The 143,153-nt window shown below is 51.6% G+C and overlaps 1 protein-coding gene across 1 annotated transcript; it reads right to left on the bottom strand.

Annotated features, from left to right (window-relative positions):
- Positions 1 to 41,374: 41,374 nt before the first annotated feature.
- On the bottom strand, positions 41,375 to 117,389 carry SYK (spleen associated tyrosine kinase). The gene is made up of 14 exons (XM_021694340.2): positions 117,362 to 117,389; positions 83,871 to 84,334; positions 82,029 to 82,189; positions 70,627 to 70,765; positions 68,312 to 68,393; positions 67,924 to 67,973; positions 66,252 to 66,320; positions 58,341 to 58,428; positions 57,307 to 57,484; positions 54,565 to 54,774; positions 53,440 to 53,629; positions 48,755 to 48,895; positions 47,317 to 47,429; positions 41,375 to 42,143 (listed from the first exon to the last, which is right to left on the bottom strand). Exons 2-14 carry the CDS (start codon positions 84,282 to 84,284, stop codon positions 42,071 to 42,073), a joined length of 1,908 nt encoding a protein of 635 aa, XP_021550015.1. The 5' UTR covers positions 84,285 to 84,334; positions 117,362 to 117,389; the 3' UTR covers positions 41,375 to 42,070.
- Positions 117,390 to 143,153: the final 25,764 nt, after the last annotated feature.

Raw genomic sequence — 143,153 nt, 5'->3', positions numbered from 1 at the left:
CACCTTCCATGCTTATGTTTTCCGAGTGCTTCAAGTTCTGAGTCTGCCCATTAAAGCTGGACATGGGGAAAAAACCACAAATAGTAAATTCCTTTGAAAACCAATAGTTAGTAACCAAGTAACTAGATTGAACCCCTTATAGAGACTTAGCTGGATTTTCAAGCATAGTCAGATCAACTACGTTCAAGCACGTGGATTTCCAAACTACGGAGACGGGGGTGTGGAGGTGCTTTTTGGCCTATCTTCTTGGCCAGCTGTTCGCCCTCAGATGAGGAACCTGATAGAAGGCGCCTGGTGGGCGGAGCTGGGCCACAGGCAGGGCCCGCTGGCTGGTCAGCCGCTGGGGGCCTCTGAGGCAGGCCCAGGCCCAGGCTGCTTATCTTCTTCCTCCTCTGTGTCTGCCGACGAGAGAGAAGCAGAAGGAGGACCCGGTCGCCGGCTCTTCCTGCCCCCTCTTGCTTTCTCCCTCAAAAAACCACATTCTCCAGGATCAACTGCTTATCCCTGACTCTGCTGAATCTGCCAATTGACTTTGTTTTTTTGGACTTATTTTTTTAAAGCAGTGTCAGGTCCACTGCAAAATTGAGTGGGAGGAACAGAGATTTCCCATATACCCCTTGCCCCCCATACACTCAGCCTCCCGCACCATCAACACCCCCACCAGAGTGGGGCATCAGTGACAGGTGACGAACCTATGCAGACCCATCGTCATCGCCCAGGGCCCACATGGCGGTCCCTCTTGGTGTTGGGTATTCTGTGGGTTTGGACAAACGTATAATGTCACGTGTCCACCGTTACAGCGTCATACAAAGTCCTTTTGCTGCCCTAAAATGCCCCTGTGCTCCGCCTCTTGGTCCCTACTTCCTCTCTAATGCCCAGCAACCACTGATCTTTTTAATGTCTCCCTAGTTTTGCCTTTTCCAGAATATCGCATGGTTGGAATCATACAGTGTGCAGCCTTTCCAGATGGGCTGCTTTCAACTAGGAATATATATTCAGTATTCCTCTGGGTGTTGCCGTGGTTCGAGAGATCATTCCTTTTTAGCACTGAGAACTAGTCCATTGTCTGGATGGACCACACGCTGTTTATCCATTCACGTACCCGGGACGTGTTGGTTGCTTCCAAGTTTTGGCAGTTAGGACTCAAGCTACTATAAATATCTGTGTGCAGGTTTTTGTGTGGAAAGAAGTTTTCAACTCCTTTGGGTAAATACCAAGGAGTTCAGTTGCTGGAATCTATGGTAAAAGTATGTTTAGTTTTGTTAAAAACAAAACAAAACAAAACTGCTCAACCGGCCTCCACGGGGCCCCACATGTGCCCGTGAGCAGCCCCTATTGCAAAGGGCATCGGGTGAATTCATGCCTGGGTCCTGAGGCCTGGCTGCAGCCAGCCGGCAGGAAGGATGTGACCAGTGGCGGCCCCTGCCCACCCCGTGCTGATTACCCCAGGGCATAGGAATTGAGAGGCTCCTTGCAGTTCTTCTGACAAGGAACCAGCCGGCCTCGTGAAAGTCTTTATTCTTGTGCCCCCTGGCATCTCTTTCCGGAAGAATATACCCCTTCTTGTCTCTGCCTTTCCATGGGGCAGTGATGGAAAAAATACAGTGGTGGGGACACACAGGCCACACTTCCTTGTGGCCACTGGGCAGTGGCATTTCCCTGCCGGGGGGGCACCGGGTTACTGTGAAACTAGGTTTATAAGAAAGTGAGTCTGGACGCCTGGAACCAGCATGTTCGGTGACCGCGGCAGGTCGATGAACCGCTCACGGGAAGCACACAGTGCAGATGCATTCACGCACATACAAATAAACGGCTGATGACACAGCTCAGCCTTTGTAAGTCGTACAAGAAGTTTCCATAAACACACCTCCTGATTTAGACCGTTCTTTTAAGGAATGTGAATGAGCAGGATGGTTGTTGGCAGTAAATAGTTTTAAACATGGATGTGATCATTTTTTCCAAATTCCCCTTGTGATGCCGTTTTTTTTTGCACTTGCAGAAGAAACATTTTGACTGTTGTTGGTAAACTGAGTTCTTACCTCTCCTGGTTTTGTTCTGGATTTGAACAAGGAAGCGGGCCATTTTGCAGAAATGCTGTAAGGCTGGCTCCTTCTTTCAGGAGCCGAGAACTTGGGCAGAGGTTGCCCGGCAGCGAGGGGACGGGGTGGAGGCAGCAGGAGGGGGAGCACCGGGGGGGAGCGCTGAGGTCCAGAAAGCCTGCCTCTGAATCTCATCCACTAACTGTGACATGTGGCTAATCATTCAACTCCCCTGGGCCTCAGGGTGCTCCTCTGTAAAACACAGACTGGAAGATTCTACTCCATTCTTTACTGATTAAAGTAACCACAGAGTTGGGCCAGAAAGGTGTATAAGCCACCTGCCAAATAGCAAATAGTAAATAGGAGCAATTGCTATTTTGCCTCTGTCTGAGGGAACATAGGACCACCCCTTCGGGAAATATATGGACGCAATAAAACGAGGAACAGAATCCCCCAAGAAAACATCTAAGTGTGATCCAGTTTGCTAGCATCTTCCATTTGCATTATTTTATTACACATCGTACATATTTTTTTTATTTTACGTTTTTAAGGTTTTTAACTTTTTAACATTTTCATCATTTAATCCCTGCAATGCAGCAGTGGGACTTACTTAGTTAACAGAGAAAAATGGCTCCGTGTTCGTAGGGGAAGCGACGCCACTTTTAAACTCGGGCGGAGACTTGCCGGCCTTCGGTACGCACAGAGCAATGACTTGGAGAGGCTGGGGCGGCAGGCGCAGGCTGTAGCCAGCTCTGCGGCCATCACAGGGGCGCCGGGGCCTTGGAGGGTCACGTCATGTGAGACACTGGCCTCCATGGAGCTTCTTGCAGGGTTGTCCCTCCAGGCAGAGCCCCGTCTCACACGTCTGCCTTCTAGGGTCTCACCAGGCATGGCCCAGCGCTGCCGTGAACCTGGCGACCAGCTCAGCATCATCTCCACAATATTAACTCCCTCTGCCTTTCTAGAATCTCTGAGTCGGCCATAAAATTTTGCTAGGGGTGCCTGGTGTGGCTCAGTCAATTAAGCGTCTGCCTTCGGCTCAGGTCATGATCCCGGGGTCCTGGGATCGAGCCCCGCATCGGGCTCCCTGCTCGGCGGGGAGCCTGCTTCTCCCTCTCCCACTCCCCCTGCTTGTGTTCCCTCTCTCTGTGTCAAATAAATACATAAAATCTTAAAAAAAATTTATTTTTGCTAAATAGTTTTGCCCCAAAATGATTTATTTCCTTGGTGCCCATAAACTATCAGGAGCCACTTTCTATCAGTCTATTTTTAGAATGAATGGAATGAAAACATTTGTTCAGCGCAAATTCTTTGCCTTCACTTTAGGACACACTGTCTTCCCCACACCATACACACATATTTTTATGGTTTGTTACTTATTAATACTTCACCCTTATGTGGTAGCTCCGAAGGCCCGAAGGAGGGCCAGTTTGGTTTCAAGAGCCTTGGCCGCCATCCGTGGGGAACGGAAGCGTGTTGTGAAGTGGGACAGGACGCTGGTGGGGGACCCGGCGTGGCCACATGGCCATATCCTCCCACTGTTTTAACAACACGTGGGGCATGGTCGAGTTGTCACCCATCTAAGTGGGAGCTAAAACTGTGGGGTCCCTGGGGGGATGGTCATCAGTGGCTAACTGTGCTTCAGGGCACTGAGAATACACGTTCTTGTCTCAGATTCTGCACACGGGGTGGGATTGGGTCTTTATGGCTAACGTCTGTAAGTAACACTCTGATAATTCCACACCATGTAAGCATCATTCCCTCCTACCCTCCCTCCCACCCTCGCGCTCTCCTTCCTTTTTTTTTTTTTTTTTTGGCATTTTGTTATTATGTTGTGAGCAATAAGTGAATAATAAGCATCTGTTCTGGTTGAAATAGCCCAAAAAATAAGAACTCTTGAGTTCCGGTCAAGTCTGTTACAAAACGGGAATGACAGAGCTCCTCCTGGGGATCTTAAGGACCTCAAGCAGATGTTAGGGAAGGTCTCGCGTTACAAGCAGGACCGCTCCCATGCCAGGGATAAACTCACTTGTACCGACATAAAAAGGCGGGCAAGATCCGTGTGCGGAGCTCCCCTTTGATTTGGGCGCCGGGTAGGATCTTTCATAGACAACATCCAGATAGCGGGATGGGTCTCCTGCTGGCCAGGGCTATTTGTCACTCACTCCAGGCTTCCCATGGTTGTCATGGAGACTGTCAGAGCAGATGCCCTTAAACTGCCTGAGGCATCTCTCAAATACGGGGAGGCCAACTGGGGCCCCCAGATTCTATAGCAGGGCTACGTGGAGCTGAAGGGGACAACCCCCAGGGCCCACCCCCAGATGCTGCGCCTCCCCATGACTCACCTGGAGACTCAAGACACTCCTGGCTGGTCCCGTCTCACTACATCCCAAAGCCAGGCGCTGGCTACCGCTGTGTTCTCGGGATGCTCGGCTTAAAGCCAAGCGGGGCAGGGATCAGCAGGAGTCCATACTATCTTTGGGGCTTATACTGTACAAACTGGGAGGTGAGAATCAGGCAGAAATGAATCAGACCTTCCCGGAAGCCATTTCAGTGGGTAAGACACAGACCCAATAAATACTAGTAGAATCAGCCTGGAAGAGGGTTCCGGAAGAATCCTTCACCACCGCTGACACAAACCACTTGTCCGACCGGTGCACCAAGCTCCTATTACATGATGTCCCGTCCAGCAAAAACAATAAAGTCTCTCTGTTGAGTTTTATTGTTATATGCCAGGCACCACACTTTATGTATGTTCTTCCACACTCACCCTTGGGGTATGTAATAGGATACCCAATTTTTAAGCAAAGAAACTGAGGCCCACGCAGAGCCCACGGCAGAGCTGGGATTGGGCTCTGGAGCTCATGGCTTTCTCTGCACATGCAGCGGGACTAAGTGGGCATTTTCCAACAGGGCCTCATCAACCTGTGTTTTCAGCTCAAATAAATTTGACAAACACATGGTGTAAACATCTATAAGGTGATTTTTTTCATGGAGAGTCTCTAATCTTCCCAAGTATGCTGTGCGTGTCCAGGACAGAGGGTGCGATTTGCATAAATTATATGACCATATAGACTTTGCTGTTGGAGTTCCCATTAGCATCTCTCAAAACAGTAGCTCGCAGATCACAGCATTACGGAGTGCCAGGCAAAGGTACTCATATGTCGAGAGTGGGAAGAAGTGTGGGTAAATACTGACAGGGCAAGGATTTGAAATGGGAAAAGAGAAGAGGGACCCCCCAAAATAAAGATGGGGCCCAGAGGACAAGCTTCACTCGCTCGATCCCCTACCCTCCACCACACACAGGGCTTGCTAAGATGGGCCGTACACGTGCTTGTCAGTTCTCATCCAGAAACCTGGAGAGAAAGACATTAAGAAATCACATTTCTGTTTCTCATGTGCACATCACATTCCGTCCACAAAGAAGAAAGATGGAGACTGACAAAGTCGGGAAGAACCAATGACCAGGAAACTGTGGGCGTTCCGTGCACAGGATTTCTTTCTTACAAAGTTGCTGGTGTAGAGAAGTCATGGAAGCCAAAGGCGCAGAAGAAAGAGATGGCGTTGTGGGCTCCACCTGCCCCACCATAGTGACTGGTAACCGACGGATGGCTGGCAAGTGATGAAGAGCCTTCTGAAGCTTCCACCTGCGTGCATACCATGAGAAGCCCCAGCCACAGGAGAGTGCACGGCTTCTAGATGATTTCAGCCACTGCAGTGTGCCCAGCAGCAGCCCAGGGGTCACGGAGGAGAGGTGCCTCCCTCCCTAACACCCCCAACGCTGACCCCTGACCCCCAGACCCTGTGAGCATGAGCTGTTACTTCATACCCCCAAGTTTGGGGTGGCTTGTTAGGCCACAGTAATAACTGGAACAGAACTTAATACCCTTTGCGCAGGGCATAGTGGTGGAGTGAAATGAAAAGCACATCTTGAAAAACATACCTTGAGTTATTAGTCATCTGGAAATTTCCTAGTTAAAATATCAGGGCAGAAAAATCGTCCCAAACGTAGGTACTGGGTGTCTGGAGGAAAGGTCATGGAGGACAAATACCGACAGACCCCCTGTGGATGAATGCAGAGACATGGCTCCTGAACCCACGGAAGGTGGCAGCCCTGTAACTGGCTGAGAGCAGGGGTCCTGCCGGCTCTGCGAGGGAGACAGGGTGTGACGAGTTTGGGAACCAAGCGTTCCCACGTCTTGCCCTAAAACACACTCGTTCTCACCCAGGGCGATCTCACACATCTTCTCCCTGCCCACCTCCCATAGCAGCACCCCAGCAGGTGAAGTGGTCAGCTTGGGGTCATGTGTGAGGGTCATCTGCGGGCCTTTTCCCGGAGGCTGCTGGGTCTCCCACTGAGGGCAGGGCTGTGGGATGCAGACCACCAGGAGGTCGCAGTCCCATACAAGCCAGAGGGCCAGACCCCCTATGCACCCCCCTATGCCGCTGCAGGTCAGACCCCCGCCCCGGCCAGGCTGGGCCCCAGGACCCGCCAGAACCCACGGGGTGAGTTCAGCTGGCTCGGGGCTTCCCACATCTTGCTCTTGCCTGCTAAGGATTGGGGAAAACTTCAGCTACCATTTTGTATGTTTTTAGTTCTAATTTCGGGTTTTTCTCCTTAGGATAGATTCAAACATTTAGGGGGCAAGTCCTCCATTGGAGAAATTATAATCCGTTTCCCTGGACCACTTTCAAAACATGTTACCCAAGGTCAAAATCAGATGTAACAAGCAAAATAAAATTCTCTCTATACTAATATTTTGATGAGATTTGCTGAAACAGATCTCTTCTTTAGAGTCAAGCAGAATTTCCCGAAGTGATTCAGAATGTGACAAGAACAACCCTTGTCACCTAAAAGCTGTGTACTTACATTAGAGCATCTTATAAAAAACATGACTGGGGAGCGCCTGGGTGGCTCAGTTGGTTAAGCGACTGCCTTCGGCTCAGATCATGATCCTGGAGTCCCGGGATCGAGTCCCACATCAGGCTCCCTGCTCAGCAGGGAGTCTGCTTCTCCCTCTGACCCTCCCCCCTCTCATGTGCACTCTCTCGCTCTCTCTCTCTCATTCTCTCTCTCAAATAAATAAATAAAATCTTTAAAAAAAAAAACATAACTGGCACGTCAAACCTTTGACTTGAGTAGCGATGTAAAGCTCCGAGGTCCATCAGGCCCCGAGTGACACTTTGTGCCCGAATCTTTCTCTGCCCCAACCCTTCTCTGGGGCTGGTCTCCGCCTGCTCGAGCTTTGTGTGAACCCTTCCACGTTTTCCATATGCAAGCACAAGCACATGCAGTAATAGCCCCTATTTTTCGTCTTTGCACAGAGAATAGCATTCTCTGCCTTTGCTTTCAAGGGAGTAAGTACTGAACCATAAATTTCAGGCTATTATGCAAGTAATATCGCTTTTAATGGTCTTATGATTGGGATAGTTAATTTTGTCACCTTGGTTCAGCTACAGTGCCCAGCTGTTTGGTCAAACACCAGTCTAGATCACGGGGAAGGTATTTTTTTAGATGTGATGAACACATCAGCAGACTTTGAGCTAAAGAAGACGTGCTGGGGACAGCCTTGTGATGTGTCAGTCACCACCCCACCAGCCTGGCGTCCCACCAGCTGTGTACCTGTGACAGTTCCCCGGCCGGCCAGGCATGGTCGCTCCCCACCTCCCCAGCACACAACCTCCGAAGCAGTGCTTGAGCCTCGGGGTGCTCTCCCGTCTCCAGGTGTGTTCTTACAGAATTCGGCTTGCTTAAAAATGACGCAACTTAGCAGGATCTGCCCCAGGAGGAGGTCATCGTTGGCCTGTTGGCGGTGGGCGGAGAGCAGAGCTGTTTTGCCAGTTTGGTTGTTGGTTCAGGAAATAATTGGTGGAGAGATTATCTGATGATTGTCGACAGGCTGTCAAAGCGAAGCTCAGAGTGCCTGTCACTGAAGCTCTGGGTGGACTCGGGTGTAGTGGGAAGGGCCTGTCACGGACGCCCCATTTCAAGGGCACCGTGGTCACTGCACGTGTCCCCCGTGGCTGTGTAACAAATACCACCAACTCCGAAGCACAAAGCCCTGCAGATGCATCGGGTCACATTTCCGTCAGTTACCTGGGGCCCCTTCTCCGTGTCTCCGGCTCCGATCTGGTTGCAGCAGGACAGTGGGACTGAGCTCTCGGTTTCCTTCATAGTGGCTGCAGAGCTGCCCCAGGGGCTCACTGCTTCCTTTCCCAGGCCAGCAAGACCACCTCCCGCTTCCTCCTCTGCAACCAGCCAGGGAAGTTCTGTGTTTTTAAAAGCCTCGCGCGGTTAGGTCAGACCCAGCCATGGAAGGCACCACAGTGACAGGTGTGACTTCCATCACATCCCAGGCTGGCCTCGGAGTGTCCCAGAATCCTGCCCGCCACATCACCACTGGGACTGGGATCTGAAGCAGGCTTTCCACCAGCATCCGACACGTATACCTCGTTTTTGTCCGGGATAGCCGGATTCAGGTGTTTGCATGACCCCCCAAACATCAAAACACCTTTTTCATATTTTTGAGCTTGAGGAATATGGAAAAACTGAGATTTTCTGTGCTCAGAAGAAAAAAAATTCACATTTCTGCACACAGCCCCGTCATCTGTGGGGTCTTGCTGTGTTTTATTTCAGGGCCCTCGAAGACCTGGGGCAGGTTACCAGCTTAACATGATTCTATGTTAAATTACAAAGAAAGCTTTACATCACTCCTAAAGTCATAGGTTTGATGTGCTAGTTATGTTTTTTATAAGATGCTCTAACATAAATACACGGCTTTTAGGTGATAAGGGTTGTTCACGTCACATTTTGAATCACTTTGGGAAATTCTGCTTGACTCTAAAGAAGAGATCTGTTTCAGCAAATCTCATCAAAATCTTAGTATATATAGAGAGAATCTTATTTTGCTTGTTCTGTCTAATTTTTACCTGGGGTGCATGTTTTGAAAGTGGTCCAGGGAAACGGGCTCATTCTGGGAGAATAAGGTCTTACAGGCACAAGGGTCCGTCCCTGCTGCCTGTTCTGCCTGCCCTTTCCCCAACAGAACTGGAAGTTTGCGTTTTTCAGAAGCCTGTGTTATGAACTCGATAGGAAAGCTTTCTATTTCGGTATATCTCAGACTCAGCCGTGTTTGCGGTGGGAGCGCCGCCTGGCTTCCACGGGGACGGAGCTGCCACGCACTGGGCTCCCGTGCAGGTCCCGTGTGAGTGGCCGTGTGTACCTGCACACAGATCTGCGGGATTCTTTGTGCCGCCTAACATTTTCGCAGATGCTGACTCTCCCCAGCCGCTCTCCTGCGCGGTGCCCACCCTCCCCCCGACTGCTGGGGGCACCGCCTGCCCCCTCCTCCTGCAGACCACTTGGGGGCCACTGCCACTTTCAGGCCACCCTGGAGCTGCTAACAGGGGTTTGGCGAGTCCTATGCCTGGTGCCACCCTTGCAGAGGTGGGTGCTGCAATCGGCCCGTGGGGATGAGCCCAGCGCCAGGAGAGGAGACAGCTCCAGCGTCGACTGACTGAGGACACCGCTTAGAGATACTGTGGGTATCTCCACATTCCAGACCAATGCAATGAGGCAAATCGTGCAGGCAAGCCAGATGAATATTTGGTTCCCAGTGCACATAGAAGTTATATCTGTACTGTCGTCTGTGAAGTGTGCAGTAGTGTTATGTCCAAAAAAACATTGTACCCACCTTAGTTAAACATATTTTGTTGCTAAAAACTGCTAACCATCATCTGAGCTTTCAGCGAGTCGTCACCACGGATCACAGGTGAGTGTAACAAATATGATCATAATGGAAAAGCTTGAACTCTTGTGGGAATGACCAAAATGTGACCCTGAGACAGGAAGGGAGCAAATTTTATTGGGAAAATGGCACTGGGAGACGTACTTGATGCAGAGTTAACCCAGACCTTCAATTTGTAAATAGCGAGGTATGTGCAAAGTGTAGTAAGATAGGGCTGCTGGTGCGGGCACCCTGGGGTGTTTCGGGCTGGAAGGAGCAGGCGCCAGCCCCAGCCTGGTCTGCAGGCTCCTTCACGAGTCACGAACGGCACACCGGCTGGAGGTGGGAGGGCAAGGGGCTCTGTACAAAGTGTCCAGGCAGGCTCCTGGGATTGCACCAGACCTCCAGCTCCCTCGACCAGTCTGTAAGTCGAGGCAAAGCACTCAGTTTCCCCATCTGTGGAATGGGGAGGTGGCGTAGCTACTTTATCCTAGGGTGGGTTGTCAATATTAAATAGGGTAACGTGCAAGGTGTAGAACCGTGCTTGCTCGGCCCACGTTTTGGATGAGTGGGTGGCTCACGCCAGCACCTGCTCAACATTGTTGCTTTAATCAGCATCTCTGACACATCGGGGAAGACAGGGCATTTTATTGTTCACACTCTCCCCAGCATCTGCCTTTGATAAAAAAAAAAGGGGGCCCGTGATCAAAAGTGGGCACCCCTCCCTCTCCCATGGACTTGACCTTGAGTGAATCTGCCTAGAGTGACCTTGAGCACTGCCCTAGAGGCTCATCCCTCAGACTCTGCCACCCCAGGGGACCCTGCCTTCCCCGGGGCACCTGAACGTTCCATCACTGCCATCCCTTTGGAATGAGGCAAGACAGGGAGGGAGACAGTTCCCTGTTAGCATCCCATCCCCCATGAGGAAGTCCTATATAGGCTGGACGTAACAGAAGTTACCATACCCCTGCTAAAGCTCCAGAGTGGTTCTGGATGGGCCTCGTTAAATCAGGGAGAGGATCCGAGTTTTTTTGTTCACTTTCAGGACATTGTCCCATCGACTCGCTCACCGCCCCTCCCCCTCAGGTCTCAGGCTCCTGACCTCAGATCCACCACGTGTGGCCTCTTCTCCCTGCAGACCCCACCTGACCTCTAACATTCCTCTCCGATCTTTCCAGTCTGGTCCAGCCCCTCCCTTTATCATGTTCCCTGACTTCAGCGGCCACATAGAGGGTCCTCCCTGCCCCCCAGTGCTCTTGTCCCCCACCCACCCTCCCCCAGGGTCTCAATGCTGCCCTTACGAGGACGGGTCCTTCCAATCCTCACGGTCCCCTGTACGGGGGTCCTGCTCTCCGGGCCCCCTCCTCCCGCCTTCCCAGCTCACTTCCTTCCATCTGTCTGCTGCCAAAACTAATCCCCCAGCTGCACTGGGGTCCCCACGGCCTCTCCCGTTTTCATTTCCTTTTTGAGTTAAGAATTGGTTAAGAGATGGGTTAAAAATGTCCCTGTCGTAGGGATTGTTTGTTTGTTGATGGCTATTTCAATTGTTTATTGTTTTTGTTATTAATTTCTGTTTTCGTGCAATTTGACCAGAGAATGATGTTTGTGTTTGCTTAATTTCTGGAGTATGTGGTGGTTCTCTGTGTACCCTATGAAATGGTCAATTTTTCTGCATTATTGGCACTTGAAAAAAGTGACTCATTCTGTTATTCTGATCTTCTAGAACTTATTTTTGTCGGCTTCCTCTGTTACAACCTGAGTGGTTCAGATCTCTATTGGCATACCTTCTGTGTAGCTTTCCTTGTACGGCTGGTTTTATCCTTTGGGGGGGGGGTGCTATTTCATTTGGCGGATGGATATCCGTAACTGTTATGAAGATGAGCTGACGTGTCTTCACTATGGATCGTCCATTGTGAACATCTTCCTTTGTCTCTCTCTTGATGTCCCTTTCAGAATCCTCACCTCGTTAGACTGTGACCCACTTGCTTTCTTCTCTGTATCCTCTGCTATAACTCTGCTCGTCCTTCTACCTTCAAACATTTCGATTCGCTTCAGGTGTATTTCTAGTATACAGCATATTGTTTGATTTTGCTTTGTGACCCAATATTTGAGTTTTTTTAATCTCTTTCTATATTAATTTAACGCATCTACATGCCCTGAGACAGCCCTGCCTGAAGCCCATGCTGGGCTGGAGACTATGTGAGCCTGTAGCAGGGGTGGTACCCTACTTTTGACTGATTTCTATCACATCTGATTTTTTCCTCCTTGTACCCACGCATACCCATGTGCTTTGGAGCACAAATCCATCTCTACAGTTGACATTGTTTTGAGCACATTTTGAGAAACCGTGACATCTCAAAGAACTGGAATCTGCACTGTCTGATGGGGTGGCCGTTAGCCCACACAGCCGGTGGTGTTTGAAATGCAGCTAGTCCCAGTCCAGACAGTTGCTTGGTTTAAAAAAAAAAAGTGAAGGATCTAACTAGTAATTTTTTTACACTGGCTACATGTTGGAATAGTATTTCCTTATATTGAGTTAGATAAAATATGTTATTAAAACTAATTTTACTTTGTTTTCATTTTGTAGGGTGGCGATTAGGAAATTCAAAATTCCCCAGGTGGCTCACATTTGTGACTTGCATTCTCTTTCTTTGGGACAGGACTCTTCTAGACACGAGCCCAGGCTGATTTCTGAGTTCTGGGCTAGCTGCCGTGCCTGGAAGGGTGGTAAATGGAGAGAGGGAACTAGGCTTCTGGCCAAAGAGAGGCAGACTTTGTCCTACTTCCTGTGGTCACTGGCTGTGCAGCCTGGGCCACGTGACCCACCTCTCTGCACCTCAGTTTGCAGGGCTGTGAAAATGGGCACCGTGATGCCTCTTTCAAACATTGTGAGGGTCAAGTCAGGTAATAAATAGAGCATCCGGCATATCATGAGCCCTCACAAATTTAGCTAAATGCAAGGCATTTTAAAGCACATTTGTTTCTCATTTAAACATTTCTGCCAGCATTACTCGTGAGGCATTTGCTTATATGGAGCACGAGATAAGATGCCAGTGGCGGTGCCTGGGTGGAGACCACTCCATTTCAAGGAGGCAGGTAGGTGCGCACCGGGTGGCCGCTCCATGAAACTCCCCCCAAAGAGGAGGAGCCCTGTAGCCCAGAGCTGTTTAGAAGCAACAGTGTGCAGCCTCGAACTCCCCGCCAGCTAGCAGCGTTTACAGGCCCCGGAGTCACACCGCTCGTGGGGGAGGCAGGGAGGAGAGGGGCTCTGCTGGAGGGTTTCCAGGAAGTAGCCCCTGGTGACTGCGGAATAGCAATTCAAAGTTTTGTACAGCCCTGGTACTTTCCACCCAGACTACGCCATCCCATGGTCTGAGGAGGAAGCTTCAGGGCTGGGCTCTCTCGCGTTATTTGTTCAGGTGAATGTCCTAGCAGTTCTTACACTTTCAGTGATTTCTGACAATGGGATTGCGAGTACCTAGATAGTGATTTCTAGCAGTGGGACAGGCTGATGCGGGAGGGCACTCTGAGAAGCCCAGGAAAGGTGTTGAGTCCAAGCCAGGCTTTAGGGAAAGTGGCCAGAGCCCCCAGATCTCGGGCAAGGCATGAACACCTTGAGTGCTCAGCTCACTGTGAATGTTTTGGAGGGGCTGTGTCCTTTCGCAGTACATCCATGGGGCTCGAGACCTCCCGCTTAAAACTTCCACTTCTCAAGTTGATGAGAGTTACAATATTCATGAAAACACCTACTCTTGGAAAACTTTCTAGCCAGTGTTGCTGTGAATGCGTCCTCAACCCGCAGAGCTTTTGTCTTTCGTGAATTGTTGGTCAAATTGTCAAAGAAGGAAAAAGTGCACAGATGTATCCAAGCGTGCTAAGTCTTTCTATTGCTGTAAGTATTCCTGGATACATGTGTTTGATTGGTCCCCTGTATTTGTATTTTTAGATGTACTATTATACATTTATTATGATGATGCCCATGTATTTGTAGTGATGACTCCTACTGAGCCCTGGTATTCACATCCTTGTGTTGTCCCCTCCAAATGAGCTTGACCGTGTGCCTGGCTTTGGCCAGCAGAATGTTAACCAGCACGACAAAGAGGCTTCACGAATGTGCAGATTAGCTTAGTCTTTGTGGAACAGCAGCTCTTGGGGCCCCAAGTCTCATGAGAGGAGGTCCGGCTGCGCCGCTGGGAAGACCTTGTGTGGAGAAGAATGCGCAGGCGGCCCCAGCGGGTTGAAGAGACCATCCTGGGTGCTCCAACCCCAGCACATCCCGGCGCCCAGCCCGGGTAGCTGAGTCAGGGGGGCCAGTCATCACCGTCTGCACCCATTAAGTGGTAGCGTTGCTGGCTACACAGCGATGGATAATTGAGACAGTACCGTCTATAAACACTGCTGTAAGATGAAAAAAGATAAAGTTACTCATCAAAACACAGGTCCTTGGGTTGAGTGAATCACCGATTCACTCAAAGATTAGGAGTAGAATAAATAACAAAGTAAGACCCGCGCACAGAGGGCCTGCGACTGTATCCTTAGCAGGTGTACTAAGCTTCGGGGACTGGAACCAAAGGAGGAGACGCGAACGGGGAGGAGAGCCACGGTGTCCAGAAGAAAAAGCACAGCAGGGCGCTGTGCTGTGCGTCTGTGTGTGAATCCCGAGTGCGGAGAGTCAAGCCAGGCAGGCCTTTCCCCAGCAGGCTTCACTGAGTGGGGCTGAGTGCAAATTTTCCTTTTATCTTGCTTTTATTGTGAAATATGAAACAATCCGAAAATGGTGCAGAACTGAGATAACGCATAGCCAGTCCCGGGGGCCAGAAGGAGCACACGGCCACTCCCGAGGACCTCCTCCGGCTTCTGTCCCTGCCCCTAAACGTAACAATTATCCTGCCTTTGATGGAAATCACTTTCTTGCTTTAACAACGGAATGCTGTGGTTGAGTTTTGCTGGCTTTGATTTTTATCTTAATAAAAGCATGCAGTAAGTACTCTTTGGTACCGGGCTGGCTATATTTAGCTGCAGATCATTCCTTTTCCTTCCTGTCTAGTTATGCACCTTACAAATGTCTCTTCGTCTCTGAAGCACTTTTTTTTCAGTTCGGGGCCGTAATACTGCAGGAATGGGTGTTACTGTGCTGAACCCCTGGTACCTGTGTCCACGCAGTTCTGTTGGGAACACACAGGTGAACGTGGTGGTTCCCACACAGTCTGTGTCTTTGGCTTTAAAAAATGATGCCGAGCTGTCTTCCAAAGCTTCCCCGAGGCTCCGAGGGCCCTGTCACTTCACGTCCACACCAGCACCTTGGTGCTGTCAGGCTTTCCATTTTGGCCACCGCTTGCCTTGGCGATCCTTTAAGCACCTGTTCATAGATTTACTGTCCGCGTATAGGCTCTTGCTCAGTTTTCTGTCTGATTGTCATTTTCTTCGTTAATCTGTAGGAAACCCTTCTATACACCAGGAAAGAGCCCTTGGTAAGATGGGTGCGCTGCAGATGCCCCCTCTCTCCTTCTGGCTGATCATCTCTTCCCTTCTTGGTGACCAGAGGGTCTGACAAGTATTGTAGAGCAATTCATCAAGTCTTTTTCTTTGCAGGTAGTGCTTTTTTGTGTCTTGTTGCATGCGTCTTTCTCTGTCCTGTGTTCCAAGAAAAGATCCTCTTATATTTTTGTCTAAGAGCTTTCTTGTCTTGCCTTTGACATTTGGATCTGCAGGGTGCGTGCACGTCGTGAGCTGGTTTTCCCGTAGCTCCACGTGGCTCTCTGGCAGACCCAGCCACACCTGCTGAAAAGTCTTATCTTTCACTCAGCCAGTGTTTCCGTGGCTTCATATTCCGTTCCTTCGTATTCCGTTCAGACCTTGACCTCAGCTACTCCTTTCGGGTGTGTGGAATGTGCCACCCCGCCCGTCGTCAGCTGCTCTCTGTAAAGTGGGAAAGCGCCCCTGGGAAAAAGCCGCCGAGGTTAGCTCACCTCTGGGGGCTTCATCTTTGCTGGGATCTGGCACGGCAGTTCTTGGATGTCCTGTGAGTTCCCTGGCGCCCCTGGATCTACGTCTCCATCCAGCTTTTCTCTTGCCCCCAGTGGGAGTTCCTTTTCCAATGACCCGGCTCATCACCACTAGAAGCAGAAGTCCCGTGACTCAGTTTTACATACATTAGGATCACCTTTGGATCCGGCAGCAGAAAGCGGAGGGCACAGGCCGGCGGAGCGTGAGGGCTGCTTGGTGAAGTGCACGCCCACTGGGGGTTCAGGGAGCGCGTTCGTGTTGGGGGTGGTGTAAGTATCCCTGCGGGGTGTAAGGCTAAGAGGGAGACGCCACGGCTGGGGGCAAAGGGAAGGCCGGGGGTCCATGGCGGGGCGTTCACGAGGTGGCAGGCCCACCAAAGCCTGTTGAAGCAGAGACGACATGAGCTGCGAGTAACCTGCAAATGATTTCAAAATAGCTTCGGTGACAAGGGAAGTGTCTTTTCTCACGTAGCGCAAATTCTGGAGTCGGGGTGAATCCAGAGTTGATTAATTCATCTCCTGGTACCACCAAGAATGCGGGTTCTGTCCATCTTCCCAGCCTGTTAGCCTCCCCGCAAGCTGCCCGCGGGCAGGGAAGGGGGAGACGCTGCCCCTTCCTCATTGTCTCTCCGCGGCAAAGACACCCTTCCCCAGAGGCCACCAGCAGACACCCCTCATGTGTCTCTGACAGAGTGATCTGGAATATCCATGCCCGATCCAACCCCTGGGAAGGCTGGATTGAGACTCATTCTCTGGGTCTGGGGTATGCCCATCAGCATCCCCCAGATAGCTGGGGATGAGAATTGACGAGATTGGAAGGGCACAGGCAGAGTAGGTTTGAGCGCTGCCTGGGTAGGACAGGGGAGGAAGGAGAGGCCTCACAGGCCAGCGGCGGAGGCCCTGGGTACAGGGAAGGACAGGAAGGTTGGGGAGAGATGGAGCAAGGACGCCAGCAGAAGAGAAAGGGGGCTGAGGACAGCCACCGAGCAAGAGGCGGGTGTCAACGTTGCTCAGCCCCTGGGACAGGTGTTCCCAGCATGGCCTCCCCTTCCCTGCCTGCTTTCATCACCTGGAGCGTTCCATCAGATACCCAAACCGACGGGAGCCCTGGCGTAAACCAGGCTTGAGGGGCTCCTCGTCACTCAGCCTTTTCAGATGCACCCATTCATCAGAGATGACAGCAACCCCACCAGTGTGGCTATGTGTGGACCCTGGGAACCATTCGCACCCGAGCTGGGGTGTGGACATGCCCAGCTGCAGCATCAGGGGCAAGCTAAGCCTTCTGAAGCATTGGCCAGCTTGTCCTTTGGTCCTCCAGCAAGTTAGGGCCCTTCTCAAGCTGCTGGGGTCCTCATCCCGGCAGCCTGAGGTCCAGGAAGGTCTTGTGATTCAGAGACGCCCCAGCGCCAACGGGAACAGATGCTGCGGATCTGCCTTATAGGAGTTGGGGCAGATCTTCGGGACCTGGGTTGAACTCGTTCTCTGGACTCTAGTTGGCTGGACCAACAGGAATCACAGTCCACACGCTCTTCCCCTGGGGCATGAGCTTGGTCTCCATTCTCTCCCTTCTGCTGAGCAAACGCCGGCCTGGCATGGGAGACCTGGAGGCTAGCTAGTCATGCCTCACGAGTTGCACGGGCTTCCCCATCTTCACGTCCCAGGACCTTCTGCAGAGCTTCGTGGTCAAGGGTGCAGATCCGGGCCCTACAAACGTATGCTGTAAAGGACCAGGTAGAAAATCATTTTGGCATTGAAGGCTAGATGCTCTGCATTTCAACTCCTCAACCCTATAGTTACAGATGGAAACCCTGGTCACAGAGAAAGGCGAATGAACGAGTTCACATAAAACTTTATTGGCCCCTGGGCTGTCGCTCACCAACTCCCAGTCTGAGCTAATTGGTAATGCTATTTTCTGTGGGAAACAGAAGCTGGGGAAATCGTGCTGAATTCTTCTGTTGTCTTAAGGCACTATTTGATTTAAACACGTGTTCGTGGCACTTTTAATTGCCATTTTTAGTAAACGCGATGCGTTACATTTTAATCTCTTTCTCGTTGGCCAACAAAGGGGAAAGGCAGCCTCGAACCTTCCTCCCCACCATACAAAACATCTGCTCTTTGGGTCCCATTCGCTGCCTGTGTAACTGTTCTGGAACTTTCCAATGGAATGACACCGTGGGCGGGTCAGACTCCAGTGGTTCTTTCTGTTCCTATTTGTACAAGCTCTGAAAGGAGTTCGGACCTTCCTGTTTGTCACCTGCTGTCTTCATGTCTGCCCGGCCTCGTGGTTTCCCGTCCCCGAGGTTTCCCGTCCCCGAGAGCTGGGGCTCCTACACAGTTCTGAGGTGCGTGAAGGGTGCCAAGCGAGCGTCACCACCATGGAACAAAAGGCCTGCGTGCACCATCTGTGGTGGAGAATTCCATTACGTTCGAGCCAGAAGCACCATGCTGCTCGCATGGCATTGACACCGAAATCAAAGCTGGATGTTTTCGCTCAATGAGAAACACCCTCTGCCTCTCCGGGCCTGTGGTTGGTCCACGTCGGAATGGATCCAAGTCGCCGCCAGAAGCCCAGGTGAAGATGCCCCGGGGGCAAATACTCAGCCCCTGGCTGCTCCGGTGAGAAGGGGAAGGAACAAGCCTGCGCTGGGAGCTGAGTCATGAGAATAGGGGGCAGAAAACTCACGTTCAAGTCTCCGGTTGAGCCCTGTGACCTAAGGCACTCCATTTTCCCTGAGCCTCCCTTTTCTGTAAAATGTGAACGTGAGGGATGGATTGTGAAATCGGCCCCAGTTGCCCCCCCTCCGCTGTACCTCCGCCCTTTGCAGTGTCACTTTTCAGCCCTGGGCCTGAGCGGTGGAGCCTGTCTCCCCATGCCGTGCCCTGCAGGGCCTTGTCATGGGCTCTGGCCTCCACAGTGCCGCAGCCGAGACAGGGAGCCCGTTCGGAGGCTGGGCCCCCGGAGGCTGGTGCCCCTGTTCACTCCTGCTCGTTCATTGTCGCCCAAGAGCGAGCCTGGGCCGGCCTGCGAGGAGAAGAACGGAGGCGTCCAGTGGGCAGCTCGCGGGGGTCCCGCCAGTGCCCACAGCTTTCCAGAGGCACAGAGGCGAGCACAACCCAAACTGCCCTAACGGGATGCCAGTCAGCATCCCAGCCTTAGATGCTGACCGGCTGGACCGCGAGCTCAGTAGATGCTGTTTGAAGCGAGTAGAGTGTGGGACGGTTGCCCATACAATAGCTAGCTTCTTCTTGCTCTATCTCATAGATGTTGTGAAGGTCAAGGGAAGCCACGTTTACTAGAATGCTCTGTGCGTCGTGAATAGCGCATAGAAATGAGCTGTGTCATCAACCCCGCACGTCTGGATCCATATTGAGATGGAGCAGAAGACGCTCGTCAATATAAGAGGCCCCTTTGCTCCCCTCCATGCTCTGCTCCAACACACAGAAGAGCTTGTCTTTTCTCTTCTAAATACTTCGGACAACCTCTAGGCTCCCTCATGCACTCAACCTGTACTTACTGGCCAGCTAGCGTGTGCCAGGCCCTGTTTGAGGCGCCAAGGACACTGGGCTGGGGTGGGACAGCGAGGGAAGTAAGTGAGTGTATAAAACAAAAGTTATCAGAAAGGCTACGGAGAAGACAAGCATGGGGAGGAGCAATCGAGTAATTGAGCATCTAGAGGGGGTGGCGTGGGAAGGAGGTCGCGATGAGATGAGAACCAATGGCTGGAAGAAGCCAGATGCGTGTGATTTCTCATCACAAGCTTGGAGCTGCTATGACTCTCGGGTCCTGACCTTCGGTCATGAGCTGGTGGAATGGGCAGTCCTGTATGCTCACCACTTAACTTTAGTGGCAGGCATCTAGCCAGTGCCTGAGCCATCACTGGATTATATATTTGGAAATAAAGAGCTTTAGATGTGCATTAATGATGTATTGCTGTGCAAAATGTCACCCCAAAACTTAGTGGTGTAAAATGCAAGTAGTTGGGGCACCTGGGTGGCTCAGCGGGCTAAGCGTCTGCCTTTGGCTCAGGTCATGATCTCAGGGTCCCAGGATCGAGGCCCAGGTTGGGCTCCCTGCTCAGCGGGGAGTTTGCTTCTCCCTCAGGCCCCCTCCCCCTGCTTGTGCTCTCTCTCTCTCTCTCAAATAAATAAATAAAATCTTTAAAAAATTAAATAAAATGCAAATAGTCGATGATCTCTCATGGTGTCAGTGGGTCAGGAATTTGGGAGCAGCATGGCTGGCTCGAATCTCTCTCTTGTCATTGCAATCGGGTATTGGCTGGGACTGCAGTCATCTGAAGGCTGGGGCCTCCCCCACCATCAGTTCATTGTATTCTCTGGTACACCCAAATGGTGTACTGCTGAGCCGTCCAGGCAGGTGTGCGGATGATGTACATGCCTGTGGGCAGCCATCTGAAAATGCACTGGGGACTCTAATCCACACAGAGGTACTGGTTCACTGGCAGCTAGCTCTGATTTTTGCCAAGTGTCAAGTATGTTTAGTAAAAAAGTAAATTACTTTCACTTTTCTGAAAATCAGCTTTATGTTTCAGAAGTAGGGAACCACTGATGGATGCTCCTGGTCTTCTGTGTTCTGCAAATGGGTAGGCAGTTCAGGGTAACATAATGAGTTGATGCATCGTTGCATCAAGTGGTCACCGGATACGGTTCTCTGTAGCAGCTCCCCTACGGGAGGCTGCTTTTCAGACACCTGGGCTTGGCCCACCTAAGGGAGGTGGAGGAAATGCACCCCTTTCTCCCAGTCAACAATACCAGAATGGGCCAATTTCAGTGAAATGGAACTCTGGGGTGAACAACCAAGCTTCAGGGGGGTCAGCTGCCCTCTGAAAAGCCCCCCCACACCCCAGCCCCAACTGCTTTCCTCCCCAGGGCCTCACTGGCACTTGGGGTTCCCTAATGCATTGGTTGTGACAGACATGGCTTCCAACAACAGTTCAGATTAAGCACTCTGGAACCATCTTTATCATGCCTAATGTTCTCAGCAAATATAGTCACGAACGTAAGGATAAGCTATCTAATCCAGGAGCCATGCCTTCTCAATTTATTTAATTATACAGCTGAACTCATGGTCCGATGTGGGCGCATTTATGCAAACGCTGTCATGGAATGACTCCCTTGCTCAGGTTGGGTAACAGGTGCTTCCGGGCTGTGGGGGTGGGGTCTGCAGGCTCATTGCAGCGGGCGGGCGCGCTCATCCTACGCGGTGGTCGGGGACACGCCGCTCCCTCTTTTCTTCAAATATTATTTAACTTGGAAGCTACCTCTCACGGAGTGTTTTGTACGTGGGAGTTCCCTGTTTCACGGGCAGCAGGTGTTTGCTGTGTGGCATTTCACCCGGGCTGTTGTGACAAAGCACCGGAGTGGACAGCTTGACCAGGAGGAACACATTCTCTGGCACTTCTGGAGGCTGGAAGCTCACAATAGAGGGGTTGGCAGGGTCGGTATCTTCCGAAGGTCTGAGGGAAGGATCTGGGCCAGCCCCTCTCCCCGGCTTGCAGACGGCTGTCTTTTCCCAGTGTCTTCACATGCCTGTCTCTGTGTCCACATCTCCTCTTCTTGAAGGACACCAATCCTACTGGATTCGGACCCATAAAATGACCTCCTTTTATTTTAATTACCACTTTAAATGCCCTGTCTCCAAATACATTACAGTCTGGAATTCTGGGGTTTAAGGCCTCAGCACGTACATTTTCAGAGGACGGCGTAACACTCTGCTGACGGTGGTCCAGCACCGTGTCAGTAACCGTGGAGAACTTTCGGGACACAGTATTCACACAGAGAGTGAGGCCATTGCGCCGGCGAGATTTGGTTCCTGACGGGCTCTGGAACCGGTTTGTTGTAGCGCGAGCAAGAGACGGACCCGCATAGATCTCAGGAATACGAAGGGCAGTGCTTGTGAAATCTTAGCGGTCCTGAGAATCACCCCCAACCTTGTGAAAGCCCGGATTTCTGGGCTCACCCCCAGAGCTTCTGCTTCAGGAGCTTTGGGAGGGGCCTGAGAATTTTTAATTTCTAGCCAGTTCTCAGACGTTGCCGCTGGTGATACTGGTAGGGCCTGTGATGGTGATGCCTTGGCTTGAGCAGCCCTGGGACCGTCCCCCCCAGGGGCCCCCGGCAGCCCCCCAGCAGAGGAGTCATGGCGAGGGGGCTCTTACACAGGGGAAAGCAAATGGACTTTCTTCCCCTTTGGGTATTGACTTCATAGTTCAAAATCTTGTAAGCATTGTGAGGCCGAGGTGGGGGCTCTCGGAGGTGGAGGCGGAGGTGGGCGCCCCCGGAGGCCGAGGTGGGGGCTCTCAGAGGCGGAGGTGGGGGTGGGCGCCCTCGGAGGCCGAGGTGGGGGCTCTCAGAGGCGGAGGTGGGCGCCCCCGGAGGCCGAGGTGGGGGCTCCCGGAGGGGGAGGGGGGGGTGGGCGCCCCGGGAGGCCGAGGTGGGGGCTCTCGGAGCTGGAGGTGGGGGTGGGTGCCCCCAGAGGCTGAGGTGGGGGCTCTCAGAGCTGGAGGTGCCCACACCTGCTCGGGGTCACTGAATTTCCTGACTGTGGCAGAGGTGGCCGAGCCTTGGGTGGGCGGGTCCACTCTGTGGCCAGGACCCCCTGGAGGCCTGGGCTAGGGTCGGCTCCTTGCTCCTCTCCGCCACTTTGTCAGCATGTAACTGCTCCCAGCAGATCCCGCCTGGCTTCCCAGCGCCTGGTCTGTGTGAACCAACACCCGCGGCTGGTGTCCATCTGCGGCTCTGCCTCCCCCTCTGAGAGCCCCCACCTCAGCCACTGCCCACCACACCTCTGACCACGTGGAGTTTAAGCTTGCACTGAAAACCTAAACCCTGTCCCTCAGGAGCTTGGGCTGGAAGGTGGGGCCTCGCTCTCAGACAACACCTTCTCCTCCCTTCCTCAGCCCCAGCTTCTCTGATTAGATGCGGCCCACCCACACTGGGGAGGACAATCTGCTTTACTCAGATGCTAATCTCTTCCCAAAACACCCTCACCAACACACCTGGAATCACGTTTAATCTGAGCGTCCAGCGGGTGGCCAAGTTGACACATGAACATCACCAGGACTTTTCTTTCCTCCCATGGCTCAATCTCGGGGTGCCTGGGGCCTCGCCCACTGTTCGGGAGGGGTACTCAGGAATGTTCTGGATGACACGGGATTATTGAGAAAAGCTGCACATGGTCTTTGGGCACACCTTCAAGCCTCTCCCATGCGACAAGCAGATGAGGGCGGCTGAGGTGTGCCTGGGGGTCAACAGCCCAAAGGTGTGAATGTCACTTCTCTTCATGGTATGGGCTCCAGGTTCCCGGGACTGAGATGGACACTGGCAGGCAGGGGCCCCGCTCCTACGAGACTGATGGCCCCGCAAGCCACAGGAAGTCCCTCCCTGTCCCACAGGGCCACCAGCCTCCTCTGGGTGCTAAGCCCACAACCCCATGGTCCCCCTTGCTCTCTGGACGGGGTCTGTTCTCCACCTGCTGTCTCTTTCTCACAGACAATGTGGCGTCCCGCTCACGCATCTTTGAGCGTCGAACCCTTTTGTGATTATTGTTTTAGGTCACCATGCTCTTCTCTTACAGATGCAAGCTTTTGACTTTGGACGCTGTTGTCTCAAAGTGTGGACTTCCTGTTGGAAGTCAGAGTCTGCACATGGCTCTTTCTTTGCTGGTAAATTCCTTCTACAATAGCCATCGTCTTCAAGAACCTGTCTGACAGGCGAGGAAGGGATAGGAGGATGCAGGGAAGGAAAGCCCGTCCGTTAATATCTGGAGGGGCTCTTCCTGCAGGAGGCTGCGGCTGGGGACGCTTCTGCCCCACGGGAAGGGGATGGCTTTCTTCCAACGTGCCACCAGCCCTCTGCCCTCCTCTTTCCTCTTACATATTTTGTGTTTTTATGAAGGTCAGATCCTGTGCACAGTTAGAAAAAGTTACATCTGAGTGATGAGCTCGCCTCGCTGGAGCCGTCAGGAGGAACCGCCTTGCACATCTCGGGCAGGTTTTCTCATCTCTGACGGGTCTACACGTTGGAATCCACATCATTTAGGAAGGGATTTCTGCACGGCCCCCCGGCCCCCATGTTTGGACTTTCACCTCATTACTCCCTCCCCTGATAATGCTTTAATGACGTGAGCTTGAGTGGTTTCCCCAGGTTCTTCTGTTCCCATCTGGTGGGTGGTCTGACCCCTCCTCAGTTCTTACTAAACGGGCATCTTTCTCCTGCTTCTACTTGGGGCTTTCCATCCAGTAGGTTTAGAAGGAAAGAGGCTTTTCAATCTTTCTGCGGCACCACCACCTTTTCTTAGCCGTCATTACTGGCTTGGAGATCAGAAACATCATCAAAACACGTTATTTTTCAGTCTGAAAACACGACTCTCCGCCGATCGTGTCCTCGTCTGGCTTGGGGTCAGTGGAGAAGAACAGGCCATGCTGCGGAGCCAGAGACACGGTGGTTGGGGGTCACATGAGGAGGCTCGACAAGCCGCGGGCCGCCAAGCACCACCTGCCCCGGCCGAGGCACCCCCGGGGGGTGTTCTGGGGTGCTGCTGTTGGCTGGGGTGAGCACAAGCCACCTAACACCCCCAGGAGGACAGCGGGACCCCCGCACAAGAACAGGGCCCATGCCTGGAACACGGAGGGCCTGGCAGTGCCCCTGAGACAGCAGGGCCTTTCGGGCCAGGAGTGAATCACGTCCTGAAATTCAACCAGATTTCCAGCCGGAGATCAGGTGAACCTGGGAACACAAACTCCCTCCGTTGTTGAACACATCCATTTACTTTTGTGCTCACTGGATGAATTTACGGAATGGCACTCTCTTGGGGAAAAAGATGCCCCGGAGCCTGCAAAGAGTAGATAATAGCGTGTAGTTAACATGCATCCAGCAGAAGTAGTAATAGGAGGTTATGGTAGCACCAACCAGAGAATTCAGACTCTGAATTCCCCCGTGTGAATGCCTTCTGTGAGTTCCTGCGGCTCTGTTCCCCTTCCTGCACTGATTCAACGGGTCACCTGGGGCTCTGGGTTTGGTTTGTTCCTTAAATTCTTAGACAACATTGGCTGTTTCCACGTGAAGGCCACAGCCAGCGCGTCGCCCCAGTGAGGAGGGGTCAGCCCACGGGTGCCGTCCGCAGACGAATGCACGAGTGTGTCCCAGCTCCATCCCACCGCAGCGGGGGCACCAGGAACAGCGAGGACACGGTGCCCTCCAAGTGCCTGACACACACAGATGGGAATCCTGCAAACGCAACCTGAGCCCGGGAAGCTGGAGGGAAAAGTAGAAGGTGTATGATTCATTCCAGCGCTAGGACGTCCAGGGAAACTGAGCCGCGCAGTTAGAAGCTGGGGCAGCGGTGACCCGGGCGGGGTTATGCGGCCGGGTGGTGACCTCCTGTGGTGGGGCTGGGGTCTGTTCTCATCCTGGGGCTGAACACGTGGGATGAGCAGCACGTCCTGAGACCCAACCATCGAGCACTTAGGAAACATGTGCGTCTTAGATGGGAGAATAAGAAGAGCGAGGGCCGGCTCCGTCGTGGGGCGAGCAGATCAGAAGACCCACGTGGGCCTCTGGTGGGAGAGGCCTTCTCCACACACCACCTTTCTCTGCCCGGTGGTGCTTCTGTCCGGCTGGTGCTCTGGGCTGTGTTTCCTTGTCAGTGACTATCTCTGAGCGCCTCCCGTGTGGGGTCATGGCTTTGGGGTTCCCAGCACAAGGGGAGACCAAAAGGTTATCTTTGTTGTGGAGGCTTTCAATAGTATGACTGCACATTATCCAGAACAGTGACCACCCCCCCAAGAGCATCCTGGCACTTGACGCGGAAGATCCAGGGTTCTTCTAGAGTGTTTGTAACGGGACAAAGAGAGCAGCATGTGGGGGGTGGCCCTGGTCCCAGGACTCGAGGAGGTAAAGCTGGAGACCTCCAGAACCCAGGAAACAGACTTCCCACTGCAGACTTTCCGGGGGCTATATTCCAGTATTTACTCTTATTATTAGTGGTAGTAATAGTAGTAGTAGAGGGAGTTGGGTTCATGCAAAACCGATCCTCTTAAGAGGAAGAAATTCAGTTTCCCTCTCAGAAGCCCTTAACAAAAGAACCATCCTCCCCCAATAGAAGAGGACAAACCAATTCAAAACTCTCACTTCCTCATCCCTCTGCTGAAGCTCCAGTGCCTTTAAGGAAAGAAAAAAACCACTGAGACACACAGAACTATTTTAAGCACATCAGGTATTTGCACATCTTTGTGCTTTGACTTATTTCTAGATCAGAAACGGGATCGCAGATCCGCGAAGCCGGCCCCACCTGGCGCTTGCTCCGCACGGGGGCTGAGAAAAAGCAGCTGTGGGCCCAGCAGACAAGGCCGTTTCGTCCTTCTTGTGATAAAATGCCAAGAACTGACTAATTTATAGCATCTACGCTGATACGATCCACAGAGGCCAAGACTGGAGCTGAGCCCAGTCTTTTCTGGAAACGGTTCCTTTGAAATCAGGAGGTCCACTTAAGGAAAATAAATGAATGATGTGTCCCCTGGCAACACGCATCACCACTGCTGTGTGCGGCCCTCTGTGTCGAGACTTTCTCTGGAAGCCGCGGACGGGCATTCCGTTCCCATCCAGAGCGCGAGGGCGTGCGAGTCCCTTTCTAGAACGGTGCCAGAATGAGTATGTAGGAAGGGATTTCACAGACATTCAAGTCTGGGGATTCCCCACAAGGAATCAAACAGTGTTGGAGCCTGCAACGGCCATCTGGATCATCTGGTCCTTTAGCCGCACGGGGCCTGGGTCGCTGGCCCAGGAGCCGTGGGGTGCGGCCCGTCTAGAGGCAAGACCGCCAGAGGGATCCCGGGAGCTGTGCTGCCCCGTTTGGCACCTGCCCCGTCCCCCCACGTGGACTCACTGTGCTTCCACAAATATGTGTGCACCCGACAGCGTTTACCAAAGCTAAGAAGAGTTGAGAACCACTGACCTCCTTGAGGTCTGTATTTTACAAATGAGAAAACTGGGGGGACGTGCCAGTCATGGATTCTCAAACAGATGGGTGAGCTGAGCGCCAAGAACAGCCAGACATCGGAGAATCATCACTGTGAAAAAGTAGCAACCAAATTCCACCCGTGGAAAAGCCCGCACAGCAGACTAAAGTCTTAGAGTTGGCTATAAGGAGTCCACTCCAAGGGGTTGGAGAACATGAACTCTCCACAAACCAAGAAGAGGTTGGTACGAAAAAGAACCAAAGAACGCTGAGCTTTATGAAACACCGGTTGATGGAAGCTCAGTTTCTAGGCTCACTAGCAACACAGACAGGACAGGAGAAGGCATTCTAGAATGGGCCGAGGACTTCCTGCGCACGCTCATGAGGACAAAGAAACGAAAGTCAGAGAGAAGAGTTGCTGCAGAGGGGAGGACCAGAGGTCTCCTCGTGTATTTGCCAGCACTCCAGGAGAAGAAAAAGAGTCCGGGGGCAGATAATCAATTAAGGAAGAGAGGACCACTCGTGAGAATGTCCCCCGTCCTCGGCAGGGCTGACCTCACGGCTGTGTGGCCTGCTGTCCCACGGGCCCCACGCGTGGAAAGAACCCGCTGGGTTTAATACACAGAGGCCAGCATCTCGAAATCCTTAATAATTTGATCTAAGTGAAGTTCCTGGGGCAAGGGAGCGTGCGTGTGAGTGGAGATCCCACGCAGAACTGGTGTCCCATGGTGTCACAGCCCCTCGCAAATACAGTGTCCTGGGGACCCAGCCTGCGGGCATTCGGAGAGACTCAAGGCAGGTGCCCACAAGCGTGTGGCCCAGACGGCTGAGCAGGTGGGCCACTGTCAGCTCCGAGAGGCCACACTCTCTCCTCGACCCAGACTTGTTCCAAGGGCAGAAGGACGGCTGTGTCCTTCTCGGAGACACCTCGTCCTGCCCCTTCTCACCCGGGATCAGCAATTGCGTCCTCCAAACTGATGGCGCAGGAGGTGAGGGAAAGGCGCGGAGACCCATTGCGCCTCCTCCTTGGGTCCTTCTTCCTTCCTGGCAAGTCGAAGTTAGAGGGCCTGCAGAGCATGCCTGACTCGGGGTGAACGTGAACGGGGAGCTCGTCTTGTGCAGCATCAGTCTTTCTTTGCTTGGAATGCCACACTGCACAGCAACCCCCCTGTGGCAGGTCAGGGAAGATGGGGAAGGAAAGGAGAGTTTCCTGCTTTGGGAGCTTTAAGTACACCATTGTCCTGCGTTGAACCGGGGTCCCCCAGTTACTTTTGCACAGAGTCCAGCAAGTGAGATGTGTGGCCCTGTGGGAAAAGGCAAATTCATAGCAGAATGCATTTTAAAAAGACTTGTTTTGGAACTTCAGAGGTAAAGAGGAATTTCTGAGGTTTCCAGAGAGAGAAAGAAGAGTCCATTTTCAAGAAATGGAAGTGACCATGGTAAGCGGTGGCCGAGCGGGTAAGTCATTGGAGCTGACATCCTGTCATTGGAGCACTGAGCCACTTTGGGTGCGGGCCCTGGGGGGCCCTCCAGGGCTCCCCCCTGGAAGCAAAGGAGGTGGCGAGGCCAGCGGTGGGGGGAGAGGGCGGGCTGCTAGGGAAATCCCCAGGGCATCTCCTCGCAGAACCTGCGGGGCAGGCTCTGGACCCAGGCCAGAGGTTCCAGACGGAGCTCCCTCCGCTGGCCTGGCCCGCAGGGCTGCGGTGCTCGCGGGCCCAGCCTGCGGACATGTCGGAACGCAGCACCCCACCGCCCGGGTGCCGGACCGCCCGGCTCGGCCAGGAGGATGGAGGCGGCACAGGGAGGCTGTGACAGACGTGGCCAGCACTGAGGGACCCTCGGGCTGCCTGGGAGACCAGGTTTCCCGTGTCAGAGGAAGGCCAGGCCTGCTGTGTGTGCCCCGGGTTCACGAGGGCGTGGGCAGCAGACGTGCGCACACGTAGCTGCACACAGACACAGACACGTACGTATTCAGACATTCCTCTGTGGACACATCTGTAGCCGGACACAAACACACATGGACGGACAGACGCACACGGCAATGGAGACTTCTCCTCTGGCTCTTCAAGTACAGAAACACAGGACTTGCTTTGGCCAGAATTAGGAGTTGGCGCAGGACCCAGGGAGTCTAGGTCCTGCTGTCCGCCCGTCCCTCCCCCTAAGCCCTGCACAGGTGCTGATGAGCAAAGCCAGCCTCGCCGTCCAGGAGGCGGGACACGCGGCGATGGAGCGGGGGCACCCAGCGGTCTGGGGGGAGCTCCCTGGCCGCTGGGTGCCCTGCATAGCACTCGCAGCACCTGCTCACTGCGCGTGTCCAGGGAAGGGGTAGAACGCAGCTCCTGCCCTCGCGGGGTGCACGCCTGATGTCCAGCAAACATGCACCTCGAACCAGAGGGGACACCGCAGTCCAGGACCCGCAGGGACGGGGGATGTCAGGGAGTGGACAGCAGCAGGGGAAGGAGCGGGGAGTCCAGGAGGGGAGCGCGGCCCAGGAGGGAGCCAGGGCGGGCAGATGGGGCGCCCTCACTGGGCAGGCATGCAGGATGGCTCCGGGCCAAAGACCCCGAGGACACGTGGGGGGACGGGACCTTGAACAGGTTTCCACGCTGCAGGAATCCCGTGCATTTTGAATATGCTCTCTGGATCCGCAGTGGGGGACTACAATCTACAGAGGTTTCCAGAAGTATTCAGCCACGGGGCATTTGCTTGTCCGCTGAGCGGAACGCGGTCTGGAAATACTGATTAGAGCTCGTGTCGGAGGCTGTGATGTCATGAGGCAGGGGACAGCCGGGAGACAGGACGGGAGGGTTCTGCTGCTCCCACACACCCAGCTGACCCACCCTGACGGGTCAGAGCGGTGAAGCTGGAAGGCCTCTGCCAGCAGAAAGGGCGGGACCCCGGGGCAGGGCCGGGTCCCTCGCCCCCCGGCTCACAGCTCTCGGTGGCCTCTCGGGGAAACTCAACGGTGCAGGGCATGTCTGCTAGGCCTCCTGGCAGGAGGGAAGCAAAAGTGACCTCAGTAAGGGGAAATCAGGCCTTTCTAACACAGCCTGGCTGCTGAAGCATCAGTGTCCACGTGCAAAGTAGAAAGCCACGTGGTGGTCTCTGATCCCGGCTTTTAAGATGCCTTTGAACCACCCCCGTGGTGAAGATTGTTGCAAAGAATGACTGGCTCTGGCCAAGCTTTTGTTGATCTGTCACGGGCGGGAACGTGTCTTACGCCAGAGGCTGGACCCGGAGCCAGCAGGATGAGGGAGGGATGAGTGGACGGTGCTTGAATGTTCTCTACGTGGTTGGAAAGAGCCGGCACCGTGAAATCTCCAAGTCCAGTCATTCAGAAACAGAAACCAGTGCGGATTGACCGCCCCCTCCATGAGGGCTGTTCTGCTCTCACGGGAACAGGTGGAGCAGGACCCGCCCTTCCCTCCCCACCGCGCGCCTCTGTCTGGTGCATCAGCTCTAACCACAGGCTCTCAGGCCGCAGAAACTGCCACGGCAAGAGGCGGCACTGTGCAGGGCACAAGCTTAGGTTCCGAGCCACAGCTCCCCGAGCGTGGCCGGGAGCTTGGCTGGGAGTGAAAGGGCTGGCCCTCAGCGCTCGGGTGTGTCGCCTGGAACAGTCCACAGCGCGTGCCCGAGTGTGGATGGACCTGGAGACAAAACGCGTTTGGGCTCTACGTCCCTGACCTCTGAGTGGTGCGTCCCGAACTGCTACCGCTTAGCGGGAAGGAGGCGAGCGAATACGCGGAAATACATAGCTTTTCAACAGCCGCTCTTCTCGACCTTTCTCAAATACCGTCCCCGGGGTGTCGGGGCGGGTCGGCCTTGGCTTTGCCTCCTGTCTGGGATCCGGAGAAGGCAGGAGCCGGCCTTGCACTGTGATTCCCGAGCTCTGGGAGCTGTGGTCCACCGTGTCCGTCCACACCGGTCTTGGGCCACCTCGGGTTTGGGGGACTCAGTTGCCTCCCCTGGAAAACCGGGTGTATTGGGCCCATGTTCAGAAAGGGCTGATCCTCCCAACGGTGTTGACTACGTAGTCACGGCCAGTGCTTCCAGACTGTCCCTTCCTCAGAGGCCCAGACTATGCGAGCCCCACTAAGGGGCCCCAGGATTGCTGCGGTCCTGGCGGCCTTCTCCAGGGACGCCTGGTGGGTCTTTCAGTTCCCGGGGCTCCCAGGGGCACCAGGCCTGGACGAGGGGCCCCTCCAGCTCAGACGAGCAGCATCCCCCTCACAGGGAGCACGCTTCAAGGTTAAGCTGGCAGGAATGAACACGTGCCAGGCAGATCGTTAGCAAGAGGACGTAAAGAAACCTTCCAAATCCCCTTTACTGGCCAATATCTAATGGCAGATTAGGAATTGCTTCCCTGAATAGAGTAGCCAGCTGCCAGCCACTTACTTTGAAACTAAATCGCTGACAACGTCCTTTTACACCTGTCGGAAGTGATTTCCAGTACTGCTTGCAGTTGGCAGCTTTCAGGGGTCTGTGCAGAGGCCTGATGTGGACGCGTGGCCAGGACCGGTGAGCTCCTGCCCGGGTGTCGGCTGCCCCCTAGCGGGTGCTCGGGGAGGGACACCATGTGCCCGCGGGCCGGCCTCCTTTCCCTCCCCTCCCGCCTCATGAAAGAGGCCCAGGCTCCACCCCGGGACGGCCTGGCACAGAGGGATTCAGCCCCTGGCGTCGGGTCACGCTGCTCTATTCCGGAAGGCAGGCCCCCTCCCCTCCAGGGTTTCAGGAATGAGGCTCACCTGGGGGCTGGGATTCTGCCCCGGCCCCCCTAGTGCACTAGGTCCTTATAACAGGCCCCCTAAGGGGCCCCGCACTTGGCCCAACCGCGTTGTCACTTGGTGGTTCCCGTGGGACGCATGGCATGGGCCAGGCAGGTGCCATCTGGGAGCCTGGCCGCTGCCCAGAGCCGCCATCCACGCCTGGACGTTCAGGCTGGTGGGCCCGAGGGACGGGCGGGCTGTGGGTGGCAGGGAGCCGCCTGCCGCGTGCCTCCATCAGTCTTTACAGACAGCGTCCCGTCAGCATCTCCCCGGGTGCCTGCCAGCACAGATGTGGGGGTTCTGACTGGCTTGCCTGCCGAGGCAGAGCCAGGGACGGGCCGTGGTCGGCTCCTGCTTCCACATCGGGCCCTCCCTCGGGGCTGGGATCCGCCCGCCTAAGAGCCAAGTACTACCTGGGAGGCTCCTTCAGACACGACTTCTCTGGGCTCTAGAAACGTCCTGCTGGGTTTTTCTTCTTTCTTCTGTCGTCCTTCGTCTCTCTCTCTCTCATACGCAGACACACACACGCACGTGCCCATGGGGCCGAGTGCCAGGATTTGAAAATCCCCACATATAAACCTGCCGGGCAGCCTTCCCAGGGTTACTCTGACCCTGCGAATAAGGATGACAATGGGCGTGTAGGGTGACACTTGCCTTTGACCTCCACTGTCTTTGGGCCATATCACTTGGGAGGGGCCAGCTGCTGAGCAGGGGGGCTGCACCCGCGGGGCCTGTCTGGTGGGGTTAGAACTCATGACCTTGCGGGGTGAGAGGGCAAAGCTCCCACAGACCTGGCCGGACACAACCACGCAGAGACCGTGATGACAGCAGGGAACGGTGGCTTGTGGGGAGAGGGCGTGGGAGCAACTGACTGTCCAGCCTGTCATTGTTCTTTTGTCCAGGTGGGCGGGGCCTTCCGGAAACACCTTCTAGCGCCTTCGCCTGTGTGCTTCCACCTTGAAGGTCTGTGCTGGACACCGGCAGCTCAATGCAGGGAGGCTGGACAGCAGGGCCCGGGCCCCTTCGCACACTGGGCCTGGCTCCCACGCTGGCATCCCCTTTGCCCCGTGGCCCCGTGTCTCCACGTGGACGATTGGTCCTGTCTCTAAAAGCCCGTGGGGGCTGTGTGGTATGGACCGGACCTGGGGAAGCAGGGGGAAGCGTCCTGGTTTCCAGCAGAGCCCCCCTCCTCGCCACATCACTCCGGCCCCCACCTCCGCTCTGTCAGCGGCGGCAGGACCTGCTGTCCAAGCTGGCTAAAGGGGGGACCTGCCAGTCGGGGCGAGGAGGGGCACGTACCTAGCTGGGAAAGGGGGCGTCTAGGTTGTTAAATGTAGACCTCAAAAGATCGAAGCCTTCGAGGGCCCCCAAGTCCCTGCCCATAAGCACCCGGGGCCCGGGGTGTCCTGGAGGGCAGGGCCGAAGTGTCCTCCTGGGACTGTTGATCTAACAGTCAGCAGCAGCAACCCCTGGTAAAAAGCCTTTATTCCCACTAATGGAGTCATGTCTGCGGTTGGCTGAATCCCAGATCTTCTGAGTTCGAGTATTCTTCAGGACCAGCCGCTGTCGGGGACGAAGGGCACAGAGGAGCGGACCGTCCAGGCACGTGGTGACGGCAGGCGGCTTCTCCCGGGAGCGCCGTGGTGACTGGCCAGCAACCTGCACTCTCGAGGGGAAGCTTCCACCGGCTCTGGGGGTGAGCCAGGAGACAAGGTGGGAGGGAATGGCAGGGTGGGGACAGGTGTCCCAGCCCCCGACAAATGTCCCACCACGGAGTACTGTGTCCTGAGCCCGCCCTGCACCAGGCACTGGGGCACAGAGGTGGGCAGGATCCTGGCGGTGTGGTGCTCCCCTCCCACCCCTGACCCTGACCCTGACCCTGACCCTGACCCTTCCAGGCTCGGGGCTCTATAGGGACAGAGTCATTTCTTCCGTTTGCTCAGGCTTCTGGAAGCCCCCAAGTGTGGGAGGGGGTGGGAGGCGACAGACAGACCCTCTCAGTGACCAGCGGTGGGATCCTGGGGACGGTTGGGTGGCAGCTCCCAGTATCTGACCCCGAAACTCTGCCTACTCACCCCAGCATGGGCCACACATGAGTGAAGTCCCGTGTGTACAGGGTCTTTGTAAAGAACCTCCAGGCAGGTGGTTCTCTGGGACACTGATGCTGAGAGGGAGGGAAGGGGCGGGTGATTGTCGGTGAGGGCCGTGGGATCCGCATCTGTCGGGGGTGGACGCAAGAAGGTGCACAGCAGCGACCCCTCAGGGGCTCGGGGCTAGCATGGCCCAGCAGAGCTGTCCCAGGGGGGCCAAAATGGCCAGACCTGCACAGACCTTCATCAGGACCCACCCCCAGCCTCCCTCACGAAGCCCCAAGGTGAGCTAACTCCCACGGGACGAGTCCAGGTCCCTGGGACTCTGAGATCCAGCCTTTAGGCCTTTGGGCTCAGTCCCCGGAACTCCCCCCAGGGGCCCTAACTTAGGACGAGAGGCGGGTCATCATACATCCGGAGATGCTTGGGTTTGAGACCCCTCATCTGCTGCTTCTCGGACGTGGGAAGGACCTTGGTAACGTGCTCACACGACCAGATGCTTTAGTGAACGTGAGGTATTCTGACCAGCCCGAGGAGATGTGCTATCTCCTCTGCGGCCTCCCAGAGTATCTGCACGTGTCTGATCTTATAAAGGGCCCCAGACTGGACGAAATTCAGGCCCCCCGGAATAGGAGCTGCCACTGCTCCCCCAAACACCCAGGGAGTGTCCCCCTCCCGGGAGCTGTGGGTCTCACACCCGGGAGGCTTTGACTGGCACTGCCCAGGCCACGGGCCAGAGCCGGGAGGCCGGCATCGCTAGCCCTGCAGGCAAGTCTAGAGAGCACCAGAGATGGGGCCCCAGGTGGGGCCGCATCAGCCTGCCCAGGAGCTGTGAGCAATGCGGGCCACGCCCCAGACCCACTGAGGCACAATGTGCTTTGCAACAAGATGCCGTCCTCAGGACACAGCTGTGTCTCCAGCTGTGTCCTCCGGCCTTGGGAAGACGCCCTTGCCAACTCGAGGCCCGGCCTCGGGAACCACCCTGCCCTGAGGGAACCAGCGGCTAGACCCTCTCTGAGCTGGGCACAAGGCTCCGGTCAGACCCTAGCAGGACCCCGGCCATTTCTGGGCACTGGGCACTGGGGATGAACCATGAACGGGATGACAAAGAGTCCATCTGCACTGTGTTATGGGCTGAGCTGTGTCCCCAAATCCGCACGTCGAAGTCCTAACCCCCAGCCCTGCAGAAGGAGGCCTTATTTGGAAATAAGGTCACTGCTGGTGTAATTCGTCATAGGGGAGTAGGGTGGCCCCTTATAAAAAAGGGACATGGGGCCCCAGAGATAGACACACAGGAGGTCAGGCATGTGAGGATATGAGGACCCAGGGAGAGGGCGACTCTCTGCATGCCAGGGAGAGAGGCCTCAGGGGAAACCAGCCCTGCTCACGCCTAGATCTCAGGCTTCCCGCCTCCAGGACCCAGAGCCCACGAGTGTGTGTTTAAGCCGCCCCGGGGGGTGGTGTTGATTCTGGCAGCCCTGAGACAATGGCACCCACGGGGATGCTGGCCGGGAGCGGACTGGGTGCTCCTGAGCTCAGGGAATGGCTGGGCGGGGTCTCAGGGCCACGGCCGATGACCACGGCCCCTATACACACAGGCTTGTGTGGCAGACACACTCTGAGGAACCTGACGTGGCAGACCTGTGAGTCGTGGCCGGTGACCATGGTCTCCGTGTGGACTCCGGGGCAGGCTCTGCCCCACAGCCCCATCAGCCTCTCCAACCTCGGGGGACAGGAAGTCTGTGGGGGTCACATGTGAGCCCGGGGGACACTCAGCAGCAGGCCAGGCCGTCTCTAGATGAGGGGGAGCTGGGGACGTTTCCATCCTCTGTATGAACCTGGCCTTGGTTCCATGCACAGGTGGGGAGCCTGGAGAGAAGGAGGGTGGGGAAGGTGTGTGGCTGGAGGGGCCTTCTCAGACCCCGACGATGATGTACTGACCAGGGCCGGCCCTGGGGAGCAGACGGAGTGGGCAGGACACAGGCAGAACTCACACTAGAGTGTGGCCCTAGCAGGTGACTTCTGTCCTCTTTTTTGGCACCACCCATCTGCCTCCCCATACTACCTACACCCAATTCCACCTTTCCCCTCCTCCCCTGTCCCCTCTTCCTCCCCTCCTCACCCCTCCTTCTCCTCTGTCTGTCTCTCACTCTCTTAATACTCAGGTTCTTGCTATCCTGTTGGCCGTTGGCAGCGACGATTCACCAGGAAGCTAATACCGTACAATCCTCAGTGCCCAGGGTTCGAATGGGCTCCTCCAAGGTCCTGGGAGAAGACCTAACAATACAGTCATGCCGTTTAAATACAGTTTCCCAGGGGAAGAAATTGTATCTGCAATCTCTCAAGACAGCTGCCTCCTTCCCCTCCACGTTCCCCGGGCAGCCCTGTTAAGATTCGGGGGAGGAAAGACGCGCTGGGGGTGCAGACCGCCTGGGTCCTGGGTCCTGTGTCTCCCGAGCCCGGCCACCACCTACTTTCCTGAGCACCTGGCTTGAGATGCAAAGGTGGCAGGAGTTGATAGACGGACAGACAGACAGAAGGTGGCGTGTCCCCTTGTGCATGTGCAGGAGGAACGTGGTTGCCGCGTGCAGAGCCGGAAGCGTGATTATGGCAAGCTCCCTCCCTGCGGGAGCAGGGACGGTTCTCGTCTAGAAGCGAGACTCCCCTGGCGGCCACACACGTGGCCCAACAAAAGTTATACAATCGTAGGTGCACTGTGCTCTCTTTTCTTTTTCCACGGAAGGCACGTAGAGTGGAAATGACCAGCACGCGCAGTCCGTGAGCCAAATCTGGAGCCATCCCACGCTCAGGACCGTCTGTCGGGGGAGGTCCGTACCTGCCAGCGTGCGGGGCCCGGCCTTAGCTCGTGCACACCAGGAGCCCGCTCCCGTGCGTCCAGGGAAATGCGCTTTCTCAGAGCTGGCTCTACAATCGTGTGTGAGCTCGGACTCTGCAGCTGCATCTGCCCTGGGAAAGCCTTCAACGATGCTTAGCTCACTGCTCAGGGCAGTCACTCATTTGAGGCTTCTCCGTCTGGCTGATGGAGAGCTCCCTGGGATGCTTACAGGGCATGGCTTCAGGTACAAATTACCTCGGGCTTCCTTCCCTGCCGGGCATCCCCGCACCATCTGGGGACACAGGTGCTGGGTGTGGCGTTCGAGGCTGGGGTCCCCCGGATTCTTCTCCCGAGCGAGGCCTGGATCACACAGGTTCCTCTGTGTCATCCTGGGCTGAGCACGACTCCTGACGCCTACCGGTGCCGCCGAGAACTTACCCCCTCTTTGTCAGACGGTGAGGCCGTGCTCTGGGAATAGAGCCCGGGCACCTGCGTTTTGAAGGCTCCATTCAAGATTCTAGGGGGCAGTCTGGCCTAGGAGCCAGGGCTGTGAGATAAGAAATGGGGCTCCGGCTCTTTTTTGGTGCTCTTTTCTGAATCATGGCCTTTCACTTGTCAAATGAAGAATTAATAATGACAGCTGTCTCAAAAGTTGCTTGTTTTTAGACTTAAAATAGTGTTTTACGCCTGAAAACACTTGGCTAAGCTGTGAAACGTGCAAACGAAAGTTCTGTGACAGGGCCCTCAGCACTACGTCCCACGGGTCTGGGGTCCAAAGCCTCTCACTGTGTGTGTTCACGGCTTGTCCACTGGCGCAGCGTGAAGCCCTTTGCACGCCGGGCTGCCCGCGGTCAGAGGCGGGGCCGATGCTACTGAAGGGTGTCGTGTAGGCATCCGTATTTCTGACCCCTGAGTGCTCGGCTGGGGGCTTCCCAAAAGCTGGGGTGGGGAGAAGGAAGACGAGGACACCCACAGATCCTAATGCCACTCCTAATGCCGCGGACGAGGCGGCGAACTGCTTTCTCTCCCGGAAGCCTCCAGAACCACCAGTGGCCAAGGCCACGGGCCCAGGCGGGGGAGGTATCCCCCCGGTCAGCCAGCAGTGCAGGGAGCGGCCTCTGGGACCCACGGGGCCACTGTCAAGGCCTCAGGAGACCACGTGAGGGATGAGGTATTTGTTGTAAAGCCTGTTCTGCCCGTTAGGCTGCTTTCTTGAGGGCAGGAGGACTGGTCCAATTCCACAGAGAAAGTGCCCGCAGGCGTGCGGAGAATGGCCCCCGCCCTCGGGTCTCCGGCACCCACCCACCCTCCCCGGGAGGGAGCCGGAGCGGGCGGGCAGTCTCTGAGCGGCCCGGGAAAAGCAGACCTTTCGTTGGGAAGTGAAATAGGAAGACAAGCCCCAGGCCCAGCCCCCCGGGGGACACCGGGGGTAGGATTAACTCTGGGGGCCGAGGGTAGGGGGAAGACCAGGTCTGCACACCCTGGACTGACCTAGGGAAACCAGGCGGATGTCGCCCGATTGGGCGGCCGCTGCTCCGGAAAACTGTGCTTTTTTCCCTCTAGGCTAATTCTGCAAAACTCCAAAATCCTAAGTGGCCTCCCAAACAGCTCTAGGTGGCGAAACACCAAGTTATGTGCCCTGGGCAGCCCAGGTGTAGTGAGATGCTACCATTTCTTCTTTTTTTTCTTTGAAGGAGTGATTGCTTATATGTATCCTGTGTGTGTGAGAGAGAGAGAGAGAGACAGCGAGAACATGGTGTGTGTAAGCAGCCAACGTTTGAGATCAGGACAGGGCTGGTTCTTCAGCTAACAGCGCAGCAAATGGCCTCCCCGGCTGATGTCAGGGATGGAATTAGCTCCCCACACGCGCCCCGGGTCCCCAGGAGAGCCGCCTTCCTCGTGTGTGGTTTCCTGGCCTGTGTGTGGAACACCAGCTCCGTCTTGCTAATGGGCACTGAGCACAGCGGCAGGTCTGCGGTCCGAGAAGTCGGGGAAATGCTGAGCTGGCAAGAGCGCGTGGAAAGGTCTTTGTTGCCCAGCTCCTCAAACTGCAAGTGGGCTGCCTGGCACCGGGGCCCTTCCCGGGCAGGGCGAGCTGAGCTGCCCGAGCCGTTTCGTCAGACTCACAGGTGCAAAAGCAGGTCTGGGCTCTGCCTCTGCCTGGCTCCCATCCCCGGAGAACATGCGGGACTCAGGAGGACCCGCTGTCCCTGGCCACCATTCCCCAGACCATGAGCAGCGTCCAGCACCGTCTACCCCTACCCTAACAGAGCGTGCGGGAAAGCAAACTCTCATTCTGGCTCTCGGCAAAGGCTTCTTCCTTCCCTGAACCAAGAATGCGTTTATCGGCTAGTTCTGAAGTCTGTCCACTCCCTGGAACTGCAAGCGCAGGTCTCAAGCCCCTCTGCCCGAGCTCACTTAGCGACAGATCTGTCTCACGTCCCTGCCTCCGTGGCGCTGTGGTTCCTGCGCCCTCCCCCGGGGTCGGAGGCTCAGAGTCAAGGTCACTGGCTTCCTGGGTCACCACCCTGCTGGCCCTCGGGTCCCCACGAGGTGGGGCTCCCCCTGAGGCCCACACAGGCCTCCAGACCTCTGCCTACCAGCAGCAGGAGGCCCTTCAGTGGGACCCCGAGGGAGGCTGGTGGCCAGGAGAGGCACCGACGCTCCACCCCGCGCCTGAGGAGGAGGCAGAGACAAAAAGAGCCAGCAGCGCATCCCCGCGGCAGGACTGCCCCACTGGCATTTAGAGGGTCACTGGGAGTAGGGTTCAGTGTGTGGTATGTATGTTTGTGTGGTGTGCGCGTCTACCTGTGAGCGATATGTAGGCATGTGTGCATGTGGTGTGCGTACATATGTGGTGTGCACATGTTTATGGGAGCGTATGAGTGTGGGGTGCGACCCCCTTTAAAACAGGTGGAGAGGGGCGCCTGGGTGGCTCAGTCGGTTGGGCGTCTGCCTTCGGCTTGGGTCATGATCCCGGGGTCCTGGGGTTGAGCCCTGCATTGGGCTCCCTGCTCGGCGGGGAGTCTGCTTCTCCCTCTCCCACTCCCCCTGCTTGTGTTCCCTCTCTCGCTGTGTCTCTCTCTGTCAAGTGAATAAAATCTTTAAAAAAATAAATAAAAATAAATAAAACAGGTGGAGATGGGGACTCTCTGAATTCCTCTGCTCCCCGATGCCCCGTACGCTGTCTTCACGTGGAAGGGGGAAGCCCACAACCCCCAGCCGGGCTCTGGCGCCTGTGGGGATTTCAGGGATCATCACCCTCTTCCCTGAGGGTACGAGGCAGGCTGTCAGGCCCTCCTTGGGCAGCCCCCAGGAACAGGGGTCACGGCCCACCAGGCCCCTCCTCGGTAGGCCTTTGCACAACAGAAGCTCCCGGACCCACTCCCAGGGATCTGTGTGCATCTGGCTTTTTAGGACTCAACTGGGCACTTAGCATTTTTTTAAAAAAACACATTTCACATTTAATGACGCTGCTTAACAGTTTATTTGACAGTGCAACCTACAGCATTCCAATAATATCCACGAAAATCATCACAAAGCTAATTTAAAAGTTTTATTAAAAAATCACAGTTAAAAAAAAAAACAAGTCCAGTGACAAAAAGTTGTTCTTCTGAAATGGTGGCGTGTGCTCTGTGGGGGGGCGGGGGGCGGAGGACCCAGCAGTCACCTCCGCGCGTGGACATCCAGGCAGGGCGGCGGCCACCGGGGGCTGGGGGAACTGTGAGGCCAGTGACAGCCCACCTGGGGACACACTCACATTGAAAACCACAAGCAGTCCCTGTCACCGCAGAATGGATTACGGTTGTGTTATCGAAAGCTCCAGGCCCCCGGTGGGGACACGGTCTGTGTGGCACCAGCAGTGACTGGCTCTGGCCGGAGTGGTGTGTCTGTCCGAGAGGCCGTCTTGCTGCCCCTGAACAAGGACCAGAAGGGGAAGGCACGGGGAGGGCGCTCAGGCCCGGGGAGAGAGAACCGTCAGGAGGGTGGCGGGCCCGTGAGGTCCAGCCACGGCCAGTGCCCAGTGAGGATCCTCACCTCCCAGACTGCGCACGTTCACATCACGGAGCCTTCCATGCACGGCCTCTGCCCGAGACTCGACCACTGGCTCAGAGGTCACCAGTGCTTGGTCCAACCTTGCAGGCATGACTCCAAATCCACAGACAGCCCCCCGCAGAGATTCTGTCACTTGGCTTTTTAATTTCAGGGACTCTGGTGTATGCCGCCCGTGTTTTGAGTATCTGCTCAGCACGCGGGGACCCTCTCTTTAACAAAATGATTAATCCACCAGCTAGCACGATTCCAAAAAAGCCCAGGCGGGTTCTACACGCTTCTTCCCACCAGTTCGACGAGTGACTCATGTCTCCTTCTGGCTGAACAAGGGTGCTGACTGCTGCTTTTCCCTGTGCCTGGGTGCCCTGCTATGAGAAGGGAAACTCTCCCAACAGCAGGCCGGACGTATACTTTAAAATGTCTCCGGTATGACCGACGCCAGCCCAGGGTCTCAGCTGCCCTATGAATAACAGCTAACTCCCTCTGACTTTCAAACTGCCATACATGGGCTGATGACTTGTATAAGCTCACACACGACTCAAGGCTCCGCTAAGACTAGGGAGCTAGCCAAGAATTCCCAGTCTCGTATCTTCAACCCAAAGTCACACTCAGGCATGCTTGCGGCAAGGCTCAGGGTCTGTGGCTTTATTATGAATTAATACAACCTTAGGAAACTCAGGCCAACAACCTTGGCGCCCGGGTTGTCCCCACCCCCCACCCCCGCTGTGAACACAGGAAAAGTCGGGGGATTCTGGAGGTACCCTCTGTCTAGGGGAGGGGAGCTTGGACCTCCCTAAGGAGAGGACAGCCCGATGCACCTGCCGTCTGTCCTTGCTCAGGCCCGAGAGGACAGACACCCTCCCCCCTCCCCCCCCCCCAAGCAAGCCAAGCCCCGGGGGGGTGTGGGGGGGGGGGCCCGGGGGGGGGGGGGGGAAGGCACGCCAAGCCAGTTCATGCCCACAGCCCCATCTGTCCCGTGGATCTGAGTCTTGTGTCTCAGAACGCACAGAGCAAATGCAGTATCCAGACCTTTCTTCCCCCCCTTTAACTGGCTACACGCTTAGAAACTGTACTGGTCCAGCTTGTTTTTGTTTTTGTTTTTTTCTTTTTTTTAAAGCCTCAAAGCACTTTCATCGCCAGGAAAGCTTTTCGTGGGAGGGCTCCGTCTTTGGACCTGTCGGCGCCAGGTTCTGGGGGCAGCCAAACCCGCTCCGCTCGCCTTCCCTGCAGGGCAGGCGGCGCAGGTGAGCCCGGGACGCCTCCTGGCTGCTGCAGATTCAGATGCCCACACGGATCCTCAGCGGAACCTGCCCTTCAAACCGCACAGGCGAGAAACACAACGGAATCCACGGGCCCTCCGATCCTGCCGGCTTTCTTCCCGGGCTCCTCGGGGAGGGTGTGCTCTGCAGAGGGCGTGCTCCGGGGCAGGCTTTGGGGACAACGGTCGCGGGCACGTCCCGCACGAGGCTGGCTCTCCCGACGGCAGAGAGAGAGGTGGACGCTCTCGAAATCCCTGCGTCGGGCGGGTTCTGCTGTGACCGCTCCCCGGCCCCCGGCAGCGGCGCAGGGCGCGGGGCCCTTAGTTCACCACGTCGTAGTAATAATTGCGCAGCCGCAGCTCCACGTTTTCAAAGCCAGGTCTCTTCTCCACCCTGGAAAGGGAAGACCCGCGTTATTGTCGGTCTGTCTGTCCGCGCACGCGCTGTGATCCAGCCCCCGCGACAGGTGCCTGTGGCCCCGCCCCCTGGAAGCCCCTGCACCCGGCGGCCAGGAGCCCCCGCAGCGCCCCGCCGGCCTGCAGCAGGCTCCGCACGGACTCGCGTCCACCTTCAACGTGGAGCCGTTTTGCTCTCAGAGTCGGGATCTTTGAGCCCCAGGTCGGAGACTCTGTCCTTGTGATCTAGCAAAAATAGAACATGGCTAAAAGTACTTAGTGGGTCGATGGGCCCCAGACCTATTTCAAGTTGGACTCGGAATCCTGTTAAAAAGAGATGAACACAATTTAAAGTACCCTCTCCCCCACCCCAGTCGGATAGCTCTGGATTTAATGAAAATGTGCTGTTGATACGGGTTCGCACTAAACTCAAAACTTGTCATAGACTTCTCTGCTTCCTCCCACAGGACAGCATCAACTGAAAGGAAGTATTTCTTAAAACTGTGAGAACCTGCCCCAGCGTGGAAGTAATTTTGCTTACATTGCGGGATTTGGGGCTATCCTGCCCGAGGGTGAAGTTGCCCAGTAAGTGAAACAGAACTTGAGGCCGCACTGGGGGAAGTGTCCACATTCAGACTGGAATTTCAGGAGGTTCCGTGTGGGTCTGGTGGGGCAGCCAGGGGGCAGGCTCACGGGGACCCAGAATCACTCACCACTGCAAGGAGCGTGGCTTCCACGGAACCCAAATGGGTTTTGTCAAATGCCATCAAAATAAATGGTTTCACCTACAACTTTCAAGAGTAAGGAAAAACCATAATGGACTGCTGGAATTTACAGCCGTCTGCGGTCATGGCTGGGGACACAGGCCACCTCGGGCATTGCTGTGGGTGGGGGCCACGCCTCTGGCCACCAAGCTGTGCTCCAGGAGAGCTGGGGGCCAAGCCCGGGTGCAGGAGCGTAGGTGGACATGGTGTCTACCCAGATGGACAGCCTCCCTCCTTCTACGAAAGTCAAACAACACACCTCATCATCTTTGCAAAACCGAACGTTCCCCTCCAGCTCTGGGGACCCAAATGCACGGAGCTCCTGAGTCTCCATCCACCCAGCAGCCAGGCACCAAGCAAACCATCCGACATAGGGATACAGACCGGCGCTCGGCAAGGACACCTGGTCCGGCCTCCCAGGGGATCTCTCCTCGACACTTGAGCATGATGCCATGATGCTGAGCTTTAGCCAGTGTGGCCAAGCGTCCTACATGTGTGTGAGCTTCCTGTCTGTCCCCACCTGCCCGCATCGGCCTCCTGGGGCCTCGGGGGGCTTTCTCCGCTCGGGTCCTCGGGCCAGCAGCCCCTCCTTCCTCATTGCCCGCACCCCTGCCCCTTATCCTGCAGTCCTCAGATGGGACACCACTCCCCGATGGAGGCCGATGTGAACCTCTAACCAAAAGATAGTCATGCGTGATCACGGGCTTATGGGGGGCTAATCTGTGGCACGTTTGCCTCCCAACACCTAGTCCTCCAGCACAGCCAGCCCAGGATCGTGACCTCCTCCAGGTAAGTGTCCACCAGTACATACGTGGAGGGGGGTCAATAGAGTGTGTCAGTGGTAAGTCTTGAAGTGTGTGTGTATGTGTCTGCCTACCTACCTACTTACCTATCCATCATCTGTCTAGCCATCTATCACGTATTAATTGATTCATCCACCTAGTTGACTGTTTAGAAAGGATAAAACAAGAACAACAAAAAATGCCTCAAAAAGCTTGGACAATACACAGGGCTCGTCTGTATTTGCTTCATGGAATCCACCAGGTTCTGGAAGCTCCATGTGCTTCTGGGCCCCAGGCCGGTGCTACATCTCCTTGTGTGAGAAAGCACCTGCACACGGGGGGTATTCTAAGACCCCACTCACACGTACAACACTCTCCTGGGCCGTGGCCTTGGCACTGAAATGCCATCGGACTCACTACCTTCTGAGAGCACACGGGTTCCTTAGCTTGTTTATCACCTGTTCGCCCCTTCCCTCGTCTGTAGCTCTAGCAGGGCAGGGTCTGGGCCTTCCTCGAGGCTTGCTGACCGCCCCCCCCCGGGTGATGGGATGGTGGCTTGCACACAGCACCTCCAATGGTGAGTGCGGGCCATGTGAACACTGGGGCGCTCAGGGGAGGGGGCGCTCAGGGGAGGGGGTGCTCAGGAGACGGGCGCTCAGCGGACGGGGTGCTCAGGGGAGGGGGCGCTCAGGGGACGGGGCGCTCAGCGGACGGGGCGCTCAGGGGACGGGGCGCTCAGGGGACGGGGCGCTCAGGGGAGGGGGCGCTCAGGGGACGGGGCGCTCAGGGGACAGGGCGCTCAGCAGACGGGGCGCTCAGAGGGAACGGACTTGGCACTGAGCCGAGCAGGGAGCCAGGGGTGGGCCTCCAGATGGTCCAGGCAGTGTCACCCCATTGCTCGGGTTTACTGATCTTTAAGCAGCACTTCGAGCTCCCTCTAGATCATTCCCGACCTCAGAGATCCTCAACATCCCAGGCTTTTCTCCATTAGGCAGGAGCCCATTTTTCAGGGTGAAGAGACCCAACTTCTCCCGATTAGCAAGGGTTTTTCCCACTGGCATCCCTAATTACAGGCCATACACTGACTCTGTAAAACACAGCCAAAGCCCCCAGCCCTGCTGCTCCCCATTTCCCTCGGGGCCCATCTTCCCTTCCTGGCCCTGACTTGCCCCCTGCCCTCAGTGCGACCTCTGCACGTGCTGCTTGGAATGCCTTGTTCCCCTCCGCGAAACCAGAGAGCCAGGGGGGACGTCCGCCTGCTCAGGGTTCCGGCCCCCACCCTGGAAAGTGCCCAGAACGTTGCTCCGGGACACACTGTGGGACCACAGGGAAGGCTGGTGAATGCAGCGGCTGCCGGTGGCCCTGGCCAGGCATCGCCCTGAGGGCCCTGGGCAGGGACCTGGCTGCCAGACCATCGCCTGGTGTCTAAGGGCTCCTCGGTGGCCGTGCCCAATAAAAGGGTGCTTCATCATTCAAGGGCACATCATCTCACTACTTACATTGAGACCGAGTCTCCGAACCCCCCGTCCTGTCCTCTACCCTATGTCGGGTCATTACCAGAAGGACCTGAACGTTCAGAAATACAGCTTTGCTGGAAAATGAATCCAAGACTGATAAGGACTCATCATTTCTCATCTCAGGCATGGACTGCCATCACTGCTTTTACCTGGCTGATACTTAAATCCTGTGGCTGGTTCTCCGTTAGCAACATGGAACTCACCAGAGCGCATGCTTGGGTTGGAAGCCGGGGGAAAGACGTCCCTGCCTGTAGGCCTCACTCTGATGTAACCGCAGCCTCCCGGTGAGCACACACCCCAGGTCTGGTGAGTACCCAGGAGACCTGTGTCCCCTGTGTGTCCTCCCTTTGGGGACCATGCGGCCAATAACGGTGCAAGGAGCTGTTCGGGTCCCGCGGGGACAGGTGGGCAGAGCACCCGCTCCCGATGCCCTGAGTCACAGGAGGAGCGCGCCTGGTGCTGAGCGGCTTGGGCAGGCTCACGGCCCCAAGCCAGGCGGGAGCTGCGGCAGAAGGTGGCGCCCTGGCTGCCCCACCCCGCGGGGCCCACCCCTCAAACCCGCCCCGCCCCCGCCCTGAGCCCCCTCCCGCCCACCCTTGCCTTACTCATTGGCAAACACAAAAGACAGCAGACAGAAATAAATGTGTCAGTCTTAGCATTAAATGCCAAAACACAAATTTTAACAACCTCCCTGAGAGCTGATCTTAATTTCAGGTTTTAAAATGTGTCTCAGAATGATTTCAAGAGTATTCTTCCCGGAGGAAGTGAAACCTTCCACAGGAGGAGAAGGTACTTCTTCTACAAGTTTACTTACTTCTAGTAAGTGCCCTCCCCCAGGGCTGCGCCTGACCCGTGGCCTCGCCCTGCTGCTGGGGGTCACCCGACCCAGTGTCCTTGGGAAGGAGAGGTCGCTTAGGCCAGAGGCTGGGACCCAAGTGCACGGAGGGAAGGCATTGTGAGCTCATTTCCAACCTGGAGGTCAGCTCCCAAAGAATCCTCACAGCCTGCAGGGTCTCCAAAGCCATGCAGGGTGCACGGTGCTTGCTGGATGCTAGAACAAGCCTGCGCTGTCCCCAGCGGCTCTGTCGGACCCCTGCCAAAGGCCTTTTCCCTGGACTGTGTCCACAGCATGAGCCAGGGAAACATCCGCCCTCTCCCCTGGGGGCGGACCCTGGGTCCCTTCTAGGTAATGATAGCATTCTTTACTTCCACTCCCAGCTGTAGTGGACAATCGTCCTCAGGGAGTTACAGAATCCCTGGCGGCATCTGACAGCACTTGGAATATTCCTCACCCTCCAGATGCTCCTGCTCCATCAGCCCACGTCTCTGACAGCAAACCTGACCCTAAGTATTGAAGCCACGGAAGGGCAAGAACACGGCTCCTCTAGATCACAGACCCACAGCACCTCGGAGCTCCGAGGGCGCACAGGCACACGCCGGGGTCAGAGACACGGAGACCAGGCTCGGGGGCTCCCCACGGCCCACGCACAGGCCACCGATCCGGGCAAGGTCAAAGGCCGCGTCCCTGACTGTCAGCTGTGGTGCACGTCTGTGGCCCGCTGAGCTGCCCCGAACACCACCAGCCTACAACATCACACGCGCTCCCCCAGGCAGGACGCATGACTGCACGCGGCAGACGCTCAGGGCCACTGTCCGAGGTCTGAGTCACTTCTGGGGAAGCGCTCCCCTGACCGATCCCCCTGCGACCTGGACGACACCCATGGTCTTGCCTGGAAGGGTGGTCAGGAATCGGGCAAGTATGATACTCATTCCCCTGCTGAGTACCTCCGCCAGCCCCTGCTGCCAGAAGTGCAACACAGCACCAGCCCGGACTCCACCAACGCCTTTCTACGCTGACCGCCCTCACCCCCAGCTGGTACCATCTACACTTAAATTTAGAGACCCTGGATCAGAGTTCATCGTCTAAACTTATTCTTTAGACCGAAGAATATGAGCGCCTGGTCTGGGAAGCAAGCCACCCCACCGCTCTTTGTTTAGAAGGGAGCACAGTCCTGGTTCACGGAAAGACAGAGGCGCCGTTACTTTCCAGGGCCTTCCCACCTGCCCCAGGGCCTTTGCATAAACTGTAGGGCACGCTGGGTACTCACTCATACGTCCAGCACAGCTTCATCAGCTCGTACATCTCCCTTGGACACCCCGCGGGGCACCCCATCCTCTCTCCTTTCTCCAGCATAGCCGAAACTTCACTGCCTTTCATGCCCTAAAATACAAAACATACCCGAGCTTGTTTAAGGCAGCGTTCAGCAAAACAAAACAAAACACAACAGATAAGTCTTACCCCCGCCCCAAAGAGGCAAAAGTGTACGCTGCACAATTTCACTTATAAAAAGTACACACACAGGATGGGGCGCCTGGGTGGCTCAGTCGGTTAAGCGTCTGCCTTCGGCTCAGGTCATGATCCCAGGGTCCTGGGATCGAGCCCCACATCGGGCTCCCTGCTCAGTGGGAAGCCTGCTTCTCCCTCTCCCACTCCCCCTGCTTGTGTTCCCTCTCTCGCTGTGTCTCTCTCTATCAAATAAATAAAATCTTTAAAAAAAAAAAAAAGTACACACACAGGAGCCCCTAACCCATGATCTAGAAGTCAGACGGGGTTACCCTTGGGGGACAGCTTGTGCGTGCAGGGGGCACGGGGGGCCTTCTGTTCATCATCTGGGGGCTGGTTTCATGGGCACACCTGTTTGTGAAAATTCATCAAGCTGTATTCTAGCACAGATACCCTTTTTGGTATGCATATTTTGATTTTAAAAAATCTAAAATATTTGGGGCGCCCGGGTGGCTCAGTCGTTAAGCGTCTGCCTTCGGCTCAGGTCCTGATCCCAGGGTCCTGGGATCAAGCCCGGCATCAGGCTCCCTGCTCAGTGGGGAGTCTGCTTCTCTCTCTGCCCCTCCCCACCCTCGTGCTCTCTCTCTCTCTCTCTCAAATAAATAAATAAAATCTTTAAAAATAAATAAATAAATAGGGGCGCCTGGGTGGCTCAGTTAAGCATCTGACTTCAGCTCAGGTCATGATCCCAGGGTCCTGGGATCGAGCCCCGCATCGGGCTCCCTGCTCGGCGGGGAGCCTGCTTCTCCCTCTCCCACTCCCCCTGCTTGTGTTCCCTCTCTCGCTGTGTCTCTCTGTCAAAAAAATAAATAAAATCTTTAAAAAAAAATTTAAAAAAAAACTAAAATATTTAACTGAACTGCCAGTTAATATATATATATATATATATATATATATATATATATATATATAAATATCTCTATTTTCACTCTAATTATAATGTCGACGTGGGTCTCTTTTATGCATATTTATATGTGTAATGCACAATGAAACTAAGTCTGCTGTTCAGTTAATATCACATTTTTTTTTCAGTTTAGAATAAACGGAGGCCATATCCACTGCTCACTGTCAAAAGACAGTGAAAGACTCAGACAGGGAGCCCAGATTTTACAAGTTTGTGATTTCCGGCATCCTGTGACAATCATCCGGGGCTTGTCCGTTGGGCTGGCCACATAGCTAGAACCAAAACAGCAGGAGCTCACCCGATAGGGCTTCTGCCCGTAGGAGAACGCCTCCCACATCAACACGCCGAAGCTCCAGACGTCGCTCTTGCTGGAGAACTTGTAGTAGTTGATGCACTCTGGAGCGTACCACTTCACCGGCCACTTCCCGTGGGTCTGGGCCTGAGAGCAAAGCAGACAGAGACCCTCAGTGACAACAGGGTTGTGGACGCCCGGGTTCATGGCAGCAAACACTGCGCGGCCCCCATGCATCCCCCGCCGGAGGACTGGATAAACAGCAGGTCCATCCATATCCACGCAATGGAGTAGCACCCAGCCTCCAACGGGAAGGGACTTTTGGTGCACGTAACAGCATGGATGGAGCCTGAGGACATCAGGCTCGGGGAAATCAGCCGGCCAAGTCCCTGCAGTACTAATACTGCATGAAAGCACTCACCCGAGGCCCCTAGAGGGTCCAAGTCACAGGGACGATTGCCAGGGACTGGGGGGCTCGAGCAGGACAGGGGGAGTCACTATCTAATGAGGACAGAGTTTCAGAGAATTCTGGAGAGTGGTTGTAAGCAAGGGAACGTTCTTAACATGACTGAACTGCACACTTAAAAATAGTTCAGATGGTAAAATTTACGTCAACAAATAAAATTGATGTGTGTTAACCAAAATAATAAAAAAGACAGGAATAAAATGACTCACGAAATGCCCTGTGCATGTCTGCATGTATGTATTTGGTCTGAATCTTAAAAATAGATATTTAAATCTTAAAAAAAATTAAAATTTTAAGATTTCATTATATTTTTTAAGATTCAGGCTGTATTTCTTGTGCCGTTTTGTCTTTTTCTCTCGCCTCTTCCTTTGGCTACTCACAGCTTCATGGGGCTTGTTGTGCCAACACAAGAACCCAGCCTGAATTTTAGCTTTATGGTTGTGCTCCAAGAAATACTGGGCCATTCCCAAGAATAGTTAACTATTACTAGGTACTTGTCTGCAGTTTTCAGCCAACGTTAATTATTTTGTCACAAACTGCTAGTATGGCTTTAAAAATGTTTTAAACTTTTCTCTTTTTTAAGATTTTATTTTTAAGTGATCTCTACACCCAACATGAGGTTCGAACTCACAACCCTGAGATTAAGCGTCCCACGCTCCACCGACGGAGACAGCCCAGCGCTCCAAAAATGTTTTCAACTTTCTAATTTAAAAAAGCAAGGGGTAGTAAAGAGATCAAAATTGTGCCCAGCAGAAACTCTTTCCTCTGGGGCTTGGAGTTCGGTGAGTAAGTCAGTCCGGCTGCCTCCTGGGGAGGTCACGCTAACAAGCACCCTTGGGGGGAGGGAGGGAGGTGGGCTGCCCTACAGTGGGTCAGCAGGGGCCCAGCCCGGGACATCGTTCTGAGACCACAGGCACCATGGGTGTTTGTAAATGACACTCTGATTACCCTTCTGTCTCAATCATGTAATGCATTATTTTTAGATTCTGGTTTCCAAAGTTGTGAACAATTTAGTCATATGTATTATTTCAATTTTAATTTGAATTTTGAGGTGATACAAAGATGACCCTTTGACGAGTCCTAAATATGTCGGAAAGTGAAGTCTCTCTCCACCAACTTCAAATCTTCCTCCATAGAGATGGGCACGTTTAATCATTTTTCCTGAATCTTTCCAGAAAAAAGTCTATATCCAAGTACAGATAGGTAACATATATCTTTGGGGAGGTAGAGAAGTTAGGACATATGTTTTGCACTTTACTTTTTAATTCTTCTCCTTAACCACGTGTTGTGGACATTACTGCTATAAATATTAGGGTGCAAGTGCCCCTTCTAATCACTATGGTTGTACCCTTTGGATAAATACTTAGTAGTGTAATTTGCTGGGTCATAGGGTAGCTCTATTTTTAACTTTTTGAGGAACCTCCATACTGTAGGAGTGGTATGAGTGGAATCCTTCCCTTGTTCCTGATCTTCGAGGAAGAGCTTTCAATCTTTCTCCATTGAGTCTGATGTGAGCTGTGGGCTTGTGATATATGCCTTTATTGTGTTGAGGCATGTTCCTTCTATACCCACTTTGTTGAAAGTATTCATCGTTAAAGGATACTGGAATCTGTCAAATGCTTTTCCTGCATCTATTGAGATGACCATATGATTTTTATCTTTCATTCTATTAATGCAGTGTACCACATTTATTGTTTTGCAGATGTTGAACCATCCTTGCATCCCAGGATAAATCCCACTTGATTGTGGTGTATGATTCTTTTAATGTTGCTGAAGTCAGTTTGCCAGTATTTTATTGTGAATTTTTGCATGTATGTTCAGCAGGGATTTTGGCCTATAGTTTTCTTTTGTGGTACTGTCCTTATCTGGCCTTGGGATCACGGTAATGCTGGCTTTGGAAAATGAGTTTGAGCATGTTTCCTCTTCTTCCATTTTTTGGAAGAGTCTGAGAAGGACTGGCATTAATTCTCCTTTAAATGTTTGGCAGAATTCACCTGTGAATTCTGTTAAGATCCATTTGGCCTAAAGTATAGTTCAAGTCCAATGATTCCTTATTGATTTTCTGTCTGAATGACCTATCCATAGATAAAAGTGGGGTACTGAAAATCCTTACTACTATTGTATAGTTGTATATTTCTCCCTTCAGATATGTTAGTATTTGTTTACTCAGGTTAAATTCAGAAAGTTCCCCAACGTTGGGTGTATATATATTTAGAATTGTTATAACTTCTTAATGAATTGACGCCATCATTATTATATGATGACGTTCTTTGTTTCTTGTTACAGATTTTGACTTCAAGTCTATTTTGTTTGCTGTAAATATAGCTACTCCTGCTACTTTTTGTTTCCATTTTCATGGATGGGCTAGGGCAGGTAAAATGGCGCTGTTCTCCCGTCTCTTTCTGTGTAGCTATTCTGAGGTTTGTTGTTGCCCTGTGTTGCTGAAGCTTTCTAAAGTGGATTCCCAAGCTCTCCCAGAGCGGTCTCCTTCAAGGATGGCTATCTAATTGTTGATCTTTGTCGGGGGATGGAGGCTGGGATCTCCTACCCCACTATCTTGGTTCAGATCCTTTGGCTTGTATTTCTCTAGTGTCTTCAGTATTTTCTTCCTCTGCTTCATTAATTTTCAGAGAGTCACTGGTTTCCTTTTCAACAGTATGCTGTTGAGTATCTTGGCAGTTTTAGACATTGGCCTTCGTATTAACGTTCGTCCTCACTAGGGGTGGGGTCTGTCCTTCTCCCTCCCTTGCATCTGGGTGGGCTGTGGATGCTCTGACCTGTAGCACAGGGTGGATATGACTCTGAGGCAGTTTGTGGGCCCCGGCCTTAGGAGCCTGGCAGCCTCACTTCCTGCCTCGTGAGTAACCTGCTCTCCGGACCCAGCCACCATGCTGTGAGGAAGGCAAGGCCACGTGGAGAGGCCACGTGCAGGTGAGCTGGGTACACCCCAGCGGAGGTCCCAGGCCCCGGCCCATGTGAGATCAGGCTCTAGCTGTGTGAGTGAGCAGAGTGGGAGTGGATCTTCCCACCCTCCTGGGACCGCCCCCGAGACACCGTGAGCCTCGGAGATGCGCCATCCCACCACGCCCCGCCCACGCCGTGGAACTGTGAGTAAATTAACACTTGGTATTGTGTTAATGACTAAGTTTGGGGACGATTTGTTATCTCAACTTCTCTGTGTCCTCTTGGAGTCCTAGTTTCAGTCTAGATTTCCCTCTCTTTTTAATTATCACGATGAAGCGTGTGTTCCAAAGCACCTCCGGACGGAACATCTGCTTTTCTCGGGCGTGCTTGGGTTTGTCCCTCTAGGTTGCCGCTTCCTCTGCTTCACTTCCCTGCAGTGTCTGTAAAGGGCTCACTCAGTGCTTTTCTAATGGTGGCTCATCTCTGAAGGGGCTCTGCTCTGGGGCCAGCTTCTCTCTGGAGGATGGAGTACTGCTGGACAGCTCTGCTCTTGCTGCTCATCCTTTATGCCAGTCCCTAGCCGGCCAAGACCCACTGTCCCCATCTGCCACACACACGGCAGCCGTCCCAGAGAGAAGTGAGTGGGTGGGTGAGTGGGGGACCCGGCACTCCAGGGTGTGGAGCCCAGGGCAATCCCACGGCCCCCATCCTGCCATCCTCAAGTGAGAGCTTCAGGGTGGGCCGTCTATTTCTGAGAATGCTGGACTCTCCCAGGGACCTGGAGAGTTGGAAATCTGTTCTTGGCCCCCTCTTTCACTATCTGAGTTTCATTCCCATTACATTTTCTAGTTGATCAACCTAGACTCAACATACACACTGTGACTGAGTTCATATGAGACTTTCTTATGTTTTTCCCTTCCTTTAGTTGCTATCAGTTCATTTGGGGGGGTTGAGGGGGGGCTCTGAGAAATCCTATAAGGATCAACCTGTTCAACACATTTTTCCAAAGTAATTTAAGGAAGGAATTCTATTCTTGTGTGTGTGTTTTTTAACGAATTATCAATTAATACTTTGATTCCTTTTTGTTCCCAGGAATATAGTTTGGAAAATGCTATTCAGAGTAAACTCAAGTTGTGATATATTAGAGTATTTTCATTTTATAGAACAACATAATCAAAGCTTTAACAAGAACATTTTTTACATAGGCAAATTCGATAGGTAAATTGCTTCTTGAAACCCTATCATAATCAAATAAAGAACACAAACACTTGCATTTCAGATTCTCACCACCTGCTTTGCATATTGGCAAAATTATTCCTACCTTATAGTAGTTTTCATCAGCACGAAGTGCTTTGGAAAGTCCGAAATCACTAATCTTGGCATAATGTTGAGTGACCAGCAATACATTTCTTGCAGCCAGATCTCTGTGCACAAAATTGCACTCCTCCAGATATTTCATTCCCATAGAAACCTGATGGACCAGCTCTATGATGTTCTTATCCTTGACGTGCCTGAAAGTTATAGACGTGTCTTTAGTGATGGTGGACTGCAGTCCGTCTGGGACCAGCCAACCATGCTCTTCGTGCACGCGGAGGGATCCTCTCATTTCCTATTTTCCTTAAGAGTAACAAGTGGTGACAACCTTGTTAGCTTACAGCTGCTCAGAACTGAGCACCGTTATCCTGGTATTCAACTGATATGATTTTCAAGGTGTGCTCTGAATTGCATGAATTGAATTGAACTGCAGTATAATTGAGGTGGACAGACCTGACTCATGGACAGACAGGCTTTGGTTGGAATCCTTGTTTCAACATTGGACAGGTAACAAAACCACCTCTGAGTCTCAGTTTCTTACCTACGAAGTGGGGCTAACGGCACCTCTTCCCTCCTATGCTGATTAGAGGCACAATCTAAGTAGAGTACACGCATAATGTATCAACTGGGACCAAGTGATCAGTGGCTATTATTAAGACTTATCCCACATGACTTCCTCCATCTCAACAATGGCTGTAAATGAGCACAGCATGAATCCCCCACCAATGCTTGTAATCCATTAACAGCAACAGTTATTTTCAGAATTACTCGTAGGAACGTAGAGGTCAGCCAGACGCATAAGACATCAATCACTGTTACTCCCTTTTAAAACGTTTATTTTAATATTTCTCTCACTAGGTATGGCATGTTCTGCCTAGTGAGGAGAGACTGATTGCCAGGATATTCTGAGGCCGAACAATATAGAGTGAGCAAAGGAGAATGAAGACCAAATTGTTGGACTAGAGTTTTTCTGAGCACAGTAAGAGCTAAAAGAGCTTTTGATCCAAAGACTACAACTCTCTTCCCTCCAGGTCCCTGAGTGTGGGCCAACATAGCCATCGGGCTATGACGTACACTGGGCAGGCAGGCCCTGCCCCACCACAGCATCAGCTCCTAGGGGACCAAAACATACCTGTTCTGCTGTAAATATTTATTGAGTGGACCCAGTTCTGCCATCTCCATGACCAGCATCCAGGACTCGGCTTCACATATCCCAATCATGCGCACGATGTAAGGGTTATCGAGCTGCTGCATGACATTCGCTTCTGCTAATAACTCATCTTTAAGAGCTGGGTCATTAGCCTCGTTCTTCAGAATCTTCACAGCCACTGTCTTCACGACTCTGCGTAAGAAATCATAACACATAAGAAACTTTCCAAAGTGGCTAAATTCTAAGTTCTAAGTTTCCTAATTCTAGGAGATTACCTTCCACGAAGCATAACTGCTGTGCTAGAAACAGTGTTATGGAGGTAGTTACAATCTTGTTCTCTCATTTTATAGACAAACAGTAACACTGTATTAGTTACAGACAATGACGAGGTGCTGAAAAAGACACGACCAAGCAGAGCGTAAATATTACAGGATATGTAAATAATTTTCAAATAAACCTCACAAATTGCAACATGCATGGATTCCTGCAACATGCATGGATTCCTGCAACATATTCAGATTTGCCATCTCAGATTATCTGTAATGTGTGTGACTACAACGTTCCTTTGATATATGTTGAAAGTGAACCTCCGGGTGCAGAATTAAAAAGCATACCCAGGTGCGGAATTAAAAAGCATACATTGTTAAAGCTCACAGTTTACAAAACACTTTCTAAAACTGAGCATTGACAATTTTAAGCAAGCTTCAACAACTTTGCAAAAAATTGTTTTTCACTTTCTTATAAAAACATCCCACAGGTCATGTTTGACCTCCTGAAAATATTCTGATATAGTGGGACTTAAATAACTGAATGGAAGTTAACTCTGTATGATTTGAAAAAAGTGCATTTCTCTGTAATAAGGATTCGCACACATGCAGGAAGAACATCTCCTTTGTTGAACTCCGAAATGGAAGAATAAAAACAGAACTGTCCAAAAAGATGGTAAAATAAGAGAACAATTGGGTAAGTCTAACATACATTCACAAAAACCCAGACCACTTCAGTGTAGAGTTTAACAAGTGTTTCCACACCGAACGCAAGCTGTAGACCCTACACAAGCACCCCCAGGAGCATCCCTCCCCCTCCTACAATCGTGGAGCTACTTCTCTATGCTCTCTCTAGTCAGTGCATCATGTTACCTTTCCACTTTTCCGACTACCAGCCACCTGAAACTGGCTCTGTGTATGGCGTGAGGTAGGGGTCAAAATCAACAAGAGAAACCTCTCGATCCTTCCCAGTAGTGAAGGAAGAAAAAACACCCACAATCTCTTGCAGAAAAGAGAAGAGGAAGGAAACCTCCCAATTCACTTTGAGGCCAGCATTATACCCTGATGCCAAAACCAGACAAAGAAACTTCCAAGAAAATCATTTACTGATCTCTCTTGTGAACCTAAATGCAAATATTCTAACAGAAATATTAGTAAATTCAATTCAGTGATTTATGAAAAAAATGAATATCTAATTCAAGAACAAAGATGGGTTTATTCCAAGAAGGCGAGGTGGCTTTAACATCTGAAAATCGGTGTCTTTCACCACATAAACACAACAAAGGAGAAAAACCATAAGGTCATCTCAGCAGAAGAAAACGAGTACTCAATAAGCTGTAATGCACATCCATGATTAAAAACACCTCCTCTCCTCTCCCCAAGCCCTCTAGTTGAAATTACATATCCATAGTTATGTCTGTGTTAATATATGTATTTAATTAAGCAAGGAATTTAAGTGTCACGAACTAATTGAGGAAATTTATACCTTAATACAGAGTAATTTATATTCATCCCACAAATGACTGTGATATATGCATGCACGGATTTTTGAACAAGCCTATCAGTCAATTACATGCACCCAGAAAAACAGGATTTGAAAGCAAGAGTTTCCGTGCATGCTTTGCATACATTCTTGACACTTGAGTAATGTAAATTTACCTACTCAAGATAAAACATCTATAAAATGTCATAATTCAAAATAATATCAAACAACTAAACCCAACTCTATTCGTATCAGTAACCTATTAATTCAAACATACAGACTCAGAGATAGGGTCTGTTTCAAAGGACTATACAGTCTGGCACATTTACTGAACATTCTTATGCAGGACACCTTCTAAAGAGCAAATGAGGTACAGAGATTTCAGTGACACAGCAATTGTAACTATTGTATGGTGGGTGTTGTGATCTGAAATTATAGGAAAAAGCAGATAAATAATTACACTGATGATGTCCATAATCAAGAATTTTCTGGGTAAGAGGAATGAGACATGATTTAAAAAATAAAATAAAATACCTGAAAATGCTGTGTTACTGTCACTGAGTAATTGCATTTTAATTAAAAAATACATGCGTGTATGTGTGTGCATAAAAAGACCCAAATAATACATAGACACTACTGTTACTTAACAGTAGGGTTATCTGGATGGTACAAACAGGATGTTCTCATTTTATTACGTTTTGCTTGTTTCTACTTTCTAATGCTCTAAAAGGCACGCTTCCTATGTGCAAACTAATATACGGGACTGGTGTATATAAAGCTAGGATACACAATGAATGCTTGCATTGTAGCTATACCAGAAACGAACAACCACACACGGTTAACGAAGAAGGATTCAGCCCTGCTGGGTTAGAGTTTGTGTTTGGGACTAAATGTGCGGGATGCGTGGAGTGTGGCGGTTTCTAGAATGTCGGCTCACGGGAGAACGAGCCGTGCGGCAGTGTGGCCATGACTTACTTTTTCATCTGGTAGTAGCCCTTCTTCACGGTCCCGAAGTTGCCAGAGCCCAGCTCGCTGTCCTCCAGGGTCAGCAGCTTGCGGTCTAGGTAGACCTCCTTGGGCCTGATCTCCTCGGGGTCAGCGTAGGGGCTTTCGTACACTTCGGTGTCCATGGGCATGGCTTCTCTCTGGGTGTCTGAAGGGCGGTCAAGAGACACCCGACCCTGGGGCTGGGTCCCTGCTGAATATCCCCGTATCTCCCGCTCCTGCCTCCTCTGGGCACACCTCGCCTTTCCAGACCTTGATCACCTCTGACAGTTGCAATGCCGGTGAGCACTCAGGGCACAGTCTCTCCCGGTTTGTTAGGGGGCAGCAGCAAAAAGCCCCTCACCCCCATGGGACTCGACCCTGTTCTTGCACGGATGTGCACAGAAAAGGGGTCGTTCATGCCAGAAGCCTCCCTAATGGATGGCTTTACACTGTCTGAAAACTGACACTCCTTCTATCGAGGGGTGAAGTCTATGTCACCATCCGCCCCCAGTGGCTTTTGTCACTGTGTCAACCAATGGACTATATCAGAAATGACGTTGGCAACATAGTCAGGCAAGGTTATAAAGGACCATGCACCGTCTCTGCCCTGTTGGCTGGAAGACTGGTTCTTAAGCTTCAGACACCAGGTGCCTGGGTGCCTTCCATGCTGGAAAAAGTGCAAGCCAGCCCTCGAGGAGACACCAAGGGAGGGGCCCCGTCGGCGTGGAGGCCGAGATGCCGGCCAGCCCTGTGCCCCAGCCTCCCCACGGCCTCCCCACCGCCCAGCCTGGCCCAGACCCCTGACCTGCAGGACGTAACTGAATGACTGCTGCCCGAAGCTACTACATTTGGGGGCCGTTTTTGTAGCAATAAACAGACCGAGTGCACCAAGTAGAACCTGGAGCCACGCAGAGAACCCAAGGAGGTCTGGCCGAGGCCCCACTGCTGATGGCAAGTCTGGTCGAGGGCTGTGGGCACTGCTGTGCCGCGAATGGCCGGGGATGTGACCGCGCATGGCTCACCTCTGTCCGTGGCCCAGGGCCCCCGGTCTGACTCGTAAGGATTGAAGGTCACGGAGTTCTCGGGCCGGCTCCCTGTGGACGAGGAGGACTGAAGTACACAGAGGACAGCAGGTTACTTTCCTCCGCGGACGCACCGTGGCGCTGATCTGCACAATGACTTTTGTTTTCAAATAATCACATTACGACTTATGCGGAGAAGACGAGGGAAAGCGTCAGGGAGAGAGACAGAAAAAAACACCATGGCTTATCTCATTCTTCGGGCGACTGCTTGGACCCCGCGGGGGCTACATGGAGCTCTGTCTCAAGGGGCTGCACGGTCTCAGAGGGGCCCCGGTCACAGGCCCTTTCAAACCCCATTTCTGCCTACACACGGCCCCCTGGGATTCGTTTTCCTCCATCCACCCTTCCTGTTCAATTTAATGTCATATAAAGTTATGTAAGAAGAAACACAGTATCCACCAGCTCCTTCCCCTACTCCCTGACTCCACAGGGTCTATCCAAGTCCTGAACTTGACCTTCCATGGAGATCTAGCTATGGGATAGGATGCCGGAGGGCAGCAATCTTCCTGATGCTTGATCTGATTTACATTAATTTGCATGATGGATTAACAGGGTGGGGGAAGGATCTCCTCCTTACATCCCTGTAACCTTTCCCTTTTGAAAGTCTCTATCTTGAGTCTTCCTGGCCCGCCTTCGCCCCCTCCTTTTAACACAAGGGTATTGCACTACATTTGGTTTGTGGGGAAAAAAAATCACAATTCAAACCTTTTTTTGTTTGCTTTTTGGTGTAGTTCATTAGGAGGGTCACCTAGCCGTTTACCTTAGCAGGGCCCAAACACTGGCCACGAAGACACGAGATACTGCCAGGGTTTGGAGACACGTAAAGACACAGAGACATCAAGCTTCACTGTACATGGTGACGTATCTCGCGGCACACCCGGGGTCCTCGTCTGCCTGCCTGACGTCCCAGGCCCGGGAGCCAGAAGGACAATAATGGAGTCACAAGGAACCATGGCACCACCTGTCTCCAAAACCTGGACCTCCTTCACGGCATCTGCCGAGCGCCACCAAGCTGCTGCCCACAGCACAAAGGCCCGAGGGACCGGGCTACGGGATGCCCGCTCTCCCGTGTCAGCGGAGGGTGCTCGCCCCACGTTCTCCGCCTCTCTCGGCGTTCCTACCGCATTCCTACCACACTCCACGGGAGGCGCTGGGACGTATCACGAGTAAAAACAGCGTAAGGCCCCTCACTGCGTCTGAACATTGCCTTGTCCACCGCTGGAGCTCAAAAAATAAATGTACCAAACACACACCAACGAGTGAATGAATGAATGAATGTGAATGAATGAATGAATGAATGGGGATAGTGTCTTAAAACTGGGAGACGGGAAGTGTAAGTCAGTGTGGTTTAGAAATGAGTGATCTCTCCAGGCTTTACCCTAATGGAGGGAAATAGGCGTGGATAATCCCAAATGACGATCCACCACCTCTTTTTAAAAACTGGCCTGTGATTACAGGGAGGTTGGATGTCCTGTGAGTCCACTTCTCATTTAGAAGATAATTACCCTGTCTCGATAGAACTATCCTCGGAGAGACTGGGAATCCCCAAGGCCTCCCATCAACCCTCTGCTCAGCTGCAGTCAAACTCCAAGGTGGAAATAGTATTCAATTAAAAAAAAAAAAAGCCTCTTTTAGGTTCATATATACAATCATTTCAACGTCTCTGATCTTCCCTGGAGGCAGGAAACTCTGAGATCCAAAGACACGACTTCAAGACGCCAGGACCGCCCGTCACAGACAAGGAGAGATGCCCGCACCCCTTCTCCTGGCCCTGAGCCCTGCCCTCTGCCCACCGAGGACAGGCTATCCCGGGGTCATGACTGCTCCGCCCTGAGCGAATGCTCTCCCGAGCCCCAGGACTTCACAGGTTAAGCCAGAATGCAATGACCTGCCATTGGAAGCCTGTGGGGAAGACTTCTAAAGCAGAGGTGGGAGTGTACAAATGAGTGACAAGAGTGAGTGAGAGCTGGTGGTGCTGGACACACTGAGCCTAAAGCCCTGGACAGAGCAGAGCAGACTCTGATGGGCAGAGTGGCGCTCACCCCTCGCCGGCCTTGGCTATGCATCAGGAAACAGGCTGGGGTCTCCCTTGGAAGGTCACGCAGACCCCGTGCCCTTACGAGCCTTCCCAGCCTGGCTGGGGCCCCGCGAGTCCCTCAGCAACCACATCTGCTCCCTGCCCGGGCCCCTGGGTCGCCCCACTGGGATAGAAGCTGGCAGGACACTCGGGAGAATGTTCTTTGGGAGAAATGGGAGATTTTCTGGTGCGTCAATTAACAGGGTGGTGGTGACGTTATGATGAAGGTAAAGTACAAAACACAAGTCCATCTTTCCTAAAGTGTTTGGTGGGTGTGCCACTGAGTAGAACGACACCAAACACCCTCTGGGTTCGAATGCTCAGCGGAAAAGAATTCAAAGACTTTGTAAAGAATGATGCTAAATTATAAACGTACTGATTGGCGTTAGAATTTAATGAAAAACACATTGCTGGCCTATTCTGTCATCTGTCATTATTCTTTCTGCTTTATATTTGATGATTTATTCTGCCCCAATGAATACCATCACCTTTTCCACATAGAGCATAAGGAGTCAATGGAATGTGAGCAGGTGCATTTTTTCCTCCCATTTTTGCGGCTATTCAAACTAGAATGCGGCCACCACTAGATGGCACTAGCGACCTTTGTGTTCTCCCTCCCAGAGAACAAGGGGTGATCGTTAATTTTATAAATGGAGGTAAAAATAGGTCACTCCACAGTAATGAAAGATAAGACCAAACTGGGTCTTAAATTATGATCCCTGATCTCTTACCGGCCAGGCTTAACTGCAAACTGAAATGTGTTCGACTGCTATCCGCTGGGTGCCTATTGAGGGGGGATGCAGAAGTGAACAAGGTACACAGGTATCGTTCTCCTGGTGATCTGGGAGCATCGTGCTGTGTCCTAACATCCATTTCTAGACCTTCGCTTTTAGGCTTTTGGACAGACCTTTCCCCATCAGGGAGAGCAGCAGGAAAGAGGACCATGTACATGTCACAGCCGCAGTGCCAAAGAGAGCCCGCAGGCTTCAGACCGCGGGCTGCCATTTCAGGCACGGCCCTGGTCTCTGCAAGAGTGGCTGTGGTCCCAAGGGGGAACAAGACCCCACGGCCCAGGGCAGACCCTCCTCGGCCAGGGCACGGAATGAGACCACGTCTGCTTCCGGTCCACTCAAACCAACACCTGACGTCCAACATCAATCGTCCCGACCTAAGGAGCGGAGGGCTGCAGCGTGGCCCCGGACGATGACAGGGCAACACGTTTTCTCCGGGGTCTGTCCTGGTGCTTCGGCGTCACCGCCTGACGGTGACCTCACAACTGTTCTCCTTCTCTCGCTCTTCCAGCGCAACCCTAGCCAACTGTGTATTTACACATAAGCCTTCAAATAATCCAATCATCAGTGCAGGGGTTGGAATACAGCATGAGAAATGGGTCTGAATTTGAAATTCTGGAACACATTTCCACCACTGAGCTACGGGTAAATGTTGTGTCGCGTTTTAGGGAGCGTGCCTCTGAAACAGGAGGTGGACGCTCCTATAAGGACGCTCTTATTCACACGAAGCAAAGGTTTCTGTACTTGAAGGAGCAAGACAGACACTCCCGTTCTAGGATTGGGAGGGACTTCGTTCATTTAAGGACGTCCAGCCTTTAAAGTAAGTGTTGGGAGGGGAGGGGAGGGGGTGGATCCCACAGACACTCGTTAGTTAATTTCATTTATATTTTTAAGGACTAACATCGAAAGAAAACTTTAAAATAGACCCGCCCCTTAAGTTTTTATTACGGAGGGCAGGGAAGAGGGTGGATCATTATTTACATTGGTTACTTGACTTCACTTGTATTTTTAAGGACGGAAGTATTCCCAGTCTCTAAGGAAAAGATTTAAAATAGACCTGTCCTTAAGCTTTTATTAGGAAATCTCTAATATCTAACAGTCCTCTTCAAGTCAAAACATACTTTTCAGTAACTACCCACACGCTAGAATTAATTCAAGTTCTGACATGTCCTTTTTGGGCCTGAATTATGAAAAACAACCACGCATACTGATCAAATTAACAAACTCAAGAAAGTCATTTGCACCTTATCTAAACAGATGGGATAGCTGACATAATTCCTGTAAGTGCTTTCTCATGACTGTTTAATTAATAGAAAATTCCTCCTCTATTTGCGAAAACATAAACACTAGCTCTCCTAAAATATTTCTGATGAGCAGTTAAAATACATTTAATCCATAACTTAAATCACACAATCCTTCTTTATGAATATTTTTGGCATCTAGGAAAATTCAGTGCATATTTCAAAGTTGTTATAAATTTAAATAGACAACAGCCTTTTTTTTTTTTGCCAGAAAAGTATTTTCACAGTATTAATCAGATTCATTACTTTCTAATATTTAATTATCTTTTTAAAAAATTGATTAAATTCAAGAGGTATGAATTTACAAAGGCACAACGGGGTTTACGGTAGAGTGTAAGTCTCCTTGACACTCCTGTTTCGTGCTCTCACAGTCACTACTGTTACCGCTGTGTTTCTGTATTTCTTCCAGAATATCTGACATTCTATCAGCACATATCGGTTGTTTGTAATTAACACTGGAATTTGGAAATAATTCTAGACCTCAGCTGCCTCTCACGGTATGAATTTTATTGTAACTGGTTTATTTCCCAATGACAGACTTTTAATTTGTTTCCAGACTTTGTCAGTTACACAATGCTGGAATAAACACTTTCATGGATACATGGTTACACACAAATGCAAGAATAATACATACCTAGAAACGAAATTGCAGTTGAGCAGCCATATGTGGTTTTACTTTGGATGGATGTTGTGAACTTGCCTTCTTCCGAGGCTGCATCATCTCACACTTCTCCAGCAAAGTGGGGGAGGGCTTACTCACCACACCCTCGCTGCACATCCTGTTGCTTTTTACTTGGGTTCATTTCACAGGTGGACGTAACAGGGCACCTAGTTTTCACTTGCATTTCTCTTATTATGAAATGGAACAGCTTTTCCTATTTTTATGTTTTCCTACGTTTTTCCTATTTATATCTGCTTTACTACAAACTACCTAATGACATCCTCTGCCATTTGCCTGTTAGTTAAAACTTTTATGGACTTACAGAATTTCTTTTTATATCAAAGATCTTAACCTTGCCTGTGTATCATCGGGACCAATACTTATTCCCAGTTTGTTATTTCCTTTGATGATAGTTCTTTATTTTTAGGTAGTCTTACTGATATTTTAGGTAGTTTTACTGATATATTGATAGTGTAAGAAAGAGACATGCTCTCCTTTAATACAAAGATCTACTGCATCTTTTCTGTATATTTCCTTGTTACTGCGAGTGACGTGAGCCTGCTTCAGCCTGCCTGGGACAGCGACGGGGTGGCGGTGAGTCTTGTCTCCTCACTAGGCTGGGTTACTGTTTCCTGGCTTTTTGATGTGTCCACATGGTTAGTCTGAGCTCCAGTTCTCCATGATCAAATCAAATTGTCATTTTGCTACTGCCATGGAGGGATTCTGCAGATATAACTAAAATCCCTAATTAGCTGATTTAGATTAGGGAGATTACCCTGGGTGGGCTTGGCTTAATCAGTTGAGAGTCCTCTGGGGAGAGCTGCAGCTTTCCTGAGAGAGAAACAGAGAAAGGTGGAGGGCGTATTGACCCCTGGCTGTGGACGACAACTTCAGCCATGCCCGAGGGGTTCCACCCTGCTCCTGATCTACCCTTCCTGACGGTCTGCCCTACAGCTATGGGATTTGCTTAGTCAGCCCCTATCATTGTGTAAGGCAAGTCCTTGTGATAAACCGGTTTGTGTGTGGGGGGGGTGCATGCATGTTAAGATGTGTGTGTATATAAATGTGTGTGTGACATATATGTACGCAGATACATGGTTGTGTTTATCTGTCTCACACACAAACCTCTAAGTGCTCATGCTCCCGTGAAGGGTCCCTGAATGCTGCACTCAGAGCCAGAGAACTAAGACACGCACGGCATGTGGTCCGTGCACAGTGAGACCGCCCATCTCTGGGACCGCACCTGGACAGGGGGCTGTGTGTCGGCACATCATAAAGGGAATAATGAATAGACAAGTGGTGGCAACCGGCGGTGTGGCCCACGTCCACAGGGCTTCTTCCACGGCTGCCACGCAGGCCCTGAACACGGAGGGGCCATGGAAGCCAGCGAGTAAGGGGTTCCAGGCACTGTGGAGGCCACGTGTCCTGCCCTGAGCTGTTCTACGAAGCACTGTCTATGCAACATTCGATTAAACACTCTTGCATCTTGTGTTTGACCACCAAACCGTGGTACCGAAGTCACTAATTTGAACTAAATTTGTGATTTCAGCCTCGAAAAGATGATTCTTGATTAAAATGCACCCTGAATCAGAAGGCTACTTCCGGCCTGTTAGATGCCGTCCGGGCAGCCACGCGGAGCCCTCTCCCAAGAGAAGGGGCGCAAGCCGATGGGGGTCCTGGGCCACATGGGCCGGAAGGGGGCAGCCGGAGGGTTTTACCTCAGAGCACGGCAGATGTTGACCTCTTCTGGTCCACAGCCTCAATCACCTACTGGGCCCGGTGGCTTCAAGCACACACCAAGCGTGGGACAAAGGGGCACCGGACACAGAGAATGTGTCACCTTGACAACCTGGTCCCCGACTCCTAACACACCTGCCCTGGGGTGGGCGGCCCTGACTGCGGTTCTGCCAAAGCACTGTCACATCATAGCTGTGGTTCCACGAGCTGGCCCACACCACCTGGCCACGTGACATTCAGACAGACAGCCGCTCCGTTCGTCAGACAACTTGCCCCTCGACCATCACATTCAACTCTCTTCTCTGATCTATCAACAACAAGACTGGGAGCACACAGAGTATGACTGCCCACCTGGAAAATTCTTCCTAAATAAAATCTTGGGGATCTTATGCTTTTTCTTTCTGTTGTTCCTAGCAAGTCCTTTCAGCAACTTGCTTCATCAGTTGATGCCCAACTGTATGGTTGAAATGTTGGAAAAAAAATATCAATTGGTATGAAAATGGAAAGAATTATTAACAAAAAAATCCACTTTCTACCACCAATGGAAAAAGTACAAAGGAAAAAACAGTAACCCATACATATTATATATATATGCACACACACACACATATATATAGATGGAGATGATTCATTATAAATCATTAAAAAAATTTTTTCCCTCACAACTCAATCACACAGCCAAATACAGAAACGAATCCCAGGTCAACCTTAACTGCCTCGGAAAGAAACAGGGCGCTTCTAATCCTCCAATTCCATGCTTGTCTTTTTGTGCGTTATAGTCAAGTTCCGTGTTGGAAATCTACAGCCTCGATGCAGGTGTTGTGGCCCTTGGCATCCACGCAATAAATGGCCTGAGACGCTCCCTGTGCAGCCCCCACAATACCCCAGCACCCTTTCCATCAGCACGTACTTTATATAATCGACCCCCCTGCTCTGCAACTTGTGATTTTGACAACAGATCACTTGGCTTGCTCGGAGAAGGTTCTCCGACACGAGGCTCCCACCTCCCGCGCCGACCCTGGGACGTTCAAGCGCACACCGAGCAGGGAGAGCACGCTGGCGGGGGCGGACCAGGCGGCAGGGACCAGGACCCACACGGAAAGCGTGGCGAGCACCGGACGCGGGCTGCCCACCCGGGACCACACACGGCAGGCAAGAGAGCACAGTGGCTGGATGGGGCGGGGAGCGCGCATGGAGGGCAGCCGGGGCCGGAGCGCGGGCGCCGCTTGCGGGACAGTCCTACCACGTAGGCGGGGGGACAGGAAGCGGGGGACGCATTAGCACCTTTCTGTGGCCCGGCTTTGGGAAGGAGTATGATTTGATTCTGGAGATTATTCCACCCGCTGACCACATCTAGAAACCGTAACGGCAAAGAGGGAAGAGTCAGTATCTCAGAAAGCAAACACATGACATGCTATTTAATTTTGTGGTATCACTTTGTGATTAACTGCCAACCCCCTCCACACTCTGCTGCAGAAACTGGCTGCTGGCCACACTTGGTCATTAGGGATGCTTCAGGATAAGCCTGCCACCTGAGCAGAAGGATCTGGAAAAATACTTTGGTTAATAGTTTCCATGGAAAGCTATAGAATTAGGGCTGTCACATTAAGTAGCCCCCGTCTCATATAGGTTACTAAATCACAAACACGACAAATCATTCTAAAGAAACTAGAAGTAAGTCTGACTGTGCCCAATTTTGTTACTTCTTCAGGGGGCTGGTTCCATGGTTTGTGGAAATTCACTGATTTGGACACGTAGGGCATGCGTGTTTTTTTCTGTATGCATTGAGACAGTCAATAAAAAGATTTTCCAAAATATCTAACTTCTTGAAGCTACTGGGTGATGCACGGCTGCATCTAGGGCTTGATATTCTTGTAAGAGTTCTTAGCCGTCAGCCCTCACCCATCTGGGAGGAAGATCAATCTGTCTTATGGAGCATCTACCGTGACGTATGGTAGATGGAGCATGGAGCATCTAGACGTGCCAGCCCAGGAGCCACATGAAGGGTAAAATAAAATGATGATTCCATACAGGGGCTCTATTTTAGACGTTGATGCAGAAGTTCACTGGTATTTTAGCAAATTCCGATCCCCCCCCACCCCCAATCTGGTGACAGGTGCTGCCCCCAGAGAGGTTCCCTGCTTCAATCTGGGTGCGGCTTATGAGCGGTCAACCATCCTTATTGTGGGCAGAACGGACATCCCGATTTCTGCTGATTCTGTTTTTTAAGGGTTAATAGGCAAATAGGGAGACGTGGAGCACACAGCTCACGATAGGGGGATTTTTATACTTTATAGATGGCATTAAAAGACACCAAAGGTCCACACCGAGGTCCCCAAAAAGGAGCAGGACCCAATTCCTTCTCTGAGTATAAATCTGGTTGTTGGCTTGGGGTGGGGGGAGAGAGGGGGGCGTGTGTTGGGCAAGCCCACATGGAGACGTGGGGACAGGTCACATTCTCACCTCCCATTGACGCAGAGGGAGAGGTGCGTTCTGGCCTTCTCTAGAGGCTTCTCTCATCTGATGCTGCTGAGCATCCCACCCCCAACCAAGCCTCCCCTGCTAAGCTACTGTCAAACCCACTCTCCGGAGAGGTCGATGCTTCTGTTAACGATGATATAACCAAAAGAGCCGGGCGGACAAGCTCAGTGAGACATCTCGCACAGCAGACTCACTCCAGGGACCATGTGCACGGTCTTCTGGATCCTGCACATCATTTCCCAAAGCCGCCAGGAGGCATATTTCTGATTTAACACCGGGTGTCCCTGTCTAACCTATGAAGAAATGAACTCGGCTGGCCTGGAACTGAAAGTAGGCTGATTCTAGCTGACGGTCCCCGGCCCCAGGTTATCAAGGGTGGCAGGAACAACAATCATGGCTATCCTGTACGCTAACCCATGATTTCCCGGCTCTAGCATGCAGCCGCTCCACCGCGGGCCCAGCTCTCATAACTTACCGCGGGATGGCCCCCTGGAAGGGGCGCGCGGGCTCCAAAGTTGATGTTTCCTGGGTGGAAAGAGCGTGGACAGTCATGGCTAAATCCCCAACACCCAGCGGCTCCCTGCCCGGGTGCAGATCACTCAGCTGGACCGTCAGCTAGCCTGCCCAAGAAGCAGTTTCTCCTCCTCCACTCAGCGTCCTCACCCGGGCAATTAGAACTAACCCGCTTTCTCCAGTTAAAGCTATCAGCTACAGTGTGATTAACTGGAGTGACCCGACGTCATCTTTCATCAACCGGTAAAAACAAGCCCTCATCCCACCCAGATCTGGGACAGGCTGACTGTAAAGCCAGGCTGATTATTGTCAAGATCCCAGAGACAGAGGCTCCAAGGTCAGGAACTCACCTGTCTGCCCACCAATTTTCTGGCATGGAACTGTAAGAACTCTTAATAGCCCGTCTGGTTTGTAAGAGTAATGCTCCACTAGCTGAAAGGGAAGAAGGAAAGAGCCATAAACATCAGAGGCAGGAAATAGGGAAATCCTGGAGCAGCCCACTCCCCCTGCACACCTTAAACGTGACTCGAGGATACCCCTGAACAACAAAACATGGTTCCTCAGGAGGTCGTCCTGGTCCCTCCTCATGCCTCTCCCGCTCCACACTCACATCCTAGACAGGAGTCCACTCACCAGCTCCCCTCTGGACTTTGCCCCACCCTCCCTATACCCCTCCATCCATCCACTCCTCCACACACCCACCCCTCCATCCATCCCTCTATCCATCCATCCACCCCTCCATCCTTCCCTCTGTCCCTCCCTCCCTTCCTTTTTTGGTAGCAAGTTACACTTATTTATTTCTCCTTTATTTATGTAATGTTATAAAAACAAATTCAGCATGTCAACACTTATTCCTTCATAGACTCATTCAACAAACCCTCTGGGCCCCAAGGCAGGACCAAAGGCAAACAAAGGTGAATGAGATACATTTCCTACTCCTTAGGCACTTCCTTTCTTGATGGAGAGGCAGGTAAAGGAATCGCAATATACTGTTAATTATTAATGACTGCTGACGGGGGTTGTTGGCAATGGCTTCTCGGAGGGACCAAGTCATTCAGCCCAAGACTTCCAGGGAGAAGACAGCAGAGCTGGGACATGGGGAAAGGGGGCCTTCTGTTGAGAGAATGTGGCCATCCTTGGCTAATGGCTCCCAGAAAACTGTGACCCATGATGTCCAACTGGTCCATCAAAACTTAAGTAATGGCACATAGATTTATTTATATATATCTCAACCAAATTACACAGTAAGAAGACAGTCTTGGTATTTCACATTTTCTTACAGACATTTCCTCTTCGGACAACCTAGAATCTTCATAATCTTCATATCTGGTATCTATTCCTTATCTGTTTATTGGTAACTTTTCCAGTTAAGGACCCTGCTCCTGAATCTTCTCTCCTCTCAGAACTTCCCTGCTTGGGTCAATCTTTGTTGAATGAAAAAAAATATATCTATTTTTTTTTTTAAAGTAGACTCCAAGGTGGGCTTGAACTCACGACACTGAGATCAAGAGTTGCCTGCTCTACCTACTGAGCCAGCCAGGCGCCCCTGAATGAATATATTTTATCCTTCCAGGAAGGATTGTCTTTTATTGTGGTGAGATCTACCCTCTAAGCAGACGTTGCAGTGTGACCGGCCCTAAGATGCTTGACACCGGGGCTCAGCTTGCTCTGATGAATGCAACCGCGTGCTCTCAGGCTGCCAGTCTCGGGGTCCCTAAGGCAGAGAGGCTTCCCGTCCAGTGCTCCAGTGTCACTCAAATATCTTGTGGTTTCCGACAATGTGCTGGATGAGGGTGCCCGCAGGTGGGCAAACCTGTCAGGATACCCCTCAAGGGCAGGGGTCAGCAAACCGGCCAGATAGCGATATTTTAGGCTTGCGTACCCTGTTACACAACCTTTTACTTACTATTATTATTATTTTTTAAAGAATCCTTCGAAGTGAAAAAAACACTTCTCCAAGAACTACACAAAAAAAGGCTGGGGGCCAGGCTGGGTTCGGGGTTTGCTGGCTCCTTCTCCAAAGTCAGGAATTCCACCAAGGGCAGCAACGCCCGACTCTCAGGGAAACAGGGAAACTGCGCTGCCGGGCCCGGCTGTTTATAGGGTGCTGGGCTGGGGTGGCACGTACAGTGTGGCCTCGGCCATGCGTAGCCATGACGTAAGTGCAGATGAGCGGCGTGTGCCCACCTCGGCCCTCAGGAAAGTGTGATGGCGTCCGTTCCCTGCTCCTCACTCCCTATGTGCCTCCCAAATTAGGAGCTGTTTGGGGGTTTCCTAATAGTGGGGTCAAGAATAAAACCCTTTCAGAGCAGAGCTGAAAACGTCCTGAGCACGCGCAGGCGGTGCTGACCTACTTTCTAAGTTGCCTTAATTTCACAGAGATTCCTTCTGCAGCGAGCAAGGCACCTGACCCTTGATACTCGGTCTGGAACACAGGGAGAAACGGCAGGGCCTCCTGGGCATCTGTGAGCACGGCTCTCCGTGGGCACCTCCGTGGTGTGGAGAGCTGAGCGGTCCTGGGCCTCTGGAGCCTCGTCCACCTGTCGTCCCCGCCCCCCAGCCCGCCCGGGGCTTCAAGGCACCTGAGGGTTGAAAGGAGCCCTGCCTGGGTCGGTGTCGGGCAGGGACCCAGGTGGGCTTTCTCCTTCGTGAGGACGGCCCCTACCTGCCAGAGCGTGTCGAACTTCTTCCCGTCGGGGATGGAGAGCTTCCCGGTTTTGTCCTTATCTATGCGGTAATGCAGCACCTTCCCCTCGTGCAGCAAGCACAGGGCATAAGAACCGTTGTCGTTCCTGTCCCTGATCCTACAAGACAGGAGACCGCGTGTCACAGCCACACCCACACCGCGGAGGCAACGGCCCCTCCCGGCCTGGGGTCAAGGGCTTCGGCCCCGTGTCCAGACAGGCCCGGCCGGCAGGTCGGCGGCCCCAGCAGCTTGCGACGAGGAAATGCCGTGGTGGCGGGTGGGTCACGGCCACGGCCCAGCTGGACCCCTGGATGGACAGCAGGGGAGCCTGGGCCCTGCGGGCGAGTCTCCATTCACCTGGAGCGGCCGCACGGTCAGGCCACCAGCACAGGGAACCCACGGGACACGGAGAGTCTCTGCACTCGCCTCTCTTCCCTGAGGTCACAGTCCCAGACCTGCCGCTCCGCCGGCTGCCGGGGTGCGGTGTGGGGGTGTTTCGTAAGCATAGAGGGGGTGCGGGCCCCGACTCCCCAGGGCCCTTCTGCCTCCCCTCACATCTCCCGTTGCAGGAGGGCAGGGCGGGGCTGGGCTGTGCTGACCCACAGGCTCTGCTTCCATGCCCCTGCGGGCTCTCCTTGGTGCCACCCCCTTCCCTGTGAATAGGACTTGTTGGTCCAACAGGGAGCCGAGCACTCACCCGCTGCCGCACGGGGAGGAGAGGGCCCAGGAGAAGGCCCGTGGGGTTTGGGAGGGCAGATCCAGGTGGCGGCGGGGACTGCAGAGCAAGACTTGGCCATAAGTCCCTCCCCCAATGCAGCTTCTTACTCTCCCCCCGCCCACCTCAGCCCCGCAGCAACTCAAGCCCTGGGAATCAGGGGCTCTGGGAGAGGGTGAGTCAGGACGCTTCCAGAAAGCTTTTCTGGCCCCGAAGAAACCGAGACCCCAAAATGTTTAGTGTGTGCCCCAATGCACTGCATTTTGGGAAGGGTTCAAAAGTGCCAAGCTGCATGGAATTTCCAGGTTTTGGGAAGATTTCTGAAGCTGCCTCTGGGTGGCAAGAGGTCTCACCCCCACGATGGGCTCTGGAAACAACTGTGTTGGCACTGTTCTCGCCTGTGGATTCCTCTCCAGAGGTCGCCCGAGACTGAGGGCCGAGCTGGGTTGTGTAGCTGGAACTCTGTTTTAAGAATAATTCCCCCCCCCCCACCAAAAAAAGAATAATTTCCCCAGGATGCCTGGGTGGCTCAGTTGGTTAAGCATCTGCCTTCGGCTCAGGTCATGATCCCAGGGTCCTGGGATCGAGTCCCTCATCGGGCTGTCTGCTCAGCCGGGAGCCTGCTTCTCCCTCTGCCTGCCGCTCCCCATTTGTGATCTTTCTCATTCTCTCTCTGACAAATAAATAAGTAAAATCTTAAAAAATAATAAGAATAAAATTCCCGTGTGGTTGTGCTTGGCCGTGCAGGATGGACGGGTTCCCTCCACAGCCCACAGCTCTGGACACACCCAGACCCCCTGTGTCCTTAGCACGGCCTCTTCCGAAACCTTCTGCACCTTGAAAACAGCTCCTTCCTCCCAACCCGACCAAGCTGTCAGCACCCCAGGTGTGAACCTGCGTCTTCACAGTCCCACAGCCCGTTAAGGCCTGCTGCTTGCTGTCAAAATAAAAAACAGCTACGCAGAAAAGGTAAAACCTATTTTCATAGGGGAGGGGAGCTCAGTCTATTTGATAGGAAGTTATCTTATAATGTGGAATGTGGGACTATTCATATTTTATGTATTTCATAAGCATTAGTGCCCTCCACAAAGGATAGCTTGGAGGTACAGAGAACTGCCTAAAACGAATACCGAGCATTAAGAATTTACGCCTACACTTACGACAGGTGACCTCAGGAGAATGATATCCATGGGCCGTTCCAAAATATCATTCTCCTTGATTTACAGTGTTTCCCCTCTTTGACCTCAGGGTCCTGGAAATAAGAAAAGGGATCCAAACTCTGGTTTTCTGAATTCATGCCCAAATCCCACCACTCCATCTCTCCCTAGCCTTCATTGGCCTTTTCTTGTTAAAACTGAGCCTGAGGATTGCAGATTGCCCAGTGAGCTCGTGCAATCCCCTCCTCAGAAATCTGAAAAAAGGCCAAGTAAGACCACAGTGGAAATACCCTCGCACACCCTTCACACCAGCAAAAATTAAAAAGGTTGCTAATCCTAAGTGCTGCCGGAGAGCGGGGCGACGGGTCCCTCTGCTCTGCGGCTGGGAGTGTGAGTCTGACCATTTCGGGAGACAGGCTGGAATTCTCTACGGAGACCACACCTGTTCAGTCCTCAGAAATCCACTCTATAGCTACATCTTTCTCTGTATCTTTTGTAAGATCCACAACGCTTATGCCCTCCACATCCAGAAAGTATGCTGCTGTGTTCACCAGCAGCCTTATCTGTGATAGCCAAAAACCCATACCCAACCTACCATGCTCACCACGTGCAGAACGAGCACATAAATGCTGGGGCATTCATGTGATGGAATATCACAGGACACTGAGGAGGACAAACAGCAAACACAGGCCCCTGTCATGGGCATAAGGCACAGGCCACAGTCCTGTAATCACAGGGTCCCAAGCAGGCTAAAGCAAATGGTTTGTTTAGAGATGTACACCTAGGTCCTAGGTGATAAAACCAAAAAAGAAGAAAAAAGAAAACCCAAAGGGTCCGCCGGACATGAGCATCCAGGAAGTGGTGTCCTGGAGGTGTGAGTGGGGCGGACGTCCTGTGAGGGGGGCGCTTGCCGTCTCCACGCTGCGGCTGTTTGCCTTGTGAACCGTGGTGAATGTGCACCTACGGAGCGATGCACGGCTTCGCGCGTGTTCGATTTCGCGGCAAAGACGGGATGGAAAGAGATCTGGTGCACGTCGGAAAGAGAGCGTGTCTTGCTTCTGGACAAGTGATGTCTGCGAAGGCACCCCCCCCACCACGGCCCGGGGCATGCGTCCTGGAGGGGAGTCCCTCTGTCCGGGAGCTCCGGCCGGGCAGCCTGCGCCAGCGCCCAGGATGAGGCTACCCTGGGGAGCGCGCTCCCTGGACGGCAGGCCTGCTGCCTCGCAGCGCGCCCCCCCCCGCCCCTGGCAGCGGGCAGGAAGCGAGCGCAGACAAGGGAAAGCCACAGGCCCAGCCTCTGTAGGTGGCAAAGAGCAGAGTCCGGGTGACGGTCAGGGCAGGCCGCTATGAAGTGTCTGCGGGCTTCAGGCAGCGCCCGGGTGGGGTTCTTTTTAATCCAGCACACTTGGAAGGCTGCAGCTGGGGAAACTGAGGTAGCCCCTCCTCCTGCCCCCACCCCCACTCCTCCGAGTGCTCTTTGTGGCCCTGCACAACCACCACACAGACCCCCGACGAGGGGAAGATAGCCCCCTCCCCTCCCTCCTGGCCCCGGGCTCAACTAGCCTCGGGACTGTTCTTCCCAGCGAGGCTCCTGGAAGGAGTGAGCTCACAAGGCGCTTGCGTTTTGCTATCATGGAGTGTGGGATCTCTGAGCTTTGGACGGTGGCGAGGATGCGAAGGCATCCTAACTGGCCTTAAGCCCCTCTCGATGCCACGAGGCACGGCGACCCTCCTGGGTCAGAGGGCAGGGGAGCCACCCCGCCGCCGTGGGTGGAGGCCTCGGGCTCACGGCCTTGTGTCTCACAGACGCCAAAGCACTTGGCCCAGGGAGGTGGGGGTAGTGTCCATCCTGCGGCCCCAGCCCGGAGGCACTGAGCCCCTTGTCCACCCTCCCCTGGCCTCCTAAGTCAGAGGCACTTGTGTGCTGGGGAGGCCCAGGCCCTGGAGGGGAAGGGACGACCCAGGAGCTGGAGGGACCCTCGAGCCCCCCACACCCACCTCCAGGTCCTGTGTCTGCTGCAGACAGAGCACGAGAGCAGGGCACAGCCCTGCCACCCCTCCGTTCTCACTGTGCGCTGTTTCCACGGCGGCACGGAGCGTGGCTGGCCGGAGGGGAAGGAGGGCTGGGAGGGCACGGGACAGTCACTGTGGCTGGGGTGGGCTGTGTGGACACACAGGGAGGGCTCCCCCGGGGCCTGCCCCTCCTGTCCAGCATGGACACCGTCCTGCGTGTGGCCTCGGGCCAGTCCTCGGCCAACCGTCTGCAGAGCGGTGGCTTCCGGGGAGCAGAGCAGGAGCGCAGGGAGGGAGTTCTGTGAGTGGCCCTCTGAGCCCGAAGCAGGAGCCCTACTGATCCATGAAAGACACAAGAAAACGCACCCTCTGGGCACCGCTGCCTTGCTCCATAGCAAAAGGACACAGGTGCACATTCCATGCAAAGTGGGACCAGCACAGAACACGGGTCCCCACCCGAGCCCTTTGTCTCTCCCTCTGCTCTAGTTCGTGAGGCGGAACTCGGTCACACTCCCCCTCGTCCAGCTTCACGGAGGCCTGGGTCAGATTGATGAGCTGATACACCAGTCCACAGCCCCCTGGAGCTCTTACTTCAGACAGGCCGTGCCTCGACGCTGACCTGGACCCACAGAACCACACACGTCAGATAACACGGCCTCCCCTGTCCAGTGAGGGCGCAGCAGCCCTAGGCGCTCATCGCGGCACGTGGGGCTCAGGCCAGCCACAAGCAATCTCACGCATCAGTGAACAAGAGTAAGGGTTTTTCTAAAAAACCACACTTTGCTTTTGGAATTTAAGTCTATAACAAAAAGGGACTTGAAACTTGAGCAGGGGAAAGTAAGTGGTATTAAATAAGAACAACAACAAAAAATGTGAGTTTGGTCTAAGGGCAAACACCAGCATCAGTGCCGCAGTGGACGGGGCGGCATCCTGGGCCAGGTGGGCCCAGGACCTGAGCCCCTGAGAGTCCCGCTTAAAGTAGGACCTGAAGAAGAAGTCCTCTCCAACTCTGGAAGGCCGCATTCCCAACATAGGACACTCAGGATCCCCAGAGGCGTGGATCAATCAAACATGAGCTCGAAAAGATCATGAAGACCTAAGCAAGCATGAGTCATGAGAACCAGGGGAGGGAGGGAAAGAGCAGAGGAGACAGAGATTTGTGCCCCCAAGGCATTTCATATAGGAATTGTCAATCACTGGAAGATCAGTTGACTACACATGAAGTGTTCAAGGAAACACAGGATGGCATCACACACGCGGCCAGGCAGTGAGCCACTCTAAACATGCTCAGGAATATCTGGGAAACAAGCCCTACCACAAACTGAACAGCTACAAATTAAAAAGAAAATGTCATTGGTGGGGAAAAAAGAATCAGTGGTTGAGTTTAAAAGCAGATTAGACACAGATGGAGGGATATTCAGGGAACTGGAAAACAACTCAGAAGACATCACACAGTCCAGCACGCAGAGAAAAGACGATAGAAGATAAGGAACCATATAGGGGATAGATTAAGGTCTACTATGTATTTAATAGGAGCCTCTGAAGGAATAAACTGTCTAATATTCAAGGGTGACAGGCTGTTATCCCCACGCCGGGTCCATCCTACATGAAGGCCACAGCGCTCTGATGTGTGCGCACCCCTAATTCTGCATGGACTGACCGCCACCTTCACTGAACCTTCTAGTCCCCATTTGTGCACAGAATGCTGTACACCTTCACTGGGCCCTCCACGCATGCTGCCCCTGCTTTACCTGCAGGGGGACCCACGGAGCCAGGAACGGGAGAGGCGTGAGTGCAAGAGCGTGCACGGGTGTGTAAGGGAGGGATGATGGAGAAGGGCATGGGAGGGGCGGGAAGGAAAGGCAGAAACAACGGAAGTATCACACTCTACCTGGAAATGGCTAATGATTCAGATGAAAGTGTCTGTTTCTCCCTGGAAGGGACAGGGGGAGAATGTCGGGGGGCACCTGAATTTCAGATGCAAGGCACTTAAGAGCATGCCACACAGGGGGATCTGCTGTTCCAGGGGGGCTGGAAAGGGTGTCTGGAGGGCAAGCTGCACTCCTACTTGGCACCTGCTCAGAGGCCGCCCTTCAGATGAGGAAGGGCTTCCTGTCCTGTCTGCCTGCTTGTCGCTCCAGCCTCCGCTCCTGGCCAGGCCACGCTCAGGTCACCATGTTGGCCCCCAAGGCTTGCACAGCCTTGTTGCACCAACACTTCCTGCTGCCCCCCCCCCCCTTTGCACTTCTTTCATTCTGCACTAACTCTGCTCTCCTCACTGCTCAGGGCACATTTAAATGTCCCTTAGCCCAGAACGGTGGCAGGCAGATAGGTCAAAGATTACATTACTGTTTTCTAAATTTTGTATGTTTGCCCTATTTCCCAGCTTAAAAAAATTGTAATATATTGCAGTTCTTTTCTTATTCTAAAAAATATGTTTTGGGGAGCCTGGGTGGCTCAGTCGTTAAGCGTCTGCCTTCGGCTCAGGTCGTGATCCCGGGGTCCTGGGATCGAGCCCCGCATCGGGCTCCCTGCTCGGCGGGAAGCCTGCTTCTCCCTCTCCCACTCCCCCTGCTTGTGTTCCCTCTCTCGCTGTGTCTCTCTGTCAAATAAATAAAATCTTTAAAAGAAATAAAATAAAATAAAAAATATGTTTTGTACCCAACTTTGTATTTTTTTAAAAGAGGATCTCCAAACTGTGTATGCTTTACCCCACCAATCCTGGGTCCTTCCTTTGGAGGAGAGGGATATGTAATTTTTGGAAAATAAGTTGTTTATCTTTTCTAACAAATTCATTTTTCAGTTATACCTGAGCTGTGACTAGTTTCTCAAAGCGACAAACCATGTCATCATGGGAGGCTTCAGAAAGCGGAGGGGCTGCCCTCCCCCAGCAGAGCCCTGGTCCCTGGGGTCACCACGGAGGCAGAACTCTGACCCCTACCCACAGGACCGTGGCTGGGGGGGGGGGGCAGGCAGGTACCGGGAGGGTCCCTGTCCTCACGTGTGGCCGGCCAGACCCCAGACCCGAACAGGTGTCTTAGAATACCAGCTTAAGTGCTGACATCTCTTTCTCAAGGCTCTGGAGACCAGAAGTCCAAGATCAAGGTGCAGTCAATTCTGGGTCTGGTGAGAGCCCGCTTCCTGGCTGGCAAGTCGGTGCCACCATCTGGCTGCGTGCTCACAGGGCCAGGGCCTGGTTCATGCACACACGGACACCTCCAGCCTCCTCTCCCCCAAAGGGCACTAACCCAAACCTCTCATGGCCCACCCTCACGACCTCCTCTAACCCCACCCACCTTCAGAGGCCCACCTCCAAACACTGCTACACCAGCTAGGGCTTACCACATGAATTTGGGGAGGACATAAGCATCCAGCCCATAACAGTAGGTGATGAATAATCATCCCTAGAAACACCGCAGATGATGCCCCACAAGAGGGTCTATAGACCCACACCATCCATCTCTGCGGTACAGACCTTCACACTCATACCCTTTATTCTTCGAGCACAGTGCAAAGACCCAGACGCCTGACTTTTCAAAGTCACCGCTGTGTGGTCCCGGCAGGCTGTGTGGACAGGAGAGAGACAGGGGAGAGCCGACATTTCCTGTGGACACGCCCTGGCGCCACGCCTTGCATGGGGAGTGGGGGTGAGCAGCGAGCTGCTGGTAGTGAGTTCCTGTACTTGCCTCAGCCCAGACCCCTCCGGACCCTGGATCCGGATTCTCATCTCCTACTTGCCTGACAACCGTGGGCAGGCTCCCTTGTGCCTAGGTCCCCCTTCAGAAAATCCAGGATTTACACCCACGAGCAGTAAGGTCCCTTCTGGTCCAAGTGTTCTGCCCTGCACATGGACTTTACACCCTGATTCATGAGGAGAGAAAACTGGACCAGAGTGGGCCAGCATCCGCCCGACATGCCCCAGCCTGGTGGGATGGGCGTTTCTGGGATTTATCTCCTGCGTCTTGAGCCATACTGGTGAAGATTCACAACCTCACGCAGGCCTCACATGTTTCGAAACATGCTGACTTCCCATCCATGTCTTCAATGGGTGGCAGGGGCATGTGTTTTCCCAAGAGAGGGGTCTTGCCACACTGAACCATAAATGCAAATCAGAGGTTCCAGAATGAACTCTTGCACTTCCCCATTTGACCCTCCATGTTGTTCTCTACATGGAAATGGCAAGCCTTCAGCGTTGCCCAACGGCGTCCCTGGGCCTCGGCTGCCTGTTTGTTCAAGACCCCAAACCGGCTTGTAGAGTCCCCAATTCATGATTTGGTTCGTCTTGTGATTTTTCAACTTTACGGCGGTGGAGAGAAAGTGATACGAAATCGGTAGAAACCATACTTCAGATTTTGAATGTGGATCTCCCCCCGGATGGGTGATGTGCGTAGGTGCGGTCCTCTCTGCGATGCTGGGTGGGGCAGCTCCAGCCCCCAGGCAGCCGCGCCATCGGGAGGGTGGACGATCAACCGTTCCATCATTTTCCACACAGCATTTCATAAATCACATGAGACAGTCAACACCTATCAGATAAGCTTCATGTCAATGATTTAGCCCAACCGTATGCTCACGTGAAGTGTTCTGAGCGCATTCACGGTGGGTGGGCTAGGCTCGGCCATGGTGTTTGTTCAGTAGCGTGGGGGCATTAAACACATTTTTGACTTATTATATTTTCTACCTAATAAGGGTTGATCAGGATGTCACGCATCACACGTTGAGGAAGATCTGTATTTATTAACCATCTACAAAGTGCTAGACGTGATGCCCAACATGCTGACATGCATTAAATTATCTTAAATCCAGTTCGTGATGCCCAGCATTCAGACCCACAGAAATGAGGTTCTGTTTCAGGATCTGAGAACCTCCTTGGTTTTTGTCATTCTGCCAGGTGCTCCAGGGGCCCCAGGGAGGGAAGGCTGGCCTTGGCCGGTCTCAGACGGGGTTGTGCCAGGAACAAGTACCCCTGAGCAAGGCAGTGGGGAGGGGACCAGGGGGGTGGGGCGCGTGCAGCAGGCCACGGACTGCAGCCAGACCATGTCCTAGAAGAACTGGGAACGGACCAGTGTAGGAAACCAGCAACGCAGAGAGCGAAGCTCTGGCCCACGTGGGGCAAATCAGGCCCCAAGGTGAGATTGGACAAGGAACCGAAAACATCGGGAAACAGGGTTGACGTGAGGCCTGATTGCCAAGTGCAGCATCTCACGTGGCCATCGCCACCCGAAACCCTGCCTCCCTCCTCACTGAAGCCTGTGCCAGGGACACCGGAGGGCATGGAGGAGACGCGCTCACAATGAGGCCACGTCTGCAGGAAGAGACCCAGAGCCCTGGCCTTCACCAGAGCCAGGTGCACAGAGCACAACACAGGGCCACGCGGCAGGGCCACGGAGCAGGGCCACAGCACAGGGCCACGGAGCAAGGCCACGTGGCAGGGCCACACAGCTGGGCCACGCACTAGCTCCCACGCCACTCTGTCTTCCAACAGGCGTCATGCACAGTTCCTGTGCTCAGGCATGAGAAGGCAGAGGCCCAGAAATCTACAGAAAAATGAACATCGCACTTTGGTTCAAGTATGTATGAATGTGCACCGAGTGGCCTCTGAGTGTGCTCACTCTTGAACCTCTGTACGGACTCTTTCTTTTTTTTTTTTTTTTTTTTTTTTTTTTTTTATAAAGATTTTATTTATTTATTTGAGAGAGAGAATGAGATAGAGAGAGCATGAGAGTGGGGAGGGTCAGAGGGTGAAGCAGACTCCCTGCCGAGCAGGGAGCCCGATGCGGGACTCGATCCGGGGACTCCAGGATCATGACCTGAGCTGAAGGCAGTCGCCCAACCAACTGAGCCACCCAGGCGCCCTGTACGGACTCTTTCTTACACCCAGACAGACGGGTCCCCCCGAGCTTCAGCCAGGACTGCCCTAACACTTTCCAAAGGTGCACGGACTAACTGCTGGTGCCCACCAGCCCTCTGAGGCCCGCCCTGCCCAGGGCACACGCTGCTCCCCACCAACGGCTCCCCACGGCCTCCAGGTCTCTGCTCGAGGGTCTCCCTGAAGCAGGGCCCCTCGTCTCAGCAGAAAACAGAACCTGATACCCCCGCCGCGGCGTGCTCCATCCCTTCACTTCTGTGCACCAGCCTACCGTATGGTGTCCGTTCTCCCCACTGAGAGGCTAGCTCAGGAGGCAGATGGTTCTGTGGCTCCGTCTCTAAGTGCAGACTGGAGCCGGAAGTCCCCACAACTGTAGGTTCTAATGGACATTGCCTCATGGACGGGTGAGGCAACCCCAGGACTGGAAAGTGGGCAGGAACGACATTCTATAGGGAAGCGTGGATGAAGTGTGAGAACGCTGCCAGGGAAGGAACCCACAGCTGAGCCTTCAGCTGTCCCAGGGGCCCCCGTGTGAGTGGGGAGCAGGCAGCCGGTTCTGACCACAGCTGGTCCCCAGCGAGCCTGGGAGCTGGTGTCTGACCCAGCGAGAAGGCGAGAGGCCTCGATCACTCTTCGGATTAGACCACTCGGGGCTGACTTCACGCACCAAGATGCTGGTGCGTGGGACATGCACGGTCCCACGACATTTGTGTTGCAAATTACCCCTAAGAAGATGGTAAAGGTCCGAACCTCAGGAGGAAATGAGCAGACAGGTGCCACACGAGGGAAAACTGTCTCCCGCAGGATTTCTGCTCGAGGCTGCCACTGCACCCACTGAATTGCCACCCCAGCTCCCACCGCGTGCCAAGCCGGCTACTCCGTTCTGGAGGGTCACTGAGCAGTGACAAGAGGTGAGCGTGCCCCGCCAGCCACGCCGGGGTGTTAGCTCGGCCACAGCACGCCGGGGGGTATGGCTGACAGCCGTTTAAGACGGCCCCGTGCCATCCGCGACTGCTGACCCTGCGCCGAGGGGGCCCCCGTCCCCAGGTTCTCGAGGCCTGAGGCCCATCGGTCGCTAGGGTGACAATGAACAGAGCTGGGGATGCACACCTCATGTCTGCATTTGTAAGGCTGACATCCACAGACCTGCGTGTGATCAAATCCGTCACAGGAAACCGCTCAAATGCTCAGCATATTTTCTTTGATATCTGCCCTCCTGCCATTTAGTTCCAAGTGACACAAGAGAATAAAGCCTGAGATCTTGGGGGTGGGGGCTGTGAGTGAATGAGCTGCGGTGTTGTTACTTCCGAAGGATAGCCACAGATGTCATTATGTATCTTGTCTTTGCCGCAAAAAGCAAAACACATGGCGGAATAACATTTCTTTAACTCTTACGTCCCTCAGTACCCAAGAAGAGCGTTTGCTTTGGGGTCTCACTGGGCAAAACTCACACAACGACAAGGGATGGCTTTGGGAGCGTCTTTATGGCGGGCCCGCGTGCGTGTTGTCAGATGACAGCACGTAAATCTTCCCCGGGCCACGTGGGCTCCAGTAATGGGGAAGCTGAGTTACCCCGACCGTCTGCACGGGCCCAGCAGTAGGAGGTGAGGGGAAAAGACACCATACTTACAGAAATTTTCCATTTGTCTTGGATCCTATCATGACAATTTGCTCAGATTCAACCCGTGAGATTTTCCCGTGGAACCAGGGCATTTTTTCGTGGGCCGTGGTGGCGATCAGCTTCTCCAGCTGAGGCTTCTGGCTGATGATGGCCTGCTCCAGAGCCTGACCCTGCAACGAGAAGGGCGCAGAGCATTACTAAGTAAAAATGAGAAAAAGACGTAGGAATCATTTCTAATCTGTTCCGAGTCCTGACGTGGTCATTCATTCATTCACCATAAAGAAAACTGTAAGCTCCTTATACATGATTTAAGTACCTTTGAGTATATAAGTAACAACGTAGAGTTTAGAGCTTGGCCTTTTGAAGCCGGACGGGGCTTTAGAAACCATCTGGCACGATCCCTGAGGTCCAGAGACCAGGCCTCCTGCCCCCGTGGATCGCAGCCCTGCACTAAACTGATGGCTCTGCATCAGAACCCGACGACCCTCCGTCTACAGCTCAGGAGCCCCAGGGTGCGTGCCACAAAGGAGACGAGGCTTTCCCATCTGCCCACCGAGGCCTCCTCCCAGCGCTCACTCTGCTGCCCGTACCTGTGGATGTGGCCACAGGGCACGGAGGACGTGAACTGTGACAATGTGGAAAACAAAACCGGGAGGGGGCTGACAGCTGGGTGAGGTCCCCTCCCGACCGAGCTTAGTGGGAGAAACAGAGGTATTCTCCCCAGCTGTAAATGAAGACCCCGTGTTGGGTTATTGGATGTTAAAGAAGGACAAGAAGAAGTAAAAATAAAAATATAATGAGTCCAAACGAGGGGATGTGTGTGTCCCTTCATAGATGACATTCTGGAAAAGGCAACACTGTAGGGACAGAAAGCAGGTGGGGTGGCCCCTGGGGGCTGGGGTGGGGGTAACTTATCTTGACTGCAGTGGGACCTACGTGGTGCTCTGCATTGGTCAAAAATCACAAAACTGTACACCTAGAAAGCTTAATTTTACCCTGTATAAACTACACCTCCATAAATCTGATCTGACTTTAAAAAAAAGATAAAAAGATGGTCTAAGGCCTATCCGATAATACTAACAACAACTGCTGACCAGGGTACTGCTATCTGTCTGCAAGGGTGAATTCCCGTAGACCCCATTCGAGGAGGGAAAAGCAGTCCCCGTGTAAAATCCTCAAAAAACCTGTTCTGTCACACATCTGTGACAGAACGGGAAACGCAAGAGAGATGTCTGAACACACAGGTCCGCGCAGGAGACCCTCAGCCAGCCCGGTGGCTCCTGACATCAGGGGCTGCTAAGAGTGTGGCAGGAACTGAGCTGTTCCCCCGCCACCCTGCCCTGGGGCCTTTCCGGATGACAACGTGTCACCGTGTACTCATGAAACCCACGCACCGTCCCTGTGGCCAGCCCAACGGGTTCCCCTGTGGCGGATATCCTGCCCAGAGGCTGGGAACGATGGGCAGAGGGAAGTCCTGAGCGGCATTAAGTGCCCACCACCAGGTAGCAGGCAGGTGAGCGACAGGGTGCGGGAGGGAGTGTCAGGCAGCCCTCCATCCACGGGCTGCTGCAGCTACATGCGTGCTCACCCAGAACGTTCTGCTGGAGACACCTTAGGAAGCTACAGGATCAAGAGCCCATCAGCTTGAACAGAGCGACGCCCTCGGGGGCATAAAAACACCAGACACCCGGGAGGGCTGTCTAGGGCGCCCCGCATGAGCGGGGTGACTGGGTGACCCGCATCGCTGGTGGGAGGGCCCCCGGGTGAGGGGAGCTGCGCCCCCCGCAGCCGGACACCCCTGGCCCGCGCCGCTGAGCAGGGAGACGCGGCCGGCCCGGGACCGGGGCGCACCTGCAGGTTCCAGGTCTGCTTCACGTAGTCCCGGATGAGGCTCTCCTTCAGGTCCTCGAACGGGCCTGTCTTGGGCTGCACCCCGGGCGGCCGGTGGAAGGGCTCCTTGAGGAGGCAGACGAGGCCGTCGGACTCCTGGGTGTGGTAGCGGCAGAGCTCGGCCGGGCTGCCGTGCGTCCTGCCGCCCGCGATGGCGTAGGTGCCGTTCATCTCGCGCTCGATGGCGTAGTGGTGCGCCTTCCTCCCATGCGCCACCGACAGCGCGAAGCCGCCCAGGTAATTGCGGCTCTGACGCAGCAGGTACAGCCCGTCGCTCATGCCCCCCTGGACCAGGTAGTCCTCTGCCTCCTCCCGGGTGATGTTGCCGAAGAAGAAGGGCAGGTGGTTGGCGCTGTCGGCCATGCTCCCCGCCATGCTGGCGCGTCCCCGTCAGTCACGGGCTGGGGGCACGCGCGGGGGTCTTCCTGGCAAGAAAAAAAAAGATGGGACATCGGTCAGGCCTGGGGCGGCAAGGACAGTGGCTAAAGCACCGACCCTCCGAAACCCGGGCCGGGTCCCGGACACTCTTGTGCCTGGACGCCGGGTTCTAGTGGTCTAGTCTGGCAGACCGACACCAGACAGCCCCAAAACGAGCCACGCTCACGTACCACGTAAGATGGGGATGGTGCGCACCACGGCCCACGCACCTTCAGGGGGAGGCCCGCAAGCCGCTGCCCGGAGGCTGAAGACGGCTGGCCTTTCAGAGCCCCCGGCCTCAGGCGGTTCCTTCCCTGTGCTTCCCCAGACCACTTCCCAGCGCCCACCACGCACCATCTGCGTGGCGGATATTAAAGAAAGAGTGCAGGGTCCACATGTGATGAGGACATCTGTCACAGAGGAGACGCTTCCGCACCGCACGGACACACACTTCGGGGGGAAGCGCGAAGACAGAGGACGCATCTTTAACTGGGAGAGTGTTTTCCCTCGGTTGTGGCAGTAGATGAGAAGGGTGTATGTGCTGCCAATTCCAAAAATATCCAAAGAAGTGTATATTTTAACCAAAAGGGCTTGTCACCAACGGAAAACTACCTAGGTACCTCCATCTGTATACCTAGGGAGAAAAATGAATGCCCCTTTGTGTCACACTCAAATGCACACGAACACACACAGAGCCGTGCCAAACAGCTTCTCCATGATACGGATTTTCCTACAAGCAGTGATAAAACATAAGAACACCTGACTGATGGAGGTAGCGATTTTCTCCAGGCAGAACTGCCAAATCCATCCTCCTGAGTAAGCCCCCCAAAAACCATCAGTTTTTTTTTTTTATAAGTTAATGATATAAACAATTTTCTAGCTTCCTCTTTCGCATTCGACGACCAACCATCAGTTTTTCCCTGTCCAAGGTTCTAATACTTCCTCTCTCGGCCAGGTTTGCTTTGTTCCGTGCCGTCCATAGCTGCACCTAAGTCTGAGGATGCCATTAACAAAAAGACCTCTCTGGGAAGAAGCAGGATTTCTCTTCCGAGTCTTCTTCCTTCTCGGCTAATCCTCCTGGAACACTCGTGTCCCAACTTGGGCCACTGCCCGCCATCAGCTAGGACCCTGAGCACACCTTCCTTGCACCCGGCCGTGTCCCTGCCATGGAGCTCCCGGGGCCCCCACCACCTGCGTGCATGCCCAGCTTGTCTGCCTGCAGCCCAGCGCTGCCCACTTCCACGCGCGGCGCATGATCCGGGCTCTGTCAAAATGTGGCGCTCCAGCGCCAACAATCTCGGTGGTGCGGATGGTGTGCCCCTCGCCGTACCTGAGGCTGAGACCCCCACGTGCTGCCCGTCGGCCTTCCCCGGCCTGGGGGCCGCCCCAGCCAGGATCCCATGGTCCTTGTGTTCTTTCAGGCTTGTTTTTCAAGTGGCTTTGGGGTGTGCTCCTTTCTCTCCATTATTGCTGTCTGGCCTCACACATCATCCCCAGCTGCACACGCTGGCCGGCATCCTGTGCCCTCCTACGCCCCCTCCACCTGCCTGCCCAGGAGCCCCACGGCCCTTCCAGCACGCCCTGGCCCTCCTGGCCTGGCAGCCTCGTCCCTCAACGCACAGTCCACGGGCCACAGCTGTCCTCTCCTGCAGACCCACCTGCAGACCTGTCCCACCGTTAGCCTCCGCTGAAACCCGTGAGTCCTCAAGAACACTACTTTAAATGCGAACAAGTACTTTTTAATTTGGGTAAGTCCTAACAACACGACTATCCTTTCCCAAAATTCACTGGTTTGTGGTTATGTGCATCGGGCTTGGCGCTCCGGCGTGATGGGTGCGTGGAAGGGCATCACGTAAGACTGAACGGGGCCCGCCCCCCAGGCGCGAGCGGGGATGCTCCTGCATGGCCCTGATGGAGCTCAGACTCGTCCCCAGGCAGGTGGCACATGTCAGCTGAGCAGCTCTTTCCTGGGGGGTGACTTGCCACAGGGGACACGGGGCGCATTTGTCCGGTGGTGGTGCTTCTGACCCGGGCTCCAGCAAGAACAATTAGGGCACAGGCTTGGGCTACTTCGTTTGGGGCACGAACACGGTCCGTGATGCCTGTTCATGCTCCCCCCAGCACCCACCTGGCCTTCTCCTGGTCTCCAACCTCCTCTGCACCGCACAGGCCCCCTCGTTCCAGCCGGCGTCCCCTGGGCTCATCACCACACTGCTGTCCTCACCTGCTTTCCGGACACTGGCACTGGTTCACCATGCGCCCCCCACCGACCGGCAGTGCCTTCCACGGAGCTGGCTTCCCCGCTGTGCACCTTCCTCCATCACTGTGCCCATCGACTCAGCCCCCCCCCCCCCCCCCCCCCCGCCCTGTTTTCCGGCCAAATCTGCCTTTTCCTCCAACCCCAGGGACAGTCTGCAGCTCAGACTGCATTTAACCCCCATGGACTTTTGTCTATTTTAACATTCCCAGTTACTTTTCTCCACGTGTGAAACCACTTTATTCAAAAGCTCGAAACTGAGAAACCGAGGGGCCCTCTGGATCCCACAGAGCGGACCCCCGGTACCCCCCATACCTCGGCCAGCGTGCGTGTGTGCACCCAACTTTTCAATGAGGTTAGGCTGCAGGATGTTGCGGGGTGAGCTCCTCAAAGCATGGCAGCCTCACTGACCCCTCAGGGGCCTTTTTATGACCCAGGTTCAACGTGCAGTTCGTGACAGAAAAACGTTTTATGACATGAAATAATGTCTTGTGATGCCTGGGGCATCTCCCACTCTGCTGCTTCATCCCCTCCCCTCCCCTCCCCAGCTCAACTCCACAGGCCACACAATCCCTTCCCACGTCCTACCTTCCCGCGAGTGTGCTTCCCATCTGCCCCCCCACCAGCATGCCGGCTTTGGGACCAACACGGAGATGCCTGTGCTCACCGCCCCTTCTGGGTGCCCAAAACCGCTCCTGGCATGAGGTGGGTGGCCACAAATATTGGCTGATTAATAAAAGCAGATTTCAAAATAATGCGTACAGAGTAATTGAATTCTGCTTGCAGAAGCTGATACCCACACGCACAGGCAAACCTGCCCACGTCAGGAGTGGGAGGGAGAGCCGGGCTGGAAGGTCCGTGGGTGGCCTTAACCACCTCTGCTCTGTAACTGTCCAAACCCCCGCACCGTCCCTCTGCTCTCCCGCCGACGTCCTCTGCCCACGCTCTTGCCAACGTCACCCAGTGGCCAAACCCAAGGTCACCCGCCTGCTATATCTGGCTTGACCTTCGGGAGCACTGGATGGAGCCCAGCGGTCCTGCCTCAGCGGGTCAGTCTCTCTTCTTTGCCGACCCCTCTTCCATGGCTCCTTCCTTCACTTACTCTGCAAGCCGGTGCTGGGGCTGGGGCTCCAGCCTCACCTTCTTCCTGCACACGGCCTCCGATACCGGCAATGCCCACCGATCCCACACCCACCTGTGCCGAGCTCCTGACCTGAACGCTGCTCACCTGACGTTTCCACCTGAATGTCCAACAAGCAACTCAACTTCACGTGCCCGAAGGGGGCTTCGGCTGCTCAGACACCTCGTCCCTCAGCCTGTCCTAACTGGTAGGACCACGGCCCTAGGCAGCTGCTGGGGACGAGACCCTGCAGTTTGCAGACCCCTCCCTGTCACAGCGCACTAACCCATGGAGTCAGGAGACGGCGTGCTCGCTCCCGGGTGCGTCTGAGCTCCGTGCAGGAGGCTGGATCAGGTGCTCTCCGGGGAGCTCTCGTCAGTTTTCCTCCAAGTACATCCCAAAGCCATGGCTTCTCACCATCTGCCCCAACGCCACCCTGGTGAAAGCACGTTGCTGGGTCTGGCCCAATTCTCCCCACCACCTGCCCTCCTCACGGTCTGCTCCCTACATGGCGGGCAGGGTGATGTTGGCGAGCCACCTCCCTGTCCCCGCCACATCCCAAACCCTACCTGGTCTGGCCTGAGCCGCTCCTCATCTTGCCCACTTACACCTGTGCTCACTGCGTCCAGCCAACCCGCCCTCCTCCGGCTGGCTGGTCTTCTCCGGCCTGTGGTCTCTGCTCCTCCACCTCCTCCGAGAGGCATGAGCTGACGACATGCCCCCACTCATCTTTAGCTTCTGAAAGGGTTTATTTCCCTCATCACCTTCACCACGAGCCAGGTCCTCCCGCCCTAAAACGGGAGCTCCAAAGTCTGGGAGTGTTGACGTGCACCCCCAGCACCCTGGGGCTTCCCAGTGCTCTCACATGCCTGTTGGATGGAAACATGCTCATCTCTCCTTTTTAGAGTTTCTGCAGTGAATGCAGGCTGCTTTGGCAATACATTGACAGCCCAGCATCAGAGAACCTGGAGGACGGGTCCAACCTCCTCCTGGCTCACTGCTCCCTGAGGGCACCCGCTCCCGCGGGGGGCGGACCTGGTTGCCTGACTCCCTGCCTCTCCTCTTCCAGCCTGCCCCCCCCCCCCCCGCCGCCGCCCTCCGCTTGCAGAATACTTCTGCTTCCCCGGGCGATCTTCGCATGCTTGCTCAGCCCTGCTCCTGGGGCAGGGTCCTCCCTCACTTGACATTACTTATAGGACGTTCACCATCCTGGGCACTTTGCCTACATGGTTCCATTTCACCCAGGACCCTCTTCAAAGTGTAGCCAGCTTTGATGCCACCACCGCGGGGACGTAAACAAGCAGGGCACAGGCCACTCCTGAGTCTGCGCTTGGTGTCCCCCAGGTGGGTGACCTCAGCACGCCAGGATTGACGTTGAGCTTCTAGCTAATGAATGCTGCCCTTTCCACAGTGGCCAAAGCACGTCCCTACCCTCGACGTGCATGCTAAAACTGCCCCTCACACTCCTCCTGTGGGTTCCTCCCATTCGTCACGGGCGTGTGAGGAGACTCACTGCTCTGAGCATGACCACAAATGACCATGCAGACGAGATGAGTACTGACTGGGGCTTGCAAAAACAATTCAGCGAGAAGGTGAATTCACAACTGTGGAGTCTGTACGTAATGAGGACCGACTACCCGATTTTGCTCACTCTCCCCGGATAGAGACGCACAACGCTGCCTTGGGATAAGACCACGTTCCCTAAATCCATGTTTGTTTCAGTGCTTTTAACTTTAGCCTGTGAAGAGGTGGGCTGTGTCTTTGTACTTCTGTTTTTTATTAAGCCCTATCTGTCCCGGTTATCAGAGGCCCAGACCAGTGCTTGAAGATGTCTGCTCTTCTGGAGACCCGCTGAACCGTGGTTCCTGCAGGTGCTGTTTCCCCCACTTCCTGCAGAGAACATCTCCATCAGTGCTTAGCCGGCTACGGCGGCTGATTTCGCATCACTGCGCCCCAGAGCTTTCCCAAAGAATATGGACTGAGGTGACAGTGGCAGAAATGCATGGCACTCTGGGGAAGATTTGGGGACCACTTTGGCCAGAGCCCGGCCGTGGAGGGGAAGAAAAGGATACCTTGGCTTACGACGCTCAGAGCTACACGGCTACCTCAATGCAAAGCAGCCCCGACAGAAATTTGCCTGGGAATTCCCTCTGTAGCTTGAAGCTGAGAAAACTCAGTGTGGGACTTGCGTAAAAGGAACAACCTCATCTGTGGGTTTGATTCATTTTCATAAGAAAGAGGAAAGAGCCCAGTCTACAGGGGCAATAGAGCTTCCTGGGCTGGGCAGGGGCTGGCTGATTAGTTATGGCAGATGACCCGGCCTGGGCAGGTGCAAGGGGCAGACGCAGCCAGACAACCACCCCGGGCTGCTCTGCAGAGGGCGGTGGGCGCTGCCTCCCACAGCAGGATCTCGCCGTGCGGGACAAAACACGCGGACACAGACGAAGTGGCCGCCCACAGACAAACAGCACCTGTGGCGCCCGGCCTGAGTCAGGCCCGTGTCCACCGACTTCCTGAGCGATACGGGCTAGCCCTCTGGGACACCACCCCGCAACACTGTCCCAGCCTCCCCGAGGCCGCCGGCTGGCCACGCCGCTGCAGACCCGGTCTCCCCAGGCAGAGCCATGCAACGCCATCTCCTCCAAGCTCCCCCGTTCTGCATCTGGGGGAAAGCACAGCTTCTCAGAATACAGAGACACACATTTCCAGAAACAAAAAGTAAATCTAAGGCTGGAGAAAGTGACTTTTTTTTTACTAATATTTAGAAGTAGAGGAGAAGTTTCAATACTTGAAAATATCATCCAAACCTTCAAACCTGAGTCCTTTTATGATGCTTCCAGAACTCGTGGGCCCTAACAATGCACTGAGGAAAGACAGACGTCTCTTAGCCAACGTCTGGAGTTTCAGGCTCCACAAGAGAACCCTGCTTCTAAGCCAACCCGATACCTCTTCCTTGACGTATCAGCACAACTCACAGATACTGTGCTTTGATGTCAACATAAATGTTCACTCTCAACATATTTGGTTGCAAATAAGCGAACAGCCCACTGTAAGTGAATTTAACGTTAAAAAAAAAATCATTCATGTATTCCTTATGTTTGTTGAGCATCTATGTGCAAGTGATTTTTCTGGGAAAAGAAAGTCTCTTTCCTCCAGAAAAGCAGCAGCAGAGGTGGCTCAGGGGAGCGGGGGTCCGCTTCCGGGGCCCAGTGTGTACCCCAGGACTGCGAGGACCCCAGGGCCTCGGCTGTCTACACCTCTCCTGCCTCCCGCTGGGACTGGCCAAAGCTGATGCAGGTTTAGCTTCTCGGAGGGAGCTCCGGCTCACCTACACCCTGAGCTTGCCAAATGCGGCCCTCAGGCCTGGCCCAGACTCAGCTCCGGAAGCAGGGGTCCCGCCCCAGCTCAGGCCCAGCAGGCCTAGCACAGAGAGGGTGAGTCTGGATTGCAAAGAGCTTCCCTGGAGAAGGTGAGCTCTCTAACTGCTGAGAGATCTGCTACAAGCCGGCATTTCACACTCCACGTGGGCTGAACAGAGAGATGAGCTAGCCATGTCCACCCCCAGGGGCCAGGGAGGAAAGGAGGTGGCAGGCGGGCCGAGCCTGGACTGGGGACGCAGGGCTGCATCTGCCCGGCCTCTCCACAGGGCTCCTGGCACACACGAACGTTCACAGCCCGGGCGGGACTTAGGTGGGAGGACGTGCTTGTTAACACATGAACTGGGTTGAGTGAAGACTTGGTGAGCACAGGATGCCGTCCAAGGCGTCACCAGGTCACGTCCCTCTCCTGCTCTCCTGCAAAGGGAGGGGGTGGGGTTGCAGCCAGCGGGTCCCCGGACACCCAGCCACGGTGTCCCAAAAGCAGGAGAAATAAAAACAATGAAGTAACAGGACAACACACTGAACGTGACCAATCCCTCTCACGGCCTCTTCATGTGGCAAACCACACAGGGAAACAGGACAAGCAGCAAAACAGCTTTGTGTTCCTGGGTCCTGCTCCAGGGGACGCTCCAGGGAAGCCCTGGTCACCCCACAGAGACTAGGCTCCTCCTATCCCATCCAGAGGTGCCTGGCTGAGGTTTTTAGCTTCCGGACACTATTTTTGGGGTTCACATCCCTGCCCTCATTCACACAAACCACAGGGGCCCTGTGGCTGCTGGAGAAACCAAACCACCTGATTTAAACATGTAGGGATCAGCTAACGAGGGTTAGGACATCCACAAAAAGCATTGCTCAATATATATTAAAAGTCACTATCACCCACCGTTCCCTAGTCCGGGCAAGCATGTCTGTGGGGGACCCATGATTGCACCACATCTCAGAAGCTTAGGATGATGCTCTTGGATGTCATGAACCCATGACACAAGCACACCCCATGCTTGAGTAGGTGGCCAAGGTTATATGACGGGAAGAAGGGTGGTTGGGCAGGAAAGGACCGGAATGGCACTCGCGTGTGTTCGGCGGAAGAACGTGGGCTGCAGTGGGGAAAAACGCGAGCACAGACATGGACTTGCTGAAACCTGAGCTCAGCCCCTTTCCTGCAGATGCCCTGGGGGTGGGGGGTGGAAAGTGGGGGGCCAGGGTTCTGGACGTGCTCGACTCCCACACATTCCACCTATGTTCCTTTCCTGGATTTAAGCACAGGTCTGGAATCAGGAGCCCGGGACAGCAAGGGAGTGTGGGAGGGGGAAAAGCCCACAAAGATGGGGAGAAGCTTTCAAAGGGAATACAGCGGCAACGAGACAAAGCAGAAGACAAGCCCCTCCAAGCTGGAGTCCTTCCTGCAGCTGCACCGTGTCTGTAATTAGGGAAGTGGGCCTACGCCTCCAGCCTCAGCACAAAACCAACCGGAAAGCAGAGGTGCCGATCCTCCACGCCACGGGCTTCCTTCAGTGGTGCATTCAGATGAAACCAACCCCAAGGACACCAATCCCGCTGGAACAGACTAGCCTCTAAGGGCAGCGCCAGTGAACACTGCTGAGCCTGTTGCACTGAGTCCCCAGGGACTGCACAGCCCCAAGAGTTCTTACTAAATGAACTTTGTGTTGCTAAAGGAACCTAGGTGCTAAGTAAGGCATGCCAAAATTTTCGTGGGTATTTTATATATATTTTTTAAAAGCCCCAAGACATTGTAAGTATCAAACTCCCTATAAAACTGGATCAAATAGGAGAGAAATCCTAGAGTAAGCTTATCAGGATACCAACTCCTGGCAGGGGGCTGGCAAGGCTGAGCACACCTGGTCTTCATGTCAGGAGGGCCCATGTGCAGAGTGAGAGCAGGTACCAGCTCTCTCTGACCCCATCCCAGATCTCCTGGGAGGCGGCCACTCGAGGTACCAGCAGGACACACAGCCACGACTTTGAAGCTCACATCCAGGCTCTGCTGTCTCCCACACTTGGGAAGAGAGCTGGGAGAGGCCAGCCCCCACTCTGAAACATCACAGGAGGTGCAACGCAGAGAGACACCCTCACCATATGCCAGCAGCCGCCAGGAGTCCAGTGGAGGGTCTACTTTGGTGTGGCCAGGAGATTCGCAAGGATGTGTTTGGAAAAGTAACAGAAGCCAAACTGCATCCCAGGCCTATAGAAATGACAGCTCTATGCAAGCTCATTACCATCTTACAGATGATAAACTCGAGCTGTAGAGAGGCCAGGTATGCACCTTCAGGGCCAGCCTGGCCAGTGAGAACCGTGAGGGCAACAGTGGATGGTGACCCGGATGACAGGATGGCAAAGGGAAGCTCACAAGTGCTGGCTCACAGGGCATCAGCTGACTTGCCCACATCCCTAAAGGTAGTGGTACCGAGGTTCATCGGCCTGGCATGAACACAGCCCAGGAGGTCAGTTACCTCCCAAAGGACACACGGGTAGTCATGGGAGAGCCAGGGCTGGAGGCCAGCCCTTCCTTAGCTACAGACTTCGGAGGCACCTGGGGGCGTGGGAACAGGCCCCTTGGCCAGCACAACCTAATGCAAGCTCAGGCCTTTCTGGCCAAACTCCGAGCTCTTTCCTTGTCACCTCACAGTAGAGATTCTCCATGTGCAGCCCTGAGACCAGCAACACCAGCATCACGGGGAGCTTGCAAGAAATGCAAATGGAAACGTCAAGGCTCCATGTGGCTTGCAGAATCAGAAGCCGTGGGGGTGGGGTCCAGCCATCTGTGATTTCACATGCTTGCGTCTGAGGACTCACACCCCACAACGCCATCCGTGTAGCTGCTCAAGACAAAAATCTACGTCCTCTCAGGGAGCTCAAGACTCCGTGTTGCTGCGTCACCAATCCTACCCATTTTACCTTCCACCCTTCCAAACATGCCCACCCTTCGAACAAAACCTGGTCACACCACTTCTCTGCTAATGGATCGGTCTTCCACCTTCCGCCCTCTGATCTCAGGGTCAATCGGCTCTCCACCAGTCGCTCCCCTTGGGCTCTCTCGGTACGGCACCCTCGGATGCTCCCAGACCGCCTAGTGCCCCTCAAGGTACCCTGCCCCTTCCTTTGCACTACTGACCACAGTTCTGACTTAATTTTAATATATCTTTGCTTAGATGAGTATATTTGATGAATGCCTGTCTCCCCGAGGAGGGCAGAGATGGTATCTATCCATCTCTCTGTCTTTTACTTTTTAAATGAACTTGAAATTTTAGGATGTATTTAGGTTTATAGAAAGATTGCAAAGATAGTACAGCGTCCATACACCTCACATGCAGTTTTCCTGTCGTATCTTACGGGACTACAGTACATCCCTCACAACTAGTGAACCAACAGTGACACATTATTGTTACCTAAAGCCCACACTTTATTACTTTCTTTGGATTTCCTTAGTTTTTTACCTAATGCCTTCTTTTTATGTTCCTGGACATCCCCCGCCCCCACAAGACACCACACTATATTTAGTTCTTATGCCTCTTTAGGCACCTTTTGGTTGTGACAGGTTCTCAGATTTTCCTTGGTTTGGATGACCTTGACAGTTTTGAGGAAGACTGCTCAGGTGGTTTGTAGAAGGTCCCTCAACTGGGTTGTCTGATGTTTCTCCCATGGTTAGACTGGAGTTATGTATTTTGGGGAGAAAGACCACACAGGGAAAGTGCCATCCTCCTCACATCAGATCAAGGGTGCATGCTATCGACGTGACCTATCACCATTAGCGTTAATCTCTGACACCTAGCAGAGCTGGTGCTTGTCGGGTTTCTCCACTGTAAAGGTGATCTCTCACCCCCTCCTCTCCCGTCCCACCCCTTTTGGAAGGAAGAAACTCTGTGCAGTCCACACATCGGGAGAGGGCAGGTATGTTTCAACTCCTAGAGTGCAGAGTATCTACAAAGTTATTTGGAATCCTTCTGCAGAGTAGAACTGTCTATTCTCCCCCTCTTATTTATTTATTCAATCATTTATTTGTGTAAGTATGGATTCAAGGATATTTATTTTATGCATCAGATTTTAAACCAATACTACTTTATTCTGTTGCTCTGACAGTCCCAGTGTGGCCACTGGGAACCCTTCCAGCTGGTTCCTGTGCCCTGTTCAAATGCCTCTAGCATTGTGGTTTTTGTTTTGTTTTGTTTGGGGGGGGCACTTCCTTATTTCTGGCAGTAAAGATACTGCAGGTTTCTCAAGTATGCTTCTTGTTCCATTCCCACACTCTCTCATTTCTCTATTCCTTGTGATGGACAGTGGTGTTAGAGACCAAGATCTGGGCACAAGGTGTGCTCACTGCTCCTAGGATGTCACTGCCTCTAGATCCTCTCAGATGACAGAGAAAGTATGCATACAAGTACACTTCAGGGTATCTGTGCACCATCTGAAGTATTTCTCTCTATATATCCATCTGCATCTATATTAACCTAAACATGAGGTCACACTGATGTCTCCATCCCTCTGTTCCTATTTTCTGGAAGAGAAAATGGTTGAAAATTGGTATAATTTCCTCCTTCAATGTATGGTATAATTCATCAATGAAACCATCTGAGCATAGAACTTTTTTTTTTTTTTTTTCAGGCAGGGAGGAGGTTATTAAATTATTGACTTAAATTAAAGAGACAGGGCTATTCAGGCTATTTTTCCTTCTGTGAGTTCTGGTAGTTTGTGTCTTTCAGGAATTAGTCTGTTGCATGTATGTATGTCGTCACATTTGTGAGATCAGAATCTTCCACACTATTTGGTCATTGTCTTTTTGATGTCCATGAAATTAGTAGTGATGATATCTCTTTTATTTCTGATACTGGTAATTTGTCTCTTCTCTATTGTTTCCCTGTTTTCAATTTCAAGGATTTCTGCTCTCAGTTTAATTATTTCTTTTCTTCTTGCTTTAGGCCTTATTTGCTCTTTTGTTTTACAGTTTTCTTTCTTTTTTTTTTTTTTTAAAGATTTTATTTATTTGACAGAGAGAGACACAGCAAGAGAGGGAACACAAGCAGGGGGAGTGGGAGAGGGAGAAGCAGGCTCCCGCTGAGGGGGCAGCCCGATGCGGGGCTCGATCCCAGGACCCTGGGATCATGACCTGAGCCGAAGGCAGACGCTTAACGACTGAGCCACCCAGGCGCCCCTGTTTTACAGTTTTCTAAGATGGAAGCACAGGTTATGAATTTTATATATTCCTTTCACCTAATATTTGTACTTAACTCCATAAATTTCCTTCTAAGCACTATTTTTGCTAAATCCCATAAATTTTAAGTTGCATTTTTACTTTTGTTCTGTTCAAAATACTTTTACATTTCTCTTCACACTTGTTCTTTGACCCACAAAGTATTCAAAAGTCTGTTGTTTAATTTAAAAATATTTGGGGATTTTACAGCTATCCTTCTGTTACTGATTTCTAGGTTAATTCCACTGTATTCTGAGAACATACTTTATATTATTTTTTATTCATTTAAGTATGTTTACATATGTTTTCCAAGAATGTGCTTTGTCTTGATGAATGTTCCATGTGAGTTTGAGAAGAATGTGTATTTTTGGGTTGTTGGATTGAATATTTTATGAGTGTCAAGTAGATCAATGGGATTGAAGGTGCTGCTCAGGTCATCTGTACCCTTACTGAGTCTCTATCTACTTAGTCTACCAATTACTGACAAGGTGATGGAGATCTCCAATTACAGTAGTGGATTTGCCTATTTTCCTTTCAGTTCTATTGGTGTTTGCCTTGTGTATTTTGATGTTCTTTGTTATGTGCATACACATTGAAGATTGTTATGTCTCCTTGGATAACTGATCCTTTATTATTATGCAACACTCCCTCTTTAGCCCCGATAGTCTTCTATTTTCTCAAGTCTGTTTTAGCTAAAATCAATGTACCTATTCCATCTTGGTGTTAGTAGGGAATATCTTTCTCCATTCCTTTATTAATCCACATGTGTCTTTACATTTAAGATAGGTTTTTTTTGTAGACAACATACGGTTGGGTCATATTTTTGACCCACTGTACTTTAAGTGGTACAGTTAGAACATCTGCACTGAAAGTGATTATTGATTTAGTTGGACTGCTATTTAACACATTTGTAACTTTTTTATTCATTGCATTTGTTCTTTGTCTCTTTGTTCTCCTCTTTTTCTGCTTTCTCTGGTTTTACTCAAGCATTTTATGTGATTCCACAGTAGATTCTCCCAGCATAACTTTTAAAAATTTTTAGTGGTTGCCCTGGAGTTTACAGTATACACTTAAAACCTAAATTTGAAATCTAACTTTCAAATGACACTATCTGCTTCACATACAGTACAGTTACCTCCTAACAGCATTCTTTTTTTTTTTTTTAAAGATTTTATTTATTTATTTGACAGAGAGAGACACAGCAAGAGAGGGAACACAAGCGGGGGAGGGGGAGAGGGAGAAGCAGGCTCCCCGCCGAGCAGGGAGCCCGACGTGGGACTCGATCCCGGGACTCCAGGATCATGACCTGAGCCGAAGGCAGTTGCTTAACCAACTGAGCCACCCAGGCGCCCCTCCTAACAGCATTCTTATTCTTCCCTCCCAACATCTGTGACAACGCTGTCATTCTTTCCACTTACAGACATGTGAGAACCACTAGTACTCTGTTACTTCTATTGCTTTAAATGAACGATCTGCCTTATAAATCAATTAAGAACAAGAAAAGTAAAATATTTTATTTTACCTTCACTTTTTCCTTCGCCGATGCTCTTCCTTTCTTCAGGCAGGTCTAAGTTTCAGATCTCTATCCTTTTCCTTCTGTCTGAAAAACTTCTTTTAGTATTTTTTTTTTTTTGTGGGGCCAGTAAGCTGGTGGGCAATTTTCTTAGTGTGTGTTCGTCCAAGAAAGTCTTGATTTCTTTCACACTTGAAGGATACTTGAGCTAGTTACAAGTCTAGGTTTGTGCCTGTGGAGTCTTCTTCAACACTTCAAATATTTCATAACGCCAGTTCTGGTTTGCACAGTTTATCAGGGGAAGTCTGCCATAAATAACTCTTCTCGTTTCTCTGTGCATAGGGTCTCCATTCCTCTCTGGCTTTTTTCAAGATTTTTCCCTCTGTCTTTAGGTTCTTTCTGTGGGTTTCCTGGATCCTCATTGTGGTGACTGTATTTTTGCTTCCCCTTTAGCATGCTTTGTAATTTTTTATTGAAACCTGGAAGTGTTTGTTTTTTTTGTTTGTTTTTTTTGTTGTTGTTACTGTTGTTGGAAACCTGGCAGTGTTGAATCAGGTAATAGGAACTGAGGTGTGAGGATTTACCTTCCTATACTAGGATTTCATGCTTTCTGTAGCTACAGGGGCAAGACTACATATTCTTCTGTGTCTTGTTTCTATGTCCTCTGTTGCCTTTGGGTTTCCCCGACTACCCCTTCTCAGAGGACTGTTTGCCCCTTGTTCTTTCAGCTGCCATCCAGTGCTACACTATGCCCTATTGGTGTGGGGGTAAGGCACACAGGAAGGGGAGCTTCCCAGAACATTGCCATTAACTCTCAGGCTCTCAGTGAGCCAGGGCCACAAGGCTGTGACCTTCCCAAGTGTTACTCCAGTGGTCTAGCTTCTTTTTTTTCCCAGCCCCACAGCCCGTTTCCTGTCTGCTATGTTCCAATCCATTTACCTGAAGCCTTACCCCCATTAACGACGGGTGTGTGAGTTTTTGGCCTTCAGGTGACACAAGGAGGGGGGTGGAGTATGAAGAATCCCTTTGCTTCAGCTGGGACACAGCAGTGACAAGGTCTTCTCCCTGGAGAGGAGCCTCTTGTGGGGAAGGCTCTGGGTGCATTTCATAATGATTCTTCTCCTCCCCTTTCCAGTCATGAGGGGCTCTTTCTCAGTCGTCACTGTAAGAACCTCAGGATGTTTGTATAAGTCATTTCTCTCATTATTTTCTTATTCTTCTTATTTTCTGTATTTCTGATTTTCTGATGCCTGGGTCTTGCTGATCCCAGAGAGACTGCCCTTCGCAGGGTAGGACAATTTCTGCAGACAGTAAAGGTCTCTCTCTCCTACAAGTAAGCCTTTCTTACCCAGCCAACCAATCCCGCATCCACCTCCTCCACTGGGCTCTCACACCCTAGGGCCAGGTCTCTGGCAACTGTGGACAGTGAGCGTAAAGACTTCTTCCTTCATGACAATCATTTCCATGTCTGTGTGTCTTACCACACCTGAGTAAAACATTTCCCAAGTATCATTAAAATGAGACATTTAGAGATAAAAAACCAAGCAAGTGGAGGCCTTGTTTAAGTCTGCAACCCATGGGAGTTTCTCTCTCTCAAATTAGCCCACGTTCAGCCTTCAGAAATTCACCAAAATGGCCATTTAAGAGCTCCTTTCCTATCCCCTAGTTTATAAATTGCATGTGCATTGGAAGATCTCAACATACCTGATAAAAAAACAAAGCTCTGGATCAGCTTCTGGTGGGGACCTGGGTGCGCTGCAGGTGTGGACCCATCTCCTTGCCCCTGAGCTGTATGAAGCAGTACAGAGCCACTGAAGGAAAATGCCCACTGCCGCCCTAATGTGCCCCCAAGATTTCTGCCTCCCACCTTCTGAGTCAGCCTGTGCTGAACGTGACCTCCCATGACCTGGGGGCCTGAACAGTGTGAGCCGTGGGGGCCACCCCCCCCCAGTGGGTGTGCATTTTACTACATCATTGTCAGTTGCCAACTCGGGCAGTTGGAAGCAAACCCGCCATAAAGTCAGTCCCTGGTGAGTAATGTGAGAAAAATATTTACTCAGAAATACTGGCTATGAGGGCGCCTGGGTGGCTCAGTCGTTAAGTGTCTGCCTTCGGCTCAGGATCCTGGGATCAAGCCCCGCATCGGGCTCCCTGCTCGGCGGGAAGCCTGCTTCTCCCTCTCCCACTCCCCCTGCTTGTGTTCCTCTCGCTGTGTCTCTCTCCGTCAGATAAATAAAATCTTAAAAAAAAGAAAAACACTTGTGTGAGAATTCGAATATTCTTGTTTGGGGAACTCACTGGGCTTGGTACCATTTTAAACAGAAATATCAGGTCATCGACACTGTTTTGAATCCTGAGGTTTGTGATCTGACCTCCGCACCTGTTCACTGATGTCCCCCAGGTAGCAGCCTGGTGCCAGGCACGTTGTGGGAGCTCAAGAGGAATCTGTCACCTGATTAATTAATAAGAAATGCACGGCTAAGGGATTTTCACTATATTGTAAAATGGTTCACTTGTTTCAAAATCATGTCTCTTACAAAAACAGTCTAATCCAACTAAAAATTTCCCTGCTTTGTACAAGAAAGAAACAAAATACAGTCAATTCTCCTTGTGTGTGGTAATCATGTCCTAAAAAACTGCCCTGGAAGAATGAAGCGGGGGAAATCGGAGGGGTAGAGGAACCATGAAAGACGATGGACTCTGAAAAACAAACTGAGGGCTCTAGAGGGGAGGGAGATGGGAGGATGGGTTAGCCTGGTGGTGGGTATTGAGGAGGGCACATTCTGCATGGAGCACTGGGTGTTATGCACAAACAATGAATCATGAAACACTTCATCTAAAACTAATGATGTAATGTATGGGGATTAACATAAGAATAAAAAAAATAAATTAAAAAAAAACAACTTTTAGGGGGAAAAAAACCCAAAAAAAACCCAACAAACAAACAAACAAAAAAAAACTGCCCTGAACACCAAGTTAGTGGATAAGGAACCACTGCTTCGAGAGGAAACACAGGCTTGTTCTTGGGGGTCCGTGGTCACACACCCTATCAACCAATCAATGCACAGTCTTGTTCTAGGTGGGTTTCTGCTTTAAGACACCTGATTGAATATTGTTAATTAATTAACAGTGAGCCCATGGCCAGCAAAATGGCAACCCCTTCCCCAAAGGAAGCCCATCTAACATGTATTTTCCCCAGAAGGCACATCACAGCCTCATGCCCGTGGGGCACCACGCAGCACTCCAGCGCTAGGGTCACAGGCAGGTTTAAACTGCAAAGTCACCAACAAAAGGCAGAAAATTTTTTTTTTAAATGTGAAACTTGATTGACACAAAGATGACACGTGGGCAGAGTGCGCCTCATCCGCCTCAGCGGGAGCATGCATGGCCTGGTGAGTCAACGCCCTGCCGCCGTCTGCACGTCCGAAAAGGACCTCGAGAGCCCGTGAGCTTCGGGTCTGCGGCCTCGAGTGAATTTCAGCGAGTACCTGAATTCGCAAACACAGAATCTGCGACTCGTGGGGACTGAGTGTACCCTGTCTTATAGAAGATGCTAAATGTAAGTTGTAGATTCATCCTTCACCCATTTTGAGTGACTTCCAGAACATTCACAAGGGCATCCACGGTCACACACAGATGAGATGGGCAAGTAGTTATTGTAAAATGCATACAACGGTAAGGAGACAGAAGTAGTATTGCAAAACTTAAACCTCGCTTAGTCTTCGCTCCTGACGACCCCATCTTGCTGTTATTTGTCAGCTCTGCAAAAATTTCCTGGCATCCTCAAAAACATAGGTTTTATATACATATATCAAAAATCGGTCCACGGCATGAGACAAGTCTGCCTGGCCCACTATTACAGATTGATATTTGCTGTAGGCCAGCCAATCAATGTTGTGTGCATAAAACAACACGACAACGCGCGAAGTAAACAAGAGAACGAGCGAGCAGCCTTTGCCCCCGGAGGGACCCGAGCCTGAACATCAGCCCTGCTGCTCACCAGCTCTCTGGTGTTGGGCAAATTACTCTCCATACAAAGGATGTGGCTTTCACTTTATGTGGAATGTTCTTTGAGGAGACATAAGGGCAAAAAAAAAAAAAAAAAAGAGGAAGAAAAAAGGTAAAATGGCACCATTTGTTAATTATGAGTGTGGCTGTACTTTTCTGTATATTTAAAATTTCCCCCAAAAAGATGGTTGTCATGAGGAATAAATGAGGTCATCTGTGATCGAGGCCTGGGGCCGGGCTCCTGTTCTTTTTTGCAGTCTGACCAGAAACAGACTGAGTGCAGGGAAGGATCTTGGCTACTGCTACAGCCCCAGCACCGAGCACTGTTCCTGGCTGCTAGAACTTGGTCAATAAATCAATGTGCTGAAGAGATCACAGAGCCAGCCAAGGAAACAGCCCTGCTTGGCCACGCAGATCGGAGAGGCTGGTAGAAGCAAAGAGTGCCACATGAACTCTTTTTGGTCATTCTGAATGTATTTTCTGTTTATTCTTAACTGTTCCTGCAGAAACTTAGTCGTTTAATAAAAAATGACAAACGCTCTGTAAGATAAATAGCAAAACATCAGATAGCATGCGTGTTGACAAAGTAAGGATGTCACGACCAACTCCTCTCTGAAATAACCCCACAACAGGAACCAGAAGGAGACATGCCAGGGAATCAGTAGTAGACACCTCTAACCCCAAACACCAGATTGTGGGAGCAGGACCCAATGCAGCAAAGGCTCACCCCAGGAGCATGTAGACCCTCAGGGAACATGGGGGCAGCTACAGACCTTGGGCAAAGCCCACAGAGCAGGGCTCCCACAGAGCAGTGGAGGATCAACCATGTTTTGAGGGCAAAGAAGAGATTCTGAATGGCTGGCAGGCTCCTTGGGAAGAAATAAATATTAAGCCAATTCTCCCTCTCTCTCTCTCTCTCTCACACACACACACACACACACACACAGCATTACTGAGAAGAGGAAAACTCTGCTGGCCTGGAACCCACCCTGGGCCACTCCCTAACATGACTCATTTCCAAGGGAGGAACCTGCTCTGGGTCTGCACAGTGACAGTAAGAGAACCCAAGGAGAGAAGCAGTAAGAGAGACAGGTGGGGCATAAAGAACATTCACCGGAAGACTGTCCCAAGGGGCAGATGAAGTCAAGGCCACACACACAGCCATGGGATCAAAGCACTTAGCAGAATAATTGCTTGGTTAAAACAGCAGCTCAAACCGGAGATGCAAACGTTAGTGGGGGAGATGGGGAGGCAAGGAGGGTCACGAGAAGTCAGTGGCAGAGGTCGGGGAAGGTGGGAAAGCAGAGGGAGAACAGGCGCTTGGTTATGAAGAGCACGAAGGACAGGGTGGAGTAGCTCGAGAAAGGTGAAAGGCAAATCCACCAAGAATTCAGCACAAAAACACTAGAAAGACAAAGGAGACCCCAATAGGCAAGATCCATGTCCCCGAAGTGTTAAAGTTCAATGAAGGAATGGAACAGACGTTTAGAGCTTTAATTAAAGTCACTTTTCAGAAACCAGAGGACTTCTCCCCTGGAATCGCTAGCCGGGGAGCCTATCAGGGAGCGTGAATGACTGACCTCAGACCTCTCCCCGGCCACCCTCGAGGCCGGAGGATGGGAGCCAGTCCCGAGGGGCCCGTGTGCCCAGCGCGAGCCAGCCGGTCCAGCGGGCTTGGGGCTGGGGGCGGGGGCACATGGACCTTGGACCACAGTGCCATGGATGGTAGGAAGGCTCTGATGGTCTACCCAGAATCGGAAGGCCCGAGCAGGGCTACCCTCCCTTCCAGACGCCTGCTTCAAAACCACTGCAGACGCTTGTCTCTGGTGCAGACGCCGTGCCCACCACCACCACCGTGGCGGAGCCCCAGGACACCTGCTGCCCGAGGCGTTCCTCATGCAGGAATCCTAAGAGGTCTGCGTTCCTGAGCAAGCTCGACTCACAAACCCAAGAAAGTTCTAGACCACAGCAATGCTTCTCCACCCTGACTACAGCTTAGAATAGCCCAGGTGATTCATTGTTTTAAGTGCTTGGTGATGGAGCTCCAGCCCCAAATTGCTCAGAGCCTCCCGGGGGGGCCAGCCGTCTGTGGGGTTTGGAAGCTCTCCAGGTGACTGGTGCAGCCGGGGGGGGGGGGGGGGGAGGGGGCACGCAGAACCGCTGCTCCAGGCCGGCCGCCCCTGCACCGAAGGTTCTGGGGCTCCACGCTGACCCAGACAGAGCCGGCCCAGGGTGGTGAGCAGTAACATTGCTGGGGAAGAGGCAGCAATGTGCAGGCGGCATTCCGGCAAACCCTTGCCCTGACGGGGATCCTCACCCCGAATCCTCAGACACAGCAGCACTGCGAACACAGTCCCACAGGTGAGACTGCCTCGCCCCGGGCCGCCTTGTCGGTGGCGCGGGCGGGCGGCGGGGCGCCGAGCTAAGTTTAGGAAGCCCCTGTTGCTACACTTCCTGACAACAGGCTGAATCATGAAAGAAAGTTCTAGAATTCCCCAACCCTTCAGAACTGCTATCTTGTGCCGCTTTATCTCTCGCCCAAACAAGCAGCACAGGAATCCAGAAACAGGCCAAAGTGCACGGATGGAGGGCGAGGCAGGGCTGGAGCCTCGGGGACAGGGACAGGCGCCCAGGTGGGGCGGTCCTGCCTGGCGGGATGGGCACCTGTGCGGTCAAAGTTTCCCCAGGACGCCCGCCCCTCTGCTCAGCACACGTGAGCACACGGTGCACACTCCCGGAAATAAAGACCTTGCTTTCTTGCATGGCATGAGATCTGCATGATTTTCTTCCTTCTGCCTTAGTTGGAACGTGTTCCCTCTTCAGACGTCCCTTTCTAAATGGACAGAAACTCCGATCTCAAATATTTTGAGAAAATGATGTTGGACTTTTTTTTTTTTAACTGCAGAGAAGTGAACAAGTACTAAGGTTTTCTCCATTACCTCAAAATCTTCTTGAACAAGAAACTAGTTGATTCTTCCAGAACTATACTGAACCAAGTATGCTTAACCAAGGACATGTCAGTTAGTAACTCTCCAAGGCTGTGTTCCCTCGGGAGCGCGCCAGGGCAACAACCGGAAACCACTCCAGGCTCTCTGTGGCTCATACTGACCCGTCACTGAGCTAGGCTATCCTGGTGTGTGTGTGTGTACCTGCGTGCGTGTGATAGGTGTGCTCTGTGTGCATGCTGCATGCGTGGGGGCATGTGGGTGTGCATGTACACACGCGTGTGTGTTCTCCGTGGGTGTGTGCAAGGTGTGTGCATGCTCACGTCCACAAGTGAGACGTGTGTGCTCTGTGCATGTGTGTGACATGCATGTGCGTGCGTGTGTCAGGGAAGGCTGTAGTGTAGATGTCACTATGCAGATGACTGGGCTGGGCCAGATCCTGTGGACAAAACTCTGGGTCTCATCGGAAGGATGTGGGCGCCCTGGGGTCAGAGCCCTTTAAGGAAATGGGAGGCATCCAGGTCCGCATGTGGAAAAGTGGCAATTGTTACAATCCACTCTCCACAGGCAGCATTTTCCGGGGCAGGGGGTAGAAGCTTGTGTCCCCTGACTCCGGGAAGAAAGAGCAAGAAAGAGCATGGGGCTAGCCCGTGCTGCCATGAGGGAAAGGCTGCTCCACTCTCTGCCCCCCACGGAGCGACGAGCCACGGGGGGCTCCTGCCCTTGAATGCATGGCTTCAAGTGTGGCAGAGGACCGATCTTAAAACTATTTCCCTTTAAGTACTTGAAATGTAAATGACCACATGTGGCTGGTGGCGCTATACGGAACCACACGGTTCTCGGTCCTTGGCAGGGAAGCAAGGGAAAGGCCTCTGTCCCCACCCGGGTCCGGTGTCAGCAGCAGAGCCCGTGACCGACATGATGGGACAGTTGGGGATCATCCTGCAAAGTCACCTCGAGACATCTCTCCCTTTCAGACCTTTTTCCTCCTGAGGCCAAGTGTGGGCTTTCTTTTTACTAAGGGGAGAGACATTTTACTCCAAATACCTACACCAAATAGCAAATAGTCACTGTATCCAAAGCATACGTGATACATTGAAATGTGTGCATACAAAGCGATGCTGAGCTGGGAGCACAGAGCACGCAGACATGTCTGCGTTTGGAGCACAACCTCCAAATGGAAGTTTTAGAAGTGCATGGCAGGGCCCCAAATAATGCCACGAAGTGTTTCGGTGCTTTAGGGAAGGAGGGAGGCCATGACCCTGTGAGGAGGGTGTGTCCCTGTCCAATGACTGGGCACAGGAGGACAAGCACATCCCCCGCTTGCTGCTTGGTGAAACCCAGCAGGCTTCCCAGATGCATCGCTAGAGAGCAGTGGGATTGCTTCGGAGTCAAAGTGACACTGTCCGGTAAGGGCCACTCTGTTTCTGTGACCCTCCCACGGTCTTCTAAAATCATGTTGCTCCTAAAGGACCCCTTTTTTCACTCCCTGGGCGAACAGAGGTTACTATGTAAACGCCTGGATTTCCCCGCACCGAGCCACGACCATCCTGCAGGCAAGCCAGAACGTTGGTGCTCTGCACCGTGCATCTGTGAGCCCCAGAATCCTGCATCTGTGAGCCCCAGACTCTTGCATCTGCAGGCCCCAGAATCTTGCACCTGGAATCCTCCAGCTTCGTTTTGGAGATGCGCTAGCAAGAAAGAACCTAATAAGTTTCCGTGAATGATGGACTCCAGACCCACGTGCCTTGTCTGCCTCTGCCAACCGTGCTGCCCCCAGGGAGGGACTGGAGGACCACTGCCGGGGTCCTCCAGTCCCTCTCTGGGGGTAGGGACTGGAGTGGTCCTAAAAGTTCTGTTACAAATACAAACATGGACACGTGGGATGAGTCCTGGGAGCTCCCCGTGGGAGTACAGCTCCGTGTCCCACGTGCGTGTGTGGATGGACAGAGTCAGCCCCGGGGAAAGCACAGCCACAGACTGTCCCCAAATGGCCCACAGTGACAGCAAGCCCCATGTCACCATCCACTGCAGTCGGCGAGGCCCTGAAGCCAAGCCGCAGCCACCAAGAACCCAGGGCCCCAGCTCTCAACCCTGAGCGAAACTGTTCTAGTCCTCGTGAGAAAAAACCATCTCAAGTAAGTACAGGGGAGCTGGGGTAATGCTGAAGAGTCATCTGACAAATGGAAACCGTGCAATGCCCTCGCGACAGGCCAGTGTTTCTATCAGACCCGGGCGCACACTCTTTCCCGGAGAATCATTCCTCATGCTTGCACCTCCTGCCAGTCTGCCGGCTTGTGCAGTGAACGCCCCGACGTTTGGGCTCACACGCCTTCTTCCCCAACTTCGGACATCCAGACCTCGTGATGCAAGTGCGAAAGGAAGGGGGTGTCCACAGTGTGACGACGTGTGAGGTCTCGCTCTCCCCACGCGCCCATACACAGGTGTGGATGGACCGTAGTCTTTGCAATCAAAGGCACGCACAGCCACCATCATGCCCAGCACATGAACACGTTCAAACTCAATGGCAATTTTGCTAGGCTTTAAAGATGTGCCTGTGTGCTCTAAAGCCCTGCTCACCTGTTCTCAACCTCAGCTGCTGCACTCGGTGGGGGAAGGGGCGGGAGCCTTCACGAACGTCCAAAGGCGAGCCACCTGCCAGGGCATGCGGGAGGGCCCCAGCTGCACCACCTCGAGCAAGCTGGCAAACCTCTGGAGGCCCACCTCCTCGCTCGGGGACCGACATCCAGTCACGGGAGATGCTCTGTACTGTGTCTGCTCTCCCCCCGTCTCAGCCCAAGCAAACCTCCTCATTTTATCAGTATCACTGTAAATACCAAAAACTTCTGTGTGCAGAGTCAAAAGGTGCATGTCACTTCTTCTCTAAACTGATGTTACTGCCCTCCCCAGGTAACAGCTGCTCACAGTCGGTGCCTTTGCTTCCAGAACATGCCGCGTACTTGTGCGTGTGCTGTGCATACCTGAGCGGACAGACCTCCATCTAAATGTAGGAAATAATCCACGTGGCCTCCTTCGTCATGTGTATGAATGTGTTTTAGAAAATACATAGCGATGGGGCGCCTGGGTGGCTCAGTTGGTTAAGCAACTGCCTTCGGCTCAGGTCATGATCCTGGAGTCCCTGGATCGAGTCCCGTGTCGGGCTCCCTGCTCAGCAGGGAGTCTGCTTCTCCCTCTGACCCTCCCCACTCTCATGCTCTCTCTATCTCATTCTCTGTCTCAAATAAATAAATAAAATCTTAAAAAAAAAAAAAGAAAATACATAGCGATGTACAACAACTCGCTTTTTCACCGACTATAACTTGGACATCTTTGTATCTTGGTCTACAAAGATCCCACGTTTTTAGAAAGACCACCACACGGGATTACAAGGCATGGACAGAGCACACCTGATTCAACCAGGCCCTCTTGTGATGTGTATTTCTTTTTTCCTTTCTTTTCCTGTTTTTTTTTTTTTTTTGTATTACAAAATGAAACGTAGCAACAAATTACTGTATGCATATATATTGCTTCATTTTTGTGAATTTATATGTGTAGTAAGTTCCTAAAAGTGAAACTATTTGGTCAAAGCACGTGCGTGTTTTAAATTTCAGAAGACAACCCTGCCTGCGTCCACCTGTGTGTCTCTCTTCCCCCACACCTTGTCACACAGCAGACCCTTAAATCAACGCTCACAGCAGAGAGGCAGGGTATGTCCATGCACTTTGGGCTCATTTGCCTTTTTAATTGCTTGTCTGTATCCTTGGTAGAGGTTTCTATTGGACTGTGTTCATTTTTCTCACTGATATGAAAGAACCCACTGCATGTCAAGGCTATTGGTCCTTCACCACGGACACTGAAAATAAATCTTTTGCAGGGTTTTTGCCACCTGTTTATACATCCTTTATCATTTGTATAGAAACTTGCTTAAAATGTTAGGAAATGATACTCATCAATCTTTTCCTTGGTTTCGTATTTTCTATCATATTTAGAAAGGCCTTCTTCACACCATAATTATTTAAAGACTTGCCCAAGTTTTTCTTTTATGATCTTGTTGTTATATTTTTATCTTCTGCTCAGCCTGGAACTTACTTTGGTATAAGAAGTAAAGGTTTTCCAAGGCCACTAACTAATACCCCATGCTCCCTTCCCTGATAGATGGCAGATGCCCTGCTTGCCTTGCACTAACATTCCACACTTCGGGCCTGTTTCTCCACTGTCCACTGCACCTGTGTCTTAAGATCCCATGGAACCCGTCTCCCCTTACCCACCCTGTGTTTCATTGTGTCCCTGGGTCTTCTCATGGTGAGGCCCGTGGAGTCCCCTTGTGCTCTTGGCAGCAGGTCACTGTGAGGAGGAGCCAGGCTGACCCACCACATCACACGGATTTGTGTGTTGAAGTCCTAACTTCCCAGGACCTCAGAATGCGACTTTATTTAGAAAGAGAGTTCTTACCCAGGTGATTTAAGTTCCAATGAGGCCATTATGGTGCGTCCTAATCCAATATGACTGCCGTCCTCATATAAAGGGGAAGTTAAGACACAGAGAGGCACATAGAACGAAGAAGGTGTGAGGACACAGGGTGGACACGCCATCCACAAGCCAGAGAGACAGGCCTCCCTGCTGACACCTGATCTCAGACCTCAGGCCTCCAGAACCTTTATGTAAACCTCCCCCCCACCCAGTCTTTTGTCTTTTGTTCCAGCAACCCCAGCAAACGAATACCATTCCTCTCTGGATGGATATGCACGTGTTTCCAGAGTTTCCTTAGGAGAGATGAGCTGGAAGGGTTAACTGGCGCGCGCTCACGTGTGTCTGTGCGTGTGGGTCTGCAGACACTGGTACCCCTTGGCGGGAACCCCACATGGCCTTCTGCCTTCCTTCTAGAGTGCATCCTTTCCCAGCAGCTTGCGAGCTGCCTTCCCCTGACCGGACCACTTCAGTTCCGCCTGCATCACAAGTGTTCCCTCAATTGGACGCCACTTATTTGGAAAACGTCCCTTCCCCCTGCTCCATTCCACGGGTCAGGAGGCCTCATACTCCCCTCCCAGCACTGGTGGCAGAAATGCCCGCAGGGAGCAGCGACTCTTCCCTTTGTGGGGCGGCCTGCGGTGTAGACGGCGCCTCAGGGCGCCCTGTCAAACTAGCTTCCATGTGGCTCTGGTTTACTCTGATGGGGAACCTGGAAGTAAGCTTCATGGGTGTTGAAAGGAGCCAAAATGTGAAAGCATCCGGCGTTCTCATATTAACCTCTCATTGATTCAAGACTTGTTGTCCAATTCCTATTGAATTAGCTTAGTTTCCCAACACAAAGCTGGCACACTGAGCTCATGCCCCCCCTCCCCCGCTCTGCCTCCTTGGGCTTCCTCGTGTCCGTGGACAGGACTCTCCACCTCCTCGATAGGCACCATGGTAGATCCCTATACATGCCTTATCAGAGCAGCAGGTAAGAATCACGGGTCTGGATGAGCCGCACATCGGTTTGAGGCTTCGAAATCCAGTGACACCCCTCAGCAGTTGGACAAGTCACTTCACCTTCTCAGCAGGTGAGTGAGATGGTCCCCAAGCCCCCTCCCACCCTCACACCCTATGCATCCTTACACGTGCTTCTGAGCGAGCGATGCTTCTGGACCGGCCACATCCTAATCGTCAGCCCAGACGTGACAGGGCAGCCCTCTCCTTGGGTGCACTTCCTGCCTGAGCCCCAGGGTGGCTGGCGCAGCTCCCCAGGCCACCGCGAACCCCAAAGCCATGCCGGGCCTGTAGTCCAGGCCGCTCTAGCAAGCTCCCCTCCTTCTTCCTCGCTGTCACGTCCTCCACAGCTATGACCATCAGCTGATCGGGGTTGCTAAGAAAAGGAAGTGGTGGAGGTCCTCTCCAAGCCTGTGCAGCAGCTATAAATGCCGAGAAAGGCAAGAAACAGCATTAAGACAGTAAGACAGACTGTGAGTCCGTGACCATGATGGGAAGCAAGGGAGGCATACCGCCAGCGGACAGCAAGCTGCTGCGCACTCCAAAAGGCAAAGCAAGACGGGCTCAGCCTGGCGAGGGAAACCACAGTCCACGTGCAGGAGGGGGGCAGCCGTGAAGGGGGAGCGGGCCCAAGGCTGTGGTGCCCTGGGAATGCCAGAGCCCTGGAGGGCAGGGGTGGGAGGGGGTCGGAGCAGCCAGGCAGCCCAAACCTCTCCAGCTCCTCGGCCGCTGCCCCCCTTCCCTGCTAAGCAGTCCCTCCGCAGGAAAGACACGCGTTTGGAGAGGCAGGGCTGCAGCCCACACACTGGTTCCTGGTTCCTGGTTCCCCCTGCCCTGTGCATACCTCACCCTTCCTATTGCAAGGGGACAGGCTCAGTGAGAGCCACAGAACAAATGCAGACCCAGAAAATGAACTCCTAGGGCACCTCAGGGGAAAAAAAAAAAAAGACCAGCACACATCCTAGAAACACCAAGCACAGCAGGAAAGCTCGCTCCATAAAGGAAAGGCACCAAATGAGCCAACAGATGAGCCGATGCCAAAGGAAGACAGAGGCTATGGTGTGAGAAGACAGTGTCTGAGCTGGAACCACTAGGAAAAACCACAAAAGCTAAATGTAAAAAGAATAAGGGATTAACTACGTTCCTTAGAAATTAACCACCTGCTTGCTGGAATATAACAGCTTCTGTAGACGGACTTTGTAACAGGATGGACAGGGCTAAGATCTTTCTCGAGATGAGGAGTAACCTGCTGGTTTTGTGAAACATAATGCAAAAGGCAAAAGAAGGGAAAAAATGAGAGAAAAAGTGCATTCACTGCAGCTTTGTTCATAAAAATTAGGTGGCTGGTTAGCTCGCTTGGTGAGAGGCGTGGTGTTAATATAATATCAAAAATTGGTGGGGGGGACCCTCGATGTCGGTCAGTAAATGAGCTTATTTTCTAGTCTGTGGAATAAATTGCAGTGATCACTGATAGGAAGACCTCCTCACCCCCAGGCATGTGGTTGATTAGAAAAAGAAAGTTGCAGAATGATACTAGTGTTAAGAACACACACACGCACACACACACGTACAACGCACAGGACCAAGGCTGGAAGAAAACACACCTCCCTCCCACAGAGGGTGGGCTGGGGCAGAGGGAGCTGGTCAAGGTGAGTGTTAGTGGTGCTGTCAAATCTGAATTCTTCCCTGATGGACACGTACTGGGGCATGTCGTGCACTTAACACATTAAAAAAAAAAATGCTAGAAGCTTCTCCCAACTTGGAGGTCAGAGAAACTCACTTTAGAAATAGTACTTATTCATCTGTGACCTGTTTGGGAATGCTATTACTAGCCTGCCCCCAAGATTGCAGAAGATTCACAGCCACTCCCTTGGGAGAGGCGGAGATGGCCACGTCCGTCCTACCCACAGGCCAGGAATGGGCGCTGCACCCGGGGTTCCCGTGGTGCCTCACCATGAAACCCCTTGTGATCGTTCCATTCCTAAAGACCAAAACAGTAGTTTCAAAACAGAATGGGACTTGAACCCAAAGGAGCTTCGGACCCCTACTCTCAACCACTGTTGATGAAGATACTCAGGAAGACCTATAACAATCAAATGATTCAAATATTCTTAGCATTTAAGATGAAAATAACCATAACATCTACCTCCACCCAAGCAACACCCGAGGATCTTATAAAGGGGCAGCAGGAGGTCACCGATCATTTCACAAAGTGGACTTCAGGAGCTCTGATCCCCAAGATGCTCCAAGAACCAACGCATCCCATGGCCACGGAGGTGTGAGTGTGTTGACAGACGCCTTCCCTCCCCGGGCGGGTCACCTGCACCATGGCTCCCCTCCCCCAACAGCTACCTGCTCAGGCAACATGATTCCAACCAGCATCTCGTGACTAGCGCAAGGGAAGTTCCCCTGGGAATGTCATTTAAAATCACACAGCACATGCTTCAGGACCAAGGGATCCAGGCCAAGCATCTGAAAAAAAGCAACATGGGCTCCCCATTCCTGGGAAAATACATGTTCCCATCAACTGAATAATAAAACACTAGTGTCACGGCAAATACAGAGGTGACAGGAAAACGGATATAAAATGCAGATGCCAAAACTAGAATGACTATATATTATATATAATATACAAATCACACATATATATATATATATACACACACATATATATATCTTACAGAAATAAAAAGTTTTGAGGAAATGCTTTCAAAAATTTTTACCATGGATTTTTAATGGGTACACTGTACGTGAATGCTGCTGATCAGAGGTATGTTAAGACCCCAAAGGTAGAGCAAAGATCTGACAGGCACTTTGCGAAAAATGTCTTTAGTCAAGCAATTTACCCGGACAGGCTTCCCTTATTAATATGTGTGCAGCGAGACAGGGGAAGCCATCAGACTCGAGCAAGAAGATGAAGCGTTCCAGAAAAAAAAAGAGAAAAATGGAACGGATCGATCGCCTGGTTTACTTGGTGCGGTGGGAAAGCGAGTGGGGGGGCTGGCTTTGCGTCAGAGAGTTGGGGAGACATTGTCATAGGCACAGAGCCTACTGAGAAGACAGAGAGGCAAGAGTTTACCCAGGAAAAACAACAAAGGGCTCCAAGAAATAAACTGGAGCAATATTATACACCTCTCTCTAGCAATCAATATAATCACAATCAATTCCAAAGAGGCTTCTTAGCCCCCAGTTACGGCATGACTACCGTGGGTGGTGATGGTCTGGGATTGCCGAGTGCTCCTTTCTCAGGGCAGGAAGTTGACAGACATGGTCTAACACGGACACATCAAAACCAAGAACAAATGAGCATATTATCAGGAAATAAGGTGGAGAATTCTAGAAGAGATAGCTAAAAAGATGAAAAGATTGCTCTGGGGAGCAGCACTGGAGGGTGGGAAGGTATTGTTATAAAGTAGAATTTCATAAAAGCAAAACTCAACTCTGGCCACACCAAAGCATTTCCACGACAAGTTAGCAGAAACAGACAGCTTTAAGAAATTATCAGACTGACCAGAATGCAATGAAGATTTATCAATTAAGACAAACAGCTGTAGTGGGAGAGCAGAAGGTCACATGTTGGACATTTAAGCGCTTGTTGTAGCCACACAGGGCATAGATAAACAAGCCAATATCTAAGTTGTGGCTTTTTCTAAAACTGGGCCTGGGGCCCTCGGCCATCCTTCCCCGCTCCCCCACTCACTGTTTTGACCATCGTGGGCCTGTGCCTCACTTCGCCTCCCGCCCTGGGCCCCTTCCAATGCTCCCGCACAGCCCTGAGGGGGCTAGCGCCTTCTCCAGCCTCAGCGCCCGGGACCCCAGTGTCAGAGGGAGGTACCCCAGGATAGATGATGCTGCTGACCAGATACCATCCGTCATAAAAGCTGCTAGTCCGCCCTCCTTCGTAATTGGGGTGTCACTGATATTTGTTCAATACCCATCAGCCTTTGGCAGCCTCCAAAACCCATTTCTGGTGGTTTCCAGAAATGGACAGATCAAGAGAGAGCCATTTTTGATTCGTTAAACCTACTGTAATACAACTTCAATATTCTTTCCTGTACTCGTATGTTAGGCCTTAGCTAAGTGTGACTGCATTTAAGATTCCAATTCGACCACCTTTCAAGATCCATAGGAAAAAACTTACATAATTAATTTCTAAAGGCAAACAACTCTCAAATGGATACGAGCTAACATTTTGTCAGACAAACTATAAGCTCGTAGAAACTGCTATTGGGCACCTGGGTGGCTCAGTTGGTTAAGCGACTGCCTTCGGCTCAGGTCATGATCCTGGAGTCCCTGGATCGAGTCCCGCATCGGGCTCCCTGCTCAGCAGGGAGTCTGCTTCTCCCTCTGACCCTCCCCCGCTCTCATGTGCTCTCTCTCTCTCAAATAAATAAATAAAATCTTAAAAAAAAAAAAGTTTAAAAAAAAAAACAGAAAGAAAATGCGCCTGCTAATATAACACCCAAATGAATGAATGAACTTCTCCTTTCAAATCCGCTCAGTCTAGTTTCATACTAATCTTTCCACAATTCTTAGCCAAAAACAAAACAAAACAAAAACCTGCTTTTCTAAGTGAAAAAGAACCGACCTGTTGAAATGCAAGGCAGAAGAGCAAGAGATGAGATCTGTCCGAAGCTCCTTTGGGTTCAAGTCCCATTCTGTTTTGAAACTACTGTTTTGGTCTTTAGGAATGGAACGATCACAAGGGGTTTCATGGTGAGGCACCACGGGAACCCCGGGTGCAGCGCCCATTCCTGGCCTGTGGGTAGGACGGACGTGGCCACCGTTAATTTGGGCAATTTTAATTCCAGTCTCTCAAGAAGACTCTGCCTTTTGACTTCAATTGTTTTAAAAGAAAAAAAAAAAAGTTCAGTGCGTGAATGTTTAAAAAATAATTCTCCCCCAAGGGCCTGAAGAGTTCATTGTTTCTCTACTCATTTACAGGGAAACCAATCCAGAAAGGGAAGAAAATGTTAAAACTTGCAAATGGGGATCCGGGGGAGAGGAGTGAGGATGAAGCAAAAATTAGCTCGGATTGGGAAAAGTACTCGGCCATTCCTTAGGGCACAGATAACAGGCAGACAGCGAGCCAGGCGTGGAGCGGACAGGAACAGTGGTTCTTCCAAAGACACTGAAGCTATAAAGCATGGCAGTACCCTCCCTGTGATCTTGCTCTGAAATCATCGACCTCGGAACCTTTGCTGTTTGAGAGCACTGTGTATCAGAAACATCCTATTCTCACTGGGATCTGTACTGTGATTGTTATCACCGAAATTTCAGCGAAGTCTTGCTATTTCAGACTCCCCGAAAAGGCACAATTGCCCATTTTAATCGCAGAAGGTGTGAGCTACTGCGCAGTAGAAATGCAATCTATTTCCGAAAGTAAACAATAGCCCCTAGGAGTCTTAAAGGGTCCCTTAAGTCCTAATGCGCAAAAGCTCAGAGAAACAAGGTTTTGAGGTAAGTTTTAGGGAACTCACTTGGTGACAACATCTGCCCTAAACAGACACACAGCTATTTATAGTCTGTTTATTCCACTGAGCGGGACGAATCACACTGTTAGTGCAGATATATGAACGAGTGGGAATGTAGGAGGCTGCCCAGGGAGCAGTACCTTTCTAAATTCTGAGAAATGTTTTTCTCAGTACTGAAATTTAGAGCCTCCATTTGAATTCTAAGTTGTGAAAAACCCACGATTCCAAAACATAGCAGCACAAGGGTTTTGGAAAATAAGTATGGACGCGCTATGTACTGCGTAAGTGACACCATACTTAAGAAGTTTTTGGTGTAAAAATAGAGAAATTAAAAAAAAAGGAAAATAAAATAAAAACAGAGAAATCAGATCTGTGCTTAGAATACTAAATATGAGCCTAAAGAAGGCTACCGTGAGTTATTTCTTAAATACAGATCTAGCAATAAAATTATCTGTCAATTTCATCCCTTGGGAAAGGGGAAGACCTAAAGTATATACCTCAATTTTTACCCTAGCTCAAAACATTAAAAACATTCTAGTTATTAAGCCTATTTATAAAATCCTACCTATGAAAGCACTCCACATACAGAGAATCCAAATCCATTTCTATTTTACTGCAAAATTTCTCTAAACACATCAAAACAAAAGTATAATGGAGGAGGGACAAAATTGTTTGATAAAATAATTTTAACAGACAGGATTTCTCATTTAAAACACTTAATACTCTACAAGTTTTTTGACGTTTTAGCTCAAGGATAAATATATTTGTGCATTATATGGACTTCTTTGGGGGGGCGAGGCAGATCAATGAATTCAGTTGCATTTAATTGAAATGCTGTCTTCCTAGTAGCAATGAATTTGTTCTTACTAAAACAAAGACTTCCGCCTCTAGAATCATTTCCATTTCTTCCAGGAATTCCAAGTCATCACAAGATGAACTCCTTTTTAACTAGAAAATTGAGATGTGGGGCATCTCCAACTCCTAACAACGCGCTGACATGCTTCCAGGGTTTAAGGAAAGGAACGCCTACTAGTTAAGGTTTGCTAGGGATCAATGGAATCTTCAGTGATTCAGGCAAACTGATAAAAATCACCTGCAACAAAAGATTCAAACTGTAACTTCTCTAGTGACCGGCTTTCTAGTTCTCGAACATTCGAGTAAACCTAAAACTGAACTGCCTTTGTACAGTAATGTAGGTGGGCTTAACGTTTTGGAGCCATATTGCCAAAACAATATTTAACTCAAACTTACAGGGTGCTCCACTTGGCTCTCCAAGTCCCTTACTGGCTAATTAAGTTACTTTACCATGAAAATGTGTCACAGTGAGCAATCCTGCTAAATTTTAGCGGTGGCTAAGAAAGTTTCATGTTTTTATGCAACTGCTCTTTCTTTCTGTAGGAAAAGGCGTGGATATATTAAACCCTCCGCAGGCACAGAAGCATTTGCACCTTTGAGTCACTCCCATAAATACAGTGGAATTTTCCAGGGGATCTGTAAAATGGCCAAACGAAAATGTGCGCTTTCTGGCTGGCGCGCAGGCACTCCCGGCCCGCGCTTCTCCGACCCCGCGCGCGGCTTCCGCACCGCCGGCGCCCGGCCTCGCGCTGCCCGGACAGGCCCGACCCCCAGACGCGCTGCGTTTAGGACAAAAGCTGGCAGCACCTACCGGTTCTGATTCAAAAGAGTCAATCAGATCATCCCTCCTTTGTCAAAGGCCTGAGGCCCTGAGCTCATCTGCCCCGCCCCGGAGCCGGCACAGACCTGGGCCCGGGGGGTGGGGGCGCGCAACGGCCGCATCTCCCCCGCGCGAGGGTGCCCGCGGGCTCCGCGTCCCCGCTGCCGGGCGGAGGGAGCGCGCGGCACACCTACCTGTGCCAGGTGAGCCGAGGGCGGGGCGCGGGGCGCGGGGCGCGGGGCCGGGACCGGGACCGCTCGGGGCGCAGCGCGGGACGGCGCGCTCGTCCTCGCTCCTCCTCGCTCCTCCTCGCTCCTCCCGCTGCTGGAGTCGCCTCAGCCGCCCAGCGCGAGGCGCTTCCTCATTTTGGGCAACTTCCTTAATGCGCCCGGGCAGGGCCCGCACTTCCTCCCGGCCGCCGCGCCCCAGCGCCCCGGCCCCCCCCCCCCCCCCCCCGCCGCTGCGCCCGAGTGTCCCCCCGCCCCGGAGCCGCTCTGACTGCCCCCGGCGCCCCCGCGGCCCCGGCCCGCCCTGCCGCCCTTGCGCCTGAGTGGCTCCAGCGCGCCAGCGCCCAGGCCAGGCTCCGAGCGCCCCGAGCGGCCCTGCGCCCTGCCGTCCAGGCGCAGCAGGGCCGCGCAAGGGGCCTTCCTATAGGACGAGGGGCACTGCCAACAACAGGAACCTCGGGCCACCTCGCCAGCCTGCCACCTGGGCCTTTGAAGCGCCGACAGCACTAAGGGGCGCGCCCATTTCGCCGAGCCACGCACGGCTTGGGAAGACCATCTTGCTCACTGTGTGGTGTATTCCCAGTCACCAACCCAAGACGCCCCTGCTGACCTGTGACCACAAGGCCCTGTGCCACCCTGCCCCGGGCTCCAGGTGAACAGCAGACTTCACTGCGCACCGTTGGACGGGCCCGGCTTCTCCAACGCAGTGTTTTCTGAGGGCTCTCGCTGTTTCAGGGTTCTTGACAGTGAGTTTAACTTGCTTCCTTCTACCCACAACCGGTCCTCATGCCTGGAGCTAAATACATTAAGTTTAATATTTACTGCAGTTTTAAAAAATATTTTGAAAACACCTCTCTTAGCCTTCAGCTCTCATCCCTTCTCCTCGTTCTTGGGTTGAACAGCCTTCTTTTAAAAATTTCCCATAAAAGGGGCACCTCGGTGGCTCAGATGGTTAAGCGTCTGCCTTCCGCTCAGGTCATGATCCCGGGGTCCTGGGATGGAGTCCCACATCTGGCTCCTTGCTCAGCAGGAAGCCGGCTTCTCCCTCTCCCACTCCCCCTGCTTGTGTTCCCTCTCTCGCTGTCTCTCTCTCTGTCAAATAAATAAATAAAATCTTTAAAAAAAAAAAATTTCCCATAAAACAGTGCCCCACCCGCAGATTCTTGGTAACATTTTGTAAGTCATTATTCTATTGGTTTCTTGCTTCAAGTGTTGATGTCCATAGGTCCCAACCATTCTGGTTCTTTGTTCTTTATTCTTTGTCTTTTTATTCTGATTCTTTATCCTTGTTAGCATGGTGACTGCTTCACTGTTTTCACCTTGCCCTGGCTTGGCAGGGTTTTCCCAGAATTGTTTTTGCTCTGCTCCTCGGAGGGTGACAGCTCCTTGATCCTTATGGCAGATCTTTTTCAGGGCTACAGTTCCGGGGCTTCATATTCCTTTTATGACTAATTTTCTAGAGCCTTCAAGCATTGGGGGATAGGCTTAGCTGAAGATGAGTTGTGCCAACGGGGTTCCCCCCTGCCCACAGGACTCTGGGTTGGACGCAGGGGCGTCCGCTCCTCGCTGGCAGAGGGAAAGGGAGGAGCTCGCCCACTTCTTTGGAGGCACCGTTGGGCATCAGGTCAGTTCCCTAATTCCTGTGGGGCCCCAGTCTTCACACTTGTGACAAAGCCATGCCCAGGTGCTGACATTTTTCTTTTTCTGCTCATCCCCACTGCGGCCATTTTCACTACCCCATAGTCAAAATCAGGAAAAACTGAGAATATGCAATGACTCTTCTTTATCCCCTCAAGATTTGAGTGAGAACTGCGGGGATTCTATAGACTCACAAGATACGGTTTCAGGGAGGCGGGATGTGACCTCACCATGACTCTCTCCAACTTCCGTTTTTCATATGAGCCAGCACCTTTCCAAGTTCGGCTAGCTGAGTGCTTCTCCTTTTTGTGTTTGGTGATTCTTGGTAACTGTTATATTTTTGTTTTCTGCCCCTCCATTTTTTCCTGGGGAGATGGGGGAGGGGGAGAGAGGGCTCTTTTTTCTTTTATTAGGTAGTTGGGCCCTGAAGAGTTCACCACCTTTATCCAGAATTTAGTGACACACATTTTTAAACTATAGATGTACAGAATGTGTGGACGATACATTGTACATTTTACTATTTAGAATGCAAGCTCTGCATTTTTCATCTCTTTCGGATTCAAAAACACAAGTTACACACGATCTATCTGTTAAGATGCTTCAGGCTGCAAATAAGACTCTTCAGCTCCAGCTCCTGAAATAGCAAGATTTTATTGGTGCACGAAAGGGCAAAGTCCAGAGGTAGGAAGCACTAGCTATACTTTAATACAAATTGTTTTAAGTTGAAAGAAAAATCACACCACACAGACTTCACCATTTTAACTGTTTGAAGGTGTAAGGATACCTTTGTAAAATGTAATAACTCAACCCTATCTTGTCTTACGAAGCAAGTTAATTTCGATCAACCCACACAGCTGAATCTCAGTGAGTCCCACCTCTGATCACATCAAAAATCCTACAGAACGTGGTAGGAGGAAAAAGCTCCTTCAGCTGGATCTCCTTCCCCAGTTGAACTGGGATTTAAAAGTGACCTTTTAGCTGCAAATGGTGGGCTTCCTTCCTTTTCTGTTGTCAGGGAGGTTTTGAGCAAAGGAAGAGAAAAGGTAACTCGAGGACTGAGGATAGTGCTTGAAGTTCGATGGCCTGGGTTTACACCCAGGGCTGATGGCACTGGCAGGGGCAAGAAAGCCCAGGCCACCGTCCCCACACTTTCCTAGGCGTGTGTGGCTCCTCCGTGCACCTCTGATTTCTTTTTTTTTTTTTTTAAAGATTTTATTTATTTATTTGACAGAGACAGAGATAGCGAGAGCAGGAACACAAGCAGCGGGAGTGGGAGAGGGAGAAGCAGGCTTCCCCTCGAGAAGGGAACCCGATGTGGGGCTTGATCCCAGGACCCTGGGATCATGACCTGAGCCGAAGGCAGACGCTTAACGACTGAGCCACCCAGGCACCCGCACCTCTGATTTCTTACTTTTAGTGAAATTCAAATCAACAAACCATCACTGTGTGTCTGTTATTGCCAAGCATGATCCTAAGCCCCGGAGATTAAAAAGGATCAAATATCTCAACAGGTGGCCATGTATTTGCCTAAAAGGTTACTCTTCAAAAATATAATTACTTAATTAAATTCAATTGCAATTTATAGTTAAGTATATAGTAACTAACTTGATGAGCAATATAACATTGTCTTAGGATAGTCTTCTAATGTAAAGCATTAAGTGTGTTGGTGTGTAGTCCCTATTAAATATTACTACCCTGGGAGTCCTAATAGATTTTAAGTGTACCCAGAAAAACATATGCCTGGGAACAAAGAACAGAAATAATGTTTTCTGATTCAAAATATGTTTCATTTCAATGAATGGGAATTTCCCGCTTGTCTATGCATCTATTCTGTGGATAAGGTTTGAAAACTTGACTGATTTGAATGTTCAGATTTGATCCAGGGTGGAGGTCGCTACCTTGAAACTCAGTTAAGAATGAAAAATTTTCATTCTTTTCATTTATACAGATGGTCAACAGACACATGAAAAGATGCTCAGCATCTGGGCGCCTGGGTGGCTCAGTTGGTTAAGCGACTGCCTTCGGCTCAGGTCATGATCCTGGAGTCCCGGGATCGAGTCCCGCATCGGGCTCCCTGCTCGGCAGGGAGTCTGCTTCTCCCTCTGACCCTCCTCCCTCTCATGCTGTCTGTCTCTCATTCTCTCTGTCTCAAAAAAATAAAAAAAATCTAAAAAAAAAAAAAAAAAAAAAAGATGCTCAGCATCACTGATCATCAGGGAAATACAAATCAAAACCACAATGAGTTGTTACCTCACATCTGTTAGAATGGCTAGTATCAAAAGGACAAGAAACGACAAATGTTGGCGGGGATGTGGAGAAAGGGGAACCCTCTTACACTGTTGGTGGGAATGCAAGCTGGTGCAGCCACTGTGGGAAACTGTATGGAGGTTCCTCAGAAAGTTAAAAGTAGGGGCCCCTGGGTGGCTCAGTCGTTAAGCGTCTGCCTTCGGCTCAGGTCATGATCCCGGGGTCCTGGGATCGAGCCCCGCATCAGGCTCCCCGCTCAGCGGGAAGCCTGCTTCTCCCTCTCCCACTCCCTCTGCTTGTGTTCCCTCTCTCGCTGTGTCTCTTTCTGTCAAATAAATCAATAAAATCTTTAAAACATTTTTTTAAAAGTTAAAAATAGAGCTACCCTACGATCTTGAAATTGCATTTCTGGATATTTATCCGAAGAACAGGAAAACACGACCTCGAAAGGTTATATGCACCCCTATGTTTATTGCAGCATTATTTACTGTAGGGATACAGTAAGATACAACAGAGATACAGCAGAGAAAAGCAGAGTACAACCTATGTGTCTTTTAGTGAATGACTGGATAAAGAACACGTGAGATCTATATACAGTGGCATATGATCCAGCCATAAAAAATGATGAAATCTTGCCATTTGTGACAAAATGGATGGACCTCAAGGACATTATATTAAGTGAAATGAGTCAGACAGAGGAAGACAAATACCATATTTATCAAATACCAAATTACATCAACACTTGGGTCTATTTCTGGCCTTTCTGTTCTGTTGCCCTCATCTGTCTAATACGCGAGGTATTGAGGTAGCTCTGTAATTTTGCTTCATTAGACATAATGCGTTTTCAGGATTTGAAAAACTCTTCTTTGGTAGGAACAGCCCTCCCTAGGCATGATGGGATTTTCACTTCTAATATCAGTAGATTCTGAGCAAGCACATATGTGTGTGGACTCTCCAAGCACAGATTCTTGAATTCAGTTTGGAGGAGGTAAGGGAGGGAGATGGAGGCACGTTGCCCTCTAGTTCACGGCTGTCGAGTAGAAAAGTGAGTCTGGACACACGTGTTAATTCTCTAATGGTGATCCATTACGAGTGTTAAATCTTTCCCACGTTTCTGGTGACCTGCATTAGGATGAGCAGCTAAAAAAAGCAAGGACAGACCACTCCATACTCCGTTGTATTTGCACAGATGCAGCTGGGCACATGAATATTTATTATAAGTTTGTTAAACTATAATTGGTGATATAGAATGTGTTTATGTTAGTTTACTTTGTAATCCAGAGGCCGATGGCTGCTGTCTTTTTGAGTGACTGATTTAACTAACTTTCCCCCTTTTGGTGTTTGATGGCATGATAGAGACTCCTTGATAGGAAATATAGACCAGAACAACCTTTCTGTTAAATCAAACAGACGCACCAGCCACATAGAACCCGAGGACTTCAAGGTCGCTAATTATCTTGCCTGCAGTTAAGGGGAACACAGCTCGTAAGGTACCATATACACACGTTCTCTACTCTAACCTTCTGTACTAGAGAAGGAACATTTTGGAGTGTGGGTAGACCCTTGAGAATTTAGAAGGGGTAGTGCCCATGGTCACAGTCAGAGGATGGGCAGCTTGGAGCAGCGGGAGACGGGACGTATATCCATACCCTCCATTCTTGCGCCATGCCTGGGAGCCGCCCACGCGTCCGCCTGGGTCCTCTGTAAGCTGTGGTTTGGGGCATCCCTAACGCGTCCCTCACTCTGCATTCCCCTTACCCATCAAAGGCCGCACTGAGGGCTGAAAACATCCTGAGCACCCCAAGCATTGGAATAACTCGCCATCAGGGATCAGGGACAAGGGATGATGGTTCTATTGGGACCGGACAGCCCTGTGCTGTCCAGCTGGTCTCAGCATCCTTGCTGTGCAGGGGGTCTCAGCGGAGAAGCCGCGAGGAGAGTTCCGAAGGTCCTTCCTGGGTGGGCTGCTGCCGTAGCTGTCGGAACAGGTCCGAGGGGGCATGCAGGAGAGGGAGGCGAGCACAGGCGGGGAGGCAGCTGGCCGTGCGGCTCAGGTGACGGAACAGCAGGAGAACACCCTCAGACTCCTGGCAGCACCTGAGATAGGAGGCGGCGGGCCCCGCAGCCTCAAAGCCTGGGAAGCTCTCGGGTCCCTCTGGGCCTCGACGGAGGTCCGTGACCAGCGTCTGTGTGAGCCCGTGGCTCTCTGCACAAACCCCACAAACCCACAGCCTTCCTGCCCGGAACTCAGAGGCCAGGGTCAGAAGAAGGCCTGCCCCGTGAAACGGCCCTGCAGGTCTAGGAATGTTTGGTCATGTCACGGAAAGGGTTTTAACGGGGACTTGTCATTTTTTTTTCCTTTGAGATATTTTTATAAAGCATAAAAATTACAGATGGTGTCCGTAGGCATCAGGGACTGGCAGTCTAGAGCTACAGGCCAAACCTGGCCAGTGGCCCCTTTATATGCCCTCCCACAGCAAGAACGGTGTTTGCATTTTTTTAAGATTTTTTATTTTATTTATTTATTTGAGACAGAGAGAATGAGAGAGAGAGAACACATGAGAGGGGGGAGGGTCAGAGGCAGAAGCAGGCTCCCTGCCGAGCAGGGAGCCCGATGCGGGACTCGATCCAGGGACTCCAGGATCATGACCTGAGCCGAAGGCAGTTGCTTAACCAACTGAGCCACCCAGGCGCCCCCGGTGTTTGCATTTTTAAAGAGTTGTTAAAAACACACACAAATGCTGAACAAAGCAGATGAGGCTCCAGAGATTCTATTTGGCCCTCGGAACCTCACATTTTTACTGTCTGGCTCTGTACAGAGCAAGTGTGCTGACCTCTGGGATGGAAGACCTACAGTATTCAAGGGGGCGGTGCCCTACACGGATCCGGGGGGGGGGGGGGGGGGGGGGGACACGGTGCAACGTCCGTGTCACCAGAAGGTGGGTTCTAATTTGACAAGCACGTTCAAGTCTCTTGGGACTGAGCAGCTATTCTGAGCTGGCTTAGCTGGTAGGTCCTAGTCAGGGAGAAAAAACATGGGTCTCACGACCCTCAGAGCCCACTGGGGCTGCCTGTGGTCAGACATCTGCCACCCCCGCCACCCCCCACCTTCAGAAGACAGAGATTCTATCTGGGCCTACATTAAATCTTATGTTAAACTTGAGATGTTTGCCACAGGCTTGCCCACTCTCCCTCTTTCCTGTAGCATAATGAAAGGACGGAAACAAAAATGTAAAAGGCAAACAGAAAGTTCTGTTTTCCTTCCCTGGAGGGTTTGCTACTACCTAAACTTCTTAAAAGGATGGTTCTATTCAAAAAATTATGGTACTTACATAGCAGGGTAATTACGTACTTACATGGCAGAATCAGGTTCAAACATTATTTTTTGTTTCAATGTGTGGTGCTCACTTTAAGTTCTTCTTACCCTACATTAAGATTTTAAGTGTTTTGAACCTTTTCATTTTATCTCGCAGATGACAATGAGGACGAAGTTTCTTCATTTTTCTAACCTTCGGAGATCTTGGCTGGGGGTCCTGATTTACATATACATTACGGGGTTAAACATATATTATCACTCAGTACAGAAAATAAATTTGACTCAGAAATCTACAAATAAATGGAAATCTGTCCTTTATTATTTTTCTAAAAGGTTTTATTTTTAAGTTATCTCTATGCCTAACGTGGGGCTCGAACTCACAACCCCAAGATCACGAGTCAGTCGTATGTTCGACCCGACTGAGTCAGCTGGGCGTCTGCTCTGTCCTTTCTTTTTAATAAACTTTTAGTCTGGGAATAATTTCATTTGTAGAAAAGTTGCAGAGATGTTTCGGACTGTGGCCGTACCTGCCTCTCCCGGCTTCCCCCAAGTTCGATGGCATCTGATGATGAAGGCTGTTGTCAGCGCAGGGCTCTGCTCATACGTCGCCGGCTTTTCCAGCATGTTCTCCTCCCTGTCCCCGCAGCCTGACCCGGACCCCACGCCCACTCAGCATCCCTCCGTGTTTAAACTGCATGACTGACAGTATCGCCTTCATCCTTGGGTTTTGAAGCAGGAAGACCTACCTTCTGCATTTGAAGCCCTCTTTCAGATCTGATTTTCTTTGATTCTAATACAGAAAAAACCACACGAGAGGGGGACGAAAAACTCCCCTGCTTACGTTTAAGCAACCGAGGATCTTCCGCCCATACTGACAGAAGGAAACCCTCAGTTATCTTTCTTAGAGATGCAAAACTCCCATCACTGCAAAGTTCTTCCTGAATTCCAAATTAAATCCCTTCTGTGCCAGTCCAATTGAGCAGAAACAGCAAAGAGCTTCTCATCGTAATGATTAAAAATATAATCACGGGTTGGGTTTGACCGGTCCTGACAATCAGGGACCTGGTGACGAGCTTGAGGGCCATCGGGGGTGAGAGCAAGGATCACAGGTAGGCGGTCTCTGGGCTGCCGCAGGAGAGACAGGTGTGGGCTCCCGGGGCGCTGGCTTCCCCAGGGCACCCCTTCTTCTCACCCTGCGAGCAGGGGTGAGGCCCTGAGGCTGGCCGTGTCCCTGTTTCAGATCAACCTCAGGCAGGGAGTAAATCATCACAGCTTGCTTAGTTGCAGATGCCTGGAAATTCAAGTCAGGAGCCTCAAACCTAAAACCTTGCCGAAAATCCCCCCAAAAAAGACTTCTCAGAAAAAGTGGCCGTTACACCACAGGGAACACATCAGCCTCCTTGTGCTGGCTGAGCCTTCACAGTGAGCACGTGCTTTTATATGTGAAATTGTTTCCCTTTTTCTACCAGTGGAGGAAACTGGGTTTGAAGAAAGCACTCGGTTTCCGGACAGCATCACTCTGTCCATGACCTTGGGGACAGCCCGTTGGAAGTACCCACAGCCCAGCAGGGTCCAGGGAAACACCAGAGTGTGAGGCCGGGGGGCCAGCGCAGCCCCGTCCACTGTCTTCACACCGCACTCCCCTCCTGGCCGGCCTGGGCTTAGCTGGGGACCCCCTTCCCCGAGTCGGCTCCGGCCTGGGCTTGGCCGGGACCCCCTTCCCCGAGTCGGCTCCGGCCTGGGCTTGGCCGGGGACCCCCTTCCCCGAGTTGGCTCCAGGCGGCTCGCTCCCTGCACGGAGACAGAGGCGCATCCCGCACTTTCCTTCCAAGGGGGCTGCGTTGAGAATCTGAGAAGCCCTAGAATCTTTGTTCCATTTTGGGGGAACTCCAATTTTTGTAGCGTTCTTTCCTCCACTGATCAACACTTTCACTTCCTGAGACTTGTCTCCTCTGGGGTTTGAGCTGCCTTCTGGGGCGCAGACCCTCTTTTGTCAGGACACGGGCGCGTGGAGACGGCCACCCCCCGTGCCGATTGCCGGGCTCTCTCACCATCTCTTCATCTCTTTCTCATCAGTTCTCATGTCTCCTCTTTCATTTCCGATTTTATTGACTTGTTCTCTCTCTTTTTTTCTTAGTCTAGCTAAATGTTTGTCAATGTTGTTGATTTTTTTTCCATTCTCTATTTTGTCCGTTTCTGCTATTATGTTTATTATTCCCTCCTTTCGGCTATCTTTGGGCTCATCAGGCCACCCCATGCGGTGATGGGCACATGGCGGGCATGTAATGCAGACCCCACCTGGAAGCTTCCTCCAGATTTGCGATCGGAACTCCGGGAAAGGGAGGGCCTCTCCTCCTCCGGGCTGAGTGCCCTGAGGACACAGCCCCCCATCTCCTGGCTCACAGAGAAAGCCTGCCTGAGGATGGAGGAAAGGGGCCAGCAAATAGGAGGGGGAGAGAAGAACGAGAAGAAGGCAGCTGGGGGAATGGAGCAAGAAAGAGGGGGAGTCACTCACAGGCATCGAACCCGGGGTCTTATGGCTGTGCCAGAGTCCATTCAGCCTCTACCTTGTGCTCCAGCTGTGGAAGTCCGCATGTCCTCCTCCGCCCCTCTCTCTCCCTCCCTCCCTCTCCCCCTTCCTCCCTCCCACCATATTGTTGAACTTAAATAGAATCATACATTTGTATACTCTTGTGTGTCTGGCTTCATTTCGCCAATGTCAGGTTCTTAAAAATTCACCTATGTTGCTTTTCCATTTATTTTTATCAAATATATATTTATCTGTCCATTTCTTATTGATGGATATTTGAGTTGTGTCCAGTTTTTGGCTGTTCTGAATAAAGCTGCTACAGACATTCTTGCATGAGTCTTTTTTTGTGTGCACTTACATTTTTATTTCTCTTGGGTTAATTTCTAGGATCTAGAAGGAAATTGCCAAATCATAGATTCTGTGGAACTTTAAGGGAAACTTCCAACAGAGTTTCAAAGTTGTTCCATCTCAAGTATAAGATTTTTGCAGAATTCCAGTTGCTTTCCATCCTTCCCAACAGGGGATGTTCCCTGACTATCCTTTAATTATTCTTGTGGGGGGCATAGTGGTATCTCACTGTGATTTTAGTTACTTTGATCACCAGTGATCATTGAATATACTTTTAGATGCTTATTGACCCTTCTGTTATTATTATTATTATTATTATTGGTAAGGTGCTTGTCCAATATTTAGCTCAATTAAAAATATTAGCATATTCATCTTTAGATTATTGATTTGTGAGATTTTTAAAAATATATTCTGGGTTCAAGTCCTTTGTCAGATAAACACGTGACAAAAATTTTCTCCCATTTTATTTTCTTATTGTTCTTTTAAAAGAGCAGACTTTGTGAATTTTAAGTCAAATTGATCATTTTTTTTTAATTTTAAGATTAGTGTTATCTTTGGTCTAAGAACTCTGAAACCTCATGAGATATTCTCTTAGATTTTTTTTTGAAACTTTACAGCTGTGGGTTTAATGAAACTCTGATCCATCTGGAAATATTTTTTGTGTATGCTGTAAGATAGAAGTTGTGGTTTGTTTGCTGTTGTTGTTGTTTTTCCTATACAAATATCCAGTTTTTTCAGCATCAATTTTTGAAAGGACTTCCCTTTTCCCCTTTGAATTGCTTTGATGCTTTTGTCAAAAATTACTTAACCATATACACCTAGACTTTCTATTTGGTTTTAATGATCTATTTAACCTTAAATAAATACCGTGCTACATGTTTAACTCTACACCAGTAAGAAAAAGCATGGACTGTAATTGCTTCATTTTGATTTTCTTTTTTTGAGATTGTCTGGGTTATTCTAGGTCATTTTCCTTTCCATATAAATATAAACATTTAGCTTATTCTTTCCTCCATGGATTTTGATTGGTGTTGAATTGACTCCATAGATCAATACGGGGAGAAGGGACAGTTTAACGATGTTGAATCTCCTAATCCATCAACATAGCACACCTCTCCATTAATTCACTCCTCTTTAATTTCTCTCAGCAGTGTTTTATAGTTTTCAGTGACTAGGTCTTGCACTACTTTATGTATTTCTAAGAATTTAATAGTATTGTAAGATAGTATAAGTTTTTGTGAGTTTGTTGTTGTTTTTTGTTGGTTTATGGGTATATAGGTATACATTGGCAAGTTGTACATTTACTTTGGGTCCTGAAACCTTAGTAAATTCATTTGTATGTTATGATAGTTTCTTCGTAGATCCCTTAAGATTTTCGATGCAAACAATTATATCCCGTGCAAGCAGAGGCAGTTATATTTTTCCTTTCTTGTCTTTATGCTTTTTAGAAATATCTTTTATTCCCTTTTTCTTGTCTTATTGCAATACTTAAGACCTCTAATACAACAGTGAATAGAACTGGTGAGTGTGAACATTCCTATCTCCTTCCCAGTGTTAGGGAAAAGCATTCCTTATGTCATCATTAAGTATGCTGTCAGCTACATGTTTTCAATGCTTTTGATTGAGAGAGTTTCCTTATTATTGTCAAGGTCAACTTCTCCAAGACAAGAAGACTTGGCATCTCTTTTGAGTTGAAGGGGTTTTAAAATATCAGTAAAGTCAAAAGCATTATTTCACAAACGGTAGTAACGATGTGCTTCTCTAGGTATTAATGGATTTACTCTTAGAATAAGGTTGGGGTGCTGTCATCTCTATTTTATATAGAGGAAACTGAGGCACAGGTTGGAGGGGAACTTGCCCAAGGTCAGACAGCTGGGAAGTGCTAGAACCATACGGTCTGGCTCCTGATGAGGCACAGGTTGGAGGGGAACTTGCCCAAGGTCAGACAGCTGGGAAGTGCTAGAACCATACGGTCTGGCTCCTGATGTCAGAGGCTGGCTGTCCCTGTGACCTCACACATGAGGTTGCTGTCATCGTAACTCCCTCCTGCCATCACTTGTCTGTCCGAAAGTAGCAGGTGCTCCTGCACGACACCTTCCCTTGGGGGTGGGGAGGCAATGACTGCTGAGTGTGTCAGGAACGGTGCATTTCTACAGCACGATTATAACTCCTTGCACGGCGGAAATGTAAGCCGGTCAATCTAAAATACATCCCCGTAGATGAGATCTCTTTTTTATCCTCAGGATACTTAAGAAGACAAGTGAAGGGAAACACTGATTTCATTCCTTAAAACAAGTTGAAATCTCATTTTTACTTAGTGGCGATCTCCACAGCTTTCCATAAAAGATATTTCCTTTGCCTCAAGAGACAGAGAAAGCAGCTGTCTTCACGCCCCAAGGCAGTGTCTTTTCAATTTTTCATTTGGCTAAGTAAATGTATTTACCCCTTATAATTTCAAGTGTATATTCTTTCCTCTTCTCCAGTGTCAGTAAATATTTTATAAAAATATCAGAAATCCGCATGCATGTTTTTATCTGCACCGACGTAGGTACGTGACCTTGCACCACACAGTCCACATATGTATTCTGTCTGGGTGAGAAATGATGGGGGGGCTGCCATTTACTTAGTGCCCATTCTAAGTGTGCAACCAGGGACTTGACACTTGCTATCTCTATTTCTTACAACCATTTTGCAAGATAAAAATGATCATTCTCATGATCTGATGAGAAGTGTGTGACAAGAAAGATTGAACTCGGCGGAAGGTGGCCCCACTGGGATTATTTCTGGAATTCCAATCCAAACGGTGAGTGGTGGTGATTTAGACCCATCCTTGTGCAATGCCCCGGTGCCGTGAGGGCCCGAGGCGCAGTGGTCGCTGTGTCCGTGGGATCTACTGAAAGCACAGCCGTGGTGTTGGGACGATGGCTGGATGGTCCCGGCTAGCACATATGTGGCTTTGGTGACATACAGCTTAAGACAACACAAGCCCTCAGCTGCTTCAGTTGTTTACAGAGGGACTGCTCGCTTTGCAGGATCTTCTGAGCATGCCCCGGTCAGGGTTACAGGCAGTCCTGGGGGTGTGACAAACCACATGAAAGGGGAACCAGTCCACTCGCCAGCTGTGCGAGGGCGTGGTGGAAGCCATCTGGAGCCCCATCAACATGAGCGCCAAGAAGATTTGCTTGGCAAGTGGTGTTCATCAATATTGTGAATAAATGACTATAAAGTGAATGAGTGAACTTTTGTATGGTTCAGTAAGTTCAGTCAGCCGATGGTCCTCGCTCTCAGACCCCATTGTCCCAATCCAGCTACGCATGGCACATGGGAATGTCTCCCCACCTTGAGAATTGCGCTAGCTTCACATTGGTCTGTGCAGCGCCCACCAGCACACTGCTCAGCCCAGGAGTGGCAACATCTCCTTGTTGGGGTGACGGGGCTGCCCAGAAAGAGGGTCGAGGCCAAGTATCCACTGAGGCAGGAACTGGGGAGCACAAGGAGCTCACTGGAGCCCGGGACTCGAGACCAGGGGAAGGTGGAAGGTTCCGGCCTGGATTTCCCTCTCCTCTGTCCCTAAGCAGACAGATGACTTTGGGATCTTTTGCCAAGTCCTTCGAGTTTCTGCCTTTTTTCAGGAATGATAACCAGCGTTCATTGAAAAACACTCTGCCAACGAACAACTCTGCATACATTTTCTTCTGTAATCCTGGGGTATCCTTATGGATTAACCCAGTTCCAAGGTTAGAAGCTGAGGCTTACAGCAGTTGACCAACGTGCCCAAGATGGCACCTCTGGGACTGGCCCATCTGGAACCTGGCTGTCTTTGCAACCCTACGGTCCCTCCAGCTCCAAGTGAACCATTGACCTCCTATGTTTGCCTCTCAAGAGTGAGAGACTTCGCAACTGTAACAGCCTCCCTTTGCTCTCCAGGCAAAGCTCCTGCATGGTTTTTTATAAACTTAGTGAAAATGAAGCATTTCCCTGCCTGACTTGGCCTCTACCGTCCAGCAGAGGGCAGTGCAGGCTCACACCTGCGCTCTGCCTTCCCAGTGGCGGACCTGCCACAGTCTAACCGCTTCCAGCAAAAACCAACCTCCGCTGAAAGGGGTCGAATCTGGAGGGGATTCGGAAGAGTGCCCAGCAATAGATTCAGCTGAAATCCTATCTTGTTAGGAGGCACCATTTGAACATTATTCCTTGGAAGGTGTAAGAAAGGCATAAAAGCAAACAGATTTCTTGTTTTATTCCATGCATGAAAGGAAGTGATGAAGGTGGTGTGCTTTCCGTCACATCTGTTTATAGAAGTTATTAACATGCTCCTAATGGAAGCTGGGGCGGCCGGTGCCCGACGGCTGAGCGCAGTGGTGCCCCATCACCAAGCACTGGATACGGTCAACGTCCCGAAATCCAACGTAAAGAATGCATGCCTGTCGCAGGCTGTCTCGTACAACCTCATTTCTTTGCAGGTTGTTTTCATATACACCTACAAGCTACTGGGATTCAGAACTGAAGGTCAGATGATCCTAATAAAGTAGGAGGGGCTCTTCGGGTGACCGGTGGCCTGCGTGGCCCGCTCCCGGGCCTCACGCACATACACGCATGTGCACACGCACCCCGGATCTCTGCAGACAGGCTCGTGGCAGAACGATGCCTCGTTTTCATTTGAGCACCCAGGCCGTCAGAGCATTCATAAACAAAAGCAACTCATGAAAGATAGAGAATGAGAACTGGGCACTCTTTAAGGGCTTTATGTATGTGCCCGTGTGAGCCGCTCCCAAGGACTTTCCCAGGGAAGGAGGAGCATCAAGCCCATGCTACTGAGGGGGAAGTGAGGCACAGGGACGCTAAGCCACGTGCTGGAGATCACAGAGCTCCTGGGGGGCAGAGCAGGGCTCGTCCCACACAGTCGGCCCCGTTCCCACCACCCTCAGGGGCAGCAACAGTGAGTCCTCTGAGGCTTGGTTTGTGCAGGCCACCTACTGGAAGGAACGGTCTTTACCCGGATCTGCCTTTGGTAGGTTCCAGAAGCTTCCCCCGAAATGTAAATGTCACCGGAGCTGTTGATGAGTCACCAACACAGCTGTCTGGCCTGTGGGCTCTGCCCAGATTCTACCTGCATTTCCTCTTTGCCCAGCATCACCTCCCGAACCTCGGGAGGCCTCTCTGTCCACGTCCATGCAGACATGGGAATTCACAGCCTGGCAGTGCCTTCCTGCCGACTGGCCTCTGGGTGAATACATGCCCATCTTCCAGGCCCTGCTGAGGGAGGGTCTCCACTTGCAAGGGGGCGGAGCTCCAGGGTCCCGCAGGGATGGCAGCCTGGTCGTGCCCCTCACCTGCTGCCTTCTGGTCCCTTCCCCTCCCTGTCACACGCCTGCTGGGTGCCCTGCACCTGCCGGACGACCTCCTTCCCTGGGGTCTCACGTCTGGGTGTGCTCCTGGGGGAAGGAGGATGGCAAACAGTGGGTCTCCGCATCTAACAGGTGTTTGGGACTTTCTGAAGGTGTCAGAGGATTTGTCGGGAATGACTTAACTCACATTCTGGGAGGAGAGAAGTGAAATAAACACTAATTAAGATAACAATCCAAAGAGGGTGAATAGGATCTCCGGATCCTCTGGCAGGAAGCCCCTGCTTCCCGTGCTTTCCCCTGTTGAGGGGTTAGGAATGTGGGTTCCGAGTCCTTTCACTCGGGACCCTCTTCCTCAGGCCCTAAGGGCCCTGGGGTCATCGGCCTGGCTTGCCTGCCTTCGTGGTCAGCGCCTGGTTCTGGATTCTGGAAGCACCTTTGTCTGCCTGTGGTCCAGGATGCGGCTGCAGCGTCACGGCCCTGAGTGGTACCTGCTGGGCCGCACGCACAGTTGCTATGTGAGACACCGAGTGTGCAAGGGCTCACACACCGCTTCCCCCGCCTCCGTGTCCAACCACTGGGATACAACAAAAGGCAGAAGAGGTTCCCGAGTTCCTCTTGCTCACGCTTGACCCCCTTCCAGGAACACCCCGGGCCACGTCTTCCACGTACTTCTTTCGCCAGTAAGACATCTGGGCCTCACAGTTTTAAAAAAGGAAATCGATGATGCATTCGGTGCTAAGACATTTTTTTGAAGTACAGCCTCAGGGGGCTGCTTCCCTGAGCTGGGGCTCCAGTGCCCCCCGGGAGTACAAGGCATGAAGGTGTCAGGGACACTTGCCGTCATGAGGCTCACGCCTTTGGTTTCGGGAAAGCAGAGCAGGCCTGCGCAGACGCACCCACTGAACTTCTCGTTCAGTGCAGTTGTCTGAGCACACGCGCCTTACCCCCTCCCCGCAGAGACCCCACCGATCCGGGCTTGAAGAGCTGGACCCAAGCATCGCAGCAGGGAGCATGGAAGAGCGTCATCTGTCTGCAGGTTTCCAGAAGACGCAACCTGGCTCTGGGAGAGCCAAACAAGGGGGATTTGCAAGAAGCAGGGACCCCAAAAGATGCTCTCTGTCTCTGGATGCTTTACTCCAGCAAAAGGGAAGTGCCAACAAGCAAACAAACAGCATGAGAGAAAGGGGACAGGGAGGGAATTCTGTGATGCTAGAGAGTATCTGTAATTCTGCCGGGGGTTATTTCCATAGCTCTAAACAGGTGTTTGCCCCATTTCTGGAGCTCTCCATCCTGTGCCTTCAGGCTTCATGCATTGATTATATCTTAGTCATAAGCTGTTTCAGCTCACTTTTTTTTTTAACCTGCTACTTGCTTGTCCCCATCTCCTTCCGCTTTTGGCAGAAATTGTTCAGTTTCTCTACTGGTTTCCTAGTCACCATTCCAGACCCTGTTTCTTGTTTGGTCCGTTTCAGTGTCCTCGCAGACACCCCCCAGGGGCCCCATGCCACTCCCCATGTGGGCGCTGAGGCTTGCTCCTTCAATCGCACCTGAGTTCTGCCCAGCCAGGCCTTTCCTTTTACTGTAGCAAGCCTCAGGATGCTTGCATCCTGTTTCCATACCCGTTGAAGACAGAATAACCCCAACAGTGTCCCCACGAATTCTTGTGAGCTGTGCAGGATTACGAAGGGCCCAGTCAGCTGCCTGAGGGTCCTCACAAGGGAAGGAGGTGGTGGGAGTTTCGGAAGCAGGGAAGGGAGCCACCGGGAGGGAGGTCGGTGATGGAGGGCCAGGCGCCAGGGCAGTACATGCCTTCGGAAGCCAGAAAGGCACTGGAACAGGTTCTCTCTCGAGGCCTCAGAAGGGCACAGCCCTGCCAATACCTTGATTTTGACCCAGGCAGACCCATGCCAGGCTTCTAACCTCCAGAACTGTAACAGGAGACATTTCTCGTGGTTTTAAGCCACTAGGTATGTGATAGTCTGTTATGGCAATGATGGGAAACTCATACGGCACTGTAGCTAAGCCTCCTGGGGTCTTGTCTACAGACCATATGCTATTATGTCTCGGGGGGGGGGCGGTTACATATGTCCCCTCACTTAAACCACCTCTAAACCACCATGACTCCCATCTTATAGGGGAAAACCTTAAATGCAAGCCTTTCCTTCCTCGGTAAGTGTCACAGGAATGAAGAGAGGGTCTGGGGCTTATCCACGGCCGACTGGAGGCCAAGTCCCGACATGGTTTGTCCCCTGGCTCCCGAAGGGAGAGGCTAAAGCTACCTGTCGGGTTTATAGTTCACAAGAAGGGAAATTTGGAGAGAAGAAGAAAAAAAATGTCCAAAGTCTCCAAGGGAAGGGTGTTGTTTGTTGGGCCTCTGGGACCACCTGGTCCCTTTGGATGACCCAGACCAGGGACCTCTTCGTCCTTTCCTTTGAAAGCACGCAGGTGCTGGGGAGACAGAGAGCGGGCTGGGACACCCTGGCTTCTCCACACACGGGTGAGCCGGGCCTGGGGCTTGAGGACACGCTCTCAGAGGCTGGAGGAGGGATGATGTGATATCTCCTTGCTCTGCCGGGTACTGGTTCTGGGCAAGGAGTACACCTGGGCCCTCGGTAAGGAGGGGGCTCTGGCCGGACCCCACGTGTCAGGCCCCTCCCAGCATCATCAGACCGCCCTCCGGTCTGGAATCTGGTGACAATACGGTGGCGGTGGCCTAGACCGACAGTCCTTGCAGCCTTGCTGGGAGAGGGGCCACCGCCCGGCATGGGATGTCTTGTTTTCTTCCTCCCTCTGCATCTCATCCTCTTGTCTTTCGTCTTCCTGCTTTGCTCTGACTCAGTATTTGCCTTTCATCTCCTTACCATCTGTCTCTGGGCTCCCAGCCCTCTGAACATCTCTCTCTGAAATAGCCCTCCTTCCCGATCTTTCCTCCCTCTGGGTCATCCCCTGAAATGACCGGGCACCACCTGCCCTGACGGAGCACCCCTACACCTAACAGGGAGCACTCTCTGCTCAACCTAAGTATCCCAATAAAACAACGTCAAACCACCCCACCCCCAAGAACATCTAGGGATGCCCATAGCCACCAATTTTCCCCTAAAATTCCCCACATTTTGCATTCTAAACTCAGGGAGGGTCTCATCGCTGTCCATTATGCTTTTGCATTCAAAACGTTTAGGGAAATGTCCCTTCATTCCTCAGGTAAACTACTTGTCTTGTAAGAAGCTGCTTCTTGACTCTTCCCCACTGAAGTCTGCCGAGTTTAAGTGAGTGTGGAAAGCGGCCCTTCAGACTGCTCGGTATTTGTAGAACCATCCACACTGTCTTGGTCATAGCACCACCCTCCCCGCTACGATGCAACATTTTCCCATTTTCAGGGGAGTAAAGGCTCCTTCTCTGTCCACTGGAATATTTGAATAACAAAGATGAGGGTGGAGGCAGCAGGTGAAGACTCCTCACAGAGCTGTTTTCAGAATACAATGGTAACCTCACTGGGGAGGGGGCTGTCCCCCGGGAAACAGGTCCCGCAGAGGCATGAGATGCCTTGAAGTGAAATCCAGTTTTGGCTTTTGGCAGGAAGAGGAAACCTGTGATCTTGGGACTTCACCTCTAAACTCATTCTATTTTTTTCAAGCTTAGTTAAAAAAAAAAAAAGAAGAAGAAGAAGAAGACACTGCAACCAGCCCAGCTGAAGCGTGTGTGTGCTGGAAACCAGAAGCCAAACAGACACCAGGGGGCTGCGTGTCCATTATGTGCGGGCAGCTTCTGGACGACGGAGGCGGGAGGCCCCTCGGAGCATTCTCTGCTCTGCCAAGAGGCCGTCTGTGGCCCCTTCGCCACGCAAAGATGACGTGCGTTCGTCTCCTCTGGCGGCTGCAATTGCCACAAACTTGGTGGCACAGATGTCTTATTTTACAGTTCTGAGGCTCGGAGATCTGACCCGGGTCTCACGAAACCTAAAAGCAAAGTGTGGGCAAGATGCTTTCCGGAGCGTCTGGGGGAGACTCTGTTTCATTCTAGAGGCTGCCCGTGTCCTTGGCTTGTGGCCCCTGTCCTCTCTCTCTTCAAGGGCGGCTGGTTGAACCCTGCTCGCCTGGCTTCATGGGCTCAGTGAGGTGCTCAGGGCGGCGAGTGGAGGGCTCGCCCCGCGTGGACCTCCAGGGAGAGAAATCTGCGGGATTGTCGGGGTCTCAGGCACCAGACCCCGAGGGGACTGCACCTGTTGGCGCTGTGTGGATGTCTACACCGGCCTCTAGTGCTTTGTCATGCGTTAGTGGGACGCCCACCACACAGATGTGGCCTAGGGGAGTTCTAACTGCTAACAAACAGCATTCAGCAAAGTAGACTTGAAGAGCTCAGGGGCTCGATGGGATAGTTCATGAATCAGGCAGTGTCTCGTCTTGGCAAGCAGAGGGGAGCTCCATCTAGCTGCGCAGAAAGGGAGCGGAAAAAAGGAAATTATGAGCACAGCACATATTGTCCTGGGCAAGGTTGCCCCACCAAGGGGACTAGAAAGGATCTATCGGTGGATCACCTCCCAGTGCTGACCAGGTAATTCCAGGTTGGCTGGTTAAAGGTCACATTTCCGGGGGCGCGGGGGAGTTTCAACTGCCCCGGGCGTGAGTGACTCTATTCTGGTCCCACCATTCGCTTTTTCTAATCCCCCCTTTTGATCACACTGTCTGGTTACCTGAGAGATGTGATCAAAATTAAGGCATTGGTGCCCCTGTCCCCTTGGCTCCGTGGTTCTTACCCCTTCTGTCACTCCCCGTGGGCATGGAGTTCCCAGGACGAGACGTTTTGTTCACTCTCCGTGATAGTCACAGATCAGGACTTCAGGCTCATGACTGTTAGGTTGGTTGTCCTGTTTGTTCTTTTCCTGAGGTTTCAGTCTCGGGGGGGATCATGTGCTTGGTGGTGAGTGGTCACGAACATGCATTTAAAGCTTTTGAGAAAATGCAATGCACCAGGGAGATTATCATGATTATTCCAAGTAGGATAATTCCCAATGTCTGGGGTGCACTTTGAAGCCATGGTCCCTGAGACCCAAACCAATCACAATCAGGTCAAAGAAAGACCTTGCTGAAGGAGCCACTTTTTAAAGCCAGGGGGCTTGCTCAGTGATCTTATGTCACTGAGATGCACCTTTCCCAGAAGTGTCCATCCAGGTGCGGGCGGTGGTGCTGGCCAGAGCACAGAGCCCTCCTTGCTGGGCTGACAGATAATCGGGAGCTGTCCTGTTATCAAGAACAACTTTGGCCAGGGTCTAAGGGACTTTGTCAGGCAGCTATGGTCTTAGCAGTGGGTTCTGCAATCTCTTCAAGAGTTAGAGAGAGGTTTCAGGTCACATTCTTATTTCTATTATTTCTAACCAAGGAAGTGAGGCCAAAGGAAGTGAATCCTGAGTTACGAATGCCTTCCGGTAGGTTTTTTTCTAACTCAGTGCTGTAAATCCAGGGGAATCGACCAGTGAGATGTCTTACAGCACTTTGCGTTTCGTGGCACGGCTAGACAGCGTGAGATGCATTGCCCGGCCCAGTCCCAGCCTTGGAGACATTGTGATGTGCAAGGATAGGATGACCACCTGCAGACAGACCCCGTCGGGGCACAGACCGTGTCCACTAGGTGGTGCTGTTAGCGGACAGATGGGAGTTCTCGAAGACACATCCGGGAGTCTGAGAGGTGAAGTTACCCTCTTAGCAGTGGTCTGGGGTCTACAGACTATGGGATTATCTTTCCAGGCCAGCATCCACATAAAGGAAAGAAAGAGAAGACGAAAGCATGTCATGCTTGACCCAGTGTCTTGGGAGGAAGCCATCTACCTCGACATCGGCTACTTCTCTTCCCTGTCAATTTGACCTGAAGGCCTCCAGCAACTGTAGATGGCAGGTGGAGCCTTCTTCCGCTGTCAGATTCAAGGCTGGGTCCCTGAAGTCTGGCCGCTGTCTGGTTAGTGAGGAGGACCTGCGAGAGTCCCTTCAAGGACATGCAGGGCAGTCTTTTGCTCTTCCCAGCTCAGTTGTGCCTTCTGACAGTTATCAGACGTGTGTATTCTAGACTATCTGCCAGATTCTCTCCCACGAATTTCTCTGAAGATGAGACATCTGTGCAGGGAGCTTCTGTGAAAGCATTGGAGTAAAGCTACGAGTGTCTGCAAATGATGAAAAACCTAAAGATGGCCACGGTTGGAGATCTGATGAGAGTGCATTGTAATGCCATGGACAAGGACATTTGGTTACATGGGGGGACACACATTTGAAGATACTAACTCGAATTACAAGGGTTAACATTATATGTGGACATACCGGATTTCCAGAAATTTTGCATGGTTTCTGGAATTTCTATCCAGACACGATATAAAGAAGGCTTAGTATTATTTCTTACTTGACCGTGCTTTCCATGTAATTTAAAGTATCAAATAAGCCTACCTCATTGAATAGCTTCCTTTTCATAAGGAGCCAAAACAAATCTTTGAGCTGTTGCAGGAAATCCCTGGAAAAACTCAAAGTTAAAGGTCAAAAAGACTTTATTTAGAATTTGAGTTTTGGAAAGTTTGTCAAAAATATCAGTAAGGTTTTAAAAACACTTGGTAAGATAGGATCATAGGTCACTGTGACACACTATTTTGTTACCCATCTAACCAAAGTGACAGTTAAAGACTTTGCAGGCAAATACAGAAAGTTAAATAGCCATAAAAAAGAATCTTTGTTTTTCTAGGCAGATTAAATTAAAGGTAAATAAAAACTTTTGTTTACAATTTCTTATTAAGACCTGACCAATAATCTAAGAAAACTTTATCCTTTTAACAGAGAGAAAAACCAAATTCTAATTTTGTACCAATGTTCTTTTGATATTAAAGCTCATCTTAAAATAAATCCATCTTAAAAAATAAATTCTTTTTAATCTCAGCTAGCTTGATCACACATTAAAATTTCTTTTCAAAGATTTCTTTTGCATAAACCTTCTACAACTTTTTCTCTTTTAGCATTCAGATTTTTTCCACGTATTTTCTCTCTTTAAATAAACAGCATTGCTCTAGGACAAAATTCTTTTTTTTTAATAAAAATTCTCCATACTTCATGCCTTTTATTACTCAAAACACATCTACTTTCCTTATATACAGAGTTGTTTCCCTTGTTATTTCTAGTAGTTTTAGCCACATATAGAAATTAGAATCCTTAATCCTCAGAAATGAATTCCTAGTACTAATTTGAAGTACTAAGCCATTGTGAACTGTTTGCACACCAGCATTCTTTAGACTGGCAACTTTATGATTACATTTCATAACTTGCAGAAGCATAGACTTCTTCATAGCACAATCTTTCAATAAAGAAGGAAAAATGTTTACTAATAAACCCAAATTTATCTTTAGCTTCTGTGTCATAAGGAACCCCAAAGTAGATAAACCTAGCTTAAGGAATTGATATTTCATTGTTTGATCCTACTTGGAAATGATCTAGACACTCAATGAATTTCCATCATTTAACTTAACAAAGCTCTAAAGTTCCCAAAAGATCTTCAAGTACACATGCCACAAAACATAATTCCTGCTACAAAGTTCACCTAAAAACTATTACATCCATGTAGATCATTTACTTCCAACGATTATGTTTGAATTACTCTTGAAAATTTCAGAAGACATCAGACAAAATCATCCATCATTATAAGGTATTTTTTGGCTGACAAATTTTGCAAGCATAGATAACATGAACTCATCTGGCTAATAAACCAGGTAGAGTGTCTGCATTCTACCCAAAGTTGATGACTCTATGCGCCTATTTTAATCAAACCAGCGACCTTAAATTAGCTTTAATACCAACTATTTCTTAGATTGTGGGAACCTGAAATTCATTTGGATTAAATTCCTATTTTATTTTTGAGAATTTTTATGAATTCCAAATTTGTATAAACAATTTTCTTTAAGACGGTGAAATAGAGCTCTTTTACACATTCATCTTGGTAATACCATCTGGAGGTAGAAAATGTCACACATTACAATAAACACACAGGAAACATACAATCAGACTTGTTGTTTTAAACATTTTAGCATTGAAAAAAAATAAAAATTTTAGCATTGAGATGGGTGTGATAATGCAAAACTGTAGCTTATAAAGAACAGTTGGATCCAAAGTATTTTTCTGGCAGATGGAATAAGTTAAGGTTACCTGCTGAGGTGGCTAAATTTTTCTACTAATATTTGCGGAGAAGCCACGGGCTTTTTCATTTGTCTAAATTTCAAATAACTTTTCCCCCTTTTGTTCTACTTCTGGTAACAGTCACCTCCCTGGGGTTTGTACTTTTAATATTTTTATCTCGGGGCGCCTGGGTGGCTCAGTCGTTAAGCGTCTGCCTTCAGCTCAGATCATGATCCCAGGGTCCTGGGATCGAGCCCCACATCGGGCTCCATGCTCCACGGGAAGCCTGCTTCTCCCTCTCTCACTCCCACTGCTTGTGTTCCCTCTCTCGCTGTGTCTGTCTCTGTCAAATAAATAAATAAAATCTTTAAAAATATATATTTAAATCTCAAAGTCACAAAGAAAGAATGTAAGTTCCATCGAGAACGACTTTGGTTCCCCAAGGCTGAGAATTTACAAGCTTTTTGAGATAAATAGGAGAGGTTTGGGAAAGGGGAAAAGGAGTAGGTGAACTCTGAAAGGCCTCTCCAGCTGCATTTCTAGTTCGGTAAAGATTCGTAAGATACTGCGTTTTCATTTCCTTAAAGAATTATGGTCTGGTCTAAACGTTAAAGGACTGATATACCAACCCCCTCCCCGACCTATGTTGGAATATATATATTTTTATTTTATTTTTTTATTCTTATGTTAATCCCCATACATTACATCATTAGTTTTAGATGAAGTGTTCCATGATTCATTGTTTGTGCATAACACCCAGTGCTCCATGCAGAGTGTGCCCTCCTCAATACCCACCACCAGGCTAACCCATCCTCCCACTCCCCTCCCCTCTAGAACCCTGTTTGTTTTTCAGAGTCCATCGTCTCTCATGGTTCGTCTATCCCTCCGATTTCCCCCGCTTCATTCTTCCCCTCCCGCTACCTTCTTCTTCTTCTTCTTTTTTTTTTTCTTAACATATATTGCATTATTTGTTTCAGAGGTACAGATCTGAGATTCAACAGTCTTGCACAATTCACAGTGCTTACCAGAGCACATACCCTCCCCAGTGTCTATCACCCAGTCACCCCATCCTTCCCACCCCACCCCCCACTCCAGCAACCCTCAGTTTGTTTCCTGAGATTAAGAATTCCTCATATCAGTGAGATCATATGATACATGTCTTTCTCTGTTTGACTTATTTCACTCAACATAATACCCTCCAGTTCCATCCACGTCGTTGCAAATGGCAAGATCTCATTCCTTTTGATGGCTGCATAATATTCCATTGTATATATATACCACATCTTCTTTATCCATTCCTCTGTTGATGGACATCTTGGCTCTTTCCACAGTTTGGCTATTGTGGACATTGCTGCTATAAACATCGGGGTGCACGTACCCCTTCGGATCCCTACTTTTGTATCTTTGGGGTAAATACCCAGTAGTGCAATTGCTGGATCATATGGTAGCTCTATTTTCAACTTTTTGAGGAACCTCCATACAGTTTTCCAGAGTGCCTGCACCAGCTTGCATTCCCACCAACAGTGTAGGAGGGTTCCCCTTTCTCCGCATCCCCGCCAACATCTGTCCTTTCCTGACTTGTTAATTTTAGCCATTCTGACTGGTGTGAGGTGGTATCTCATTGAGGTTTTGATTTGGATTTCCCTGATGCCGAGCGATATTGAGCACTTTTTCATGTGTCTGTTGGCCATTTGGATGTCTTCTTTGGAAAAATGTCTGTTCATGTCTTCTGCCCATTTCTTGATTGGATTCTTTGTTCTTTGGGTGTTGAGTTTGATGAGTTCTTTATAGATTTTGGATACTAGCCCTTTATCTGATATGTCATTTGCAAATATCTTCTCCCATTCTGTTGGTTGTCTTTTGGTTTTGTTGACTGTTTCCTTTGCTTTGCAAAAGCTTTTTATCTTGATGAAGTCCCAATAGTTCATTTTTGCCCTTGCTTCCCTTGCCTTTGGTGATCTTTCTAGGAAGAAGTTGCTTCGGCTGAGGTCAAA

Source organism: Neomonachus schauinslandi, chromosome 13 (assembly GCF_002201575.2).
Source record: "Neomonachus schauinslandi chromosome 13, ASM220157v2, whole genome shotgun sequence".
Taxonomy (NCBI): Eukaryota; Metazoa; Chordata; class Mammalia; order Carnivora; family Phocidae; genus Neomonachus; species Neomonachus schauinslandi.
This window is presented reverse-complemented; position numbering and strand designations above follow the sequence as displayed.

Coding starts and splice junctions, on each gene's coding strand:
- SYK (XM_021694340.2), bottom strand. CDS start 84,284: ATGGCGGGGAGCATGGCCGACAGCGCCAACCACCTGCCCTTCTTCTTC. Junction 82,190..83,870: donor AGCAGACCTGGAACCTGCAG/GTGCGCCCCGGT, acceptor TTCTCGTTGCAG/GGTCAGGCTCTGGAGCAGGC. Junction 54,775..57,306: donor GGCTACTACCAGATGAAAAA/GTAAGTCATGGC, acceptor TTTCTTACGCAG/AGTCGTGAAGACAGTGGCTG.